This window comes from Ranitomeya imitator, chromosome 7 (genome assembly GCF_032444005.1).
Source record: "Ranitomeya imitator isolate aRanImi1 chromosome 7, aRanImi1.pri, whole genome shotgun sequence".
Classification (NCBI taxonomy): Eukaryota; Metazoa; Chordata; class Amphibia; order Anura; family Dendrobatidae; genus Ranitomeya; species Ranitomeya imitator.
Genome location: NC_091288.1, coordinates 176,715,459 through 176,858,099, shown reverse-complemented (window position 1 = coordinate 176,858,099; position 142,641 = coordinate 176,715,459). Strand labels below are relative to the sequence as shown.

The 142,641-nt window shown below is 43.3% G+C and overlaps 1 protein-coding gene across 1 annotated transcript; it reads left to right on the top strand.

Moving 5' to 3' along the window:
- Positions 1 to 32,067: 32,067 nt before the first annotated feature.
- Positions 32,068 to 141,964, top strand: LOC138645062 (multidrug resistance-associated protein 1-like). The gene is made up of 32 exons (XM_069734090.1): positions 32,068 to 32,122; positions 40,353 to 40,658; positions 42,343 to 42,519; positions 50,451 to 50,576; positions 54,189 to 54,326; positions 54,643 to 54,768; positions 56,313 to 56,374; positions 57,857 to 57,988; positions 59,103 to 59,330; positions 65,804 to 65,981; positions 73,655 to 73,816; positions 87,320 to 87,412; positions 91,900 to 92,103; positions 95,579 to 95,725; positions 95,800 to 95,884; positions 96,236 to 96,302; positions 101,647 to 101,773; positions 106,883 to 107,059; positions 107,258 to 107,425; positions 108,796 to 108,979; positions 109,237 to 109,297; positions 109,393 to 109,486; positions 110,885 to 111,092; positions 118,357 to 118,667; positions 120,738 to 120,937; positions 122,603 to 122,729; positions 124,422 to 124,523; positions 127,638 to 127,784; positions 139,561 to 139,719; positions 139,873 to 140,039; positions 140,344 to 140,538; positions 141,028 to 141,964. The coding sequence occupies exons 2-32, from the start codon at positions 40,617 to 40,619 to the stop codon at positions 141,134 to 141,136; spliced, it is 4,503 nt and encodes a 1,500-aa protein (XP_069590191.1). The 5' UTR covers positions 32,068 to 32,122; positions 40,353 to 40,616; the 3' UTR covers positions 141,137 to 141,964.
- The last annotated feature ends 677 nt before the right edge of the window (positions 141,965 to 142,641 follow it).

Below are 142,641 nucleotides of genomic sequence, written 5' to 3'. Positions count from 1 at the left end.
GATTTTCAGATTTATATCCATGTCTCTGGATGATAATTGACAAACTGACTAGTTTTGTGTAGTGTTGGACTCTCCGGCGGCATCCTATAAAGGTGTGAGTTATTTCCTCTCTAAAACTGACGCTTGGAGGTTCCTCTCATTTTTGCTACCAAGTAGCATTGCACTTTTGTACTGCAATATAAATATATATTTATCTATATTTTCAAAAGTACAGTAATTCAAGACACCAGCATCCTCTGTACTATATAGAGCACTTTTTTGTATCACTGATCGATAGATATTACAGCTTGATTCTTCAATAATAAAAGGGACTTTGTTGCCGCACATGTAGCGACACTTTGCGGCGTTACCTGCAGACTACACACAGTGGGGGCAGCCATTTTCTATCACAAAACAGGGGTTTTACCTCGATGACTTTTTATAATTTGTCCGTTAGATGCTGATTCTGGTCCTTGTTTTCATATTTGAAGACTGCCATCTTTATAATAAAACTTGGCGGATGTTATACAGATCTTCTGTAGGTTTTTACAACCACTGATTTCTACTGCCATGCCCTTGCTTAACCCTGCTGTTCTGTTCGGTCTGGGGAGACCTATTTGGAACTTTGGTATTTTTTGGGGTGTTCAAGATGCGGTTCTGAAACTTGTGGTTGATTGACTTAAATGAGGATGGGTCGGTCGGCCACGGGTTTCAGAGCCGCATCTTGAATATTTTAAAGAATATTGAAGTTCAAAGTCGGTCATTTTTGACCAACAGAACAGCAGGGTTAAAGGGAACCGGTGATGAAAAATTAGTATCTGATCTTTGGGCACGATGTTACAGCGCAGGATGAGCTGATCAGACTGATGTACATATTATGGGAAAAGCTTCAGGAAAACTTGCATGTTGTACATATAAATCTCTGGTGTTTGTAGGCCTGAGTCCAGTGGGCGGTCCTACTAGTGATTGACAGTCTTCCTTGTATGACTGCATGCAGAGATAGCTGTCAATCATTAGTAGGACCGCCCATTGGACTCCTAATTATACAAACGCCATAAAATAAGTTATATTGAATCTTTTCCAAAAAACGTATACATTATTCTGATCAACTTCCATTTAAAGGGGGTTTCCCGGACAGATTTAAAAAAGTAAAATATAAAGTTTTTGGCCATCTCTAAAAAATAAATAAATAAAATAAAAATAAAGTACATTCATTTTACCAATTTCTGCCACTCCTCTTCTAACACTAAATTTGTTCCCACTGGTCTCTGATTGGCTGCCTTCTTTATTTTCCCATCCAATCACTTGCTCAGTGTCCCTTCTGTGGCCAGTAATTGGCTGTAGCAGTCACATGCCCTTTCACACAAGGAGGAGGAGCAGTGAGACCATTGGGCGACTCGTTTAGTGTCAGAAGACAAGCGGCAAAGAGCAGTGAGGTGAGATGCATATTTTTCTTACTCTTTAGAGCCTGCTGCATAGCTTAAATATATTTATTATAATTTTTTTTTATTTCATTGCCGGAAAACCCCTTTAATATCTCATGACTTTAAAAAGTAATCTGCTTCTTGTAATAATTCATAGAAAATGGCTTCCGCTCTTGTGTGGGCAAGGGTTATGCCATAGGTCACACAAGTGTATGTAATCTAGCAGTTCTCCTGAATAACCACAATAGGAGATGTGTTTATGGTAAGTATAAGCGAAAACGAGCCTCAAAAAAAATGTATACCGGGTAATCAAAGGCAACTAAGTGCACGCGGTGACATAACTCAGCTCTGCGAATACCGGCCACCATAGAGGTAACACAACTTCTATTAATAAGCCGTCTATTTCTGTTCACTTGTGACCTGCACAGACTCCGATCTGGACATTGTAGACCCTTCAGCAGGAATTCATTGCTTGGGAAGTAAATGCCATTTTTTAAAAGTATTTATGTCCCGAACAATAAAGGTCCTTGACAAGGTGGAAATAGCCTTTGTTTATATCTTTTAGCCTTTTGAGGTTTATCTGGTTTCTGACATATCACCAGATTGTGAGACGTTTCTACTTTGTTTCCATCTCGAGGTCTGTTCAGGTATCGAGTCCTATTTAAAGTGTCGATGACCTGGTAATAATAGGAAATAGCTCCACTAAACCTACCTTCAGACTGGAACACAAACTATGGATCCCGTGTAAAGGGCTGGTCCAGGATTAGAAAAAAAAATCACCCCATTCAAGTAAATGGGAGTCTTGGACTATCCTGGACAATCCCTTAGTCCATCAACATAGGGCAAGACTGGGGTCTGTATCCGCAAGACAACCAAAGGTTTGCAGGGGCAGTGGGGCTCCTACGACTGCCATGTCCCCTTTGTTTACCTTGCACAGCGCCATTTTCTTGGTAAAAGCTGGATCTGGTGTCACACCTCAGTCATATTAACTTCAATTCGGCAAATCTGTAGTGAATAGGAGCTGTGCCTGGTATACCATGAACAAAAAATGGCACTTTTTGATAGATTAAGACGCCAAGAGTTTTTGACAATCATTGACCTGGCCTATCCTAAGGATAGACCATCAGTTTTAAGGTATTCTTAAGTTTACCCTGTAGATGGTTCCCATCACTGGGGCCGACACCGAGAATGGGGCTCTTGAAGGTTGATCATGAGCACTAGTGCTCCTTTTCATTGTTGTGGCAGTGATAGCTCACAACATTTGCCTAGTCTTAATCTCCGGTGATCCCATTAAGAAGGAATCGAGCGGTTTGGGAATGAAGGGCCCAAACGCCATTCACACGGAACTCTTCAGAGCCCCAGTTCTCTGGATCGGTGGGAAGGTTTCCATACCCCATGGATAAGGGGATAAGTTCCAAACTTTGGAATACCTGAATATCCCTTTACGAACAGGCTGAGCTTTATTCACGGTTGCCTAGATTACCGTTGGCTGGAGCACTTGCAGAGAACGGTGCCGGATTTTCCATACACTTGTGACAAGTTCGTAGCTTGTGAATGTTGCTTTACGCTTTAATAATAAAGAATAAACCTATACGGTGCTATCTTAATATTTCATTAGCAGGCAGTTAGACGAATGTTCATGGAGTCTGGTCACTAACACAGGCTCGACATAACCAGGGCAACACTCCATGTACAGCAGCGGAAAGCAACTGATTACTTTCCAACTGCTGCAAATCTACAACTCCCAGCATTCCCTGGCGGCCTCTCTACAGTCATTCAGAGGCTGGCGGGAAATTATTCAAGGAGCTTTTTGTATATCACAGGCGGCTTACGCTACAAAACCGCTACACATTAGATCTATATATTCCAACTTACTAAAGAGGTCAAACTGGCGGAATGTCGAAATCAAGCCAGATGTTTTCAACTACGGCATATATTTTAAGTTTTGACATGACGATGGCATATATTACCTCGGTTAGAGACAAATCTATTCTTAGGTTACAACTATTTATTTTTTGGTAAGTTATAATCTTTAATTTTACAGAATGCTATTCTACTGCAAATGTTTTTGTAACCTTTACTATTTCTAAAGAACTTAATACTGAGAAACGTTGTTCTGCTTGTCTTTCTATATGTATTCTTGAGATAATGTGTGTTTTGTTGTAAGAACATGCTGTGAATTGGCTTGGAAACAAATACATGTACTTTTTGATATGGATTTGAGTGTTCAATTTTATTTTATTTTTCACTTAAAGGGGTTGTCCATTACTAGGACAACCCCTTCTAAAACCAAACGTTCAGCACCGATAAACTAATAAAGCCTATACTCGCCTCCCGTGTCTGTGCCGTTCCCGCGGTGTCGGCACTCGCTCTCCCCGGGGCTGTGATGTCGGTAATGTGACGTCGGTGCCCAATCAGAGCTGTCGTCACAGTCTCCGCCTTCGGACAAACTGAACATGAAGACGTAGTCCGGGCTGCAGCTGATCCCTGGCTTCCTCTTCATGTTCAGTTTGTCCAAAGTTTAATTCAAGAATGGGGTGTCCTAGTAGTGGACGACCCCTTTAAGGAACTAATTTATGTTCTGGAAGGTAGTTTCATGGAGATGGGCAGTTTTTCTGCGCTGCTGGTAATGTTCCACTGATGGATTCAAGTGGAAATAAACTGTTTATTTAAACTCCAACTTCTTCTAATTTTTTTTTTGTCTAGCAAGATGGTGCCGCCTGCGCGGTAGCAACTATCAGATCGCCGAAAGCTGCTACTGCACAGGCACGACTGGCGCCATTTTCAAACTTTTTTTTTTTTTTTGTTTAGGAATTTATGGATACCATCAAAAAGAATTATTAAATGCACAATATGGATGTGATCATGGTGCGGTGCAGGCGCCTACCTGCAGAAGGGGATATATAGATAGATAATTATGATTTATTAACTATGCAAACTAGGGGGCAGGTCAGTGAGGGATCAGTGACCTGTCAGAAGTCATACTGATGAATACCTAATCAGCACCACACGATGACCCCCCACAGGCCGCCCCGGAGCACGAGCATATCATTAACTCAAATCTGAAAATAAAGATTAAACAATGACTACAAGACTGCTTTCATCAGTGTATCACTGTAATCAGTATAACGGCGCCGACCTGACACTGTGTGTAGGTTACTGTGCACAATCCTGCTGACAGGTTCCCTTTAAGGCTACTTTCACACTTGCGTCGTGTGACGTCTGTTGCAATGCGTTGTTTTGGGGAAAAAACAGATCCAAAAAACAGATCCTGCAAATGTACCCGCACGATGCGTTTTTTGCCCATGGACTTTTATTGCCGATGGATGGCCATCGTGCACTGAATGTGTCACGTTTTGGCAGACCGTCGGCACGAAAAGCGTTCAATGTAATGTTTTTTTCATATGTCGGATCCGCCATTTCCTACCGCGCATGCGCGACCGGAACTCTGCCCCCTTCTCCCTGGACTTTAGAATGGGCAGCTGATGCGTTGAAAAACTGCATCCGCTGCCCACGTCGTGACAAATTTTCACAATGTGCGTCGGTACGTCGCGCCGACGCAAGTGTGAAAGAAGCCTAATCAAAGCTGTTCAGTACATGTTACAGTCATCATTGAAGAGGACATATCGCACCCTTCACCTTTAATTTTATCAAGTCAGTTATAGTTAATTAATGGGTGTGCATTCTGCACGTGGAGATAACCTGTATGTATAAACTAGCCGCAGCTGAAAACTGCAACGGTCCTGTATATCCGGTCAATCCTGTTTTCCTGCATAATCACTTTATTTTATAGGGAAAAGGCTGTTTGGCCTACCATGGCCAAAATACAATCTGCTCCATTGTATTGCAGGTACAATGGCTGTTTTTCATGCAAAATTAAGCGATTGTGCAAGCAAACACTGGAACAAGCTCTCGGTGACTGGTTGTGTGGTTTTCAGCCATGATGTGAGCACACACTTAAAGAGACTGTCAGCGCAGAATGACTGTTCAAACCAAGCACAGGAGCGCACCAATTATTTCTATACACCTTCCCACCTGCTTGGTTTCCCTCTATCTCCATCCTTCTATGTCTCTATAAAGCCAAATCAGTCAATCAAAGAGGAAAGGGAAAACAAGCAGGTGAGAGGTGTATATAAATGGCTGCACCATGGAGCGGCGGGAATTAGTTTGATCAGTCATTCTGTGCAGACAGGGTCCCTTTAAATTTAGAGACTGAGAATAAATCTCTCACTTTCAAAACAATTTCTTGCTTCACTTACTACTTCTAAAACTGTCTTTCCTTCTGCTCCATTGTTCTTGGAAAACATTAAAGAAGTTTTTTTTTCTTCCTAAAGGAAATGAGCAGATTACGGTAATCAAAATAATAGTTCTAATTTTATTTAACGCGTTTCCTGTAAAACTTTGTGACCGGCCACCTTCAAAAAGGGACTTGGTCTGTGGGTTAAGTAAATTAATTCGTAGTGTTAAAAATATTCTGTTATGTCCCGAAAAGTTGTATACCCGCATTCATAGTGGTAAGCTGCCAGTAAATTTCCGTTTAAATTTAAATTAAAAAGTAAAGGGTATAAGAAGTTGTTTTAGGCTGCTCTCCGCCAATGAATTTCCAGTTGTTGATAGTTCTATCTGGTTCTTTGTAAGTAACACCCATTCGGAAAACAATTTTGCACATTTTAATACCAAAAACAAACTGACCCTCTCTTAGGCTGGGGCACACGACCAGTTTTTCTTTCATCCGTGAAAATCGGCTTGCTTGTCCTAATCACACTATGATCAGAGTGGGATCAGATTTTCTTGGATTAGGAAAATTAAAAAAAATTTAAAACTCCATCTTCAATTTGTGTTCTTGTTTCTTACCCATGGTCTTCCAGACTTGCGTGGCCAAGTGCCATCCGATAATCGGATGCAACTCGTGTGTTTATTTTTTTATTCCCTCTCCAACCGACTCTATCTGCCAATAATATTGGACACGGCCCCATAGAATTACATAGGGACAAGTGCTGTCCATCAAAATGATAGCACTTGTCCGATTTTTGCAGGTAAATTGGCATCTTCCTTGATTACAAAGGTGTTTGTAGTACAAAATAAACCGCATGGACATTTACATATGTTCCCATGTGAAAATGTTGCTCACACAAACACACACACCCTTCTCTTGTCCACACGAAATACGCATTATCGCATTTTTATTTTTTTATGCTGCATTTTGTTTTTTTTCGGTTTACTTAAAAGGAAAGCTTTTCTCCCCAACTGTTGCTGCTATTAACCTGCAGCTATAGGGTTAATCTTCAGGTTAACAGTGTTCTAAAGCTGCATGGTGTCAGAACTGAAAGCCCATCTACTGGGAGGAAATTAACTTTATTCCTACCGGCAGCCTCCAGCTTTCAGTCATAAAAGTGCTGCCGGCGCAGCTTCAGTCACTGCTTAGTACATAGTAAGTGGTGGCTGTGACTGTGCCTCAGCACTGACTGACAGCCATTTAGCACTGCACTGATGCACTGCTGAGCTGGCTGTCAGTCAGTGCCGGGGCGTGGTACAAGTAGGATCGAGAACATCGCAGGAAATTTTGGACAATTTTTATCTTTTCCGTGGGTTTAGACAAGCGCTGCGATGGCACCGACACAGCACAGTTGCTTGTCCTTACACGTGGGATAATAAGAGACTTTTAAGTTTGCAGATTAGATGATCTGGTCAATGAAACGTACATCATAGAGGTAACTGCAAGCTTGAAGAAGCTGAGGCTGATATGGAATAAGCTAGCAGGTGTGAAGTCAGATGGTTCTCAAAATCAGACTGCAAAACATTTTCGAGTTTTGGCGATTGCCTTGTGAGCCAAAAGCAATGTTTCCCTGAGAAAGAGATCAAGGGTGGTGAGGCTGGTCTCCTCATCAAGGATTCCTAATAAACACCTTAGGGCAGAGTAGGACTGGAGATTGTATGATCTTGATGAGGATAGCTATGACCTCTTTCCAAAAGTCTGCAATAGGAGGGCAAATACCACATCAGGTTTATAAAATCTGCCGCCTCTTCCCCACCCTGTGGCAAGCTGCAGTGGTTGACCTACCCATTTTATATAATCTGCTAGGAGTCTGGTAGCATTGGTGGACTATATACATTTGCACTAGCTTGAAAATTAAAAAAAAGCCCTCCCATCAAAATTTTCATCCCCTTAATATATTGCAGTCATCGTTTCATATATCACTATGTGTACTTACAATTGCTCATTTTGCCTTTCTTCCCAGGTGATTCTTCTGTTTTCCGCTAGGTCTATGATTAGAGATGAGCAAACCTGAACTTAATAGTTTGGGGTGCTAAATATTGTTCGATGCTAAATGCCGAACACTGACTTCTGGAAGTCTGCTGCAATGTTTGGCATTCCTGGGTAAGGGGCGGGCTGGGGGGGGGGTACTGGACTAAAGGTCGGGTACCATAACACAAAAGTCCATGGGTCTACTCATCCTTATTTGACATCACATAATTAAAAAATTGACTAACTTTATCCTTCTAGGCTCTATGTGAAAACAGGAGGTGAATTTTTTTCTGCACAAGTAATGAGTCACTTCAAAAGTGCCTGGTGGGGGGGAGAAGTGGGGAGCTGGGTGAAGAGTTGAAGAGGGGAATAATACAGGAACACTTCCTGTTTCTACATAGAGCAGAGAAAAGAGAATAATTTACTGGGTAGAAAGGTAAAATGAGCAATTGTAAGTGCACAATGCTATATAATATGATGACTGCAATGTATTAAGATGATAAAAACATTGCTGGGAGTGCTGTGCTACAAATGTCGGGATGGACATTTGTAGTACATGTACATCATAGCGATTGCAGGGGACTGTGCCAAACAAAAAGTGGAATATATAATATAGTCATCTTGTCCCGCAAAAATCAAGCCGCCATGCCAATCAATGAGCCAAAAAAATAAGTTAAATTTAAAAAAATGTAATGTGTAAAAGCTCCAAAACATAAACTGACCCGAAGAATAAAGCTGCCTTATCAATTTTACCATACGTGAAACGGCATTAAAAAATTCATAAAATAATTCCTGCATTGTTGGTTTTTGTTCATTCTGCCTCCCAAAAATCGTAATCGAAAACGATCAAAAAATTTAATGAGCCTGAAAATGGTTCCAATAAAAACATCAACTTGTCCCGCACAAAACAAGTCCTCACATGACTGTCAGCAGAAATATGGAAAATTATTGCTGTCTAAATATTGTGAAGAAAAAAAACAAACATGTATCCTAAAAGATGAGAAAAAGACGTTAGATTATACTCACCCAGGGGTGTTCCCGCTGTTGGTCCGGGTCTGGCGCCTCCCATCTTCTTACGATGACGTCCTCTTCTGGTCTTCATGCTCCGACGCAGGCGTACTGTGTCTGCCCTGTTGAGGCCAGAGCAAAGTACTGCAGTGCGCAGGTGCTGGAAAAGGTCAGAGAGGCCCGGCGCCTGCGCACTGCAGTATTTTGCTCTGCCCTCAACAGGGCAGACAAAGTACGCCTGCGCTGGAGCCGCAGCATGAAGGCAAGAAGAGGACGTCATCTGATGAAGATGGGAGGCGCCGGACCAACAGCGGGATCGCCCCTGGGTGAGTAAAATCTAACCTTTTTATCATCTTTTAGGATACATCGGGGGGCTTATCTATAGCATTACAGAATGCTGTAGATAAGCCCCTGATGCCGGTGGGCTTACCCGCGATTTTCGGGGTGACAGGCTCCCTTTAAACTATTATAGAAAATTCTCTGCTGGATGCCTCCTGTATAACAGTGTATTGCTTAGCGATACGGCAATACTCGAGAGAGACTGAGCGCTGTTTGCCAATAGTGCTCCGTCCCTCCCGAGTCTAGCTGCATGGTTAAGCAATGCTGTACAGCCACGTTTGGGGTATTTCTACATTCAGCAGTGAGGTTCCATTTATACCCATTTTCACCTGTGAAAATGTAAAATCTAGGGATAAAACAACATTTTGGTAGTATAATTGTTTTCTTTATTGCCCAACGGTATAAAATTCTGTGACCCACCTGTGGGGTCAATATGATCACTGCACCCTTAGATAAATTGAGAGGTATAGTTTGTAAAATGGTGTTTAATGGGGGGGAGATTCTGCTGTTCTGGCACCTCATGGGCTCTGCCAATGTGACACAACAACCTCCAAACCAGTCCAGCAATACGTAAACTTCAATATGGCGCTACTTGACTTCTGAGCTTTGCACTGTGCCTCAAAAGTAGCTTTCGACCACATATGGGGTATTGGCATACTCAGGAGAAATTTCAAAACAGATTTTGGCGTCCATTTTCTCCTGTTATCCTTGTGAAAATAAAAAATTAGGGCTAAAATAACGTGACTTTTCTTTATTTTCACTACTCTGCTGGGGGGATCAAGGTGCTCACTACACATTGTGTGTGTGTGTGGGGGGGGGGGGGGGGAGGGGGTGTTTAATACTGTTTAGGCACATCAGGGGCTCTCAAAACAAGACATTGCACCCATACACCATTCCATGAAAGTTTGCATTCCAAAACACTCCTTTTCTGAGCCCTGCCGTAAGCCTAAGCAGTATTTTATTTTTTTATATGGGGTATCTGCGTACTCAGGAGAAATTGCAGAACAAATTGTATGGTGTAATTTCTCCTGTTATCCTTGTGAAAATGCTAAATTTGGGGGTAAAAAAATTTTGTGGGGAAAATTTTTTTTTTTTTTCACAGCTCAATGTTATAAACTTATGTGAAGCACCTAGGTGTTCACCACTCATCTAGATAAGTTCCCTAAGGGGTCTACACTGTGTGCAGAATTATTAGGCAAATTGTATTTTAGAGGATTATTTTTTATTGATCAACAACTATGTTCTCAATCAGCCCAAAAGACTCATAAATATCAAAGCTTAATATTTTTGGAAGTTGGAGTGGGGATTTTTTTTTAGATTTGGCCACCTTCGGAGGATATCTGTTTGTGCAGGTAACTATTACTGTGCAGAATTATTAGGCAACTTAATAAAAAGCAAATATATTCCCATCTCGCTTGTTTATTTTCAACAGGTAAACCAATATTCCTGCACAAAATTTAGAAATAAACATTTCTGACATGCAAAAACAAAACCCCAAAACATTAGTGACCAATATAGCCACCTTTCTTTATGATCACACTCAGCAGCCTCCATCCATAGATTCTGTCAGTTGCTTGATCTGTTTACGATGAACATTGCGTGCAGCAGCCACCACAGCCTCCAGACACTGTTCCGAGAGGTGGACTGTTTTCCCTCCCTGTAGATCTCACATTTTATGAGGGACCACAGGTTCTCTATGGGGTTCAGATCAGGTGAACAAGGGGGCCATGTCATTATTTTTTCTTCTTTGAGACCTTTACTGGCCAGCCACACTGTGGAGTAGTTGGAGGCATGTGATGGAGCATTGTCCTGCATGAAAATCATGTTTTTCTTGAATGATACCAACTTCTTCCTGTGCCACTGTTTGAAGAAGTTGTTTTCCAGAAACTGGCAGTAGGTCTGGGAGTTGAGCTTCACTCCATCCTCAACCCGAAAAGGTCCCACAAATTCATCTTTGATGATACCAGCCCATACCAGTACCCCACCTCCACCTTGTCAGAGTGGAGCTCTCTGCCCAGCCTCTGGCCCATCAAGAGTCACTCTCATTTAATCAGTCCATAAAACCTTTGAAAAGTCAGTCTTAAGATATTTCTTGGCCCAGTCTTGACATTTTATCTTATGTTTCTTGTTCATAGGTGGTCGTTTTTCGGCCTTCGTTACCATGGCCATGTCCCTGAGTATCGCACACCTTTTGCTTTTTGTTACTCCAGTAACGTTGCAGCTCTGAAATATGGCACAACTGATGGCAAATGGCATCTTGGCCGCTTCACGCTTGATTTTCCTCAATTCATGGGCAGTTATTTTGTGCCTTTTTTTCCCAACACGCTTCTTGCGATCCTGTTGGCTATTTGCCATGAAATGCTTGATTGTTCGGTGACCACGCTTCAATGTTTGGCAATTTCAAGACTGCTGCATCCCTCTGCAAGACATCTCACAATTTTGGACTTTTCAGAGCCCGTCAAATCTCTCTTCTGACCATTTTTGCCAAAGGAAAGGAAGTTGCCTAATAATTAAGCACACCTTATATAGGGTTTTGATGTAATTAGACAACACCCCTCCTCATTACAGAGATGGACATCACCTGATTTACTTAATTGGTAGTTGGCTCTCAAGCCTGAACAGCTTGGAGTAGGACAACATGTATAAAAAGTATCATGTGATCAAAATACAACTTGCCGAATAACTCTGCACACAGTGTAGTTACCAAAATAGTGTCATGTGTTTGGGGTTTCTACTGTTAAGGCACATCAGAGGCTCTCGAAACGTGACATGGATAATTATTCCAGCAAATTTTACACTCAAAAAGTAAAATGGGGCTCCTTCCCTTCCGAGCCCAGCCGTGTGCCCAAACAGTGGTTTTCTCCCAGATATGGGGCATCGACATTCTGAGGAGAAATTGCACACTAAATTTTCTCATCCATTTTTTCCGTTACCCTTGCAAAAATAAAAAAATTGGGGTCTAAAATAAAAGTTGAAATGTACGGTCTTGATGGAATTGTGTATTAAAGACTGATGTACTTGACCTTGAATCGTGGTATGTGTTAAGGGGGGGGCACTGAGACTTTCGCCCCGGGGCCCTCAAAAACCTGGAGCCCTGGTCCTGCTCATTATAAAAATGGTCCGTGTACATATAACAGAGGAATGGTGTTTGTTGTGAATTCTGTGGCTGAGTTCACTTCTGTGGTCACAAGTGGTATTGCAGTCTCTGGGCTTCCTCCCTCAGGTGTTTTGGTGAGCTCGTTGGCTGCCTTGCTATTTAGCTCCACCTGAGTCTGTCTTCCTTGCTCCTTGTCAATGTTCCAGTGTTGGATCTGAGCTACTGCATCTTTCCTTGGGCCTGCTGCTCTGCTAGATAAGTGCTTCTAGTTTGTTTTCTGTTTTTTCTGTCCAGCTTGTTATTATCTTTTGCTGGAAGCTCTGAGAAGCAGAGGGGTGCACCGCCGTGCTGTTAGTTCGGCACGGTGGGTCTTTTTGCCCCTTTGCGTGGTTTTCGTTTTAGGGTTTTTTGTAGACTGCATAGTTCTCTTTGCTATCCTCGCTCTGTCTAGAATATCGGGCCTCACTTTGCTGAATCTATTTCATTCCTACGTTTGTCTTTTCATCTTGCTAACAGTCATTATATGTGGGGGCTGCCTATTCCTTTGGGGTATTTCTCTGAGGTAAGTCAGGCTTGTATTTCTATCTTCAGGCTAGTCAGCTCCTCAGGCAGTGCCGAGTTGCATAGGTAGTGGATAGGCGCAATCCACTGCTGCTTCCAGTTGTGTGAGGATAGATCAGGTACTGCAGTCTACAGAGATTCCACGTCTCAGAGCTCGTCCTATTGTTTTGGGTTATTGCCAGATCTCTGTATGTGCGCTGATTACTGCACGCTGTGTTGCCTGATTGCCAGCCATAACAGTACAAGGAGCCATTCAATGATTTCCAATAGAGGGAAAAAAGAAATCCTGACATCATTTTTTTTCTTAGCTCTGTCTTCAGTCTTTTTTTTCCCCTAGACATTAGAGTGCTTCAGGACACAGCTGTGGACATGGATATTCAGGCTCTGTGCTCCTCAATGGATAATCTCGTTGTAAATGTACAAAAGATTCAAGATACTATTGATCAGAAATCGATGCTAGAACCAAGAATTCCGATTCCTGATTTGTTTTTTGGTGACAGAACTAAGTTCCTGAGCTTCAGAAATAATTGTAAGCTATTTTTGGCCTTGAAACCTCATTCTTCTGGTAATCCTATTCAACAGGTTTTGATTATTATTTCTTTTTTGCGCGGCGACCCACAGGACTGGGCGTTTTCTCTTGCACCAGGAGATTCTGCATTGAGTAATGTTGATGCATTTTTCCAGGCGCTGGGATTGCTTTACGATGAGCCTAATTCAGTGGATCAAGCTGAGAAAAATCTGCTGGCTTTATGCCAGGGTCAGGATGATGTAGAGGTATATTGTCAGAAATTTAGAAAATGGTCAGTACTCACTCTGTGAAATGAATCTGCACTAGCGGCTTTGTTCAGAAAGGGTCTCTCTGAAGCTCTTAAGGATGTAATGGTGGGATTTCCTATGCCTGCTGGTTTGAATGAGTCTATGTCCTTGGCCATTCAGATCGGTCGTCGCTTGCGCGAGCGTAAATCTGTGCACCATCTGGCGGTATTGTCTGAGAGTAAACCTGAGCCTATGCAGTGCGACAGGACTATGACTAAAGTAGAACGGCACGAACACAGACGTCTGAACAGACTGTGTTTCTATTGTGGTGATTCTACTCATGCTATTTCTAATTGTCCTAAACGCACTAGGCGGTTCGATAGCTCTGCCGTTATTGGTACTGTACAGTCCAAATTCCTTTTGTCCATTACCTTAATGTGCTCTTTGTCATCATATTCTGTCATGGCGTTTGTGGATTCAGGCGCTGCCCTGAATCTGATGGATTTGGATTATGCTAAACGTTGTGGATTTTTCTTGGAGCCTTTGCGGTGTCCTATTCCGTTGAGAGGAATTGATGCTACACCTCTGGCCAAGAATAAGCCTCAGTACTGGGCCCAGCTGACCATGTGCATGGCTCCTGCACATCAGGAAGTTATTCGCTTTTTGGTACTGCATAATTTGCATGATGTGGTCGTGTTGGGGTTGCCATGGCTACAAACCCATAATCCAGTATTGGATTGGAACTCTATGTCGGTAACCAGCTGGGGTTGTCAGGGAGTACATGGTGATGTTCCATTTTTGTCTATTTCGTCATCCATTCCTTCTGACATCCCAGAGTTCTTGTCGGACTTTCAGGATGTATTTGAAGAGTCCAAGTCTGATGCCCTACCTCCGCATAGGAATTGTGATTGTGCTATCGATTTGATTCCTGGTAGTAAATTCCCTAAGGGTCGTTTATTTAATTTGTCCGTACCTGAACACACCGCTATGCGCAGTTATGTGAAGGAGTCCCTGGAGAAGGGACATATTCGCCCATCGTCGTCACCATTGGGAGCAGGGTTCTTTTTTGTAGCCAAGAAGGATGGTTCGCTAAGACCGTGTATTGATTACCGCCTTCTTAATAAGATCACTGTTAAGTTTCAGTATCCCTTGCCATTGATTTCTGACTTGTTTGCTCGGATTAAGGGGGCTAGTTGGTTTACTAAGATTGATCTTCGTGGTGCGTATAATCTGGTGAGAATCAGGCAGGGAGATGAATGGAAAACGGCATTTAATACGCCCGAGGGTCATTTTGAGTATCTGGTGATGCCGTTCGGACTTGCCAATGCTCCATCTGTTTTTCAGTCTTTTATGCATGACATTTTCCGTGAGTATCTGGATAAATTCTTGATTGTTTACTTGGATGACATTTTGATCTTCTCAGATGATTGGGAGTCTCATGTGAAGCAAGTCAGAATGGTTTTCCAGGTACTGCGTGCTAATTCCTTGTTCGTGAAGGGATCAAAGTGTCTCTTCGGTGTGCAGAAAGTTTCATTTTTGGGGTTCATCTTTTCCCCTTCTACTATCGAGATGGATCCGGTTAAGGTTCAGGCCATCCAGGATTGGACTCAGCCGACATCTCTAAAAAGTTTGCAGAAATTCCTGGGCTTTGCTAATTTTTATCGTCGCTTCATCTGTAATTTTTCTAGCATTGCCAGACCATTGACCGATTTGACCAAGAAGGGTGCTGATTTGGTTAATTGGTCTTCTGCTGCCGTGGAAGCTTTTCAGGAGTTGAAGCGTCGTTTTTGCTGTGCCCCTGTGTTGTGTCAACCTGATGTTTCTCTTCCGTTCCAGGTCGAGGTTGATGCTTCTGAGATTGGTGCAGGGGCGGTTTTGTCACAGAGAGGTTCTGGTTGCTCAGTGTTCAAACCATGTGCTTTCTTTTCCAGGAAATTTTCTGCTGCTGAGCGTAATTATGATGTGGGCAACCGAGAGTTGCTGGCCATGAAGTGGGCATTCGAGGAGTGGCGTCATTGGCTTGAGGGTGCTAAGCATCGCGTGGTGGTTTTGACTGATCATAAGAACCTTACTTATCTTGAGTCTGCCAAGCGCTTGAATCCTAGACAGGCCCGTTGGTCGTTGTTTTTTGCTCGTTTTGATTTTGTGATTTCATACCTTCCGGGCTCTAAAAATGTGAAGGCGGATGCTCTGTCTAGGAGTTTTGTGCCCGACTCTCCGGGGTTATCTGAGCCGGCGAGTATCCTCAAGGAAGGAGTCATTGTGTCTGCCATCTCCCCTGATTTGCGGAGAGTGTTGCAGAAATTTCAGGCTAATAAACCTGATCGTTGTCCGGCCGAGAAACTGTTCGTCCCTGATAGGTGGACTAGTAAAGTTATCTCTGAACTTCATTGTTCGGTGCTGGCCGGTCATCCAGGAATCTTTGGTACCAGGGAGTTGGTTGCTAGATCCTTCTGGTGGCCATCTCTGTCACGGGATGTGCGTGCTTTTGTGCAGTCCTGTGGAATTTGTGCTAGGGCTAAGCCCTGCTGTTCACGTGCCAGTGGGTTGCTTTTGCCCTTGCCGGTCCCGAAGAGGCCTTGGACACATATTTCGATGGATTTCATTTCTGACCTTCCCGTTTCTCAAAAGATGTCTGTCATTTGGGTGGTCTGTGATCGCTTTTCTAAAATGGTCCATCTGGTGCCCTTGGTTAAATTGCCTTCCTCCTCTGATTTGGTGCCTTTGTTCTTCCAGCATGTGGTTCGTTTACATGGCATTCCTGAGAATATTGTTTCTGACAGAGGTTCCCAGTTTGTCTCGAGGTTCTGGCGAGCCTTTTGTGGTAGGATGGGCATTGACCTATCTTTTTCCTCGGCCTTCCATCCTCAGACTAATGGCCAGACCGAACGAACCAATCAGACCTTGGAAACATATCTGAGATGTTTTGTTTCCGCTGACCAGGATGATTGGGTGTCATTTTTGCCGTTGGCTGAGTTCGCCCTTAATAATCGGGCCAGCTCGGCTACCTTGGTCTCTCCATTTTTCTGCAATTCTGGGTTCCATCCTCGTTTCTCTTCAGGACAGGTTGAGTCTTCGGACTGTCCTGGTGTGGATAATGTGGTGGACAGGTTGCAGCAGATCTGGACTCAGGTAGTGGACAATTTGACCTTGTCCCAGGAGAAGGCTCAGCTTTTCGCTAATCGCAGACGCCGTGTGGGACCCCGACTTCGTGTTGGGGATCTGGTTTGGTTATCTTCTCGTCATATACCTATGAAGGTTTCCTCTCCTAAATTTAAACCTCGTTTTATTGGTCCGTATAGGATTTCTGAGATTCTCAATCCGGTGTCTTTTCGTCTGACCCTCCCAGACTCCTTTTCCATACATAATGTATTCCATAGGTCGTTGTTGAGGAGATACGTGGCACCTATGGTTCCATCTGTGGAGCCTCCTGCCCCTGTTTTGGTGGAGGGGGAATTGGAGTATATTGTGGAGAAGATTTTGGATTCTCGTGTCTCTAGACGGAAACTCCAGTATCTGGTCAAATGGAAGGGTTATGCTCAGGAAGATAATTCCTGGGTTTTTGCCTCTGATGTCCATGCCCCAGATCTTGTTCGTGCCTTTCATGTGGCTCATCCTGGTCGGCCTGGGGGTTCTGGTGAGGGTTCGGTGACCCCTCCTCAAGGGGGGGGTACTGTTGTGAATTCTGTGGCTGAGTTCACTTCTGTGGTCACAAGTGGTATTGCAGTCTCTGGGCTTCCTCCCTCAGGTGTTTTGGTGAGCTCGTTGGCTGCCTTGCTATTTAGCTCCACCTGAGTCTGTCTTCCTTGCTCCTTGTCAATGTTCCAGTGTTGGATCTGAGCTACTGCATCTTTCCTTGGGCCTGCTGCTCTGCTAGATAAGTGCTTCTAGTTTGTTTTCTGTTTTTTCTGTCCAGCTTGTTATTATCTTTTGCTGGAAGCTCTGAGAAGCAGAGGGGTGCACCGCCGTGCTGTTAGTTCGGCACGGTGGGTCTTTTTGCCCCTTTGCGTGGTTTTCGTTTTAGGGTTTTTTGTAGACTGCATAGTTCTCTTTGCTATCCTCGCTCTGTCTAGAATATCGGGCCTCACTTTGCTGAATCTATTTCATTCCTACGTTTGTCTTTTCATCTTGCTAACAGTCATTATATGTGGGGGCTGCCTATTCCTTTGGGGTATTTCTCTGAGGTAAGTCAGGCTTGTATTTCTATCTTCAGGCTAGTCAGCTCCTCAGGCAGTGCCGAGTTGCATAGGTAGTGGATAGGCGCAATCCACTGCTGCTTCCAGTTGTGTGAGGATAGATCAGGTACTGCAGTCTACAGAGATTCCACGTCTCAGAGCTCGTCCTATTGTTTTGGGTTATTGCCAGATCTCTGTATGTGCGCTGATTACTGCACGCTGTGTTGCCTGATTGCCAGCCATAACAGTGTTTCACTGTATTTCCAAAATAACTGGGATCCAACTAGAAGTAAATTGCATGATGGCTACTATGTATAGAACAAATGATCAATATATCTGGGTCAAGAGGCAGATTTGGGTTTCTGTCATTGTTATTAATAATGGATATGACTTTCACTAGATTTTCTGCAGTCACCTGTGTGCACAAAACCAGTCATTTACCAGCTGCATCAAAGAGGCAGACTCCAGCTCTTTCTCTGCTTTCGCACATGGATTCGATAAGGCTACGTTCAGATTAGCGATGCGCGCCGCACGAAAAAACGCGCGCAAACGCACGCAAAAACGCGTGCATTTTGCGATGAAAATCGGATGCAAGAAAAATGCAATTTGTTGCGTTTTCTTGCGTCTGACGCTAGCGTCAAAAACGACGCACGTGTCGGAAAACGCACCTAGAAAAACACATGCATCCCCTATGTTAAACATAGGGGCGCATGACGTGTGCGTCGCCGCTGCGTTTCCCCGCGTTTCCCGACGCAGCGTCGGGAAACGCTAATGTGAACGTAGCCTTAACTGGAGCAGACGCAGCCAGGAGAGGACAGGAAGAGGTCAATTTGAGTTCTTGACAGGGACAAGGAAAGATATGGTAAGTTTGAGAATAGGAAGGTCTGGAGGAGAGAACCTCACCTGCATATACTGTAGACAGGGGCATGTGACTGTACATATATACAGGTGCTTCTCAGAAAATTAGAATATCATCAGAAAGTTATTTTATTTCAGTTCTTCAATGCAAAAAATGAATCTAATATAGAGTAATTACAGAGTGATCTATTTCTAGTTTTTATTTCTGTTAATGTTGATGATTATGGTTTACAGCCAATGAAAACCCCAAAGTCATTATCTCAGAATAATTAACAAAAAAAAAAATCTGCAAAGGTTTCCTAATTTACTAAGTGTTTAAAAAGGTCCCTAAGTCTGTTTCAGTAGCTCCACAATCATGGGGAAGACTGCTGACTTGACAGATGTCCAGAAGGCAGTTATTGACACACTCCACAAGGAGGGTAAGCCACAAAAGGTCATTGCTAAAGAAGCTGGCTGTTCAGAGTGCTGTATCCAATCATTTAATGGAAAGTTGAATAGAAGGAAAAAGTGGTAGAAAAAGGTGCACAAGCACCCGGGATAACTGCAGCCTTGAAATGATTGTTGAGAAAAGCCCATTCTAGGCTTTAGGGGAGATTCACAAGGAGTGGACTGCTGCTGGAGTCATTGCTTCAAGAGCCACCACACACACAGACGTATCCAGGACATGGGCTACAAGTGTCACATTCCTTATGTCAGGCCATTCATGACCAATAGACAATGCCAGAAGCGTCTTATCTGGGCCAAGGAGAAAAAGAACTGGACTGTTGCTCAGTGGTCCAAGGTGTTGTTTTCAGATTAAAGTAAATGTTGTGTTTCATTAGGAAATTAAGGTCCCAGAGTCTGGAGGAAGAGTGGAGAGGCCACAACCCAAGCTGCTGGAGGTCTAGTGTGAAGTTTCCACAATCAGTGATGGTTTGGGAGCCATGTCATCTGCTTGTGTAGGTCCACTGTGTTTTTATCAAGACCAAAGTCAGCGCAGCCGTCTAACAGGAAATTGTAGAGCACTTCATGCTTCCCTCTGCCGACGAGCTATTTGGAGATGGAAATTTCATTCTCCAGCAGGACTTGGCACCTGTCTACACTGCCAAAAGTACCAATACCTGGTTTACCAACAACCGTATCACTGTGCTTGATTGGCAGCAAACTCTCCTGACTTTAACCCCATCTTCTCCTCTATGAGGTATTGTCAAGCAGAAGATGAGACACCGGACCCAACAATGCAGACAAGCTGAAGGCTATCAAAGCAACCTGGGCTTCCATAACTCCTTAGCAGCGCTATAGGCTGATCGCATCCATGCCACGCCGCATTACTGCAGTAATTGATGCAAAAGGAGCCCTGACAAAGTATTGAGTGTATTTATTGAACAAATATTTCAGTAGGCCAACATTTTAATATGACTTTTGGGTTTTCATTGGCTGTCAGCCATAATCAACATTAACAGAAATAAACACTTGAAATAGATGACTCTGTTTGTAATGATTATATAATACATGAGTTTCATTTTTTGTATTGAAGAACTGAAATAAATTATCTTTTTGATGATATTCTAATTTTGTGAGAAGCACTTGGATTTGGTGGTAACAGGAGTCTTTTTTTTTTCACTAAGAATCTATGTAGCATCATTTAGGAGACTAATATATTTGTCCCAACAGCCTCCTCTAGTCTACATTGAAGGAGGCGCAGTGTTGTGCTATGTATCCCTCCTCTGTACTGTATGTGTATAACACCTTTATACTGTGCGTGTATAATCCCTCCTGAACTGTACGTGTATAATCCCTTTATACTGTACGTGTATAATCCCTTTATACTGTACATGTATAATCCCTCCTCTGTACTTGTATAATTGCCGCAATAATGCCTCAATACTGTATATGTATAATCCCTCTGTACTGTATATGTATAATCCCTCTGTACTTTGTTAAGTAACAACCACAGGTACACTAATTGCTATATGCCAAATAATAAAATCAATAAAAATAATAAAATCTTAATTTCAAGTGCCAGTGACTAGTGTCCTGTGGAGAGAATTGTGGAAACCACCACCGTACCAAGAGAAAGCAACCACAGCCAATATAGAAAAGTCAAAGAAGATCTCCCAAGCAGGAATAAGATTAAAATGCCTTTATTATATATACTTGGCAAATATTAAAATAGAAAATACAGATAAAAAACACGTGTGTGCACAATGGTAAAATATTTTTTGTATAATAAAATCAATATCAACAATGGTACAGGCTGACCCCTTAAAAAAAAATATATATATATATATATATTATATTTGAATAACAGGTTCAAACATCTTGGGGTGATGTTTGAACCTGTTATTCAAATATAATATAATTTTTTTTTTTTTTTTTAAGGGGTCAGCCTGTACCATTGTTGATATTGATTTTATTATATAAAAAATATTTTCCCATTGTGCACACACGTGTTTTTTATCTGTATTTTCTATTTTAATATTTGCCAAGTATATATAATAAAGGCATTTTAATCTTATTCCTGCTTGGGAGATCTTCTTTGACTTTTCTATATTGGCTGTGGTTGCTTTCCCTCTGTACTTTGTGTATAGTCCCTCTGTACCGTATGTGTATAATCTCTCCACTGTACGTGTATAATCCCTCTGTACTGTGTATAACACCTCTACTGTATATGTATAATCCCTCCTCTGTACTGTACATGTATAATCCCTGTACTGTATGGGTATAATCCCGCTATACTTTACTGTACATGTATAATAACTCTGAATTGTACATGTATAATCCCCCTCTGTACTGTACGTATATAATACCTCTACTGTACGTGTATAATCCCCCTCTGTACTGTACATATACCTCTGTACTGTGTATAATTTCTCCTCTGTACTGTACGTATATAATACCTCTGTACTGTATGTGTATAATCCCCTACTGTACGTATATAATACCTCTGTACTGTATGTGTATAATCCCCTACTGTACGTATATAATCCCCCTCTGTACTGTACGTATATAATACCTCTGTGTATAATACCTCTGTACTGTATGTATATAATACCTCTGTACTGTACGTGTATAATCTCTCCTCTGTACTGTACGTATATAATACTTCTGTATGTGTATAATACCTCTACTGTACGTGTATAATCTTTCCTCTGTACTGTACGTATATAATACCTCTGTACTGTATGTGTATAATCCCCCTCTGTACTGTACATATATAATACCTCTCTGTGTATAATACCTCTGTACTGTACGTGTATAATCCCCCTCTGTACTGTACGTATATAATACCTCTGTACTGTATGTATATAATACCTCTGTACTGTATGTGTATAATCCCCCACTGTATGTGTATAATCCCCTCTACTGTACGTATATAATACCTGTATGTGTATAATACCTCTGTACTGTACGTATATAATACCTCTGTATGTGTATAATACCTCTGTACTGTACGTATATAATACCTCTGTGTATAATACCTCCACTGTACGTGTATAATCTCTCCTCTGTACTGTGTGTATAATCCCCCTCTGTACTGTACGTATATAATACCTCTGTGTATAATACCTCTGTACTGTACGTATATAATACCTCTGTATGTGTATAATACCTCTACTGTACGTATATAATACCTCTGTATGTGTATAATACCTCTACTGTACGTATATAATACCTCTGTATGTGTATAATACCTCTGTACTGTACGTATATAATACCTCTGTACTGTATGTGTATAATCCCCCTCTGTACTGTACATATACCTCTGTATGTATATAATATCTCTGTACTGTATTTGTATAATCCCCCTCTGTACTGTACGTATATAATACCTCTGTGTATAATACCTCTGTACTGTACGTATATAATACCTCTGTATGTGTATAATACCTCTACTGTACATATATAATACCTCTGTATGTGTATAATACCTCTGTACTGTACGTATATAATACCTCTGTACTGTATGTGTATAATCCCCCTCTGTACTGTACATATAATACCTCTGTATGTATATAATATCTCTGTACTGTATTTGTATAATCCCCCTCTGTACTGTACGTATATAATACCTCTGTATGTGTATAATACCTCTGTACTGTACGTATATAATACCTCTGTACTCTATGTGTATAATCCCCCTCTGTACTGTACGTATATAATACCTCTGTATAATACCTCTGTACTGTACGTATATAATACCTCTGTGTATAATACCTCTACTGTACGTGTATAATCTCTCCTCTGTACTGTATGTGTATAATCCCCCTCTGTACTGTACGTATATAATACCTCTGTATGTGTATAATCCCCCTCTGTACTGTACGTATAATACCTCTGTGTATAATACCTCCACTGTACGTGTATAATCTCTCCTCTGTACTGTGTGTATAATCCCCCTCTGTACTGTACGTATATAATACCTCCTTATGTGTATAATACCTCTGTACCGTACGTGTATAATCCCCCTCTGTACTGTACGTATATAATACCTCTGTATGTGTATGTATATAATACCTCTGTATGTGTATAATACCTCTGTACTGTACATGTATAATCTCTCCTCTGTACTGTACGTGTATAATCCCCCTCTGTACTGTACGTGTATAATCCCCCTCTGTACTGTATGTGTATAATCTCTCCTCTGTACTGTACGTATATAATACCTCTGTACTGTACGTATATAATACCTCTGTACTGTATGTATATAATCTCTCCTCTGTACTGTACGTATATAATACCTCCGTATGTGTATAATACCTCTGTACTGTACGTGTATAATCTCTCCTCTCTACTGTATGTTGTGAGGCAGGGACTGTTATTTGCGAGGGTCGCTATGTGTCCCCCCAGAAACGTATTAGATCCGGTGGAGTGCCTGGTGGTCACAGCAGGACGCCTGTGCGTCACAAGGCAGAATAAAAGTAAGCATGAACCTGGTTACGTTATGTGGCCAAGGAATTGTTCAGGAAAACCGGTATGGGCTTTTATTTTTGTAACGGACTGCAGGAAGGTAGTGGGGCCGGTCCGTTTCCTCCAGGCTGGATCTTACAAGTGGCCCAAGGCCACAGATTCCAGTGTAGAAAAGCCCTGCAGGAAGGGTTTTGGAGGTGCCACTTTGCAGTTAGCAATCTGTGGAGCAGTCGGCTCTGCAGAAGCTTCATCTGTGTGAGGTAGCACAGAACCAGCAGAGCGAAATCCTGGTGTGAGCAGGTTGCGGAATGCATTGGCGGACAGGAGACAGAGCAAGGGTTAACAATTTTAATTAACACTGAGATATTCCACACAGGGAGGTTAAAGGTTAACTAGGGAGTTGAGTAGGCAGTTCAAAATATAGATAATATGCAGGGGTTAAAGAACAGTGAAAAAGGTATTAACAGTTCTTGGGGGGTTAACTTATCCTCTCAGACGTTTATCAAGACGTGGTAGTCCCGGAGCAGGTGATGGCGCCAACAGTGGCTGACGCGATGCTTGTCCGATATGGTCCTGTAGGTAACGATGATCCGTCTTCTGGCGGCAGCGGTTGGTCTCCGCCACCTTCCACTGAGCCCCTAGTCCATATACTGATGTGGCCGGAGGAGCGTAGGCCACGGTTCTGTCTGAGCCCGACGTGGCCAGGCAGACATACAGTGGTGAAACAGGGTGCAGATAACAGTCCTGCACCCGGTCTCTCTGGCAATACTCACTAGCCCGGAATGTTCAATGGTGATCAACGGGTACACTGCACGTCCCTCCTCACAGTCTGTCAGCGGTGGCGGGGAAGCTCGAGTGCAGGCCTGCGCTATACTGATGCTCGAGAGCTGGAGCACCCACGTCCCCCTGCTGCGCGCTGTCTCTTCCCATCAAGTCTGCCCATTTCCAAGCGCGCTGAGTCTGTAAGCACTTAGCCACACCCCCTGTTTCCGCCTGCAATGATTGGTCCGGTCTCTTAAGCTTTTCCCCGGACAACAGAGGAGACAGCCCCGACAGGTCCGGACCCAGCACAAAAAAGGTACCCGCAACACGGTCCTTCTTCTTACACAGGCAACCCGCAGCGTGATACGGTGGTTCAGTTGCCCTCAGCAACAGACACATTTATGAACTGTCTTGTTTCCCGGCTGTGATCTGGAGGATATCGTGTGCTGTACACTGCGTAAGTTTGGACAAATTAAACATGTTTGCTGTGAACTTTCCTGTGGTCCCTGCCTGTCTGTCACACTGCACCAACCCCGCTGCACTACAATGTGTATAATCCCTCTATACTGTACGTGTATAATCCCTCTATACTTTACTGTACTTGAATCCCTCCTCTGTACTGTACGTGTATAATCCCTCTATACTGTATGTGTATAATCCCTCCTCTGTACTGTACGTGTATAATTCCTCTATACTGTATGTGTATAATCCCTCCTCTGTACTGTACGTGTATAATTCCTCTATACTGTACGTGTATAATTCCTCTATACTGTATGTGTATAATCCCTTTATACTGTACGTGTATAATCCCCTCTGTGCTGTACGTGTATAATCCCTCTCTACTGTACATGTATAATCCCCCCTCTGTACTGTACATGTATAATCCCTCTATACTGTATGTGTATAATCCCTCCTCTGTACTGTACGTGTATAATTCCTCTATACTGTACGTGTATAATTCCTCTATACTGTATGTGTATAATCCCTCCTCTGTACTGTACGTGTATAATTCCTCTGTACTGTACGTGTATAATTCCTCTATACTGTACGTGTATAATCCCCCTGTACTGTATGTGTATAATCCCCCCTCTGTACTGTGCGTGTATAATCCCTCTATACTGTACGTGTATAATCCCCCTCTGTACTGTACGTGTATAATTCCTCTATACTATACACATATAATCCCCCCTCTGTACTGTACGTGTATAATCCCTCTATACTGTACGTGTATAATCCCCCTCTGTACTGTACGTGTATAATCCCCCTCTGTACTGTACGTGTATAATCCCCCTCTGTACTGTACGTGTATAATTCCTCTATACTGTATGTGTATAATCCCTCCTCTGTACTGTACGTGTATAATTCCTCTATACTGTATGTGTATAATCCCTCCTCTGTACTGTACGTGTATAATTCCTCTATACTGTACCTGTATAATTCCTCTATACTGTATGTGTATAATCCCCCCTCTGTACTGTACGTGTATAATCCCTTTATACTGTACGTGTATAATCCCCTCTGTGCTGTACGTGTATAATCCCTCTCTACTGTACATGTATAATCCCCCCTCTGTACTGTACATGTATAATCCCTCTATACTGTATGTGTATAATCCCTCCTCTGTACTGTACGTGTATAATTCCTCTATACTGTACGTGTATAATTCCTCTATACTGTATGTGTATAATCCCTCCTATGTACTGTACGTGTATAATTCCTCTGTACTGTACGTGTATAATTCCTCTATACTGTACGTGTATAATCCCCCTGTACTGTATGTGTATAATCCCCCCTCTGTACTGTGCGTGTATAATCCCTCTATACTGTACGTGTATAATCCCCCTCTGTACTGTACGTGTATAATTCCTCTATACTGTACACATATAATCCCCCTCTGTACTGTACGTGTATAATCCCTCTATACTGTACGTGTATAATCCCCCTCTGTACTGTACGTGTATAATCCCCCTCTGTACTGTACGTGTATAATCCCCCTCTGTACTGTACGTGTATAATTCCTCTATACTGTACATGTATAATCCCTCTATACTGTACGTGTATAATCCCCCTCTGTACTGTACATGTACAATTCCTCTATACTGTACGTGTATAATCCCCCCCTCTGTACTGTACGTGTATAATCCCCCCTCTGTACTGTACGAGTGTAATCCCTCTATTCTGTACGTGTATAATTCCCCCTCTGTACTGTACGTGTATAATCCCTCTATACTGTACGTGTATAATCCCCCTCTGATTCAAGATTCAAAGAAGCTTTATTGGCAGGACCAAATACACATCAGTTTTGCCAAAGCAAGTGTATAGAGGCAATAGGGATAGGGACTGAGGGGATGTTGGGTAGGAGCTGTGGGGGGAGGTGGATGGGGCAGATCCAGGTTGGGGGCTATAGTCCATGGCATAGGGGAGGTGGATGGGGCAGATCCAGGTTGGGGGCTATAGTCCATGGCATAGGGGAGGTGGATGGGGCAGGTTCAGGTTGGGGGCTATAGTCCATGGCATAGGGGAGGTGGATGGGGGCAGATCCATTGTGGGGGCTATAGTCCATGGCATAGGGGAGGTGGATGGGGCAGATCCAGGTTGGGGGCTATAGTCCATGGCATAGGGGAGGTGGATGGGGCAGATCCATTGTGGGGGCTATAGTCCATGGCATAGGGGAGGTGGATGGGGCAGGTCCAGGTTGGGGGCTATAGTCCATGGCATCATAGTTCTCTTTCTCGCAGTCTATGACATTCGCTCACATACCGCGCTGCTATCTCCACTGCTCTCTCTTCTTCTCCCAGCAAGATATATGTTTTCTCTTCCTCCTTCATGGTGATGAAGTCTGGGAAGAGATGTGAGAGTCTCCTGAAGTGAGTGTCCCTCACTGCTGAGTATTTGGAGCAGTGTAGCAGGAAGTGGGTTTCGTCCTCTATGGCCTCCTGATCACAGTGTTGGCACAGTCTTTCCTCCCTGGGCTTGTAGCTCTGCCTGTGTCGGCCACATTCGATGGCCAGACTGTGGGCGCTGAGTCTATATCGGCTCAGGATCTGGCGGTCTCTGGGGTCCGGGAGTTTCTCCAGATATGGGGCCAGTCTGTAGTCTCTCTGTAGGCTCCGGTACATGGTCAGTTTCTGTGAGCTGATGATATCATTCTTCCAGTCACTGACATACCTCTCCTGGCCTTCATCTGCCATCTTCCTAATTCCGGCTTTTGTCAGGTTGTTGTGATTGGTGTTCTGCTCCGGTTGGGTTTGGCTGGGCTGTTCCGGGGGTTCTGGTTTTTCTGTTTCACCTTCATGTATCAGGGCTTTATGGTGATGGGAGCTTGGATTGCTCCTATGCAGGTGAGCCCGGAATGACAGCGCCCTCTTTAGAACTGTTAGGTGTAGAGGGAATCTGCCCAGCTCGGCCCGACAAGCACTGTTGGAGGTGCTCCGATGGACCTGGAGAAGGTGCTTGCAGAATTCCAGGTGGAATATTTCTGTTGGACTGGAGTCCCACTTTGACCAGTCTGGGTAGGTGTGAGGACCCCAGACTTCGCTGCCATACAGGAGGATTGGGGCGATGATGGAGTCGAAGATTTTTTTAGCCAGACCCTCACTGGTGGCTTCAGATGGTAGAGTGTCCTTCGGATGGCATAGAAGGTTTTGCAGGCCTTGTCTTTCAGGGTCTCTATGGCTTGTTTGAAGTTCCCTGACCGGTGAATCTCTAGGCCCAGGTAGGTATATTTGTCCGTTCCTGTGAGGTCGCAGTTGTTGAGGATAAATGATGGGTGTTGGTCTGATCTTCTCTTTCTCCTCTGGAACACCATGGTGTTGGTTTTCTTTAGGTTGACCGGTAGGGCCCAGGTGGAGCTGAATTTCTCTAGGATTTTCAGGTTGTCCTGGAGGCCTTTCTCGGTTGGTGACAGCAGCAGCAGGTCATCTGCATACAGCAGGAATTTCACCTGGGCGTCGTGGAGGGTGAGACCTGGTGCTGAGGAGGATTCCAGGGCGGTAGCCAGCTCGTTGATGTAGATGTTGAAGAGCGTTGGGCTTAGGCTGCAGCCTTGTCTTACTCCGCGGCTCTGCTGGAAAAAAGCCGTTCTTTTGCCGCTCACACTCACGCTGCAGCGGTTCTCGGTGTAGGAGCTTTTGATGACATCGTAGGTCTTTCCTCCTATTCCACTCTCTAGCAGTTTCAGGAATAAGCCCGGGTGCCACACTGAATCAAAGGCCTTTTTAAAGTCCACAAAGCAGGCGTATATCTTCCCATTCTTTGTATTGTAGATGTGTCTCTGAATGAGGCTGTGCAGAGTATAGATGTGGTCAGTGGTGCGGTGGTTCGGCATGAACCCTGCTTGGCTCTTGTTGAGGACGTTGTGCTCGGTGAGGAAGGTGAGGATCCTCTTGTTCAGGATACTGTTGAACAGTTTTCCCAGGTTGCTGCTGACGCATATGCCTCTGTAGTTGGCTGGGTCATACCTGTCCCCACTCTTGTGGATGGGTGTGATGAGGCCTTGGTTCCAGGTACGAGGGTCCTGGTTCCAAGGTCCTCTGTACTGTACGTATATAATTCCTCTATGCTGTATGTATAATCCCTCCTCTATACTGTACGTGTATAATCCCTCTATATGCTACGTGTAATTCCTCATCTGTACTGTACGTGTATAATCCCTGTATACTCTACTGTAAGTGTATAATAACTCCTCTGTACGTGTATAATCCCTCTATACTGTACATGCATTTTCCTCTACTGTATATATACTATCCCTACTCTATACCGTACTGTACATGTATTATCCCTTCTCTATACCATATATATACTATCCCGACACTATACCGTACTGTAAATGTATTATCCCTTCTCTATCTATCTATATATATATATATATATATATATATATATTTACACAGGTCCATACATATTTGGACAGAGACAACATTTTTCTAATTTTGGTTATAGACATTACCACCAATTAATTTTAAACAAAACAATTCAGAAGCAGTTGAAATTCAGACTTTCAGCTTTCATTTGAGGGTATCCATATTAAAATTGGATGAAGGGTTTAGGAGTTTCAGCTCCTTCACATGCGCCATCCTGTTTTTAAAGGGACCAAAAGTAATTGGACAATTGACTCCAAGGCTATTTCATGGAAAGGTGTGGGCAATCCCTTCGTTATGTCATTCTCAATTAAGCAGATAAAAGGCCTGGAGTTGATTTGAGGTGTGGTGCTTGCATTTGGAAGGTTTTACTGTGAAGTAAACATACGGTCAAAGGAGCTCTCCATGCAGGTGAAACAAGCCATCCTTAAGCTGCGAAAATAGAAAAAAAACCATCCGAGAAATTGCTACAATATTAGGAGTGGCAAAATCTACAGTTTGGTCCATCCTGAGAAAGAAAGAAAGCACTGGTGAACTCATCAATGCAAAAAGCCCTGGGCGCCCACGGAAGACAACAGTGGTGGATGATCGCAGAATAATCTCCATGGTGAAGAGAAACCCCTTCACAACAGCCAACCAAGTGACCAACACTCTCCAGGAGGTCGGCGTATCAATATCCAAATCTACCATAAAAAGAAGACTGCATGAAAGTAAATACAGAGGGTTCACTGCACGGTGCAGCCACTCATAAGCATCAAGAATAAAAAGGCTAGACTGGACTGTGCTAAAAAACATCTAAAAAAGCCAGCACAGTTCTGGAAGAACATTCTTTGGACAGATGAAACCAAGATCAACCTCTACCAGAATGATGGAAAGAGAGAAGTATGGCGAAGGCGTGGTACAGCTCATGATCCAAAGCATAACAACACCATCTGTAAAACACGGTAGAGGCAGTGTGATGGCGCGGGCATGCATGGCTGCCAGTGGCACTGGGTCACTAGTGTTTATTGATGATGTGACACAGGACAGAAGCAGCCGAATGAATTCTGAGGTATTCAGAGCTGCCATTCTGTGTGCTCACATCCAGCCAAATGCAGCCAAACTGATTGGTCGTCGTTTTAAAGCAACCCAGGAGTTTATTAAAGCAAAGAAGTGGAATATTCTGGAATGGCCAAGTCAGTCACCTGATCTCAACCCAATTAAGCATGCATTTCACTTGCTAAAGACTAAACTTCAGACAGAAAGGCCCACAAACAAACAGCAACTGAAAACCACCGCAGTGAAGGCCTGGCAGAGCATCAAAAAGGAGGAAACACAGCGTCTGGTGATGTCCATGAGTTCAAGACTTCAGGCAGTCATTGCCAACAAAGGGTTTTCAACCAAGTACTAGAAATGAACATTTTATTTATAATTATTGAATCTGTCCAATTACTTTTGGTCCCTTTAAAAACAGGGTGGCACATGTTAAGGAGCTGAAACTCCTAAACCCTTCATCCAATTTTAATGTGGATACCCTCAAATGAAAGCTGAAAGTCTGAACTTCAACTGCATCTGAATTGTTTTGTTTAAAATTCATAGTGGTAATGTCTATAACCAAAGTTAGAAAAATGTTGTCTCTGTCCAAATATATATGGACCTAACTGTATATATATATATATATATATATATATTATCCCGACCCTATACCGTACTGTACATATTATCCCTTTTTTATACCGTATGTATACTGTCTCTCCTATATACCATACTGTACATGTATTATCCCTTCTCTATACCATATATATATATATATATATATATATATATATATCTACTATCCCCACCCTATACCGTACTGTACATGTATTATCCTATATATATATATATATATATATATATATATATATATATATATATATATATATACTCAAAAAAAGGAAAAGCAGCACAAAATAATTGAAAAAAAGTGGACTTTAATGCCTGAACGGCGTGGCAACGTTTCGGATGTGTTATCCTTTGTCAAGCTTTTTTTTCAATTCTTTTGTGCTGCTTTTCCTTTTTTTGAGTTTATTACTTTTTGACCATTGGATTGCTGGTCGGGAGAGCTCTGCATGCCTTGTAAGGTAGTAATTTGATGCTGTTCCAATTTTTTCACACACACACACACATATATATATATATATATATATATATATATATATATATATATATGCTATCCCAACCCTATACCGTACTGTACATGTATTATCCCTTCTCTATAATATATATATATATATATATATATATATATATATATATATATATACTATCCCAACCCTATACCGTACTGTATTATCCCTTCTCTATACCGTGTATATATACTGTCTCTCCTATATACCGTACTGTACATGTATTATCCCTTCTCTATACTATATATATATATATATATATATATATATATATATATATATATACACTATCCTGACCCTATACCGTACTGTGCATGTATTATCCCTTTTTTATACCATATATACGGTCTCTCCTATATACCGTACTGTACATGCATTATCCCTTCTCTATACCATATATATATACTATCTCTACCCTATACCATACTGTACATGTATTATCCCTTCTCTATACCATATATACATAGTATATATATATATATATATATACTATCCTGACCCTATACCGTACTGTACATGTATTATCCCTTCTCTATACCATATATATACATAGTGTATATATATATATATATATACTATCCTGACCCTATACCGTACTGTACATGCATTATCCCTTTTCTATACTATATATACTATCCCGACCCTATACCGTACTGTACATGTATTATCCCTTCTCTATACCATATATTTATATATATATATATATACTATCCTGACCCTATACCGTACTGTACATGTATTATCCCTTCTCTATACCATATATTTATATACTGCCTCTCCTATATACCGTACTGAGGCAACCCTTGTACAGGGCAGTATCTGTGGCTGTATATTGCCATCTGCCATATCTCCCTCCCTCCTGTATATGGGAACAATATGGCAGCTCCACCCTCCTGTCATGCTGAGCTGTCACCTCCCAGCTCTCACATTTCCCTCTTCTCCCTCCTAGTGAGCAGCTGTATGACTTGTGTAGTAGTGTAATGATAGCTGTGGGGATCCGGTCACGCCGCGCTCCGGACAGTATGTATATCCTTATTATACGTGTTCCTGATGTGTCACTAGTATAATGTCAGCCAGGAGATCGTCCACCTCTGGTGCTGCCACAACCACAACTGCTGTAGATGTAGAGCATTTATTTTATGAGGAAAAGTCTTGGCAGTGAGACGTAATGTCTCACAATGGACCAGTTATTACTTATTATCACATGTGCAAAACTTTCCATGCACAAAAGCGAAATGCGTCAGTCACATCTCACCGCGTGCGCCAAATGTGGCGATGTGCCTTCATGTCGCCGGTGTATGGACCCTTTGGCATACGTGTCACCATACCCTTTGGGGTTTTTTTGTTGTACTTTGTACTTTTAGATATATAGAAGGGCTGTTGACATGTTTTTTTTCAGTCTGTTTGATGGACACGTTTAATCTACATGTTAAAAATGGGTCATCTTAAATCCATCCAAAAGGGAGTAGGTTGGGTGTACATGGGAGTAAACGTGGTGTGGAAGTTTATCTCCTGGTCTAAAAAAAACGTAATTGCAATATGTATTACATAATTAATCCAGATTGTGACAGTGCTAATAGTGTCTGTAAAGCGCTGTGGAATTAATGTGTGTGTGTGTATATGTGTGTATATATATATATATATATGTGTGTGTGTGTATTTTTATATAGTGTATATATAGTGTATATAATGTGTGTGTGTATGTGTGTATATATATATATATATATATATATATATTATATAAAATCTATATACTAGCTGAAGAGCCCGGCGTTGCCTGGGCATAGTAAATATCTGTGGTTAGTTATAGCACCTCACTTCTCTTATTTTCCCATCATGCCTCTCATTTTCCCAATCACATCTCTCATTTTCTCCCTTACACCTCTCATTTTCCCCCTCACTCCTCTTATTTTCCTCCTCACTCCTCTCATTCCCCCCTAACACTTGTCATTTCGACCTCACATCTGTCATTTTCCGATCACTCCACTATTTTTCCTCACTCCTCTCATTTTGCACTCACACCTTTTCATTTTCACCTCACACCTCTCATTTTCCCCTCAGTATATACATGTTTGTCATCTCCCTTATGTATAGTATACACCTGTATGTCATCTCCTGTATATAGTATATACCTGTATGTCATCTCCCCTGTAAATAGTATATACCTGCTGTATGTCATCTCCTCCTGTATATTGTATATACCTATGTGTCATCTCCTCCTGTATATAGTATATACCTGTATGTCATCACTTCTGTATATACTATATACCTGCATGTCATCTCCTCCTATATATAGTATATACCTGTATGTCATCTCCTGTATATAGTATATACCTGTATGTCATCTCCTCCTGTATATAGTATATACATGTGTCATCTCCTGTATATAGTATATATCTGTAAGGGTATGTGTCCACGTTCAGGATTGCATCAGGATTTGGTCAGGATTTTTCATCAGTATTTGTAAGCCAAAACCAGGAGTGGAACAATTAGAGGAAAAGTATAATAGAAACATATGCTCCACTTTTGCATTTATCACCCACTCCTGGTTTTGGCTTACAAATACTGATGAAAAATCCTGACCAAATCCTGATGCAATCCTGAACGTGGACACATACCCTTAGTCATCTCCTCCTGTATATAGTATATACCTGTGTGTCATCTGCTCCTGTATATAGTATATACATGTGTCATCTCCTCCTGTATATAGTATGTACCTGTATGTCATCTCCTCCTGTATATAGTATATACATGTCATCTCCTCCTGTATATAGTATATACCTGTGTGTCATCTGCTCCTGTATATAGCATATATCTGTGTGTCATCTCCTCCTGTATATAATATGTATCTGTATGTCATCTCCTCCTGTATATAGTGTATATGTGTGTGTCATCTCCTCCTGTATATAGTATATACCTGTGTGTCATCTCCTCCTGTATATAGCATATACGTGTGTCATCTCCTCCTGTATATAGTCTATACCTGTGTGTCATCTCCTCCTGTATATAGTATGTACCTGTGTGTCATCTCCTCCTGTATATAGTATGTATCTGTGTGTCATCTCCTCCTGTATATATATATACCTGTGTCATCTCCTCCTGCATATAGTATATACGTGTGTCATCTCCCCTGTATATAGTATATACGTGTCATCTCCTCCTGTATATAGTATATACCTGTGTCATCTCTCCTCTATATAGTATATACCTGTATGTCATCTCCTGTATTAGACCTCGATCACACGTTATTTGCTCAGTATTTTTACCTCAGTATTTGTAAGATAAATTGGCAGCCTGATAAATCTCCAGCCAACAGGAAGCCTTCCCCCTGGCAGTATATATTAGCTCACACATACACATAATAGACAGGTCATGTGACTGACAGCTGCCGTATTTCCTATATGGTACATTTGTTGCTCTTGTAGTTTGTCTGCTTATTAATCAGATTTTTATTTTTGAAGGATAATACCAGACTTGTGTGTGTTTTAGGGTGAGTTTCATGTGTCAAGTTGTGTGTGTTGAGTTGCATGTGGCTACATGCATGTAGCGACTTTTGTGAGATGAGTTTTGTGTGGCGACATGCGTGTAGCAACTTTTTGTGTGGCGAGTTGCATGTGACAGGTTAGTGTAGAAAGTTTTGCGAGTATTGCGCGTGGTGAGTTTTATGTGTGGTGCGTTTTGAGTATGTGCAAGTTTTGTGTGAGGAAACTTTTGCATGTGTTGCAAATTTTGTGTATGTGGCAATTTTTCCGCGTGTGCAAGTTTTGCATGTGGCGAGTTTTCCATGAGGTGAGTTTTGCACGTGTGGCGAGTTTTGCGTGAGCCTAGTTTTGCATGTGGTGAATTTTGCGCATGGCGAGTTTTGAGCGGCGACTTTTGTGTTTTGACTTTTATGTGGCGAGGTTGGTGTTTGTGTGGTGAAATGTGTGCTGAGGGTGGTATATGTGTTCAAGCACGTGGTAGTGTGTGGCGCATTTTGTGTGTGTGTTCATATCCCCGTGTGTGGTGAGTATCCCATGTTGGGGCCCACCACGTAGTATATTGCCCAGTTACGTAGTATATTGCCCAGCTATGTAGTATATTGCCCAGCTACGTAGTATATTGCCCAATGACGTAGTATATTGCCCAGCCACTTAGTATATTGCCCAGCCACGTAGTATATTGCCCAACCACGTAGTATATTGTCCAGTGACGTAGTATATTGCCCAGCTACGTAGTATATTGCCCAGCCACGTAGTATATTGCCCAGCTACGTAGTATATTGCCCAGCGACGTAGTATAATGCCCAGCGACGTAGTATAATGCCCAGTGACGTAGTATATTGCCCAGCCACGTAGTATAATGCCCAGCCACATAGTACATTGCCCAGTCATGTAGTATATTGCCCAACCACGTAGTATATTGCCCAGTGACGTAGTATAATGCCCAGCCATGTAGTATATTGCCCAGTCACGTAGTATATTGCCTAGCCACGTAGTACATGCCCAGTCATGTAGTATATTGCCCAGTCACGTAGTATATTGCCCAGTGACGTCATGGCAGGTCCTTGTCATGCAGGGCCTGTGATGATGTCGCGGTCACATGACCGTGACGTCATGGCAGGTCCTTCTGCCACCGGAACCTGCAACGGAAGATGGCAGCCGGCGCGAGCTGCTACGGAGGGTGAGTATAGCAGGTTTTTTTATTTTTTATTATTTTAACATTACATTTTTACTATTGATGCCGCATAGGCAGCGTCAATAGTAAAAAGTTGGGGACACACAGGGTTAATAGCGGCTGTAACGGAGTGCGTTACCCGTGGCATAACGCGGTCTGTTACCGCCGTCATTAACCCTGTGTGAGCGATGACCGGAGGGGAGAATGCGGGCGATAGGCACAGACTGCGGGGAGTAAGGAGCGGCCATTTTCTTCCGGACTGTGCTCGTCGCTGATTGGACGTGGCTGCCATGACAGGCAGCTGGCGAGACCAATCAGCGAATGAATAACCGTGACAGAAGGACGGACAGACACCGATGAGTGGCTTGGTAAATGTAGGCAGACATGTGCCCCGATGCACGTTTCGGAACAAAGTCCGTCAGGGGGGGTGGCGTCCATGTAATGAATGGGGGTTTTAAAAGGACGATGCGGTCAATGAGGGCAGACTGCTCGTCAAATGACGCAAGCGCCGTCAGGAGGAACCCGGCGTCGTGAGCACCAGCGTCACGTCACACGTGATGACCGAGCACAGTCATGTGATCCATCACCATGGCAACGTAAAGACGCTGAAACCCGCCGGCGCCCGGGACGCAGGCACGCATGCGTACCAAGCAGGTCGGCTGTCATCTATGTATATAAGAAGATTCAAAATATTGAACAGGAGGATGTAGGTTGCGAAAAGAGTATGCAAGGTAAAAAAAAAAATAAAAGAAGAAAGTGACAATAAAATATGTATGTGAATAAAAATATTATTATTTTTATTCACATACATATTTTATCATCACTTTCTTTTATTTTTTTGGCCTTGCATACTCTTTTCGCAACCTACATCCTCCTGTTCAATATTTTGAATCTTCTTATATACACACCTGACTGCCAATCTGTTCAGTATGCATGCGTGCCTGCGTCCCGGGCGCCGGCGGGTTGCGGCATGATGCTCCTGCCTGACGCTCGAGCTGCTTCAGGTAGTGTGTAGGACAACTCTGAGATTGGTTGTAGCCCGATTTACTACATGTTTAAGCAACTACTTTAACATTGTTGCTACATTATCGTACTTAATCACCGCCCTTAAAATTCTTGCTAAATTATCATATTATTCTTTTTCACAGTTGTTACTATGACCTCATTGGATGCCTGCGTGAATAGTTATCTTTGTGAATAGTGTCTTATACAAGCCTTACCTGTGTGCATTTTTGCTACTAGGCAGCCAACCCCTCTAATGTTTGGGCGAGTGGGTGATTGCTCTCATCAGTAGCACCTGTGCTGCTTTAGCATTTATTATCGGGGCCTGCTGCACCCTGCGAGTGCGTTTGTCATTTGACAAGGTTTTGGTGAGTCTGCTCTTCATGTTGTGTTTGCCTGCCTTTAACTATTAAGCATATGCTTTTTTACTGAACAAACTGTCACGCATGGTACATACACATACCTTCTGATTCCAGGTACTATCATTTTACTATGTAAACTTGGCTTTCAGCATATTTATTGAAACTTGCCCAATAGTGCACCTGATATTATCAGTAGATTGGTACTTATTTTTTGTGCTCTATACCTTTATCTTAGGTGCTTTTTGCCAGTGCTGCATGTTATTTATTGGCGGGTGTCGGATATAATTTTTATGCACAGGACATTCATCTTTTTGGTACATAGTGTACATTTATTTAATTATTTATTATTTTCTATATAGCACATAGGTATTTTGACACCCGCTATATTGTGCATTCTCTGTGACAAGTTTTCTCCGTCTTTTGCATAGACTTGTTTATATATTATTGTGTCTAGTTGTTCATTTTTTGTATATTGGTTTGTGGCTTTTAGGCGGATACACACTGTGTGTGACCAGTACCGATTTGCCAATTTCTCTTCCCTTTTTTGTTCATAGCATTAATAAACAATCTTTTTGTATTCTACATTTGTGTTATTGATTTGACCTCGTAGTTCGGTGTGCTTTCTCGTCTGCTATTCCTTTATTGCCGAATGGTCTGCCATTCTTTCCTCAGCAAGCTGTGTAATATACTCCAGCATACATATATATGGGATATTTACTGTTTTCAGTTGCTTTATATTGCTTGTTAAGTGTGTAACTCTTTATATCACTTTAGAAGCAGTAGTGTATGGTGAGACATGGAGCCTGAAAGTCAAAGTTCAAAACATTGTTACCGTTTTGCTCATCCGTGTAGCATGACGGCTTTCTCTGCTCATATCTTATCTGAAAGGTGTTAGTCATCTGTATTCTACTTCCAGCACACTCTCATTCATTCAGGAGTTTAGGCCAGACGATCAGGACTATCTCTCATACATTGCTCTAAGCTATTGTGGGTGTGTGCTCTTTTCCCCCCAGTGTTGCTCCCTGATTATGATTGATCAGCATCATACAGGGAGAAGAAGTACACGCCCCCAGTGAAAACCATCTGATAACACTCACTCGGACTTCACAGAGGTTTACTCATTAGTTGCAAAATACCTTGATTCCTAATACAGTATCTCCACAATGGAGAAGTGAAAAAAATATATATATTTGGCTCTTCAGCCACTATTGCATCTTGTGTCCAGATCAACATGAAAAATTTGGTAAGAGCAGAGCCACTGAACTCAGTGATTAGTTGTAGCGGTGTTGCACACTGTCGATGAAACATCATCACTAAAACTACAACGCAGAGGCAGAGAACCAGCGCTGGATCCAGTTAAGGGGAGTACAATCCGATATTGTTTTCTTATATTAGTGCTATCATTTAGAGACCACTTATTTAAAAGTGGAAAAATCTTTTATCTCCTTTCCAACATCGGGTGTAATAGTATGCTACGTTGGACTTCCTCCCTTTAATGTGGGTTTCGGCGCTGAACCCACATCTTTCCCGACACATGTCAGCTGTTTTGAACAGCTGACATGTCCCTCTAACAGTTGTGGGTGGAGTCACGATCCACTCGCTGCTGTTAACTAGTTAAATGACACTGTCAATCTCTGATAGCGGCATTTGCCCGCAGTTGGGCAAAGCATACTGCGCATGCGCAGAAGGCAATTTGAAGGCGCACGCGCGGGAATGTACGCGAACACCGCTATTCACAGAACGGAATGCGTACAGCACGCCGATTTGGGGTGGGGAGAGGGGCCAGAACCAACACCCATTGGACCGGACCGAGGATATTTCCATACAGTGCAGGAGAAATATAAATGGTTCTTATGGGGGATTCATGGGGAGTCGGGGGGTTTCACAAGTAGTTGGGGAATGTATAGCTCATACTCTATTAGATGATATTTTTAGCTGATAGGCAAAAAAACTAGTGACAGGTTCCCTTTAGAGCATGAAAAAAAAATGTTTTTAAAAGTATTATAAAAATAAAAAATATAAAAGTTCAAATCACCCCTCGTTCGCACCATTCAAAATAAAACAATAAAATCAAAATCAAACATACACATATTTGGTATCGCCGCGTTCAGAATCGCCCAATCTATCAATGTAAAAAAGAATTAACCTGATCACTAAACGGCATAATGAGAAAAAAAGTTAAAACTCTAGAATTACATTTTTTTGGTAACCTCAATAAAATGATCAAAAGATAGTATCTACACCAAAATGGTATCAGTAAAAACGTCAGCTTGGTGCGCAAAAAATAAGCCCTCACCCAACTCCAAATCACGAAAAATTGAGACGCTACAGGTCTCGGAAAATGGCACCATTTTTTTTTTTTTAACCAAAGTTTGGATTTTTTTTCCACCACTTAAATAAAAAAGAACCTAGACATGTTTGGTGTCTATGAACTTGTAATAACCTGGAGAGTCAAAATGGCAGGTCAGTTTTGCATTTAGTGAACATTGTAAAAAAGAAAAAAAAAACTGTGGAATTTCACTTTTTTTTGCAATTTCACCACACTTGGATTTTTTTTCCCTTTTTCCAGTACACAATATGTTAAAACCAATGGTGTCTTTCAAAAGTACAACTTATCTCGCAAAAAAACAAGCCCTCACATGGCCACTTTGACAAAAAATAAAAAAATTATGGCTCTGGGAAGAAGGGGAGCACAGAACGAAAGCGCAAAAATGGCACGGGGGTTAAGAAGATAGAAGTGGGTTATTATTGCCTGTCTTCTCTATGCTACTATTTCAGGGAAAGTCGCCCACTTTTTTCCAGTCTCTTACAGTATTTGCCATTATGAAATATGATCTTGAAATTAATAAGCGTTATATAGTGGAGTCTATATTATTTTACTTGGATCATTGTACTAATGGACCGAATGGCTTAGTGTCCTTGAAAACCATTCAGCAGGCCAAACAAAAATTATGGATGTGTTTAGCCATTATACATAGGACTATTAAGAACTTTTATTATAAGATTATATTATAATACTTGATAAAATAATGTCCAAAATGCATATAAAAATTGAATTTATATTATACTCCGTATGAGATCAGAAAATGTTAATAAATCCATGAATGTATAGTTTAGTGCAATGGAAAACCCCTGGGGGTGAGGGGCGTCATATAAAGTTTTTCCTTGCCCGCTCTTCCTACATCTGGTACAGTGTTTATCATCCCAATGAATAGTTGTCTCTCTTGCAGGGTGTGATTGGCAGAGCTCGTCTGGTTAATGGACGGAGAAGGAAATGTTACAGATAGATTTGAACAATGAAAGGAAGATCTTGGAATGTTGGAAAGTCTGAAATCGAGGCAGCTTTATAGAAAAGCTCTCCGAGAACTAGAAAACCTCACCTCTCTCAGTCCAAAACATGGTATTTGGTCTCGTGCTCGGTTTTTGGACTCTGTAGAACTTTAGATAACTTCACTTTGGGTGATCTTATAGGTCCTAATATATCTCCTGCCATTATGAAGTGGCTCTGTAAATTCGAAGAGTCTGAAAAATTTTGGGTAAGCTTTTTTTTTATAGATAATATTCAGCTTTTGAAATGCTACATTGTATAAGTTACCTAGGCTTCTTTTATTGTGTTTGTGACAGGGTCTATGTTTGCCTATGGATTTAGGTGATATTCCACTTTTGGTCCCAAAGATTATTTGAGAAAATATTATTGGAACTTGAGTAGAGCCCATTGACCTCTGCAGAAGATCTATTTTATTTTGCCCTTTTTGCATTGCTGATCATCCTGTAGCACCGTACATCCATTTGGCCGTCCTCATTGGCGAGGCTAGCATGTACAGTATAAGGCTGCAAAGACCAATGTTTATGTCCAATTGTCCTTTTTTTTCCTCTTTTTTTTGTGTTGTTCCATTACAAACAAAGGAAATAAGCATGCATAACAAAACTTGTGCAATTGCAATAATTTTCTGGGAGAAATACTTCATTTTCTAGAACAATTTCAAGGGTTCCAACACTTTCGGCCATGACTGTATGTTAGCTGTACTAAGGTGTTTATTACATAGACTTATTTGATTGTTTTTGGAGCTTTTCTATTATATGACTATGTGGCTGTTACAGGGAGTAGTCTTCCCTGGAGATCGTCCATTGTTGGCGACTCTCAATGGGAGCAAAATTCATCAGGAAATGTCTGATTGCTTATAGTATAGCTGCAATATGAAAAAAAGGACAGCTCTCTGTGATTTTTTTGGGGCACCTACACTGTGCTCTTAAGATCACAGTCCTCATAGATGTTAATGGTAGTGTGTTCTTTTGGTGAAATCACCGGTAGAATATGTACATGAAGCACGGACGTCTGAATCAGGCCTAAATCATAGCTTTTCGCAGGCTTGTCTAGAAGTAGGATTCATTCATTGTAATACTTGAATATTGATTAATAGACCGTATTTGTTTAGCTTAAACCATAAAACAAGAGCGAGATAATGACAGGGAGCGAGTGTAATAATCCTTCCCCAGACACAACATACCGCATGTCATTGCTAAGGTGAATGGTTAATTGATAGCTATGTTGTATAGTCAGCAGCTACTCACAAGTCTGGAGCCGGAGATTATGATAAAAGCTGTATTTGGGGAATTTGCAGGCACTATGTGACAGATTTAAGCCTCATTGAAACGTCCGTGTTGCGCGGAAGAGATCTGTCTGTTTTTTTTCCCCGTACACATTATGTTCTATGGGGCTGTTCACATGTCAGATTGTGCTCCACAAAAAATAGACATGTCCGATTTTGATCCAAGTCATGGGTCAACTCCCTCATCCAAGTTAAAAACTCGATCCCTACTCTGATGACGTACTTGTTGCACCCTAGTGCTGGCCATTTTTCACACTAGTCGGATAAGAGAAGTTTGAGAAAATCTCAATCACTTTTTGTGCATTCAAAAATAAAAACTACCGAAACACTAATTTTTGAGGAGTTTTTGGACTTGAAACTCCAAATCGTCATTCAAATCTCAAAACTTTGAGTTTCTCTTCAACATAAAGACTCTGTGTACATTCAGCCTTAAAATGGGCACACTGACCAAACAATGAAAATTTGTCTATTTTTTTTCACAAAGGAGAAAAAAAATTGGATATTCAAATGAAGATTTATACTAGTGATTGACAATCGCCACTAAACGACAATTATTAATGATCTGAACTATCACTAATTGATGTAATATATTAGTTGCTTGTTCTTGCAGGATGTAAACCAGACTTGGCACACAGAGAATCCCGACTTCTCCTGGTGTTTCCATAATACCATCCTTTACTGGATACCCTGTTTTTACCTATTTGCCTGTTCACCATTTTACGTCCTCTACCTACGACGCCATGGACGAGGCTACATCAGGCTGTCTCTTCTCAGCAAGGCAAAGACTGTAAGTACTGTAAATTGTCGTGCAGCCATATGGGGTCATCTACTGCTGGATTTATTCCCCCACCATGAAAGAACTTACACCAGATTTATTATCCGTCTTTGCATATTGTTTTGAAAACTTTCATATATATACGGTATGTATATAAATTTTTGTATGGATCAGAATGTGGGTCCAGAAATAATTCTCCGATAGGTACATCATAAGATTTGACACCCTGCCAGAAGTGTTAATCCAATATAAGCATAAAGTTCATCTCGTGAGATATTTTTCCATGTTTTGTCTGTTCCAGAAGCAATACGTCTTCCTTTTAAGTTTGTACATAAAACCACCTTATCTGCAATATCGTCAGAAAACAAGGAAAGTTCACTTTCAACATCAAAAATTATTGCTTCAATCTCTTGATCAGTCAAACCCTTTGAGGAAGACTGTGCCATTGTTGTTCACTTAGATGTCAGTAAACTACAAAGTTAAAACTAAGATGAAAAAACAGTAATTACAATAACTTGTTACCTGCAACAAAATGACACAAAAACTGATGAATATGAGATAAACATAATACGGGCCAAAAAGGCCAATATAATCAAAATATGTGGTTTTCCAAAAAAGCATTTTTGTAAAGAAATGCCTGTCATATAAAATTATATAAGCAACTGGAAATTACCAAAAACTACAAACCTGAGGAATACCTAGAGTTTCAAAATTCAAAGTTAAGTAATTTTGCAGAAAATAGCAGAAAAGTAATCTAATGGGTCTAAAAGACCCGCTTTATGCATCCTAGGGTTAAATAAGAGATCAGATTTGATTATTCAATATTAATATGTTATAGAATTTGTTAAAGTTGTACTTCTTTGTTAAATGTACCTTGGTTTAAGCTATTTTTAGAGAGAACATTTAACTTTTTTGTTTTTACATTACTTTTATACTCAGCGGTTTGTTGATTTAATTAGATCAGTCGTGCATAACTTTGTTTCTCCCTTTGCTTGGTCAACTTTTTTTTGTAGCTATTCTACAGAACGTTGACCGATTATTGTAGCTCTTGCCAACTACACCACGTGTACATCAGTAGGGTTCATGGAGTTGAACTGTGTTTTTTTTTGTTTTTGTTTTTTTTAAGAATGGATGACAATTTTAGAAGACAGGAGAGGGGAAAAAGTGGCCGATAATTGGAGAAGGAAGATGATTTGTATGGTTTAGATATGACACATTTTCTTCTATTTGTATGTACTATTGATTTGTGCAATCTTTGCCCAAAGTACAGTTCCTTTTTCAGCTGGCCATACTCGGCGGTGTTCAGCAGGGTACTATGGGACAGTACAGAAGTTCTCCAATCATGTCATGTATTCATCACATATTACCCTCATATCTCAATTGTTTGAGGAATTTTCATCAAAACCTGCAACGTTTTACATCGGTTTTGTCGTACACCGAGTCATTTATCTTTGGACTGTTCACTATTCCCTCTCATACTAGACTCTAATGTCTGCTCAGTTCTTTCTGCTTGTTGAGATGGTTCTTCTCGGTCAGTGCAGCTTGCTTTGTGACATCTAAGATAGGATCCATTTTTGTTTGAGGAAGGCTCCCTCCTTTCTACTGTCCTGACAGGAGTCCATCGATCACTGTTAATAAGGGGAGGGCGAGATAAATGCCCCCGTAATGATTACAGTGAACTCCTATCTATGAAAAAGAACCTGTCTCCACTTTATGCTGAAATTACGAAGGGCCATGTAGCCAGGTGATAGATCCGCTTTAACCACAGGATTCTCAGTGCCAGCAGAGGTAAAGGGTTAAAAAGACAAACTAGGTAGTAAAGATGTATTCCATGTCGAATGGAAGATGTATTACATGTCATATGGAAAATGTAATTCATTCTCGCAGGGAAGATGTATGATATGTGTAAAGTGCTACAGAGCAGTAGTCGCAACCAAGCTCCTGTACGGTTTCGCTCTGGCCCTCTAGAGACAAATGTTGTCCCAGTTCCAGTGTGCTGTAGGGTGTGGGGCGTATGACACTCACTTGTAGGCCGCAGGCCTTCGCTGCCTCCAGGTCTCTGCCCTCAGGATCTGCCGGGACACCAAGTTCTTTGTAACAGTAAAACTTTTACTAAGCAGTCCAAGTTCATCAGGTGGGATAAGGCACTGCAATTTGTACTTCCTTCCTTCTTAGCACACTTAAGAACACTGTCTGCCTGAGTCAAGGCCAGACTCCTGATACTTGTGGTGGAGGACATGCTGCTGAACCCCGATTCCAAGCTGTTCTTACAGGTCCTCAGTGGTGTCAGAATGTGTGGGACTAGGAGGTGTTGGAGCCCTGGTTCTACAAGTCGTAGTTGAGCAGCCACGTGGTGGCTTACCTTCTCGAGCTGCATTCCCTGGGGATCTCCCTCTTCTGTTTACAGTCACTGCGACTGCATATAACCCTCGTGGTCTGTCCTCCTTGAGAAACCTGAGGTGGTGTCCTGGCCACAGCATATAGGGCCCATGCGGCAAGGAACCGGCGTTCAGTTAAACTTTATTTCAAGTGACTGCCTTCTGGCTAAATCCATAGTCCTTTACGGAATCATAATGCCGCACGTCCCTTTGAGTTAATCAGTGTCTGATTTTGCTGCCTCCATTGAGTTGCAAAGGGGGTTGTACCAAAGGAAGAAGTGGAAACAATTGGATCACCCATGACACCCATTGGGCCTTCTTGGGGTCTGGGATTGAGGTTTCCTCCACGTACATCTGCAACAGGGGAATGGAGGCCACCACCAGGGCCTTCAATTGCGCCACAGGGCTATGGCCACACTAACATGACTGCCTTTTTCTGAGGCTCACGCTCTAGTTCAGGGACTGGCCAGGAAACTTTGGTCTTAAGGCCCGGTTCTGTGCCCTGAAGTTTCTGAACAGGCTCTGCCAGGTCCATCAGCAGCTGCAGTCCTCCCTGCCGCATCTCCTGCTTCATCTTTTATTGCCATTAAGCCTGTCCTGGCCCACCACGAAGCGCAGCATTGTTGAATCTCTCCATATCATCTGGCTCTTCTCCTCTCTCTTACCAACAGTGGTGGTGGTCTATTTGCCTCAGGATGTACTCTTCCGGAACACCCGCTCTTCCCTGGGTAGTGCTACTTCCACTTTTCCTGATGGTTTTGCGGCAGTCTCTGCCTGTTCTCCATTGACTTGCTGCAGCAGGTGTTTTTTTTTTTCTTTTGTCTTGCCCATTGGAGGCGGGCTTTACTCACAATTGGCCTTCCTCTCTGGACAAGTCTCACTGGGCTTGATGGATTTTCGTGCTGTTTCTCTTTAGGTAGACCTACGATGGGCAGGTCAATCTAGCCATTTTGCGCCACTCAAAACCATCTTGTCATTGGTGTTTGTCGCCATCTTTGTTTTCACTGAATCCTTCCCTGCATCTACCAAGTTTTCTTGATGCATAGATTGATCCTGCCAACTACGCCAAATGTAAAGTGCTGCAGAGTGTTAGTCGCAACCAAGCTGCTGTCTGGTTTCGCTCTGGCACTTTACAGATAAGAGGTGTCCCAATGTGCTGTAGGGTATGGGGTGCATCACACTCCCTTGTAGGCCACAGGTGTCCGCTGCCTCCAGGTCTCCATCCTCAGGCTCCACCACACACAATGCTTGGTACATCAAGTTCTTTGTAATAGTCAAACTTTTACTAAGAAGTCCAAGTCCCTCAGGTGGAATAGTGCACAGCAAATTGCACTTCCTTCCTTGTTGGCACAACTTCTCTTCAGTTTTGTCACCCATTTGTCCTGGACTACCTCCAAGCCCGCTGACTCAGTCAGCCTCAGAGATTCGTTTGCCACTCTGGCAGTACACCTGGGACTGTCCACCTACCCCCCACCTAATTCTACATTCACCTATCTCATGATGTCAGAAGACCAGGCCCGCTCCTTGCTGCCTGGCCCAAGCCCCAGGCTCTCGACGCTGCAGAAATATCCCTCAGGAAACTCTGCTTGGCCTACCACTGACACGAATGGTTGCCCCATGCTGCCCCTACAACCCACCGCACCTGACCTTTGCTTTCACTAGGCACTTCACCGTCACTGAATTCTCTCTAACCAGGAAATATGCCCTTTTTATTGACACTAGTGCCCACCCACTGGGCTAGTTCTAGCCTTAACCATTTCCTATTTTATATGCTATACCTATTATCCTTATTCTATATCTTATGCTATACTCACATTATGCATCAGACGCACATTACTTTTACATAAAAATCCGTACGACTGTATTTGCATGGCGAGTCTGTTGTCTTCAGGGGAAGGAACGGCGTAAGACAATCCACATCCCTACTTATGTAGCAGGGAGAAGATATTTTGACATGTTGAATGAAAAATCTATTATTTGTCGTATGAAAAATGTATTACATGTTGTATATATAAGGTTTTACATGTCATATGAAAGATGGATTACTTGTGGTAGGGAAGCTGTATGACACGTGACGGATGTATTATAGGTGACAGGGAAGATTTATTACCTCTGGTAGGGAAGATGTATTACAGGTGATAGGGAGGATTTATTACCTCTGGTAGGGAAGGGAAGATGTATTACAGGTGGCATGTTACTAAATCTGATATATAGGCTTGTGCAGGATACAATCTCTTCGGTCAGTACTGCACCCTACCAGCCATGCCACAGCAACACCCAGGGACACGTCACCAATAAGCCCACCTTATAGCTAGAGAAGTACAAGTATGCGACATATCTAGCATTGGGCAATAACCTGTTTTTATTGCAGCCCTTTTACTTTTACAGCCATTTAACAAAGCTCCATAAAACTGCTCACACAATGCTTTTAACAGGAAGTTTCAAGGACAAGGGTTCTCCTTCTCATAATGGACTTTTTTATAGTTGAGGTCCATCACCCCATAAAAGAATAACTTGCATTTTTGTTATTATTTGTATTCATAACATTGTTGTAGGTTTTATAGAAAGTGGATAGAAGAGCAGGTCATGGAAGGAGCCAGCAGGGTATGGGGCTGATGTCTCTTGAGCTCAGTGTACATATAAAGCTGCTGTAGGAGACTCTTAGGCCGGGTTCACATTGCGTTAACAGCAGCCCGTTCAACACATGCGTTAACAGGCTGCTGTTAACGCAAGGGCCGGTATGTCAGCGCGCTAGCGCAGATAGAGCTATCAGATGCTCTATCTGCGCTAGCAGTGACGGACCCGGAAATGCTGCAGCCCACGTCCCAGGGTCCGTCACTCAATGACGGCACATCGCGCTAGCGATGCGTCCGACAAAGGAATTAATGGCGGCGTTAATGGACTGCGTTACAACGCGTTATGCCACGCTGTAACGTATTCTGTCTAACGGACGCCTAAAACGCAGTGTGAACCCAGCCTTAGGGACTGGTAAGGATCTTGCCCCAGTTAGAGCACAGGTGAATAACAACATAGACACACCTTTATACCAAACACCCTGCTGCGACCATATGATTGATTATAGACCCTACTATAGGCCGTTCATTAACTGCTGAATGGGGCGAGATGAGCGGCTGCCAGACACCTGTGACACCGCTGATCCGAAGACAATCAATAATGTGACTTTATGTATTTATGTTAATTGTTTTTTTGTTTTGTTTTTCCAAAAAGTCTTATGTAAAAAATGCCTTTTTTTTCACAAAATCATGTCAAAAAAGAAAAGCCACAGATTAATGAATGCAAATACATCGAGCAGCTAAGATCTTTCCTGACCCATGCAGTTCCACACAGTGGCTTGTTAGGTCTCATTCACACATCCGATTTTTTACGTACAAGTGCTATGCAATAAATGATAAAATACATGATAATCCCTCTATTAGTGTGCTTATCACGTCTGGAGAGGTTTCTCTATTTCTTAAAATCACTATATACCAGAAAAGCATCCAAATATTTTAATTATAACACTTAAAATCTCTAGTAATCATCCAGGGCGTGGCCTTTTATTATTGTGGTTTTTGTATGTTTAAACTCCTTATTGCTAGAATATGGAAACCTATCAAAACTACGATGAAGCTGTAAATAAACCAGTCTTGTCTAATTACATCCTTCGGGTACATTGCAGACAAATCTATGATATAACGTAATCTACCCCTTTTTTGTGTGTGGTATTTTGCCGGTGAGGATATGTTACTGTATAATAAGGCTGTAACTTACAGGAACATCCAGCTTCAAGGAATAAAATTATTTTTTTATTAGTGAATAGTGTTGGCAAAATCGCCAAGATTATGCCATGCTAATGGTTGCTTAACAAGCAAATTATTACTAACAAATTATCTAGGGATTGTGATTAAAACTTGACTTTTATTTAGTTTAATAAAAAATATTGATAAAAAAAACTTAAGTGGTCTTGTGTTAGTTCTATATTGTATTGAATTCCTGTATTTTAGGGATTGGCTATTAGTCTTAAGCATGTTAATTTAAGGCTATATTATCCTACCTAAATCATGGCCATAGTCCATAAATTTGTATAGCACTAGGAGGATAACTATACAATGGCATATAAAAGTTTGGACACCCCTGGTCAAAGTAACATTTATTGTGAACAGTTAAGCAAGTTATAGGTGAAATTATTTCTAAAAGGCCTAAAGTTAAATTTGACACGTTTGCTTTGTATTTTAGGCAAACAAAAGGAAAAAGTAATTTTTTTACATTTTAAAAATTACAAGAAGGAAAATGAGCAGATGCAAAAGTTTGGGCGCCCTGCATGGTTATTACCTAGTAACAGCCCCTTTTGCAAGTTTCACAGCTTGTAAACGCTTTTTGTAGCCAGACAAGAGTCTCTCAATTCTTGTTTGAGGGATTTTCATCCATCCTACTTTGGAACATTCTTACAGTTCTGTGAGATTCATGTGTCGTCTTGTATGTACTGCGATTTTAAGGTCTAGCCACAGACTTTCAATGGTGTTCAGATCAGGGGACTGTGAGGGCCATTGTAAAACCTTCAGCTTACGCCTTTTGAGGTATTCTATAGTAGATTTTGACGTGTGTTTAGGATCATTATCCATTTTTAGAAGCCATCCTCTTTTCAACTTCAGCTTTTTACAGATGGTGTTATGTTTGCATCAAGAATTTGTTGAATTTCATTGAATCCATTCTTCCCTCCATTCGTGAAAAGTTCCCTGTGCCATTGGCTGCAACACAACCCCAAGCATGATTGATTCATCCCCAATACTTAATGCTTGGTGAGATGTTCTTTTCCTGAAATTCTGTGCCCTTTTTTTCTCCACCCATACCTTTGATCATTCTGGCCAAAGAGTTCTATTTTAACCTCTTCGATCCACAGGACTTGTTTCCAAAATGCATCAGGCTTGTTTAGATGTTCCTTTGCATACTTCTGACGCTGAATTTTTTGGTGAGTACTCAGGAGAGGTTTTCTTCTGATGACTCTTCCATGAAGGTCATATTAGTGCAGGTGTCTCTGAACAGCAGAACAATGTACCACAACTCCAGAGTCTGCCAAATCTTTCTGAAGGTCTTTTGCAGCCAAGCGGGTGTTTTGATTTGCCTCTCTAGCAATCCTATGAGCTGCTCTCACTGAAATTTTGCTTGGTCTTCCAGACCTTATCTTGACCTCCACTGTTCCTGCTAACTGTCATTTCTTGTTATAATCACAATGTTTAGGCCATAGATAAGCTTCATCAAGCCATAAATAGGAAAGGTAACATTCTTGTGTGAATTTCCACAGCTATCACAGTAGTGGACACGGCTTCATAGATTTTTCACACATTAGAAGCCGATTCCACTTTTATATCACTTCTATATTTTAGACCAGCCCTTGCTCCTAAAAATTATCTCATGTCAGTAATAAATCTGGAGCAACCATGATAATTCTGCCCCTACTTCTACTGTAGAGCACTTGTCATATATCTGCCCATATCCATATATTGTTGTGCAAATATAATTTTTCTCTTGTTCATGCTTCTGGGATTTCTATTTTTCTCGTTGCAGTGTCTTTCCGCTTTGTTGGCAATTATCTGCTATACAGAACTTTTCTACACTGTGTGGAATATGACACACAATATTGCTGAGCCTCCAGTTCTCCTCATTAGCCCACTTCTCGTTGGAGCTACTATGGTAAAGGAAATATTTTGACATAATAAATAATCTGCACTGATTTAAAAGTCACTTAGTCCAAGAGAACTTCTCATCCACCACTGGTGGTTCCGTACTGACTCAGTTAGACCCCCACAAGGTCCAAATGTATAGAATATCCAAGATTCCAAGGCACCAGAGAAATTGGGGATAAAACATAACCTTTATTCCATTATTTTATCCTTAAAAATCACATGGTGAAATACAATTGAGGAAGACAAGTGAAGCAACATTTTGGCCCAAAAGTGCCTTTTCCGAGCCAGAAATACAATAATACAATAAAAATTACACCCATGGTTGTAATTTTTATTGTATTTCTGGCTTGAAACTTTGCTTTACCTGTATAGCTTCAATTATATTTCACCATGTGATTTTTAAAGATGGAATAATGGAATAAAGGTTATGTTTTATCCCCATTTTCTCTGGTGCCTCGGAATCTTGGATTTTCTGTGTTAAAAGTCAACTTTGATCATATCTGGTATTAACAGTGATGTTAAATGAAGCAAGTTATACAGTAAGAGGGGTATGTCGTGAATGTATAGTTTATGGCACCTGCATATGCCCTGTCAGAGTAGAGGAGATGTGTATATACATATTAAGGGGGTTCTGACTCGCCACCGATCTACTGTCAGTGCCCCATCCTCAAGAGAGAAGCCCCTCTCATTGGTGGGACCTGTATCTACTGTTCAATTACGGTGTATCCTGTGGATAAGTCATAAATGTGCAAAATGGGAAAACCCTTTTCAATAATTTAATATAAGACTCTTAAATAGAAAGTTTGAGTGGTATTTGTATATTAAAGGATTTATTCAGCCTTTACATATTGATTGTTTATCCTTAGGGCAGGCGCAGACAACCATATGTTCTTCAGCCAAGAAAATCAATGCGTTTATGCTGATCACACTCTGATCACGCTCTGATCGGACCCTGATCACGCTCTGATCGGACCCTGATCACGCTCTGATCCGACCCTGATCACGCTCTGATCGGACCCTGATCACGCTCTGATCGGACCCTGATCACGCTCTGATCGGACCCTGATCACGCTCTGATCGGACCCTGATCACGCTCTGATCGGACCCTGATCACGCTCTGATCGGACCCTGATCACGCTCTGATCGGACCCGGATCACGCTCTGATCGGACCCTGATCACTCTCTGATCGGACCCTAATCACTCTCTGATCGGACCCTGATCACGCTCTGATCGGACCCTGATCACGCTCTGATCGGACCCTGATCACGCTCTGATCGGACCCTGATCACGCTCTGATCGGACCCTGATCACGCTCTGATCGGACCCTGATCACGCTCTGATCCGACCCTGATCACGCTCTGATCCGACCCTGATCACCCTCTGATCCGACCCTGATCACGCTTTGATCCGACCCTGATCACGCTCTGATCCGACCCTGATCACGCTCTGATCGGACCCGGATCACGCTCTGATCGGATCCTGATCACGCTCTGATCGGACCCTGATCACTCTCTGATCGGACCCTGATCACTCTCTGATCGGACCCTGATCACTCTCTGATCGGACCCTGATCACTCTCTGATCGGACCCTGATCACTCTCTGATCGGACCCTGATCACTCTCTGATCGGACCCTGATCAGGCTCTGATCGGACCCTGATCACGCTCTGATCCGACCCTGATCACGCTCTGATCCGACCCTGATCACGCTCTGATCCGACCCTGATCACGCTCTGATCCGACCCTGATCACGCTCTGATCCGACCCTGATCACGCTCTGATCCGACCCTGATCACGCTCTGATCCGACCCTGATCACGCTCTGATCCGACCCTGATCACCCTCTGATCCGACCCTGATCACCCTCTGATCCGACCCTGATCACGCTCTGATCCGACCCTGATCACGCTCTGATCCCACCCTGATCACGCTCTGATCCCACCCTGATCACGCTCTGATCCCACCCTGATCACGCTCTGATCCCACCCTGATCACGCTCTGATCCCACCCTGATCACCCTCTGATCCGACCCTGATCACGCTTTGATCCGACCCTGATCACGCTTTGATCCGACCCTGATCACGCTTTGATCCGACCCTGATCACGCTCTGATCCGACCCTGATCACGCTCTGATCCGACCCTGATCACGCTCTGATCCGACCCTGATCACGCTCTGATCCGACCCTGATCACGCTCTGATCCGACCCTGATCACGCTCTGATCCGACCCTCATCACGCTCTGATCCGACCCTGATCACGCTCTGATCGGACCCTGATCACGCTCTGATCCGATTGTCATCCGATTTTTTTTTTCAGTGTGATCTGTTTTTCTTGCATGTGGAGAAGTAAAAGGAAAAAAAAAAGTTTCTCCACCTTCTCCATCCTGACATTTTGCGAAAATCTGATCGCACTCTCATGTCATCCGAGTGTGGTCCAAATTTTTCAATGGGCCTCATTAAATAAAATTGGTCTGTGTGCGATCCAATGCCTTGACGGATCACACTTGGACCAAAACTATGGTCTTCGGCGCAAGCCTTAGGGTAAGAAATGACTGATAGATCGGTGGTGGTATGATTAGCGGCAGCCCCGCTATCAGTGGTTCATACTTGTCTGTGTTGTACTTTTGACCGGAGGTAGTGTGATAGTCAGACACCCATCAGTCGAATATCGATTCCTTTCGGTAAGGATAAGATATCACTTTTTAAAAGCTGTGTAAACCTTTTAACCGTTCTAGAATATCTAGAGGGTATAGCAAAAAGTAATTAAAGGTAAAGAGACCCATCTATCCATATAAAAGGGGACCCACAACCCCTGTTCAGTCACTCAATCAGCACCTTCCTCACTGAATTCGGTATATGGGCCGTGCCTGTACATGGCCTTCAAGCACCGGATGAGTAAGAGTCCAATCAGACATCTATTTTTCATGGATAGACCTCCTAACCATCAGAGTCTATGGGGCTGTGCACATGTGTATTTTACAGACTGAGAGTCTGCCCAAATATACGGAGACATGTCCGATTTTGATTCCAGTGACTGATCATACTCGCCAATGTAAGTCTCAGGGTCCGTCAGCACTCAGATGCCATCTGTGACCTGTCTGTTTTTCACAGTTGGTATGTTAGGGGATTGCTACTCAGTTTGAGAGCAGAGACCCATCCAATTCCAATGATGTGTCACTTATTGACCTGTTTGCTGCAGTTTTGATAAAATCACAATTTTTTCTGGGGCAGATCTTTTTTCTGAATGCTGAGCTCTGTCTAACCCCACCCACACCACTGATTGACAGCTTTCTGTGTACACTGTGCATAGGCAGAAAGCTGCCAATCAGTGATGGGGGAGGGGTTACACAGAGCTCACAAATATGTAGTAGGTTTACCAGTGATTTTATCAAAACTACAGCAAGCAGTCTGATAAGTGACATATCACTTAAATCAGGGCATCTGCCACTACACTGTGCTTATTTCAGATTCAGTGTCCAGTACCTGGTGACAGAGTTGTTGTTTTTTTAAGGGGAAATGGCCACTGTGGATTGCAAACATTTATAAGCCATAAACTCTTATTTTACCTTTTCATTTTTAATATTTATGCTCATGTTGACCTTTTTGTTTCTGATTTCTAGCTCCTTGCCACATGTCTTATCCAGTATGAGAGGATACGAGGCGTCCGCTCATCAGCTCTCCTGCTGGTCTTCTGGATAGTGACTTTAATTTGTGCAGTTTTCCAGCTGAGAACCAAAATCACAGTCGCCCTTTCCCAGGTAGGGATAAAAGATGGAACACTGATCTGTAGAGATGAAGCGGGAAACTGGACACCTATTGTTTGCTTTTCTATTCCTTTGATAGAAAATATGACCCAGATGTGAACATGGGCTCAAAAGGAGCCATTGTTTTGTGAAATACAGATACATATATTCCATACATTTTGAAAATTATTATTTTTAATATATTAATATATTATATATAATATAATTATAATGTTTGAAAAATAGTTGTCAAACAAATAGACAAAAGTTATTGAATGGAAAATCTTAGTGAAGTCCAATATATTTATTGTTCTTTTTTTTTTTTTTTAAGGCAGTAGAAATGAACCGCCTGCGCTACACCCTGTTTATGCTGTACTTCTTACTGGTGCTGTTCCAGTGCATTCTGTCATTCTTCAACGATCGACCTCCGTTTTTTACCAGTGTAAAAAATGACACGGTATGTCGTCATTGTTGTTTATTTCCACTTTAATTGTCACAATAAAGGAAAGGGTGCACTTTCAGCATTTGTTTTATGCTGGAACTTTGCAGACCTTTTCAGCTGTAACAGTTGCATACATCAGGCCATATGTTCATTGGACCCATTTCTCAAGGTCCAGCTGAATGCTCATTTACCTTTGCTTAGATGTTGTACTTTTTTTTTAATTAATTGAAAGCTTTGCGGAGTGAAAAAAAAAAAAACCTAACTAACCAAGACAGTAGACACGAATACTTGTCAAGCGGGTATGTCTTAAAGGAGGTTGTTATTCATATTATAAAGCTTTCAATGTAAAAATATAAATATGAATACAGTAGAACCACAAGTAGCCAAGATGTAATTAAACAAGCGGCTAAACGAAGAGAACCAAGATGTCAAATTAAAATTTTACATTTATTAATAAATAATTAAATTAGAGGTCGCAAGACATGAATACAGAAATACCCAGAAAGGGAAACCAATGAAAAAACCTACCCAAAGATAACGTGCAAATGCATGTAAATCGCCCCAAATCAGGCAAAAATTATTAACATTACAAAACAGAGCAGATACGCTGCTAATTTAGAAACCTAGCTCTTGTAATAAAATAAATAGCTTAGACTTTGGTACAGATAATTCATACTGTGACAGAGTGCCTAAGGCATCTTCTTATAAATATGCCCAAATGAAAGCTCAAGATTACACAGAGGTAAGCAGGACTCAATGCAATGTTAAGAATGGTGTAAAAACATATTACCTGACTTGTGGAGATGTAACAGTAAGCACTGCAGAGTACCAGACAATACAGGTGGTAAAATGGTTCCCCTGCGCCCCGATGCATGTTTCGCCCATAGCTTCCTCTGGGGGCTTGAAGTAGTTACAGGTGAAACGCGCTTCCAGGCACAGGGGAACCATTTTACCACCCGTATTGTCTGGTACTCTGCAGTGCTTACTGTTACATCTCCACAAGTCAGGTAATATGTTTTTACACCATTCTTAACATTGCATTGAGTCCTGCTTACCTCTGTGTAATCTTGAGCTTTCATTAGGGTATGTTTATAAGAAGATGCCTTAGGCACTCTGTCACAGTATGAATTATCAGTACCAAAATCTAAGCTATTTATTGCATTACAAGAGCTATATTCCTAAATTAGTAGAGTATCTGCGGTGTTGTCTAATGGTAATAATTTTTGCCTGATTTGAGGCTATTTACATGCATGTGCACCTTATCTTTGGGTAGGTTTTTTTTCATTGGTTTCCCTTTCTGGGTATTTCTGTATTCATGTCTTGCATCCTTTATTTTAATTATTTATTAATAAATTTTACATTTTAATTTAACATTTTGGTTCTCTTTGTTTAGCCTGTTGTTTAATTACATCTTGGCTACTTGTGGTTCTACTGTTCTGAAGTGCCATTTTTGTAATATATAGGACAGCTTTTTTTATATAATATGAAGACAGTAACAAAAAATTAGTAACTGCTATGTTTGCATTGTGACTTATATCGATATTGTTTCCTTGCACCAGAACCCGTGCCCTTTGTCAAGTGCCTCCTTCCTTTCCAAAGTTACCTTCAGCTGGTTTACAGAGTAAGTGACTTCACATAAGTAAAACTGTAGAGAATTTGTCAAACTGAGTAATGTTCTATATATAGGAACATTCCATAGGATTTGCTTAGATGCATCTGCCCAGATTTTTGCTTTCTTCTACTAGAACCAGGGTCTGTGTTCACTAGGTGTGTCAGTCAGCTGGATGGAGCAGAGTCGAGTGTGCCGCTGGTGAGTGACCAGCTAAAATGGGAGCTGTAGCTGAGAGAGAGATGTGCTGGGATCTCTGTCTGAATTGAGACTGCATGGGTCAGCTAGGAAAGCTGAGCAGTCTGTGTGGGTAGAAAACCATGTGGAAGCTGCAACCTGTTAAGTGTGAACTGAGCCTGGAGTTGAACACTTCTGTTTGGCACTGGGGGCTGCTGGAGCTCAGGGTGAAGGGGATAAAGAGACTGGTGGGATTGTGCTTTTTTAAGTATGAAGTTTGCTGCAGGAGGACTGTAATCTGTTCACGTGAACCCACACTCACATACTGTATATATGCTGAATGAACTGTTTATTTGCTGTGATACCTTTGTGCCCAGAAGAGGCTGTTTTTGTTGTTGAATTTCTTGGCGTTTTATGAAAGCAATAAAACTGCACCAGTTTGGATCAATCCGCATTGCCTGGTTCAACGCTACTTAATGCCTGAGAGAGTGAATCCCTAAAATATTTTTACATATAAAGTGAAGGAAATAAGTATTTGATCCCTTGCTGATGTTGTAAGTTTGCCCACTGACAGAGACCTGAACAGTCTATTATTTTAAGAGTAGGTTAATTTTTAACATTGAGAGATAGAATATCAAAAATAAAATCCAGAAAATCACATTGTATAAATTATATAAATGTATTTGCATTTTGCAGTGAGAAATAAGTATTTGATCCCGCTGGCAAAACCTTGGTGGCAAAACCCTTGTTGGCAAGCAAAGCAGTCAGACGTTTTTTGTAGTTGATGAGGTTTGCGCACATGTCAGGAGGAATTTTGGTCCACTCCTCTTTGCAGATCATCTCTAAATCATTAAGATTTTGAGTCTGTCACTTGGCAACTCGGAGCTTCAACTCCCTCCATAACTTTTCTATGGGCTTAAGGTCTGGAGACTGGCTAGGCCACTACATGACCTTAATGTGCTTCTTTTTGAACCACTCCTTTGTTGCCTTGGCTGTATGTTTTGGGTCATTGTCTTGCTGGAAGACCCAGCCACGACCCATTTTTTAATGTCCTTGCGGAGGGAAGGAGGTTGTCACTCAGGATTTTACGGTACATGGCTCCATCCATTCTCCCATTGATGCAGTGAAGTAGTCCTGTGCCCTTAGCAGAGAAACACCTCCAAAACATAATGTTTCCACCTCCATGCTTGACAGTGGGGGCGGTGTTCTTTGGGTCATAGGCAGCATTTCTGAATGAACACTGCGAACAGTTGATAGAATTAGTTACGATTTACTGGATGTCACTTATTTTTTTTTTTTTTACTTCTTTCTTTTCAGAATAATGTTTAGGGGTTATAAACAACCATTAAAATCAGATGACGTTTGGTCTCTGAGAAAATCAGACACAGCTGAAGACATTTTATTAAAATTTTCAAAAGGGATCCAGAGACAATGGCATAAGACTAAACCGTAAGTTTGATTGGATTGATGTATTAATAGTTAATTATGTATTAATACTTGCATACACACAAAAAAGTAGAAGTATACTCTTCTTTACATCTTCCTACTTTCAGATACAGATACAGGCAGCAGAAGAGGTTGTACACAGCAGATCAGAGTGCAGAGGGGGGAGATATCATCTTCATCTTCAGGCAAAACTGATTATACTGGATGTACTGTATCAGAGTATAGATAGGGAGGAAAACAAGCACAAAGCATTCTGCAGAACCAGGGAGAGGAAATCTGATCATCTCTGAAATGGGGAAGTCATACAAAAATGTGAGAGCTAATAGTCAGCTTCATCCTGGAGTCATGCTCCCCTCAGATCCAGAGAATATTATTAGAAGGGGCATGTTCACATGTGAATAATCAAAGTGCTAGGGTTATGAAAGTTAGTCAATACAAGAAGACCGTAGACTGAAACCTTTAACTTTAAGGAAACCACTAAGATCTGTTTTCCACATCACATTTTCATAGCATTTAAAGAATTGCTTTTAACAAATGTTTTATTGCCAGGAAGTCTTTTTCCTGCATGAGTCATCACCCTCTTCAATTCCTGACCCAGCTGCTTCCTCCTTCCCCTGCCAGGGACTTTGCGGTGATATAGAATTGTAGTTCTGATGATGACTCATGTAGGGGAAAGATTTCCTGCTTCCACATAGAGCTTAGAAAGATTCATCATGTCTGTTTTTAATCATGTGATATCATAGACCTAATGGAAAAGAGAAGAATTAGTTGGGTAGAAAGGCAAAATGAGCAATTGTAAGTACACAGTGCTATATAATATGATGATTGCAATATATTAAGAGGATAAAAACTTTGATGGGAGGAGGAGAGCTTCTTTAATCTACATTAGTAATAAATGGTTACTTAGCTCTGTTTCCAGATAACAATAATTAATAATCACGTGTTCACTACGGACTTTATCACTCTCGATATCTTGTGGAAATGACAGCTCTGTAGCAAACTTGAAATCACAACTTTGACTTTGACGTTATTTCAACCATTCATTTCTTCACACTTCCGATGAGCGCGAGTTCCCCCTTTTACATCTAAAGGATTGTGCCTTTTTATATGATTGCAGGTTGGAGGTTCACACAAAGTTCTCAAATGCCAAGAAGGAGAATGAGATTCATGTTTATCAAGAAGATCAGAATGAGACTGAAATTCTCCTGAAAAATCCCAGTATGCAGATGAATAACCAGTCACTACTAAAGATCATCGCTAACTCTTTTGGATACCACTTCCTGTTTAGTGCACTGTTAATGGTTCTATACACTGCATTTCTCTTCATCAGCCCCCAACTTATGAGGTATGGGCACAACAAGAGCAAAGAAAAGTTCAGGGCTCTTGTGATTTACGACATGCAACACCTTTTTTGTGGCTTTGACCTGTGATTTGCTTAAATAGTTTTTTATTGAAAGCAAATGTGAACAATACAATTTATGCATTTTCCAGTATTTTGCAAAATTTTAACATTTTCCAAGCCCCCAACAATCCCAACAAAACCCAACCCCCCCCCTCCCCTGACAGCTCATACCCAGTTATACTTTTGTTACCAGTATTGATGGTTCTTTGAGCCATTTGACTCACTTATGTCCGCTTGTTCCTCTAGCACTCTCTTCCTTTCAGAGGCCCTCATCCTCCCATTTCCCATAACTACTCATCCCAGCTCGAGCCACGGAGACCACATTTTGTCAAATGTTTCTATTTTCCCACGTCTTTTATAGACCCCCTTTTCCAAATTGAGACCATATTTAACATAATTCAGGAATTCACCCCTTGTAGGCGGTTCCTCTTTGATCCAGTTCCTTGCTATTACCTTCCTTGCCATATATAATAGCCTAGCTATTGCTATCTTCCAGGTGTTATCCACTCTGATTTCCTCTACATGTCCCAGTATACACACTATCGGATCCCTCGGCACTCTGCATTTATACGCCCCTTCCACACGGCTCATTACCACCAACCAGAAAGCAACCAGTCTTGGACATGTCCACATCATGTGATATATTCCTGCATTCTCAGTCCCACATCTCGGGCATTCGGAGTCAGCACGCAACCCCGCTCTGTGCAACACTTCCGGTGATTTATAGACTCTGTGTAAGATGTACAGCTGCGATAGTCTGTACGGCTCACTCAGTGACACTCGTGGAACCCACTCCAACACCGACTCCCAGGTTTCATCCTCCATTGGGCCTAAATCTCTTTCCCATTTCGCTCTCGCTTTTAAAGGGAAGTCTAGCAGATGTGCATGTAGAAGGTCCTTATAAAGGGTGGCAATGACTCCCCTTGTGGACCCTTCCCCACACACGTATTCCAGAACTATGTCCTCCTGGATCTCAATACCACCACCCTTGTTCTGAGCTTTAAAAGCATGTTTCATCTGAGCATATTGATATTCCCCAGTCGGTCTCAGTCCAAACTCCCCTTGCAGCTGCGAAAAGGACTTTAATCCTTGTTGTTGAATTATCTGAGCCACCAAGTGGATTCCCTTGGCCTGCCACTCCGCCAGCACTCCAAGGGCCGCAAACTCAACCAAATTATTATTAAACCATATCGGTGTAAATTTAGTCAGCCCCGTGACCCCCCGAATCTGTCGCAGTCTGGTCCATAATTTATATATCAAAAACATAGTTGGGTATAATTTCCCCAATGCATCCAAGGAACCATCCTCCAGACACTGCGCTACCGGTCGTCGGTCCGTCATCCCCTCCATCAAGTGCTGTACCGCACTGGAAGACGCCTCCCGCGCCCAGCCCTTCAAATGTTGGCTCTGGGCTGCAAGAAAATATAACTCAGGATTAGGTAAAGCCAATCCTCCATCTTCCTTGGGTCGCTGAAGCGTCTCCAGGCGAATACGTGGGCACCGCCTCCCCCATATCAGACTTCTAAATAGAGCATTAATCTGCCTGAATTTCCCACGTGGAATCCAAACTGGCGCATTATGTAGGACGTAGAGTAATTTGGGCATCACAACCATTTTAATGAGATTAACCCTACCTACCACCGATAAGTGTAATTTATTCCACGCATCCACTTTTGCTTTAAGAACGCCCATGAGAGGTGTCAAATTCCTATATAAAAACTCTGTAACTGGCATCGAGATCCATATTCCCAGGTATTTGAAAAGGGATACTACCTTAAGCCGCCCCTCTCCCAATGGCTCACTTCTACTCTCCTCCACCTCATCCACCTCAAAGAGGATCGATTTATCCCAGTTTATCCTCAATCCCGATAAGTCTCCAAATTTCCCAACGATCTCGATAGCCCCCTTCAAGGCTTCATCCGGATCCGCCAGGAACAGTAAGATGTCATCTGCATATAATGCAATCTTCTCCTCCACACTCCCATATCTGAACCCAGGGACCTCATCCGATTGCCGGATCTTGGCGGCCAGTGGCTCCACAGCTAAGGCAAACAGAAGGGGCGACAGTGGGCAACCCTGCCTCGTACCTCTGGCCAGCTTTATAGGCTGAGAAAGCTCCCCATTCACTCTAATTCTAGCTGTTGGTAGTGAGTATAACAGTTGAGTCCACGCCACAAATTGCGGGCCAATACCCATACATTTCAACACCCGCCAGAGATATCCCCACTCCACACTGTCAAACGCCTTATGGGCATCCAAGGATGCAATAACCCTTCGGCCACAATTGTCAGACTTCAGCTGCAGGTTCATATGCAGCCTCCGCAGATTAACCGCTGTAGATCTGTCAGGCATAAAACCAGATTGATCCGGATGTACAAGGTTAGCAATGACGCTGGACAAACGGGTAGCTAACACCTTGGCCAAGAGCTTGACATCGATGGTTAACAGAGAGATTGGCCGATATGACTCAGGCTTCCCCAGATCCTTATCCTCCTTCGGAATAACCACTATATTAGCCTCCCTCATAGATGCTGGGAGAAACCCTTGGCATCCAGCCTCCTCCAGTACTAACTTTAATCTGGGAATCAGCACTTCCTCCAAACTTTTATAGATTTCGGCTGGTAACCCATCAACCCCAGGTGCCTTCCCATTGGCCATAGACTTCAGCGCCCGACTCAGTTCCTCCTCGGTGATAGGGGCATCGAGGCTCACCCTATCCTCCTCACTCAATTTCGGAAGACCCAGACTCTCAAGGAAAGTCTCCGTTTCTCCGGCTGACTCATTGACCTTGGAGGAATATAAGTCCGCGTAAAAGTCCGCAAAGACCTTTATAATATCCGGTGTTTCAGATACCCTGCTCCCCCCATCCGAAACCAACGAGTGTACATACGAGGTACTACGCTGAGCCGCGGCTACCACCGATAGCATGTGTCCAACTGTCTCTCCCTCCTGAAAATAAGCCACCCTCTGAAACTCCCGCTTCCTTTCAGCTTTCCCCAGCAGAATCTTTTCCATACAATTTTGCGCTGTTCTCAATCTTTTCTCTGCCTCGGAAGTCCCCAGCACAACCATCTCGTCCTCCGCGGCTTTCAGCTCCTCCAACGCCACTCTCTCCGCTTCCCTCGTCTTCCTCTTACACCTACTAATGTCTCTAAATAGTAACCCTCTCAGGTACGCTTTCATTGCATCCCAAACGGTTAGAGCATCTGTACTCCCATCATTTAACGCAAAGAATTCCGTCACCTCCTTCCCTATACCGTCCAAGTCAATGCTCTGTAACCAGTTAGGATGGATCTTCCATTCTCTCCCGCTTGCGGTCCGTGTCCCCAACAACCTAACCTCTACCTCAATTGGACTATGATCCGAAAGGGCCCTCGGCAGATAACGCACCTCCCCCACCATTGTGTCCAACAGGCGATTACCCAGTGCCATATCAATTCTGGATAGCGTAGCATGAGCCGGTGAATAGCACGAGTATCCTCTCTCCCCAACATGTCTGACTCTCCATAGATCAATCATGCCTAATTCACGCACATAGGTTCCAAATGTTGTAGTGTGCCCCTCCGACCTATTCTGGGTGTTCTTATTTTTATCCCAAAAGTCATCACATATATTGTTCAAATCCCCAATAATTAAGATTGGCAGTGGTTCCCATCGTCCCACCCTCTCCAATACCTCCCTGATCTTCTTACTTGAATATGGAGGTGGAATATACATTGCCGCAACACACAATCTCACTCCATACAATATACATTGTATCACCACATACTGACCCTCAGCATCCACGCATACTTTCACCTCTTCATATTGCACTCCCACCGGCACCAACACTGACACACCTCTTGAGTACGTCGAAAAGGTAGAATGATACCCCTTCTGTATCCAACGTCTATTCAGTACGTCCACTTTCTCCTGTATCAAGTGCGTCTCTAGCAAGCATATCATAGAAGCCCGTTGATCCTTCGCATACTGCAAGCTCGCAGCTCTCCTAGACTTATCCGCCAGGCCTCTCACATTCCAGCTCAATATCTTAAAGCGGTCCCCTATTATGTGACTCATCATCTTTAGTTGTGTCGTTACTCCCGGTTCTGAGCTGTCTAACTTCCCTTCCCACCCTCACCCCACTCCCCCCTCCCCCACACCCCCCAATACTATACATTCTGCCTCTTATCAAGAGTGGGGCACCATCACCCATTGCGAACACTCTTGTTAACGTAACCTTCTCCTTCCGCCTCCCGCTACCGTTTATAACAGAATTCGGCGCAATTCTTAGAAGAACAATATAATTGAACCTGTATTGTATTACAACTGCAAGAAACTAAATAAACTTTTAGTACGCTGCACACCCTTCCTCCCTCGTACTTCTCCGCCGCATCAGCACTCCCAGTGCTTTCCCTGAGTAATATCCAACTCCACCCTCCAACCTTCACATTTCAATTACCAGTGTACTGTCAATCAATCTCTTTTTTTCCCCCCTTTTTGAAAGATTTAAGATATCTCCCGACCAACCCGCCTCACATTTTCAATCTCCTTTCCCTTTAAGTTTTTTAGCGTTAAGATCTATCCACTGGGTAGCGTCCTCCGGCGTCTGGAAAAAATGAATCTTATCCAACGCTACCACTCTCAGTCGTGCCGGAAACATCATGGAGTATTGCACTCCCAGTTCTCTCAGCCGTCTCTTGATACCCGTGAACATCATCCGTTGTTTCTGTACCAGGGCGGAATAGTCAGGGTAAATAGCAATTCTTTGACCTCCAATTGTCAGATCCGTCATGTCTCTAGCCTTCCTCAGGATAATGTCTCTGTCTCTGTAGTTTAGGATTTTGGCAAGCACGGTACGGGGACTTGCTCCAGGGACAGGTGGTTTCGGTGGGACCCTGTGGGCTCTCTCTACCGCAAATACTTTTGTCAGTGCTGCATCACCAAAGGTCTCAAGGAGCCAGCTTTCAATATACTCCGTGGGATTCCTCCCCTCAGTTTTTTCAGGGACACCCACTATACGAATGTTATTTCTTCTGGACCTATTCTCCAGATCCTCATTTTTTGCAGCTAGCTCCGATATTGTTTGAGCAAACTTCCTCTCCGCTTTCTGCAGCTGCACTATATGGTCTTCTGCAGTGCTCACTCTTTCCTCCACAGCCCCCACACGTTTGTCAATCTTTTGCAGGGCTGCATTTATCTGGGCTGTATCCCCTTTAACCTCCTGTAGCTGCTGGGTCAGGGATTGTTTGCAGGATGATACCAGTGCAAAGACATCTCTAAGGGTGGGCTCTGCTCCTGACTCCTTATCTTCAGGTCCCCCCGCTACCACCGCCATGTCACCATCCCCACTCTCCTGTTGTACCTCCTGCTCCTCTGCTGGGCTTTCCTCCTCTCCTTCTGTGTCTGTGTCCCCTCCGGCGTCCTCCTCTGCTTTTCCTGTGTTCCCTGCGGCTTCCACTCTAGCAAACTGCTGGAACTTTGCCGCCACCGCCATTCTTTTCTGGCATGCCGCGTTGTCCTTCTCCGCCTTCTCCCTGGCGTCGGCGCCATCTTGGCCGGTCCCTGCCTCGCCGGCTCCGGCGTCTCTTTGTCTCCTCCTGGTCATGTTTGCCGATCTCGGGGCCGCCGCTATTCACCGCCGCACTCCCGGGACTCTCCTGCAGCCGGTAAGCGCTTTGAATCGCCGCTCAGCTGCGGCTTATCAGGATAAACTCAGCGTTAGCAGCGGGAGCGCTCTGTCACGCGTCCGCTTACATGGACGTTCAGGCCACGCCCTTGACCTGTGATTTGCACAAATCATTTTTTTTTATTACTGGGTGTATTGTTTTTATTAGGTCAGAGCTTCAAGGTTAGTAGATATTTCATCATGGGGATTTCAAGAATGCAGAATATTTTTCATTTATATGTACGCAGTAACATAATCAATAGAATCTTTGTATCAATAATAAGAAAAGTACACAAATTTATAGAAAAAAACCCCTCTAATAAAAAAGTAATTATGTAAATGTGTAAATGCTAATTACATTTATATCTGACATTAATCAAGCATGTTGTTAGAGTCCCTGCTCTCAGCCTGATTCCACGGGACATGTGCAGACGTCATCTATGTACCCACCGTGTTTTACAGCAGTAAGACGTTACAGGACACGCCGGCGGTTTTTGTCCTCAAACGGTTTTTTTAAGGTGTCTCTTTGGAAAATTTAATATATTTTTTTTTTTTAAGTTGTATATTCAAAGTAGTGAGTAGTTGAAGAATAGTCAATAGTGATGAGTGAGCGTGATGGGATAAGGTGCTAACCGAGTGACTTCAGCATGCTCCAAAAATATGTTTGTGTCCCCGCGGCTGCATGTCTCGCGGCTGATGGATGACACCTTAAAGATGAGAGCTGGTGATTTTTCACAACGTATTTTTTCTGTCCATTCGTTCTCATCAGGCTGCTCTTGGAGCGTTTGCAGAATTCTTCGGCACCAACCTGGCAGAGCTTTGTGATCGCGGTGCTCCTGCTCATTTGTCCATGCTTCCAGTCCCTCTTTCTCCACCAACATGACTACCAGTGCTACGTTATAGGAATGAGACTCAGGTCAGCAATAGTGGGAAGCGTCTATAAGAAGGTACAGTATTTTTTTGTAGCCCAGATTTAAGTTTGCTTGAGCTGCTAATTTGCTGTACATTTTTGTATACATGAACTTTTCCTGATGGTAAAAAAAATTGGACAAAAAAACAAGTTTCTGCAACTGCATAAAAAGTTTTATTCTCCTTATTCATATAGTTTAGAGCATATTCATATGATACACCATAGATCTCCAGCCAATATTAACCCTAAAACAGCAATATCCGTTCTCAGTTTATCTGCGTAGAGTCGGCATGTATTTATGGGAGGTTACAGAAACAATTCAGCTTTCTGATCAGTTTCTACATTGCCAATAGGCTTTAAAGGGAGTCTGTCACTCCCAACACCATATTTAAACCTCTTATATAGGACTGGAGGGAACTTGGCCATGTTGAAATCATACCTGTAGTTTAGATTTTAGTGGTTTAATTGCCAGAAAAACAAAAGATTTTTAAATGCAAATGATATTTTTCGAGCGCCTTTAGTACGGCCAAGCGCTCGCTGGACCATAACATTCCTTCAATTTACGTTCACTTTGTCATATGTTGATTAATAGTGCTCATAGTCTTTTAGTTTGCAGAATTAATTTTTTTTCCACATGTAAACAAGGGGGTTTTGGTGCATCCTTATCATGGCCAATAGTACAGTGCACCCTTGGGCTCCCTCAATGTGCACACTGAGCACTGTTATATCTTGATTGACAGCGTTAAAATGAGCTCCACCTCCACTGTGGCACATCAGGAACCCAGCCATGCTCAGTGTCGGTGTGCGCTCTCATCGCTGTCTCCTGCCTGCAGTATAATACTGAGTGGCGGCGGCAGACAGGAGCTACAGATGAGAGTGTGCACAGACACTGCAAAAGCCCAGCCACATACTACCTACGCAGTGTCAATATGTGCTCTCATCTCTGGCTCCTGTCGGTAGTGCAGTACTGACTGGTGGCCACAGAAAGGAGCTAGCATAGAGAGCGCACACTGACATTGCAAGAACCTAGCCATGTGCCACTCACACAGTATCATTGTGCACTCTCCTCATGAACTCCTGTTTGTGGCCATCACACTGTTCCATATTATAGACAGGTACCAGTGTTGAGAATGCACACTGACACTGCAGGAGCCCAGTCATGTGCTACTCTCCGTGTCAGACTGCATTCTCATCACTGGCTCTTGTCTGTGACTGCCACATAACTCTACATGGCGGACAGTAGCCAGTGATGGGAGTGCACACTGACACTAAGCATGGCATGGCTACTGCAGTGTCAGTGCAGCACCACTGATTGAACTCTCTCAAGTGAGCGGAGCTAAATTCAAGATATGACAAAGTGCTTAGTATGCATATTGAAGGGACGTAACCATACACTGAGCTATTGGCCACCCACGCCAAGGGGGAAGACAAAGCCCTCTCGTTTGCACAGTTTCTTTCTACCAACTAAACCACTAAAAGCTAAACTACAGATATTAATTTTATAGGGGCCAAGTCAGCTACACACATGTACAGGTCCTTCTCAAAAAATTAGCATATAGTGTTAAATTTCATTATTTACCATAATGTAATGATTACAATTAAACTTTCATATATTATAGATTCATTATCCACCAACTGAAATTTGTCAGGTCTTTTATTGTTTTAATACTGATGATTTTGGCATACAACTCCTGATAACCCAAAAAACCTGTCTCAATAAATTAGCATATTTCACCCATCCAATCAAATAAAAGTGTTTTTTAATAACAAACAAAAAAACCATCAAATAATAATGTTCAGTTATGCACTCAATACTTGGTCGGGAATCCTTTGGCAGAAATGACTGCTTCAATGCGGCGTGGCATGGAGGCAATCAGCCTGTGACACTGCTGAGATGTTATGGAGGCCCAGGATGCTTCAATTGCGGCCTTAAGCTCAACCAGAGTGTTGGGTCTTGCGTCTCTCAACTTTCTCTTCACAATATCCCACAGATTCTCTATGGGGTTCAGGTCAGGAGAGTTGGCAGGCCAATTGAGCACAGTAATACCATGGTCAGTAAACCATTTACCAGTGGTTTTGGCACTGTGAGCAGGTGCCAGGTCATGCTGAAAAAATGAAATCTTCATCACCATAAAGCATTGACCCTGCCCTTGATGAAACACAGTGGACCAACACCAGCAGCTGACATGGCACCCCACACCATCACTGACTGTGGGTACTTGACACTGGACTTCAGGCATTTTGGCATTTCCTTCTCCCCAGTCTTCCTCCAGACTCTGGCACCTTGATTTCCGAATGACATGCAAAATTTGCTTTCATCAGAAAAAAGTACTTGGGACCACTTAGCAACAGTCCAGTGCTGCTTCTCTGTAGCCCAGGTCAGGCGCTTCTGCCGCTGTTTATGGTTCAAAAGTGGCTTTACCTGGGGAATGCGGCACCTGTAGCCCATTTCCTGCACACGCCTGTGCACGGTGGCTCTGGATGTTTCCACACCAGACTCAGTCCACTGCTTCCTCAGGTTCCCCAAGGTCTGGAATTGGTCCTTCTCCACAATCTTCCTCAGGGTCCGGTCTCCTCTTCTCGTTGTACAGCGTTTTCTGCCACATTGTTTCCTTCCAACAGACTTACCATTGAGGTGCCTTGATACAGCACTCTGGGAACAGCCTATTTGTTGAGAAATTTCTTTCTGGGTCTTACCCACTTGCTTGAGGGTGTCAATGATGGCCTTCTTGACATCTGTCAGGTCGCTAGTCTTAAGGTACTGTCACACTAGACGATATCGCTAGCGATCCGTGACGTTGCAGCGTCCTCGCTAGCGATATCGTCCAGTGTGACAGGCAGCAGCGATCAGGCCCCTGCTGGGAGATCGCTGGTCGGGGAAGAAAGTCCAGAACTTTATTTCGTCGCTGGACTCCCCGCAGACATCGCTGAATCGGTGTGTGTGACACCGATTCAGCGATGTCTTTGCTGGTAACCAGGGTAAACATCGGGTAACTAAGCGCAGGGCCGCGCTTAGTAACCCGATGTTTACCCTGGTTACCATCCTAAAAGTAAAAAAACAAACACTACATACTTACCTACCGCTGTCTGTCCTCCAGCTCTGTGCTCTGCTCTCCTCCTGCTCTGGCTGTGAGCGTCGGTCAGCCGGAAAGCAGAGCGGTGACGTCACCGCTCTGCTTTCTGGCTGCCTGGCGCTCACAGCCAGACCAGAGAAGCAGAGCGCCGAGGACAGACGGCTGTAGGTAAGTATGTAGTGTTTGTTTTTTTACTTTTTAGGATGGTAACCAGGGTAAACATCGGGTTACTAAGCGCGGCTCTGCGCTTAGTTACCCGATGTTTACCCTGGTTACCGGGGACTTCGGGATCGTTGGTCGCTGGAGAGCTGTCTGTGTGACAGCTCTCCAGCGACCAAACAGCGACGCTGCAGCGATCCGGATCGTTGTCGGTATCGCTGCAGCGTCGCTATGTGTGACGGTACCTTTACCCATGATGGGGGTTTTGAGTAATGAACCCGGCAGGGAGTTTATATAAGCCTCAGGTATCTTTTGCATGTGTTTAGAGTTAATTAGTTGATTCAGAAGATTAGGGTAATAGGTCGTTTAGAGAACCTTTTCTTGATATGCTAATTTATTGAGACAGGTTTTTTGGGTTATCAGGAGTTGTATGCCAAAATCATCAGTATTAAAACAATAAAAGACCTGACAAATTTCAGTTGGTGGATAATGAATCTATAATATATGAAAGTTTAATTGTAATCATTACATTATGGTAAATAATGAAATTTAACACTATATGCTAATTTTTTGAGAAGGACCTGTATAAGTGGTTTAAAGGAAATCCATCAGTAGGATCAACCATCCTAAGCAGTCTATATAGGAATGTCAGTCATAGGAAGCTGAATAAAATGATACCATGATATCTTTGATCCGATTTATTATTCCAGAGAAATCCATATGTAAATAAGCTGTTAAGATCTCTGGGCCGGACATAGATCTCCCCACGAATCTGCCTCCAGAGATTATTATAAATGAAAGGGAGTGTTACCAGTATGAGACATGTAGATCAGGAGAGCAGACGACTCAGTCATTACATGGTTCACACTGGTAACGCCCCCTTTCATTTAAAATTATTATCTGGAGTAAGATTTTCAGGGAGATCTACATTGCTCAAAAAAATAAAGAGAACACTTAAACAACAGAATATAACTCCAAGTAAATCAAACTTCTGTGAAATCAAACTGTCCACTTAGGAAGCAACACTGTTGGACAATTAATTTCACATGCTGTTATGCAAATGGAATAGACAACAGATGGAAATTATTGGCAATTATCAACACACAATAAAGGAGTGGTTCTGCAGGTGGGGACCACAGACCACGTCTCAGTACCAATGCTTTCTGGTTGATGTTTTGGTCACTTTTGAATGTGGGTTGGGCTTTCACACTCGTGGTAGCATGAGACAGACTCTACAACCCACAGGAGTGGCTCAGGTAGTGCAGCTCACCCAGGATGGCACATCAATGCCAGCTGTGGCAAGAAGGTTTCCTGTGTCGTCAGCGTAGTGACCAGAGGCTGGAGGTGCTACCAGGAGACAAGCCAGTACACCAGGAGACGTGGAGGGGGCCGTAGGAGGGCAACAACTCAACAGCAGGACCGCTACCACCACCTTTTGTGCAAGGAGGAACAGGATGAACACTGCCAGGAGGAGTCTGCAAAATGACCTCCAGCAGGCCACAAATGTGCATGTGTGTGCACAAACGGTTAGAAACGGATTCCATGAGAATGGTCTGAGTGCCCGACGTCCACAGATGGGGGTTGTGATCACAGCCCAACACCATGCAGGATGCTTGGCACTTGCCACAGAACACCAGGATTGGCAAATTCGCCACTGGCGCCCTGTGCTCTTCACAGATGAAAGCAGGTTCACACTGAGCACATGTGACAGACGTGACAGAGTCTGGAGATGCTGTGGAGAGTGATCTGCTGCCTGCTACATCCTAAAAAACGGAGAACACAAAAACCGAACTAATGCCCAAACAGTGAATTCAAATAATTTTATTTGTAAAGGAATACACCAAATGATAGGGGGAAAAAGAAACCAAAAGAGGGCACAAGACCAAGGAGACAGAGCAAAAAAACACACAGTCCTGTTATAGTATAATGATAAGATGCAAATAAATAAATAAATATATGTAACTCAACACAGAACCGGAAAGTATATATACACACACACTAAAAATAATGAATATACCAAAGAAAAAAAGATGAAAAATATATATGACGGTGCACCTTTAAAAAACTAAGGTGCACATAGTAGCTGCAAGTGCAATGTGTGTATATATATATATATATATATATATATATATATATATATATATATTATATAATATATATATATATATATATACACCAGCATAAAGTGCAATAAGTGCTGGAAAGTGCAGCCGAAGAATCAATATAAGGTGCAAATGTGCGGCCTGATATATGCTGGAGATAGGAATATTTATATAGGTGCCTGCTAGATGGATCTAGGCATAATGACCAGTGTCACCAATAACAAATTATGAATTTAAAGTGCTGTATCTTTAAATGAATAGCCTAGAGCAGGTATTACCTTTGATGCTGCCGTCTCCTGGATGTGCCACTCTCCGACGCGCGTTTCGGCGGCAGCCTTCGTCGGGGAGTGGCACATCCAGGAGATGGCAGCATCAAAGGTAATACCTGCTCTAGGCTATTCATTTAAAGATACAGCACTTTAAATTCATGATTTGTTATTGGTGACACTGGTCATTATGCCTAGATCCATCTAGCAGGCACCTATATACATATTCCTATCTCCAGCATATATCAGGCCGCACATTTGCACCTTATATTGATTTCTTCGGCTGCACTTTCCAGCACTTATTACACTTTATGCTGGTGTATATATATATGTATATATATATATATATATATATATATATATATATATATATATATACACACACATTGCACTTGCAGCTACTATGTGCACCTTAGTTTTTTAAAGGTGCACCGTCATATATATTTTTCATCTTTTTTTCTTTGGTATATTCATTATTTTTAGTGTGTGTGTATATATACTTTCCGGTTCTGTGTTGCGTTACATATATTTATTTATTTATTTATTTGCATCTTATCATCATTATACAGGACTGTGTGTTTTTTTGCTCTGTCTCCTTGGTCTTGTGCCCTCTTTTGGTTTCTTTTTCCCCCTACCATTTGGTATATTCCTTTACAAATAAAATTATTTGAATTCACTGTTTGGGCATTAGTTCGGTTTTTGTGTTCTCCGTTTTTTGTATATTTGTTCCGATTTGCCTATCATTATGTCCATTGCGGGATACATACATACATATAATTTTTGATGGTGTACCGAATATTTCATTTTTTGATTATTCTATTAAGTGAGTTAAGTATCTATGTATTCCTTGCCTTGAGTTTTTATTTTATTTAACTGCCACATCCTTCAACATGACCGCTTTGGCAGTGGGTCAGTAATGGTGTGGGTTGGCATTTCTTTGGAGGGCTGCACAGCCCTCGATGTGCTCACCAGAGGTAGCCTGACTGCCATTAGGTACCGAGATGAGATCCTCAGACCCCTTGTGAGACCATATGCTGGTGCGGTTGGCCTTGGGTTCCTCCTAATGCAGGACAATGCCAGACCTCATGTGGCTGGAGTCTATCAGCAGTTCCTGCAAGATAAAGGCATTGAAGCTATGGACTGGCCCGCCCGTTCCCCAGACCTGAATCCGATTGAGCACTTCTGGGACATCATGTCTCGCTCCATCCACCAACATCAGTTGGCGGATGCTTTAGTCTAGGTCTTGGAGGAGATCCCTCAGGAGACCATCTGCTGTCTCATCAGGAACATGCCCAGGCGTTGTGGGGAGGTCATACAGGCATGTGGAGGCCACACACACTACTGAGCATCATTTTGACTTGTTTAAAGGACATTACATTCCACTTTAATTTTGTGTGTGACTCCAAATCCAGGCCTCCATTGGTTAATACATTTGGTTTCCATTGATGATTTTTGTGTCATTTTGTTGTCAGCACATTCAGCTTTGTACAGAGCAAAGTATTCAATGAGAATATTTCATTCATTCAGATCTAGGATGTGTTATTTGAGTGTTCCCTTAATTTTTTGGAGCAGTGTATGTCCGGCCTATAGATCTTAACAGCTAATTTACTTATAAAGAAAAACGTGGATTTCTCTGGAATAAGACATCAGATCTCCGATATCAAGGTATCATTTTATTCAACTTCCTATGATACATACCCATATAGACGGCTTAGGAGGGTTGATCCTACTGACAGATACCCTTTAATGCACCATTTTTCTTTATTAAACATGCAGCCAGCTATTAACAGGACATTTTGGACCAGGCAATCAGTCCTCAAAATAATTTAGGCATAGATCTTATTGACATATTAAATTATGATGGTTTGCATCAATTTTGGCCTTGGTGCACTTGATGATAAAATAAATTACTTCACCAGAATATTAAGGAATCTTTGTTCTGGCACAAATTAGACCGATAGGTTAAAGGAATTTTACTGAACATTTAGATAATTGTAATAAAAATTTTAAAAAGTGATGTCTCGATAGAGAGTGAACAGTGAATGTTTGTTATTTCTTTCTCTTTTTCATTAATATAATATTCTCTTTCTTCCTGATCTAACATGACAGGCTTTAGTCATTTCCAATGCTGGACGTAAGAATTCCTCTGCTGGGGAAATCGTGAATCTGATCTCCACCGACGTCCAGAAGCTCATGGACTTGGCCACGTGTTTAAACTATATTTGGTCGGCACCAATTACAATCATTTTTGCGATGTATTTTCTGTGGCAGGTGAGTTAGTATATACTGTACCTATCTTAGTGTCAATGTTATTAATTAGTTTAGTTATATTTCTGTTATTCGTTTTTTGGCTGAAGATTGAGGAGACTTGGTAGGTGCGAAATGTCTGTGCTGCAGTTCCCCTGCACAGTAAGTGCAGGGAAAAACCATGAAGGGGAACGCTTCATTTTTGGGTTGGGGAAGAGTTACAGAAGTCAGACCCCTACGATCATAAAGTAAATCCCAGCAACATTCACGTTAAGATAGAAATTCTCTGTTATATCTGTTGTGAATTCTGTGGCGGAGTTCACTTCTGTGGTCACAAGTGGTATTGCAGTCTCTGGGCTTCCTCCCTCAGGTGTTTTGGTGAGCTCGTTGGCTGCCTTGCTATTTAGCTCCACCTGAGTCTGTCTTCCTTGCTCCTTGTCAATGTTCCAGTGTTGGATCTGAGCTACTGCATCTTTCCTTGGGCCTGCTGCTCTGCTAGATAAGTGCTTCTAGTTTGTTTTCTGTTTTTTCTGTCCAGCTTGTTATTATCTTTTGCTGGAAGCTCTGAGAAGCAAAGGGGTGCACCGCCGTGCTGTTAGTTCGGCACGGTGGGTCTTTTTGCCCCTTTGCGTGGTTTTCGTTTTAGGGTTTTTTGTAGACTGCATAGTTCTCTTTGCTATCCTCGCTCTGTCTAGAATATCGGGCCTCACTTTGCTGACTCTATTTCATTCCTACGTTTGTCTTTTCATCTTGCTAACAGTCATTATATGTGGGGGCTGCCTATTCCTTTGGGGTATTTCTCTGAGGTAAGTCAGGCTTGTATTTCTATCTTCAGGCTAGTCAGCTCCTCAGGCAGTGCCGAGTTGCATAGGTAGTGGATAGGCGCAATCCACTGCTGCTTCCAGTTGTGTGAGGATAGATCAGGTACTGCAGTCTACAGAGATTCCACGTCTCAGAGCTCGTCCTATTGTTTTGGGTTATTGCCAGATCTCTGTATGTGCGCTGATTACTGCACGCTGTGTTGCCTGATTGCCAGCCATAACAGTACAAGGAGCCATTCAATGATTTCCAATAGAGGGAAAAAAGAAATCCTGACATCATTTTTTTTTCTTAGCTCTGTCTTCAGTCTTTTTTTTCCCCTAGACATTAGAGTGCTTCAGGACACAGCTGTGGACATGGATATTCAGGCTCTGTGCTCCTCAATGGATAATCTCGTTGTAAATGTACAAAAGATTCAAGATACTATTGATCAGAAATCGATGCTAGAACCAAGAATTCCGATTCCTGATTTGTTTTTTGGTGACAGAACTAAGTTCCTGAGCTTCAGAAATAATTGTAAGCTATTTTTGGCCTTGAAACCTCATTCTTCTGGTAATCCTATTCAACAGGTTTTGATTATTATTTCTTTTTTGCGCGGCGACCCACAGGACTGGGCGTTTTCTCTTGCACCAGGAGATTCTGCATTGAGTAATGTTGATGCATTTTTCCAGGCGCTGGGATTGCTTTACGATGAGCCTAATTCAGTGGATCAAGCTGAGAAAAATCTGCTGGCTTTATGCCAGGGTCAGGATGATGTAGAAGTATATTGTCAGAAATTTAGAAAATGGTCAGTACTCACTCTGTGGAATGAATCTGCACTAACGGCTTTGTTCAGAAAGGGTCTCTCTGAAGCTCTTAAGGATGTAATGGTGGGATTTCCTATGCCTGCTGGTTTGAATGAGTCTATGTCCTTGGCCATTCAGATCGGTCGTCGCTTGCGCGAGCGTAAATCTGTGCACCATCTGGCGGTATTGTCTGAGAGTAAACCTGAGCCTATGCAGTGCGACAGGACTATGACTAAAGTAGAACGGCACGAACACAGACGTCTGAACAGACTGTGTTTCTATTGTGGTGATTCTACTCATGCTATTTCTAATTGTCCTAAACGCACTAGGCGGTTCGATAGCTCTGCCGTTATTGGTACTGTACAGTCCAAATTCCTTTTGTCCATTACCTTAATGTGCTCTTTGTCATCATATTCTGTCATGGCGTTTGTGGATTCAGGCGCTGCCCTGAATCTGATGGATTTGGATTATGCTAAACGTTGTGGATTTTTCTTGGAGCCTTTGCGGTGTCCTATTCCGTTGAGAGGAATTGATGCTACACCTCTGGCCAAGAATAAGCCTCAGTACTGGGCCCAGCTGACCATGTGCATGGCTCCTGCACATCAGGAAGTTATTCGCTTTTTGGTACTGCATAATTTGCATGATGTGGTCGTGTTGGGGTTGCCATGGCTACAAACCCATAATCCAGTATTGGATTGGAACTCTATGTCGGTAACCAGCTGGGGTTGTCAGGGAGTACATGGTGATGTTCCATTTTTGTCTATTTCGTCATCCATTCCTTCTGACATCCCAGAGTTCTTGTCGGACTTTCAGGATGTATTTGAAGAGTCCAAGTCTGATGCCCTACCTCCGCATAGGAATTGTGATTGTGCTATCGATTTGATTCCTGGTAGTAAATTCCCTAAGGGTCGTTTATTTAATTTGTCCGTACCTGAACACACCGCTATGCGCAGTTATGTGAAGGAGTCCCTGGAGAAGGGACATATTCGCCCATCGTCGTCACCATTGGGAGCAGGGTTCTTTTTTGTAGCCAAGAAGGATGGTTCGCTAAGACCGTGTATTGATTACCGCCTTCTTAATAAGATCACTGTTAAGTTTCAGTATCCCTTGCCATTGATTTCTGACTTGTTTGCTCGGATTAAGGGGGCTAGTTGGTTTACTAAGATTGATCTTCGTGGTGCGTATAATCTGGTGAGAATCAGGCAGGGAGATGAATGGAAAACGGCATTTAATACGCCCGAGGGTCATTTTGAGTATCTGGTGATGCCGTTCGGACTTGCCAATGCTCCATCTGTTTTTCAGTCTTTTATGCATGACATTTTCCGTGAGTATCTGGATAAATTCTTGATTGTTTACTTGGATGACATTTTGATCTTCTCAGATGATTGGGAGTCTCATGTGAAGCAAGTCAGAATGGTTTTCCAGGTACTGCGTGCTAATTCCTTGTTCGTGAAGGGATCAAAGTGTCTCTTCGGTGTGCAGAAAGTTTCATTTTTGGGGTTCATCTTTTCCCCTTCTACTATCGAGATGGATCCGGTTAAGGTTCAGGCCATCCAGGATTGGACTCAGCCGACATCTCTAAAAAGTTTGCAGAAATTCCTGGGCTTTGCTAATTTTTATCGTCGCTTCATCTGTAATTTTTCTAGCATTGCCAGACCATTGACCGATTTGACCAAGAAGGGTGCTGATTTGGTTAATTGGTCTTCTGCTGCCGTGGAAGCTTTTCAGGAGTTGAAGCGTCGTTTTTGCTGTGCCCCTGTGTTGTGTCAACCTGATGTTTCTCTTCCGTTCCAGGTCGAGGTTGATGCTTCTGAGATTGGTGCAGGGGCGGTTTTGTCACAGAGAGGTTCTGGTTGCTCAGGGTTCAAACCATGTGCTTTCTTTTCCAGGAAATTTTCTGCTGCTGAGCGTAATTATGATGTGGGCAACCGAGAGTTGCTGGCCATGAAGTGGGCATTCGAGGAGTGGCGTCATTGGCTTGAGGGTGCTAAGCATCGCGTGGTGGTTTTGACTGATCATAAGAACCTTACTTATCTTGAGTCTGCCAAGCGCTTGAATCCTAGACAGGCCCGTTGGTCGTTGTTTTTTGCTCGTTTTGATTTTGTGATTTCATACCTTCCGGGCTCTAAAAATGTGAAGGCGGATGCTCTGTCTAGGAGTTTTGTGCCCGACTCTCCGGGGTTATCTGAGCCGGCGAGTATCCTCAAGGAAGGAGTCATTGTGTCTGCCATCTCCCCTGATTTGCGGAGAGTGTTGCAGAAATTTCAGGCTAATAAACCTGATCGTTGTCCGGCCGAGAAACTGTTCGTCCCTGATAGGTGGACTAGTAAAGTTATCTCTGAACTTCATTGTTCGGTGCTGGCCGGTCATCCAGGAATCTTTGGTACCAGGGAGTTGGTTGCTAGATCCTTCTGGTGGCCATCTCTGTCACGGGATGTGCGTGCTTTTGTGCAGTCCTGTGGAATTTGTGCTAGGGCTAAGCCCTGCTGTTCACGTGCCAGTGGGTTGCTTTTGCCCTTGCCGGTCCCGAAGAGGCCTTGGACACATATTTCGATGGATTTCATTTCTGACCTTCCCGTTTCTCAAAAGATGTCTGTCATTTGGGTGGTCTGTGATCGCTTTTCTAAAATGGTCCATCTGGTGCCCTTGGTTAAATTGCCTTCCTCCTCTGATTTGGTGCCTTTGTTCTTCCAGCATGTGGTTCGTTTACATGGCATTCCTGAGAATATTGTTTCTGACAGAGGTTCCCAGTTTGTCTCGAGGTTCTGGCGAGCCTTTTGTGGTAGGATGGGCATTGACCTATCTTTTTCCTCGGCCTTCCATCCTCAGACTAATGGCCAGACCGAACGAACCAATCAGACCTTGGAAACATATCTGAGATGTTTTGTTTCCGCTGACCAGGATGATTGGGTGTCATTTTTGCCGTTGGCTGAGTTCGCCCTTAATAATCGGGCCAGCTCGGCTACCTTGGTCTCTCCATTTTTCTGCAATTCTGGGTTCCATCCTCGTTTCTCTTCAGGACAGGTTGAGTCTTCGGACTGTCCTGGTGTGGATAATGTGGTGGACAGGTTGCAGCAGATCTGGACTCAGGTAGTGGACAATTTGACCTTGTCCCAGGAGAAGGCTCAGCTTTTCGCTAATCGCAGACGCCGTGTGGGACCCCGACTTCGTGTTGGGGATCTGGTTTGGTTATCTTCTCGTCATATACCTATGAAGGTTTCCTCTCCTAAATTTAAACCTCGTTTTATTGGTCCGTATAGGATTTCTGAGATTCTCAATCCGGTGTCTTTTCGTCTGACCCTCCCAGACTCCTTTTCCATACATAATGTATTCCATAGGTCGTTGTTGAGGAGATACGTGGCACCTATGGTTCCATCTGTGGAGCCTCCTGCCCCTGTTTTGGTGGAGGGGGAATTGGAGTATATTGTGGAGAAGATTTTGGATTCTCGTGTCTCTAGACGGAAACTCCAGTATCTGGTCAAATGGAAGGGTTATGCTCAGGAAGATAATTCCTGGGTTTTTGCCTCTGATGTCCATGCCCCAGATCTTGTTCGTGCCTTTCATGTGGCTCATCCTGGTCGGCCTGGGGGTTCTGGTGAGGGTTCGGTGACCCCTCCTCAAGGGGGGGGTACTGTTGTGAATTCTGTGGCGGAGTTCACTTCTGTGGTCACAAGTGGTATTGCAGTCTCTGGGCTTCCTCCCTCAGGTGTTTTGGTGAGCTCGTTGGCTGCCTTGCTATTTAGCTCCACCTGAGTCTGTCTTCCTTGCTCCTTGTCAATGTTCCAGTGTTGGATCTGAGCTACTGCATCTTTCCTTGGGCCTGCTGCTCTGCTAGATAAGTGCTTCTAGTTTGTTTTCTGTTTTTTCTGTCCAGCTTGTTATTATCTTTTGCTGGAAGCTCTGAGAAGCAAAGGGGTGCACCGCCGTGCTGTTAGTTCGGCACGGTGGGTCTTTTTGCCCCTTTGCGTGGTTTTCGTTTTAGGGTTTTTTGTAGACTGCATAGTTCTCTTTGCTATCCTCGCTCTGTCTAGAATATCGGGCCTCACTTTGCTGAATCTATTTCATTCCTACGTTTGTCTTTTCATCTTGCTAACAGTCATTATATGTGGGGGCTGCCTATTCCTTTGGGGTATTTCTCTGAGGTAAGTCAGGCTTGTATTTCTATCTTCAGGCTAGTCAGCTCCTCAGGCAGTGCCGAGTTGCATAGGTAGTGGATAGGCGCAATCCACTGCTGCTTCCAGTTGTGTGAGGATAGATCAGGTACTGCAGTCTACAGAGATTCCACGTCTCAGAGCTCGTCCTATTGTTTTGGGTTATTGCCAGATCTCTGTATGTGCGCTGATTACTGCACGCTGTGTTGCCTGATTGCCAGCCATAACATATATCGTAGCAAGTGCAAAATATTAGTCTGGAGTGATAAGGAAAAAGCATTAGAGGAAGTTGACCTTAAAATAACTTTTTTTTATTAGAAGGGTCATTTGCTGACAGTCCCAAGTGATTAACTTATTAACAATCAGTTGTTATTTCTTTATGGTATTTACCCTGCAGCGCCCCATCAGGTGAAATGAAGCATTACACAGTGATATTAATAGGATTTTCGTGTAATGCGTAAGCAGATCAGGCACTCCAGTGTGAGAGATGTTCTTTGTCACCATCCTCCATCAACGCTAATAGATGAGGGGCCTAAATAGGGATTCCCTTCTATTAACATTAAATCACTTATTAGGGGTTTTATTAATTAGACTACTCCTTTCATTCTGGGAAATCCTCCTATCCACTAACATTTTCCTGACGTCTCAATAAAATGCCAAAAAATAACAAAGGTGAGGAAGTCTCTGCTAATGATGCGGATTGCTTCCATTTTTACTATCTTGTATTCTTCCACCTGTCTGATGCCCATCTGGTTGCTCACATGGAGAGGACAGCCTGCGACCAGGGGCATACATAGTAATCACGGGGCTCTATAGCAAAAGTCCTAATTATGCCTCTCTCCACAATCTCCCTCCCTACGAAAAATAATTTGGTGCAGAAGCGACATGTATTGCAGCATGCACACAGTAATTATGCATATACTATATTGTTAACCGCTGCAATACCCCTTTCATGATCCCCATAGGGTATGATACCCACAAAAATGCCCCCACACTCAGTATGTTATATCTAGAGTGAATTCCCGCACATCATTTGCAGTCACAGTACCACCCACACGCAAAGCATGATGCTGCCACAGTGCCCCCAAAACAGTATACGTCCCCACAGTGACCCTAATATAATACCTTCTACATGATCATGTGCCTTGCTCAGTATAATGTCCCTCTAGTTGCCCTACGCAATATGAAGACATCAACATTCTCCTGCACATGGTTTCATGGATGATGGCTACCATAGCCCCACACACTATCATGTCCCCACACACAGTATGATGCCCACACAGGTCCCCCACACACAGTATGATGCCCCCACAGGTCCCCCACACACAGTATGATGGCCCCCACAGGTCCTCCACACACAGTATGATGGCCCCCACAGGTCCTCCACACACAGTATGATGGCCCCCACACAGTTTGATGGCCCACACAATCCCCATGGACCTGTCAGTGCACTGAAGAGGGTAAAATACCCCAAAACACGTGTCAGACATTGATTATTAATATACATCAACCAATCAGATGTATTTTTATGCCTAAGCAAGATTCCTGAGTTCAGAATCAAATTGCACTGTAGTTTTTGCCCCTATAAAGAATCAAGTTCTGTGTATTCGCTTTGCTCATGACGGTTTAATCCTCTGGATAAACACCACACTCTGACGCCCATTGCAGATGGTTACACCTACATATGTGTTCTGTTCCCTAACCTCCTGATGTGAGACTAGGATTCCCTGTGCAGGAGCGATAATTGGACATGGAAATCTATACTTGCAACTGATCTCTAATTTTAAAAACGCAAAAATTGAGCTTGGATTAAGTTGGTATACATGCAGAACATAAACGCATGTTTACATTGGCCATAAAGCGCACAAAACCTACAAAAAACAAAATGAGCAAAAAACCCTGCTGTAAGGAAGTAAAAAGCAAAAGTGCGTTTAAATAATACAGGGTTCTTCGTAATACTGTTTTTGATCAAAAATAGCATAAAAGCCATCCCACCGTCAACAAGGTGCCCTGATTGGGACGGTCCTACGCTGTCTAATATTAAAAACCTTACCATGTGTCAGAGTTGACCTCAGTGTGTGAATAAGGGCAGACAAAAGGACCGGGTCCCAATCTATGGACACAAAATGCAAAAATACAAAGAAAAACACAAAAATTGAACTTAGATTAAGTTGGTATACATGCAGCACGTAAACGACCATCCCAATCAGGGCACTTTTGTCAGTGGTGGAATGGCTTTTATGCTATTTTTGATCAAAAGCAGTATTACTAAGAATTCTGTGTTATTTAAATGCACTTTTGCGTTTTACTTGCTTACAGTAGGGTTTTTTGCTCATTTTGTTTCTTGCAGGTTTTGTGTGCTTTATGGCCAATGTGAGCATGCGTTTACATGCTGCATGTATACCAACTTAAATCAAGCTCAATTTTTGTGTTTTTCTTTGTAGTTTTGCATTTTGTGCAAGCTGGGGTGTGGCCTCCCTTTTCTGAGCAGGTAATCACATTTAAAAGCTTCCCCAGATTGATGTCCATAGCTTGGGACCCGGTCCTTTTATTTGCCCTTATTCACACACTGAGGTCAGCTGTGACACATGGTAAAGTTTTTAATATTAGACAGTGTAGAACCGTCCCGATCAGGAGCACCTTGACGACGGTGGGATGGCTTTTATGCTATTTTTGATCAAAAACAGTATTACTAAGAACCCCGAGTTACGGTATTTAAATGCACTTTTTACTTATTTAGTTACAGCAGGGTTTTTTGCTCATTTTGTTTCTTGATCTCTAATTTTGTTGCACCTACAGTACAACTCCAACAGATGAGAGGACATCCTTTACATTTATTTTGTTCTTATCACTTGACATTTTACACTAGGGAGCACCCTTCCACCTCTTTTCACACACAGTATAATGGCCCCCCAATAGTATGAACAGTATGATGGTTCCTCATTCAGTATGATGGCCTCCACAGGTCCCCTACACAAAGTATGATGCCCCTACACTGCATCATGACTTTCACACACATTATCAAGGTAGCCACAGACCCCCACAGGTACTGGCATAAAAAAAATAAAACAACTCCCCTAGCCCCGTTCCCCCCGATGTTGCAGCATGTAGACTGAGGCCCTCGCATGTAGGTGCGATCTACCAGTTGTGCGAGACACAGGCACTCAGGCTGAATGGTGCAGCAGGGAGTCTAAGGCTCCCTGTTCCACCGTCCTCGGGATGCAGATACCATTGAAATTGTGACAATGGGCTGGGTCTTTAGGGCGGTGTTGCTTGGCATCGGGTTCCCATGACTCATGGGCCCCATATTTACTGTGTGGTCTTTTGCATCGGTACGCCCCTGCCTGTGACCTACAACCATGTCTGTGGCAAAACTCACAAGCTTTCAGTTTGGATATTTTCCCCTTAGAATATTTATCCATGCTCAACACATGTGCCAGGAGTTCATAATAGACCTCAACACATGTGCCAGGAGTTCAGAATAGGCCTCAACACATGTGCCGGAGATCAGAAGAGACCTCAACACATGTGCAAGGAGTTCAGAATAGCCCTCAACACATGAACCAGGAGTTCATAATAGACCTCAACACATGTGCCGGAGTTCAGAATAGACCTCAACACATGTGCCAGGAGTTCAGAATAGTCCTTAATGCATGTGCCAGGAGATCAGAATAGACCTCAACACATGTGCAAGGAGTTCAGAATAGTCCTCAACACATGAACCAGGAGTACATAATAGACCTCAACACATGTGACGGAGTTCAGAATAGACCTCAACACATGTGCCAGGAGTTCATAATAGACATCAACGCATGTGCCAGGAGATCAGAATAGACCTAAACGCATGTGCCAGGAGTTCATAATAGACCTCAACACATGTGCAAGGAGTTCAGAATAGTCCTCAACACATGAACCAGGAGTTCATAATAGATCTCAACACATGTGCCGGAGTTCAGAATAGACCTCAACACATGTACCAGGAGTTCATAATAGTCCTCAACACATGAACCAGGAGTTCATAATAGACCTCAACACATGTGCCGGTGTTCAGAATAGTCCTTAACGCATGTGCCAGGAGATCAGAATAGACCTCAATACATGTGCCAGGAGTTCAGAATAGTCCTCAACACATGAACCAGGAGTACATAATAGACCTCAACACATGTGACGGAGTTCAGAATAGACCTCAACACATGTGCTAGGAGTTCAGAATAGACCTCAACGCATGTGCCAGGAGTTCATAATAGACCTCAACACATGTGCTAGGAGTTCAGAATAGACCTCAACACATGAACCAGGAGTTCATAATAGACCTCAACACATGTGCCAGGAGTTCATAATAGACCTCAACACATGTGCTAGGAGTTCAGAATAGACCTCAACACATGAACCAGGAGTTCATAATAGACCTCAACACATGTGCCAGGAGTTCAGAATAGACCTCAACACATGTGCCAGGAGTTCAGAATAGACCTCAATACATGAACCAGGAGTTCATAATAGACCTCAACACATGTGCCAGGAGTTCAGAATAGACCTCAACGCATGTGCCAGGAGTTCATAATAGACCTCAACACATGTGCCAGGAGTTCAGAATAGACCTCAACACATGAACCAGGAGTTCAGAATATAGACCTCAACACATGTGCCAGGAGTTCAGAATAGACCTCAACGCATGTGCCAGGAGTTCAGAATAGACCTCAACACATGTGCCAGGAGTTCAGAATAGACCTCAACACATGTGCCAGGAGTTCAGAATAGACCTCAACACATGTGCCAGGAGTTCATAATAGACCTCAACACATGTGCCAGGAGTTCAGAATAGACCTCAGCACATGAACCAGGAGTTCATAATAGACCTCAACACATGTGCCAGGAGTTCAGAATAGACCTCAACGCATGTGCCAGGAGTTCATAATAGACCTCAACACATGTGCCAGGAGTTCAGAATAGACCTCAACACATGAACCAGGAGTTCATAATAGACCTCAACACATGTGCCAGGAGTTCAGAATAGACCTCAACACATGTGCCAGGAGTTCAGAATAGACCTCAACGCATGTGCCAGGAGTTCAGAATAGACCTCAACACATATGCAAGGAGTTCAGAATAGACCTCAACACATGTGCCAGGAGATCAGAATAGACCTCAACACATGTGCAAGGAGTTCATAATAGATCTCAATACACGTGCCAGGAGTTCAGAATAACCATGCACCTGCTATAAAAAGTCTACCCAATGGAATTTCTGTATACACTGTAATAGAAAAGCAAAAGGCTATATATCGTCCTTTAGTAAAGTAAATTTCAGAGCAGTTTTTCTTTAAGTGCACAAAAGTATCACAGTGAAAAATTGTCAGGAATGCAGGTTGTAAAACAGGTTACCCTTTGCTATTAGTATTCCAGTGTTGGTAATGTTCTTAGCATGGCTGCTGATGTGACTGAATAGAGGAGAATCGGACCAGAGTTCATAAAAATATTAAAGCTATGTTCACACTAGGTGTTTTTGCTGTGTTTTTTTTTTCTGCAGCAAAACCTGATCTCTTGGCAGGCAAGAAACTGCGGCAAAAAGCAGGTTTTGATGTGTCTTTTTTTCCTGTGGCTTTGTCATGCTACATTTGTCTCTTGTGCATGCTGATAATCAGGTTTTGGGACAAAAAACGCTGCAAATCCTGATACCTGTGTTTTTTGGTGCAGATTTCAGCATTATTTCACCACCCATTACTTTCAACGGGTGAAAAACGCTGAAAGAAGTGACATGATCTATTCTGCAAAAACCAAGCAAAGCACAAAATACTGAAGACAAAAAAAAAACAAGCTGTGTGTATGAGATGTCTGAAATATCACTGACTTTGCTGGTACTGTAAAACGCAGATGAATATTTGCGTAAAAAAAAACGCAGCAAAAACACACAGCGTGAACATAGCCTAACAGGTAAAATGTTGTGACGTAAAACATGACCGTAAATTAAGGTCTGTTACTTAACATGAACACGTTATTGAACAATCTCTTAAAGACAAGTACACGTGGCAATATAGAAATGTCTTACGTAGGCGCCTTTTCGCTTTGGAATAGAAGAATCTTGTGCAGTGAAATTTTGGATCCACAACCTTGAAAGCTGAACTTTTTTAAGAGGCTTGTCTAACTTTTCTGCTAGGTTAACAAAAACCAATATATATATTTTTTTTACTTATTTAGAAAAATGCTAGTGTCTAGATATTGCTGTTAGGTACCTGCTCTGGTGCCCCCTAGTGTTCTCTACAGAATATACACTTAGTTGGGGAGTTTTACTAAGCGGAAAGCAACAATGGCAGAAATGGTGTTAAAAAAAAAAAAATTGTAGCACATGGCCGTGTGTCAAATCTATTCTTTTTTTGCAACTTTTTCAACAGCCTTGAAAATTGTGTAGAAAAAGGGTTTTTGATGAACGAAAGTCAAAAAGTGTCAAATTGTATTTCAAGTGTCAGACTTTTTAGGTGCAAAACATTTGCGTGATGTACAAGATGGCACAAGAAAGAGAAAAGTTTCTGAGTTCTCATTCCACTCTTGCCACTTTGATAAATTTGATACAATTTCAAGCTCATTAAACAGCTCAAATCTCCCTTAAAGGGGTTGTACCAAGTTTGGAAATTATTGACTAACCACAAGATATGGGATAAGTTTCAATTTCTGGGGATTCGACCAATGGAACGCCCACAATGAATGGAGCCGAGGTGCGTATGCTCGACCTCTGCTCCATTCAGATGGGTTTCTTCAGAGTTCCGTTCCTGGGATCGGTGGGGGTCCCAGCAGTCAGACCACTAGCAATCAGGAATTTATCCACTAATCTTGTGGATAGGGAATAACTTCCAAACTTGGAATTACCCTTTTATTGTGTCCAGGGTTAGTGGACATAGATAATCTGTAGCTCAGACCCACAGTTTCTAGCAGTTTAAAGCAACTTGTCACCCCTAAAAGTTTTTCCCCTGTGAATAAAAGTGAAGTGAACCCAAATCCTGCCATTGTTATCTATATGTGACAGAGAAAATATATAGACAATCATCGTGATGCAGTTATTGATTATCACGAACAAGTATTCATAGGAATACTCGTTTCCTGACATTTCGCCAGGCTGAAGAACGAGCAAAACTGTCTGTCATTTGTAGAGGGAAATTACATTTAAGTTTACTTAAAAATCAATGTTCTAGACAGCACATCATCCTGTGTAAACAAGACGTGCTGTCGAGAATAATGATATTTTCTATGCACAGAACAATCTGCGCTCATGTTTGGTGAGGTCGTGTGAGTGATAGAAGCTTCACCGTTGATTTATAATCACCCAGCAACAATAGGGGTTAAAATGGTTATAGCAAACAAGGAGTGATTAACTCAGGGGATATTGGGAAAGTCATTATTGTGTCCTGGACATCCAAGAGTAAGGTATGCATTAGAGAGTCTCCTGTCAGACTGAAATCAGACAAGCTCTATAGACCAGTTCTTCCTGGGAAGTGATTGCTGTTATCATACAACAGTCAGGACAGCCACGAGCATCTTTATGACCTCAAGATAGAAGTGAGAAAGCTACAGCACCGGACTCATCCCCTCCCCCAACTCACTGCATGAGCACGTTACAGGTCTGCTTAGGTTAAGAAACTGTGTGTGTGTGTGAAGAGAAGTTATCTGTAAAGAGACTTTCATATATGTTGATGAAACATTGCATAAAGAGAAGTGATTACTACTTTTGTGATGTTTTATTTCCATCATTAACACTAATTGTAAATGTCCTCCTTCCAGACGCTCGGTGTCGCTGTGCTTGCAGGAGTCGGAGTATTTATTTTAAACCTTCCTTTTATCACAGTATTTGGAGTATTGATGAAAAAATTACAGGTATGTTTGAGTCACTTTGTTTAACCCCTTTCTGACATTAGACGTACTATCCCGTCGAGGTGGGGTGGGCCCCTATGACCACCGACGGGATAGTACGTCATACGCGATCGGCCGCGCTCACGGGGGAAGCGCGGCCAATCACGGCCGGGTGTCAGCTGCCTATCGCAGCTGACATCCGGCACTATGTGCCAGGAGCGGTCACGGACCGCTCCCGGCACATTAACCCCCGGCACACCGCGATCAAACATGATCGCGATGTGCCGGCGGTACAGGGAAGCATCGCGCAGGGAGGGGGCTCCCTGCGGGCTTCCCTGAGCCTCCCGCAGCAACATGATGTGATCGCATTGCTGCAAGGGTCTCCCTACCTCCCTCCCTGTAGCAGGCCTGGATCCAAGATGGCCGCGGCATCCGGGTCCTGCAGGGAGGGAGGTGGCTTCACAGAGCCTGCTCAGAGCAGGCACTGTGAAGCCTGCAGTGCTCTGAGACAGATCGGTGATCTGACAGAGTACTGTGCAAACTGTCAGATCATCGATCTGTGATGTCCCCCCCTGGGACAAAGTAAAAAAGTTAAAAAAAAAATTTCCAAATGTATAAAAAAAATATTCCTAAATAATGGAAAAAAAAATATTCCCATAAATACATTTCTTTATCTAAATAAAAAAAACAAAACAATAAAAGTACATATATTTAGTATCGCCGCGTCTGTAACGACCCCACCTATAAAACTGGCCTACTAGTTAACCCCTTCAGTAAACACCGTAAGAAAAAAAAAAAACAAGGCAAAAAAACAACGCTTAATTATCATACCGCCGAACAAAAAGTGGAATAACACGCGATCAAAAAGACAGATATAAATAACCATGGTACCGCTGAAAACGTCATCTTGTCCCGCAAAAAACAAGCTGCCATACAGCATCATCCGCAAAAAATAAAAAAGTTATAGTCCTGAGAATAAAGCGATGCAAAAATAATTATTTTTTCTATAAAAGTTTTTATCGTATAAAAGCGACAAAACATAAAAAAATGATATAAATGAGGTGTTGCTGTAATCGTACTGACCCGAAGAATAAAACTGCTTTATCAATTTTACCAAAATGCGGAACGGTATAAACGCCTCCCCCAAAAGAAATTCATGAATAGCTGGTTTTTGGTCATTCTGCCTCACAAAAATCGGAATAAAAAGCAATCAAAAAATGTCACGTGCCCGAAAATGTTACCAATAAAAACGTCAACTCGTCCCGCAAAAAACAAGACCTCACATGACTCTGTGGACCAAAATATGGAAAAATTATAGCTCTCAAAATGTGGTAATGCAAGAAATATTATTTGCAATAAAAAGCGTCTTTCAGTGTGTGACGGCTGCCAATCATAAAAATCCGCTAAAAAACCCGCTATAAAAGTAAATCAAACCCCCCTTCATCACCCCCTTAGTTAGGGAAAAATTTAAAAACTGCATTTCCATTTTCCGGTTAGGGTTAGGGCTAGGGCTAGGGTTAGGGTTAGGGTTGGGGCTACAGTTAGGGATGGGGCTACAGTTAGGGTTAGGGTTTAGATTACATTTACAGTTGGGAATAGGGTTGGGATTAGGGTTAGGGGTGTGTCAGGGTTAGAGGTGTGGTTAGGGTTACTGTTGGGATTAGGGTTAGGGGTGTGTTTGGATTAGGGTTTCAGTTATAATTGAGGGGTTTCCACTGTTTAGGCACATCAGGGGCTCTCCAAACGCGACTTGGCATCCGATCTCAATTCTAGCCAATTCTGCGTTGAAAAAGTAAAACAGCGCTTCTTCCCTTCCGAGCTCTCCCATGTGCCCAAACAGGGGTTTACCCCAATATATGGGGTATCAGCGTACTCAGGACAAATAGGACAACAACTTTTGGGGTCCAATTTCTCCTGTTACCCTTGGGAAAATACAAAACTGGGGGCTAAAAAATTATTTGTGGGGAAAAAAAGATTTTTTATTTTCACGGCTCGGCGTTACAAACTGTAGTGAAACACTTGGGGGTTCAAAGCTCTCACAACACATCTAGTTGAGTTCCTTAGGGGGTCTAGTTTCCAAAATGATGTCACTTTTGGGGGGTTTCTACTGTTTAGGTACATTAGGGGCTCTGCAAACGCAATGTGACACCTGCAGACCATTCCATCTAAGTCTGCATTCCAAATGGAGCTCCTTCCCTTCCGAGCCCTCCCATGCGCCCAAACAGTGGTTCCCCCCCACATATGGGGTATCAGCGCACTCAGAAAAAATTGGACAACAAATTTTTGGGTCCAATTTCTCCTGTTACCCTCGGGAAAATACAAAACTGGGGGCTAAAAAAGTAATTTGTTTTATTTTTACGGCTCTGCATTATAAACTTCTGTGAAGCCCTTGGTGGGTCAAAGTGCTCAAAACACATCTAGATAAGTTCCTTAGGGGGTCTACTTTCCAAAATGGTGTCACTTGTGGGGGGTTTCAATGTTTAGGCACATCAGGGGCTCTCCAAACGCAACATGGTGTCCCATCTCGATTCCAGTCAATTTTGCATTGAAAAGTCAAATGGCGCTCCTTCGCTTCCGAGCTCTGTCATGCGCCCAAACAGTGGTTTACCCCCACATATGGGGTATCGGTGTACTTGGGACAAATTGTACAACAACTTTTGGGGTCCATTTTCTCCTGTTACTCTTGGTAAAATAAAACAAATTGTAGCTGAAGTAAATTTTTTTGTGAAAAAAAGTTAAATGTTCATTTTTATTTAAACATTCCAAAAATTCCTGTGAAGCACCAGAAGGGTTAATAAACTTCTTGAATATGGTTTTGAGCACCATGAGGGGTGCAGTTTTTAGAATGGTGTCACACTTGGGTATTTGCTATCATATAGACCCCTCAAAATGACTTCAAATGAGATGTGGTCCCTAAAAAAAAATGGTGTTGTAAAAATGAGAAATTGCTGGTCAAATTTTAACCCTTATAACTCCCTAACAAAAAAAAATTTTGGTTCCAAAATTGTGCTGATGTAAAGTAGACATGTGGGAAATGTTACTTATTAAGTATTTTGTGTGACATATCTCTGTGATTTAATTGCATAAAAATTCAAAGTTGGAAAATTGCGAAATTTTCATAATTTTCGCCAAATTTCCATTTTTTTCACAAATAAACGCAGGTAATATCAAAGAATTTTTACCACTATCATGAAGTACAATATGTCACGAGAAAACATTGTCAGAATCACTGGGATCCGTTGAAGCGTTCCAGAGTTATAACCTCATAAAGGGACAGTGGTCAGAATTGTAAAAATTGGCCCGGTCCATAACGTGCAAACCACCCTTGGGGGTAAAGGGGTTAACTAACTGGAAGTAGCTGGCACTAAACTTTTTTTTTTTCTTTACCTTTTTCAATTATGGTCGTTGCTATATTACAATATTTTGTCACGGGAATATTCACTTAAATTAGGTCTTCTCTTTTTTAATTCAGAAATTATTATACTTGCAGCAAATGAGTGTAGGGCCATTAGTAATTCACACACTTCTATTCTGCTCACTATTTCTCCTTTGTACTTGGAAACTTTTCTATATAATGCCCTTAGTAAAACATATCAGCGGGAACTTCACAAAATTTACAGCTTGTGGCTCTCTGACATTTATATACAGAGCGCGCACGCTATGTACAGAGACGCAGAACAGGAGTTAAAGGGGTCTGTCATCATGGCAGATTACTTATTAGCATATACAGACGGAGCATTTCTTAAATTAACACAGAAGAAAGATATCATTTAAAAGGTATTGTCTGGACACAATATTCATGACCTATAAATGAGATCGTTCATCAGTATCAGATTGGTGGGGGATACCGTTTTTTGCTCTGGGATATCAAAAGTAAAAGGTAAAATGAGTAACAGGTCTTACAAGTGCAGCTGCTAGAAGCTGCATGTCCCGCCATCCCACTTTGGGTTTCGCCCTGCTTCATCTGGGGGTGCGGAAAAACATCTAAATATAAAGTATGCACTATCCAATAACCTACTTGCCTGGAGTCATAAATGCAAATCCTACTTGATGAGGATGTGTGTACTCTATTTAAGTGATGCATGCAGCTTCCTTGTACCTCTACTCCATTCATTATCAATGGGACCACTGGAGATTAGCCACTCCGCTGTGCTTGGATGGTCTTCAGCATTTCCATTTAAAATCAATGGAGTGAAAGTGCGCATACTTGATCACTGCTTCATTCAGACCGAGCTCTTCAGAGCCCCGTTCTCGGGATTGTTGGGGGTCCCAGTGGTCAGAGTCCCAGCAAGCAGGAAGTTATTTCCTATCTCATGGATAGGGGATTACTTTGACACCTGGTGCCACACCTTTAAGGGAAGTTGGAATAAAAAAATACCCCCAATACTATTCATAGATGCAGATTTTTTTTTCTAGTAACACCTGTATACAGCTGATAGGTAAATACTGTATATGATAATAACGTGCCAATAATATTCCAATACCTCAATAATTCTTCTTTAATTCCACAGGAGCAACAGATGAAGCAGAAGGATGGCCGTATAAAGCTTATCTCTGAGATTCTGCAAGGTATAAAGGTGCTGAAGCTATATGCCTGGGAAAATGCTTTCATGAAGAAAGTTGGAAATTTTAGGCTGATGGAACTGAAAGCAGTAAAGAAGAACGCTCTGTTGCTTTCCGGAGCACTGTCTTTGTTTGTGGCATCCCCTTTTTGGGTAAGTATCATAAGGACATAATTCATAAACTGGTTTATATGTATTTCTGTAACCAAACTCTAAGGCTGTATCTACCGCTGATTTGTTGTGGGTGTGCTGCAGGAGTGTCACAGATCTGCGAGTGTGCTGCAGGAGTGTTGCAGCGCCCCACAGTCCTGGTCGTTGCAGTAATGTCGTTCTTCCACTAGGGGGAGTGATGTTACGTCTGATGGCACCAAAGGAGTTCACCCTACCAGGTATCACAAAACACACAACACACTTCACACTCCAGCCACCAGGGGGAGCAAAGGTTCTATCCACTAGGCCACTCCTCACAGTTAGGTAAAACTAGTAGTTGGAGGGAAAGTTAGAGAGTTCCTGGCTGGAGACTGAGAGAGAAAGGTCTCCAGTTCGAGCTGGCTGAAGTGATCTCCAGTCAGATCCAGACATTTACAAGAGTTGTGAGGACCTTACCGAGTTGCTCAGCAGGGAGGTACTACAACACACGGTGCTAGTAGGAAGGCTACCGATTTCCACCTGGATAAGGGGGATCTGGAAGTGTCATCAGACCGGCTGGACTCTGCCTACCCTGTAATCCTGTACTCTGGACTGCGGATGCTAAAGCCTTCAGTAAAGGTAAAGAGACTGCACCCATTGTGTCCTCGGTATTAACTGCGCCTCACACCATCACCATCTTCACACTGGGAAGCCCTGGGGAAACACTTCACCTGTGGGAAGGTATTCCATCTAGCTGCCATCACGTCACCCCAGCGGACCCCTAAGCAGCATCGGTCACCCTGACCGAATACCACAGGTGGCGTCACAAACTGCCTTTTAAGTGGGCGCCCCTCATAGGGCCACGGTCCGGGTCGGGCCACCGTGACATTCTCGATGAAGGAACTGAAGGACCCGAGACCGAGTGCCCCATTGCCCTTACGTGGGGGTGTCGCAGATCTGCGAGTGTGCTGCAGGAGTGTTACAGATCTGCGAGTGTGCTGCAGGAGTGTCACAGATCTGCGAGTGTGCTGCAGGAGTGTCACAGATCTATGAGTGTGCTGCAGGAGTGTCACAGATCAGCGAGTGTGCTGCAGGAGTGTCACAGATCAGCGAGTGTGCTGCAGGAGTGTCACAGATCTGCGAGTGTGCTGCAGGAGTGTCACAGATCTGCGAGTGTGCTGCAGGAGTGTCTCAGATCTGCGAGTGTGCTGCAGGAGTGTCGCAGATCTGCGAGTGTGCTGCAGGAGTGTCTCAGATCTGCGAGTGTGCTGCAGGAGTGTCGCAGATTTGCGAGTGTGCTGCAGGAGTGTCTCAGATCTGCGAGTGTGCTGCAGGAGTGTCACAGATCTGCGAGTGTGCTGCAGGAGTGTCACAGATCAGCGAGTCTGCTGCAGGAGTGTCACAGATCAGTGAGTGTGCTGCAGGAGTGTCACAGATCTGCGAGTGTGCTGCAGGAGTGTCACAGATCTGCGAGTGTGCTGCAGGAGTGTCACAGATCTGCGAGTGTGCTGTAGTAGTGTCACAGATCAGCGAGTGTGCTGCAGGAGTGTCACAGATCTGCGAGTGTGCTGTAGTAGTGTCACATATCAGCGAGTGTGCTGTAGTAGTGTCACAGATCAGCGAGTGTGCTGCAGGAGTGTCTCAGATCAGCGAGTGTGCTGCAGGAGTGTCTCAGATCTGCGAGTGTGCTGCAGGAGTGTCACAGATCTGCGAGTGTGCTGCAGGAGTGTCACAGATCTGCGAGTGTGCTGCAGGAGTGTCACAGATCTGCGAGTGTGCTGCAGGAGTGTCACAGATCTGCGAGTGTGCTGCAGGAGTGTCACAGATCTGCGATTGTGCTGTAGTAGTGTCACAGATCAGCGAGTGTGCTGTAGTAGTGTCACAGATCAGCGAGTGTGCTGCAGGAGTGTCTCAGATCTGCGAGTGTGCTGCAGGAGTGTCACAGATCTGCGAGTGTGCTGTAGTAGTGTCACAGATCTGCGAGTGTGCTGTAGTAGTGTCACAGATCAGTGAGTGTGCTGCAGGAGTGTCACAGATCAGCGAGTGTGCTGCAGGAGTGTCACAGATCAGCTAGTGTGCTGCAGGAGTGTCACAGATCAGCGAGTGTGCTGCAGGAGTGTCACAGATCAGCGAGTGTGCTGCAGGAGTGTCACAGATCAGCTAGTGTGCTGCAGGAGTGTCACAGATCTGCGAGTGTGCTGCAGGAGTGTCACAGATCAGCGAGTGTGCTGCAGGAGTGTCACAGATTAGTGAATGTGCTGCAGGAGTGTCACAGATCTGCGAGTGTGCTGCAGGAGTGTCACAGATCTATGAGTGTGCTGCAGGGAGTGTAGCAGATCAGTGGGTGTGCTGCAGGGAGTGTAGCAGATCAGCGAGTGTGCTGCAGGAGTGTCACAGATTAGTGAATGTGCTGCAGGAGTGTCACAGATCTGCGAGTGTGCTGCAGGAGTGTCACAGATCTGCGAGTGTGCTGCAGGGAGTGTAGCAGATCAGTGGGTGTGCTGCAGGGAGTGTAGCAGATCAGTGGGTGTGCTGCAGGGAGTGTAGCAGATTTGTGTTTGTGCTGCAGGAGTGTAGCAGATATGTGGGTCTGCTGCAAGAATATAACAGATATAACGGAAATATACAATCACTCGGAGCAAGTAATTACCACATGTCCCTCTTACCAGTGTTTCGTCAATAGGCTTCTTCCAAAATGACGTGGGGTCCCCCACTATTTTTCTTAACTAGCAAAGGCTAAGCAGACAGCTGCGGGCTGGTATTAATAGACTGGGAAGGGGGCATGGATATTGGCACTTTCCCAGATTTATAACACCAATCCTCAACCACTCTAGAAATGGTGCAAATTCTGGCACTTAGTCTTGAATCTTCTCATCCCACGTCGATCCCTGATTCTGATACATCCGGATGCAGTGCTGAGTGGTGACATCAGTAATGTGACCACTCAGGACGACAGCCGGAATACACTGACAGTACCGTGTGAATCCAGCTGATGTGACGAGCGATGATGTCAGTAAGGTTATTCACAGCCGATGAACTGCAGTAACCTTACTGACGTCACCATTCACGTCACTCTTCTCAGCCTATTAATATCAGCCCACAGCTGTCTGCTTAGCCTTTGCTGGTTGTTAAAAATAAAGGGGACCACACATCAGTTTTTCTTTTATTTCTTTATTAGCTATATACATTTACAGTAAACTAAACACACACTGCACTGATTCTATATCTCACTGACATATTTTTTACTATTATCTATCTATATCTGTATGGTAAGGTAGTTTTATTGGTTCGAAAACTAGATTGAAATGACAGAGAATCACCGTATGTAAAAACACACGTCATATGCATGGCATCCGGATGCTTGGTGAGAAAAAAACATCTTTCCTGGCTGAGAATCTCGGCCACTTTTTATAAGCAGATGTGAGCGTACTCTACACTTGCGTCCGTTGCACGAATATTAACATCTTGGCTGTTTTCCTTTTTGTCCTTGGATGGCCAGGTTTCCCTCAGCATGTTTGGTGTATTCTTGGCACTTGATGAGAACAATATTCTGGATGCTCAAAAAGCCTTTGTCACCATCATGTTACTGAATATTCTCAGGATCCCGCTTCGCATGTTCCCGATGGCCGTAACCTTAATTGTACAGGTACTACTCACATCACTAGATTATATACCCATTGATCCAGACTTGTTCTCCCATGGGTTCCTTCTGTTTTATAGTCAACTGTATCTCTGAGACGTCTGGCTAAATTTTTCTCGGAAGAAGAGCTGGAATCCAATGTGGAGACGCTAGACTCTACAAGCAGTACGTATTCATTGATGATTGGCTTCCTACGTCTACACTTACTGTAAAATGGTATTCTAAGCAAATGGCCCTGATCATATCTCCAGAAACTAATCTCTACAGATGTGTATGATATAGTGATTCAGAAGTTACAACTGGGAAAAAAAGTCAGGAGGTCAGAGGATGTATATGGTTAAAAAAAAGTTGAAATATTTCATCTTTTTTTCAAACTTCTTTTTTTTTTAATGTAACTTTTTATTGACGTTTTTCAGTTGCACAATTTAGCAACACGTCATTCTATAACAAGTTTGTCTTCTGGCGAAATCAAGCGATTGGTTACCTAAAAGTGACACTTTTTTTTTTCTATTTAAGGGAACGATATTGTTGTATGCGATGGCACATTTGCCTGGGGCCCCATGTATGACCCATGTCTTAGAAGGTAGGCCTGGTGAATGTTACTGGCTTTCAGTTGATATTATCTTTATTTTTCTTTATCAAATCTACTGATTATATTAATTTCATTTTACATTTGTATTAAATGCGATGATGTTTTATCCATCTCTGAGATATCTGCCCCCGCCCTCCTATCAGATGCAAAACAAACATACCAAAAATGTAATTTGGCAAAATATGACCTTTAAAAGGAATCGGTCAGCAGATTTTTCTATGTTATCTGATGACAGCATGATGTAAGGGCAGAGAGCCTGATTCCAGTGATGTCACTTACTAGGCTGTATATTGTTCTTTCAATAAAATCAGTATTTTATCAGTAGAAGATTACTGCAGGACTAATAATCCTGCTGCCAGGTAGTCCTCCATATTCATGAGCTCTGGGTAACCCCGCCCTCACCACTGATTGGCAGCTTTCTGCCTATGCACAGTGTACACAGTAAACAACCAAATAGTGGTGTGGGCAGGGTTATACAGAGCTCAGCATTCAGAGAACTTATATATCTGCAGCAGAGAAAACTGTGATTGCATCAAAATTGCAGCAAGCAGGCCAGTAAGTGATACATTGCTGGAATCAGATTATCTGCCTCTACATCATGCTGCTCTGCAAAATTAATAGTAAACTATTTGTTAACCCCTTAACGACCGGAGGTATTTTCGTTTTTGAGTTTTTGTTTTTTGCTCCCTTTCTTTCCAGAGCCATAACTTTTTTTTTATTTTTTTTTATCAAAATGGCCATGTGAGGATTTACTTTTTGCGGGACAAGTTATACTTTTGAAAGACACCATTGGTTGTACATGTACTGGAGACCTCTGGTTGTCATGCCAACCCATCGGTGACCCGCAGTCACCGATGGGCAGGATTTCCGACTCGCTTCCGTTAAGCGTGAGTTAAATGGCGCTGTCAGAGATTGACAGCAGCATTTAGCTAGTTAACAACAGTGGATGGATCGCGATTGTACCCGCGGCTGTTAGAGGCACGTCAGCTGTTCAAAACATGTGTCCATGTGCAGGGAAAGTAATATATTATATATATATATATATATATATATATATATATATATATATATATATATATATAAAATATATTACTATGTGTATATAATATAATATGTGTATATATATATATATATATATATATATATATATTCCCCATCCTGGGCCCCTTCCTGGCATAACATGCCTTCTTTCCTGGTATATGATGTCCTCTTTCCTGGCATATATATGTGCCCCCATCCTGGCCCCCTTCCTGGCCTATATGTCCTCCTTCCTGGTTTATATGCACCCCATTCTGGTATATATATCCCCCATCCTGGGCCCTTTACAATTATGTATGTCCTCTTTCCTAGTATACATGTCCCCCATCCTTGTGTGTATGTGCTCCCCATCCTGAGTCGCTTCCTGGTATAGTGTATATGTCCTCCATCCTGGACCTATTTCTGGTATATACGTTCTCCATCCTGGGCCCCTTGCTATTATATATGTCTTCTTTCCTAATATACATGTCCCCCATCCTGGTATATTTGTGCCCCCCATCCTGGACTTCTTTCTTGTATACATGTCCCCCATCCTTTGCCCCTTCCTGGTATAATATGTTCTCTTTCCTGGTATATATGCCCTCATCCTAATATATATTTGCCCCATCCTGGTATATATTTGCCCCCCCCCCCCATCCTGGTATATGCGTCCTCTTTCCTGGTATATATCTCCCCCATCCTGATATATATGTGCCCCTTCCTGCTATATATATATGTCCCCCATCCTGGGCCCCTTTCTGGTATATACAGTGGGTACGGAAAGTATTCAGACCCCTTTACATTTTTCACTCTCTGTTTCATTGCAGCCATTTGGTAAATTCAAAAAAGTTCATTTTTTTCTCATTAACGTACACTCTGCACCCCATCTTGACTGAAAAAAACCCCCTGAAATGTAGACATTTTTGCAAGTTTATTAAAAAAGAAAAAACAAAATATCACATGGTCATAAGTATTCAGACCCTTGGCTCAGTATTGAGTAGAAGCACCTTTTGAGCTAGTACAGCCATGAGTCTTCTTGGGAATGATGCAACAAGTTTTTCACCCCTGGGGATCCTCTATCATTCTTCCTTGCAGATCCTCTCCAGTTCCGTCAGGTTGGATGGTGAACGTTGATGGACAGCCATTTTCAGGTCTCCCCAGAGATGCTCGGCTGGGTTTAGGTCAGGGCTCTGGCTGGGCCAGTCAAGAATGGTCACAGAGTTGTTCTGAAGCCACTCCTTTGTTATTTTAGCTGTGTGCTTAGGGTCATTGTCTTGTTGGAAGGTGAACCTTTGACCAAGTCTGCAGTCCAGTGCACTCTGGAAGAGGTTTTCATCCAGGATATCTCTGTACTTGGCCGTATTCATGTTTCCTTCAATGGCAACCAGTCGTCCAGTCCCTGCAGCTGAAAAACATCCCCATAGCATGATGCTGCCACCACCATGTTTCACTGTAGGGATTGTATTGGGCAGATGATGAGCAGTGCCTTGTTTTCTCCACACATACTGCTTAGAATTATCACCATAAAGGTCTATCTTCGTCTCATCAGACCAGAGAATCCTATTTCTCATATTCTTGGAGTCCTTCATGTGTTTTTTAGCAAACTCTATGCAGGCTTTCACGTCCTGCACTGAGGAGAGGCTTCCGTTGGGCCACTCTGCCATAAAGGCCCGACTGGTGGAGGGCTGCAGTGATAGTTGACTTTGTGGAACTTTCTCCCATCTCCCTACTGCATCTCAGCCACAGTGATCTTGGGGTTCTTCTTTACCTCTCTCACCAAGGCTCTTCTCCCACGATTGCTCAGTTTGGCTGGACAGCCAGGTCTAGGAAGACTTCTGGTGGTCCCAAACTCCTTCCATTTAAGGATTATGGAGGCCACTGTGCTCTAAGGAACCTTGAGTACTGCAGAAATTCTGTTGTTACCTTGGCCAGATCTGTGCCTTGCCACAATTCTGTCTCTGAGCTTCTTGGCCAGTTCCTTTGACCTCATGATTCTCATTTGGTCTGACATGCACTGTGAGCTGTGCGGTCTTATATAGACAGGTGTGCGCCTTTCCCAATCAAGTCCTATCAGTTTAATTAAACACAGCTGGCCTCCAATGAAGGAGTAGAACCATCTCAAGGAGGATGACAAGGAAATGGACATCATGTGACTTAAATATGAGTGACTGAGCAAAGGATCTGAATACTTATGACCATGTGATATTTCGGTTTTCCTTTTTTAATAAATTTGCAAAATTTTCTACATTTCTGTTTTGTTTTCAGTCAAGATGTGGTGCAGAGTGTACATTAATGAGAAAAAAATGAACTTTTTTTTTTAATTTACCAAATGGCTGCAATGAAAAAGAGTGAAAAATTTAAAGGGGTCTGAACACTTTCCATACCCACTGTATGTTCCTGTTCTGGGTCTGCATAAAAGAAAACATAAAAACAAACAAATATTCTCCCCTTCCTCTGCTCCCACGACAAGCAATGCCCCATCTGCAGCTGGTGCAGAGGCAAGCAGCTGACATCGGCGTGCCTGCTATGGTTGTCTGAGGAATGTTCTGCCACATTGAATGCACTTGGGCAAATTATCAAGAGCCGCTGCTGGCAGCTCTGCAGATGCTTCAGAACATGATTAGGCCACACAGGTTGCTTACAGTAGCACGAGCAACATGTGGCCTGGTGTTGTCGTGTTGAAATACAGTTTCTGGAACACTTTGGAGAAATGGCGGTACAACTGGCTTTACTTGAGACACATTCTAAACAGCAAGTGAAATCAGACCTCATTAAAAAGCCTATGGGGTCAGTGTCTACACAAACCATCAGAAGGCATTTGCACAATATTGGGCCAAGTCCAGCTAATGGTGTCCATTGACCTCACGCCACCGCTCTCAAACACCATCATGATGCAGAGCAGGAAAGCAAAGGGAGGCTGGGATAGAGGTGTATCTTCATCATCGATGAGTTCTGCTTCTGCCATGGATGCTATGATAACCGGAGATTGGTCTGGAGACCATGCAGGTAATGCCAGGAAGAGGCCTACCCAAGGGAATAACACAGTGGTCTTGCTCTCGGCATTATGGTGAAGGGTGACATAAGATATGGTAGCCAGACCCCACTAGTCTTCATTCCAGGTACATTAACAGCTCAGTAATACATTGATTTGGTCTAGGAACCGGTGATACGGTAATTTCTCCAAAGGTTCCCAGGTGCCGTTTTTCAATTCAACAATACCAGACCTCATGTTGCTTGTGTACTGTGAACAGCCTACTTGGCCTCAACGTGCTACTATGGCCTGCTGTGTCTCCCATTGAGCACATCTAGGATATCATTGGTTGGTGGTTGCAAAGGGAGCTGCCAGCAGCGGATCTTGATGATTTGCCCAAGTGCATTCAATGTGACAGCACATTCATTCCTCGAACAATCATTGATAACCTGGCATGTAAGTGCAAGTATCTCCTCACATGGCGCTCATACTCGATATTGAATAAATCACGATGTCTTGAAAATGTTTTCAATTTTTTCATAATTTCCATATCGGCAACATGTCTATCCTTCCTTTGATTTCCATAATTTCCTGACTTTTTATTGTTGATGTAAATTAAATATAAAGAAATCATGATAAATACATTAATGAATGAATAAATGAATGATTACTGTTGGGTACACAGTGTGGATTTTAGTATATCTTCATACATAGTAATGTATCTTAGCTGTGTGTCTTCCCTAGTTTGTTTTGGGGTTAATGTGAAAAAGTTAAAATATACTCACATTTGCAGACAACCCTGGAGTTCGCCTTGTTAACACGGTGGCTCAGTGGTTAGCAGCACTGGGTTCAAATCCCAAAAAGGACAAGATCTGCAAGGAGTTTACATGTTCTGCGTGGGTTTCCTCCTACATTAAAAAAAAGCCATACTGATAGAGAATGTAGATCGTGAACCCAGCTATGGAAGCCTGGATGGGCCATTCAGGAAAGGAGTAGCTGTAGTATATTATTATGGCCACAAGAGGTGGATGTTTCTATACTGTTAATATACATTTCCTTATTGGTGATAGAGTAGAAGAATGTAACTGATTGGACCAAAAAAAAAAAGAATCAATCTAAAATGAAAAATGTAATTAGTAATACAGTAAGATGGGGGAATCCAGGGTATAATAATGGGGTGAGTAATGATATAGAGAGAGCAACATTGAATAGCAATGTATCCTAGTATTGCTGATACCTTCATTCCTTTGGATTTAAGATATTTTGGGGAAAACATGGACCTAGATTTTTTTAGGCTTAATACACGGTGGATGTAACTTTTTTTTTATGAGCTGTTCTATGTTGCAGCATTAATTTGTCAATTGAGAAAGGCTCCTTGGTGGCTATTGTTGGCCATGTTGGCTGTGGAAAATCCTCCCTTCTTTCAGCACTACTTGGAGAAATGGAGACCGTTCTTGGAAAAGTCGCCCTAAAGGTATAAAGATGTCATCTTCTCTACTAAACCTAAGGAAGGAAACAATACACACATAGGATGTTCCAATGATTGTGTCAGAACCAGATCTCAGTGTGGATTTTGTTTTACCATTAATTATCTTTTCTTTTTATCTCAAAAAGTGGTTTTCTTTTTTGATTATTAAGTTACTTTGTATTTTACTAGAATAAACACAAGGACATAGTAGGGCCTTAAAGGGAATCTCTCTACAGCTTTTTGCTACCTCATCTCATGTGTCGTTTACGATGCGATGGATTGAGTCACTTACTGAGCTGTTCGCTGTAGTTTTGATACAACTGTTTTATCTGCTGCAGATGTGGCAGTTCTCTAAATGCTGTGTTTTGTATAACACTGTATATGCCGTACGCACCACAAACACACACAAAAACACATACTGTATAGCAGCTTCTTGCACGGTACCACCAGCGGAATGCCATTGTGAACACGCCGCTGCCTGGATCAGCCAAATGATTCACTGACTGCCGCAATCTTTGTAGAGGAGGAGCGCATGCGCAGTTTTAATGTGACCGCCGCTATCTGTCTGCACAAAGATGGTGGCGATATGATTTACTGAGCCTGTGCTAATCATTCGGCTGATCCCGGTGGCAGATGCACGACATGTCTTCAGGCAGAGGAAGCCGGTCACATTAAAGGTGTTTTCCCACAAACAAAAGTTCATTTTAAAAATTGTCTTTGTCTGACCGTGTACGAAGCATTCCACATCTCCTGAGCAGGGGAGGAAGCAAAAGACAATACTGACATTACAGCAGGGGATCACAGAGGATTCATTTTGTCAGGTAAAATACTTCACTCACTGTTTTTAAACAATATTTTACCTCATAAAATGTATCCTCTGCGATCTCCTGCTGTAATGTCAGTATTGTCTTTTGCTTCCTCCCCTGCCTAGGAGCTGTGGTGTGTTCTGTACACGGTCAGACACAGACAATTTTTAAAATGAAGGGATGGGTGAGAGAGACAGAGCACCGGGGGGGGGGGAGACAGCTCAAACGGGAAAGCACATGAGGGTAGAACACCGCACAGGAAGCAGAAAGACATCAGACAAGGGAGATAGCACATGGGGTAGACAAGTCAAAGAAGAGAGCACAGACGGGAGAAGTCAGCACATGGGGAAAGATAGAGTGGATAGGTGGGTGAGCACATGGGGGGGAGAGAGATTCTCAACGCTGCAAAGCCTGCCCCCATCGTGACATTACCGCCTTCCCGATGTGATAGCATCGGGCCTCCATCTAGTTTATAATAATAAACAAATTTGTCATCAATATTAAGTAGGGAAAATGTAATAAGTTTACATCTCAATATATAGTTTTAAACAAAACCACTGACCCTACAAGACACAGACAGAAGGGGGAGGGGAAGGAAGTAAAGCATATACTTATTATATGATCCATAGCAACTAAATTATCGCTGTCTTTATTAGTTGTTTCTCTGAACCCAAAGAGTTCACACTGCATTGACACGATCAAAAGTATTATTCAACGTAGCCACGACATATTCCATTTCTCGAATATCTTGTATTTGCGACTGTAGTTCAGTATTCGATCGGGGATGAATTGACTTCCACTTACAGGCTATCAAACATCTGGCAGCCGTTGTTATATGTAATAAAAGCTGTTGACCTAGTTGAAATGGTGATATATTGAGCAAATAAAATTTTGGACCCAAGGGGATCTAATGGCCGGGTGACATTACTAATCAAGGACTTGACATATTCCCAGAATACTAGAATATTTGGACATGACCAAAACAAATGAGGCAGGTCATCCTCTGCATTCCCACATCTCCAACAACATCTAAGGATATAGGGTTGAGTTTGTTCAGAAAGGAAGGAGTATGAAAACAGAACATGAGTAGTTTATACTGGTTTCCCCTGTAGGTGTAACATGTAGAAGTTTTGACTGTGTTTCTCCAGATCTCCTGCCAAATACAGGGTGGAATAGGTTCTCCCAAAAAAACTTCCCATTTACTCATATAAGAGTATTTGGGGTGCTCATCTGGATAAGGATTAATTAATATCTGATAAAGAAGTGACCAGGCTCCTTGCATCTTCTCGCCCTACTACCTGCACCAGTGACCCTATTCCCTCACATCTCCTCCAGCCCCTGTCCCCAGCTGTCATCACTTACCTAACTAAATTATTTAATCTCTCATCTGGAATTTTTCCCTCCTCATTTCAACACGCCAGCACACATCCTTTACTTAACAAACCATCCATTGCCCAGAACTGCGCTTCATCTCTAAACTACTGGAATGCTACGTCAACTCCTTCTGATCCGCTATCTTTCAGATGACTCTCTTCTTGACCCTTTACAATCCGGTTTCTGCTCCTTACTTTCTACTCAAACTGCCCTCACTAAAGTCTCTAATGTTCTAATAACAGCTAAATCTAATGACCACTACTCCCTGCTGATTCTCCTGAATCTCTCTTCTGCATTCGACATATTGGATCACCAACTTTTCCTCACTGCGCTCCATGCTATCAGCCTCAAAGATACCACTCTCTCCGAGTCCTCCTCCTCCTTCTCTGACCATTCCTTCATTGTATCTTTTGCTGGCTCATCTTCCTTTCCTCTTCTCATTACTGTCGGCATTTCTCTTGGTTCAGTCCTAGGTCCCCTTCTCGTCTCCTTGTATACTGCCCTATTGGAAAAAACATCAGTAGATTCAGTTTTCAGTACCATCTCTAAGCTGGTGACACCAAATTATTCGCATTGTCTCCTGACATCAATCCTGCATTACTATAAAACGCCAGTGATTGTATGTCCTCTGTCTCTAGCATCATGTACTCCCTCTATCTAAAACTGAATCTGTAAAAAAAATGAACTCCTTGTGTTTACTCCCTAAATTAACCTACCTGTACTTGATATTGCCATGTGTGGTTCCACCCCAGCAACATGCCCTCTGTCTTGAAGTCATATTTGACTCAGATCTTTCCTTCACTCCCCACATCCAATCACTCGCCTGCTCATGTCCACCCCAAAAACATTTCTAGATTCCAAACTTTTCTTACCTTTTTTACTCTAAAAAAAAAAAAAAAAAAAGTCACTGTTGCTCTATTCATTCTTTTCTGGATTATTGCAACTCTCTACTTATTGGTTTCCCTCTCACTAAACTCTCCCCTGTGCAATCCATCCTGAATGCTGCAGCCAGGATCATATTCCTTTCCAACCCCTACATCGATGCCTCTACCCTGTGCCAGTCATTGCACTGATCGTCCAACCACTACAGAGTTCAATATACACTTATCACTCTCACCCACAAAGCGCTCCACAGTTTAGCACCACCATACATCTCTTCCCCCGTGTCAGTCTACCACCCTACCCGTGCCCTTCTGTTAATGACCTAAGACTAACATCCTCTATAATCCAAATCTCCCTCTCCCATCTCCAAGACTTCTTGCGAGCTGTGGCATTTCTCTGGAATACTTTACCACAGACAATTTGTTTAATTCAAAATACCCACAGTTTTAAGCGTGACCTTATTCGGGACGGTCCTAACATCTAGTATTAAAACCTTACCATTTGTTAAGTGACGTTCATGTGGATAAGAGCCGAGAAACTTTGGATTCGGGAAAGTGGGCTCTCCTCCCAGAGGTCTTCAGCCAACTCTGACTTTGCTGAAGCACCACGGACTTTTACCTCTTTACGTCGCATTTCAATCACAAAGTCTCAACCTATTTAGTCAGGTTGAAAGACCCAATGGCTTTTGTGGAATGTGGGGGATTTGGCAAACATGAGTGGCAAATATCAGAATTTCAATAGATTTCCCTGGAATTGCACAGTATTACTGTTGAAACCAAGCACAGGTACTTCATGCACCCTTGGTGAGACCAAACAGTTTAATGCACCTTCCCATCTACTTACTTTGAATCCATTGCAGCCTCCCCTTCCTTGATTTACAGCTCTGCATTTATAGGAGCCAGATTAGAGTGGAGATAGATGGAAAGGTGCACTAAACAACTTGAACTTTTTGATGGTGACAGACTCCCTTTAAAGGGAACCTGTCATCAGGTTTATGCACCCCATACTAATGATATCTACTTAATACTGATACCCTTGTTTTATAAATTTGGATTTACAAGTTAGAAAAATTAATTGTTGCATTGCAAATGAGTCACTTCCTCCCTAGGATCTCGCTATCCCTGGCCTTAAGGCTCCTTTTCTATGGATCACCCCTTTTGGCAATACTGTTCATTTGACACTCCATACACTATCTATCAACAGGAAAGAGTCACTTTCCCTAACACTAAGCACCTCCCATTACGGGCTAGTCCCAAACATTAACTCTATCTTTCTCTGTCATTACCTAAACTACAGTCAACTATCTATCCCTATACTACCTATCTTAAACAAGATGTCCTTCACTATAATACCTTAGATTATCACATCCTACACTGTACATTCCTTATCTTACATTACACATTACAACACAATTCACATCATGACACAATATTTACAAAGACGCGGGACATAATACACGTTACAATACATGTGACGCGATTGGTGTCTCCAGGGGGAGGAATACTGCAGTACAGTCCACCATCCTTACAAGGTTTTGCACAGTTTTCAGATTGTTAGACAGTGACAGTCCTCTCTACACCTGCTGGGCACGTCTCATGCCAGTCATCCTAGTGAATAAGACGATCAGTGTCTGGCATGATATGCAAACCATACAGAACGTTCCAGACACTGTCTTCTTTGTCAGGACCTTACTGTGCTTCGCACCGGGGAAATGTCAGCTCTAGTGCTAGATGTTGGGTGAGAGAGGCCGGTCACTAAAAGAAGAGTATTACTTTATTGTTATATGTATTACAGAAATAAAACAAATAATCGCATACAAGGAAACTAAAAACAATAGGAGGATTCCCAAACCCTGCAAGTTTATCAATAGGTATCGAGATCATAGCACCCCATAGCTTCTCTGTCTTATTGGTAAGGTTGTAGTAAAATACATACATACGTTATATTCAGTACATGCACTATATGTAAAAAAAATAAATAAAAGTGCAATTCACCCGAAAAAAATTGGCACAAGTAAAATAATAAATGTCCGCTGTATTTTGCCCTTTTTTAGGGTTCCACAGCCTTTGTTCCACAACAAACATGGATCCCAAATGCCACTTTTAAAGAGAATGTGCTGTTTGGAAGACCATTGGATAAAGATTGGTATGATAATGTTATTCAGGCTTGTGCTCTTCTACCTGACCTAAAAATTCTTTCTGGAGGAGAGAACACAGAAATTGGCGAAAAAGTGAGTAAGTCTTAGGGACATTGAATTCTAATGGAGAGTACGAACACAATTTCCTTTATTATCCTTACTTCTTTGTACTTTATTACTACCTTGCATTTGACATTGTTTTATAGTTTGCTGCTATTCAGTGTATTATATGGCTGCTACTTATCATGTGATCAGAATGAGTTTTATGTGACTTTTATTACCTTTTAAAAGGGTATAAACTTGTCTGGAGGACAGAAGCAACGGATAAGCATTGCCAGAGCCGTATACCGGAACTGTGACGTCTACTTGCTGGATGATCCTCTGTCTGCAGTCGATGCCCATGTAGGACAGCATTTGTTTGAGCATGTCCTTGGACCCAATGGTTTGCTTAAAGGAAAAGTAAGATCAATTTAAAATTCCATGTACATTCGGTATTAAGGGGGTTGTACAATGTTGTTCCTTTGCAGATCAGATAATCATGGGGAGCGCCGGTTGCTGATACATAGTTCTGCTTGGGGAGAAAAACAACTCCCAATCAAGTAAATGGGTGACCATGTAATACAGTGTATTGAAAAAGTATTCATATTCCGTGAACTTTTCCACAAACTTGGTCATTACATTTTTTTAAGGGTATCAGGGGGCTGAATACAAATGTACATCACAATTTTCCAATGTATATTTCTTTTTTTTTTTTTAGAAAACCATTTATTTCTTTTATACTTCAAGAATACATGCTGATATATCGCATAAAATCAAAATAAATAAAGAAACATTTAGATTTGTGGGTGTAACGTGAAAAAATGTGAAAAGTTCCCAAGGTATGAATACTTTTTCAAGGCACTGTACCTGGTAGTGTTGGGTCCGTCCGATCCAGAGCCAGTTTTTGATGAGGCTTTTGTTTATCGGTATGGGTCGATTGCTTCTGCTGTACTTCGAGATCCCACAGCAGAGAATGAAAAGGGTCAAATGTGTAGGTATCCCTCCTGCCGCTGCACGCAAGTGCCAGTCGTAAAAGGTTTACGGGTCCCTTGATCTGGAGACGGGTAGGACATTTATGGCATATCCGGTGAATATGCAATACCCCTTTAACGTCATAAAACTAGATGACCTCACTGTTGTAGGTATCCACCAAGCCGGCGTCTTTGATAAAATATTGGCAGCTTTATTACATGTTAATTAAATTTATGACCTGATTTTAATGAAAGTGTGATAAAGCTTCCAAGATTTTATCGAAGATTACGTTTTTTTTTTGTCTTTGTATTGGATTCCCTTTAATGTCATACCGAGCTTTATTCCCTTTGTTCTAATCTTGGTGATTGTTTCAAGTTCCATTGCATTACAATGGTCTTTCGAGTAAAGGGGTTAAAGGGAACCTGTCACTAGATTCATGCTGTCCGAACCATGGGTAGCATGAATTGGAGCCTGGCTTTTCTGGGAAAACATAGTTGGAAAAGCCACCCGGGGACTATAGAGAGAGACGAGACTATTCCACTCAGATCCCCGGCCCACTTCTCTCCACATCGCTCTAGTTAATAGACAGATCGGTCCTATCTGCACATATGGGAGGGACGAGTCTGGGGAGAAGCTGGCCGTGGGACACACCGGACTAGTCCATTTTCTCCCCATAGTCCTCGGCCAGCTTTTCAAAGTATGTCTTCCCTGAAACTCTGCAACGTCGCGTGAATTCCAGTAATGCTCAGTTATTGAGTTCTTGTCAAATACAGTTTGCTTCACGAGTACATATGATCTGAAAATTATTTGTATTCCAGACTCGTGTTCTCGTCACTCATGGAGTAAGTTTCCTTCCACAAGTGGACAATATTATAGTAATGGCTGACGGCAGGATCTCGGAGGTTGGCACATACGCTGAGCTTTTGGATAAAAATGGCGATTTTGCAGATTTCCTCCAAACATATGCCCTGACGGGTGAACAGGAAGGGTCGCACATAGAAAGTAAGCTTCTACTGTCCAGAAAGAGATGAGCATGAGTGCGGGAGACTGCTGGGCAGGAATAGGATATATGGGCACAATACCCCTTGCTGCCCTTTCCAATTCATTTTAGGACAGCGGACCTCCAGTCATTTGCAACTACTAGGGGACATAAAGATGAGGACTTTGAGTGTCTTTTGGACTGATTTTTCCTTCTCGTATGAACTATCAGTTTGAATCCTAGTTTCACCGTGCTCATGAAATGTCAATCATCTCTGCAGGCAAAGTGCTGGGCGATAAAGGAAAAGCCACTGAAGACAAGAAGGCAGATGTTGGTTTAAGGTAATCACTATACCACAATTGTGGGTATGTTTATTTCTTTTAGTGCATAATACGGAGAAGTTATTAGTGGGATATCCTTTTTTGTAAACTTGCAGGGAGGAATTGACTCCAGAGGCGGCTGAGGAACTCGCAGAGGGCGATGCAGATGCAGGGAAGCTCACGGAGGCTGATATTGCTCTCACGGGAAGGGTAATGCACATGGATACAAAACTAAACCTTATCCTTGTAATAATTAACTTTTTTATTAGCCACTTGAGCTGTTCACAACAACGCAAAACAGTGAAAGTGACTCCAATTTGGTTTAATAGCAGTACCAACAAAAGCATAAAACTACTCCTATAGTTAGTAAATCAGCAGCCATGTTTCTTTCACTTTTATAGATACTACTATTTTTCTTTTTTGTTGTGCTGGACCATTTAAAAAAGTAAAAGCCATATTTGTTGTATTTGTTTAACTTTCTCAGATACTAATGATATAGGACACACATATCTGACTAAATGTGGGTTAGGTTTAAAAATGGGTCTTCTTTGAAACTTATTTTTTTCTGGCTCTATTAAAACCCCTTAGCGGCGTTCACATACATGTATGGCAGAAGTGCGCCATCACTACATGGAGAAATGAGCCAGAGAGTGCACTGTCATTACACATTTTAATTAAAGATTGAGAGCGCGGAGAGCAGTGACATCACTTGCAGGGAGCAGCGCCGGTCTCTGCTTACTTGTTTGTTTCACACTATGTGCAGTGATAGTGCACTCTGATGACAGCTTTTCACTTGTCTTCAAAGTCGGTGAGAGAGTGCATTGTCACTGTGCACTCGGAAGAACAGTGCACAGTGACAAGATCTTACTGAGCATTCGTCGGATTTGTCATCCAACGCATGCTCAGTAGATCAGGGACTAGCCCAGCCCTTGAAACAGAATTCACTGATGATTCTTCCTTTCAGGAACCGGCGCTCACCGTACCTGTACAGCAGAAGTGTGCCATTACTATTTGGAGTATTAAACCAGCAAGAGAACACAATGTTGATGGTCATTGTAAGAAAAGAATGAGAGCGCACAGACCAGCGCCACCCCGGCAAGTGATATCTTTTGCAGGGAGCGGCATTGATCTCTGTTCACTCGTTCCTTATAATGTGCAATAAAAGTGTGCTCCCTTGCCAACTTGTCACTTATCATCAGAGCCCGCAAGAGAGCGCATTGTCACTGTGCACTAAGAAGAACAGTGCACAGTGACCAGATCTTACTGAGCATCTGTCAGAATTGATCTCTGACACATGATCAGTAGAGCAGGGACTAGCCCACTCCTGAAACAGATGTAACTGATGATGCGTGGTTTCAGGGAAGGGACAGAGGCTGCAGCAGTGACCGCAGCCTCTGTCCCCTGATGACGACTTGTTTGAGTATCCCAGCATGCACTGGGATTCTCAAATGAAATGTCATAAAGGATGTAGTAAGCAATAATAACGCAGCTAGATACAATTTAACAAAGTAAAATACAATTTAATTTTGTACTACCCCTTTAATCATCCACCCTACAGTCCAAAAGTGGCTCCAATTCTCTACTACGATTTTCCTTCTGTATTCTCAGGTCAAATTATCAGTGTATTTGGAGTACTGCCGGATCATGGGGAAGAGGTATCTGCTCATGTGTGCCGTGTTCTTCATCATCCAACAACTATCTGCTATGGGACATAATTACTGGATCGGTTTATGGGCCGATGACCCTCCTGTGAATGGCACACAACAGAACACCAGCATGCGCTTAGCTGTATACAGCATTTTAGGCATTGTGCAAGGTATTTTGTATGAAAGTCTCTCCTTTTCCTGATATTTTCTCAACAACATGCTGCTGTCTGTGATTCTAGTCACTGACACCCAATCACAACTTCTGACATGCTTTTCTCAAGTTTTTCAAAAATTACATTGGCCCTTGACAGTAGGACTGAACAATCGTTTTTGGTCAGATTGTATCACGGGCCACAATACATTTTGAAGGAATATTATAACCTTAGACATTTATGACCAATCAAAAATATACACCCATAAGAAAAAGGTAAATCCCTCTTCCTCTATTTCCTTTTAAAAAACGAGACCATGCATTTGATTCTCACCAATGTAATTTGTGAGTTGCTAAAATGAAGTATTGCACTTTTCCAGGACGTCCTCCTGACAGCACCCTGGAGGACGTCCTCCTCCCCTTGCTGGGACAGGAAACACACGAGTTTAAAAGGTCAAGTCCCACCCACAGTCCTCAGTGTTTTTCCTGTCCCTGCAAGGAAGGGACGCACGAGTGAGAAGCTGCGCAGGACTTACCGGAGCTCAGGGGGATCGTGCGGCTTGCCAATACCCTTCCCCCTGTCAAGAGGCTCAGGGCAGAAACCCTCCCGTGGGGGGTCCCTCTGCTCCAAAGACCAGGAGTGGGACGAGGCTCCTGGTGGCAGCCGCTCCTCCCGGTGGGAGGCTCTCGGCTGCGGACGCTATCCACGCGGTGTGCGGCCATCCTGAGGCAGCGTGGTGTCCAGAGCGGCGTCTCCAGGCAGGAAGTCGTCAGAGCGCATCACTTCCGGTCCGTCGGCATTTCGTTACCGCTACTTCCGGTAACGCTGTATGTGAGGGGGAAAGCGTGCAGTGAATCGCACAGCGGCAGAAGCGCTCCTGATCTGACGCTGAGAGCTGCGGGGACCTGCTACCCTCATCATGGAAGCAAGCATACCAACTGAGGAGGGGGTAAGTGCGCATAGCGCAGATTCCCCTATCTGTGTGCAGAAGCAGGCTCACCCCAGTGCTTATCCCTATCTTATGTCATTTAAGGATAAGGGAAACCCCGCGGGTCCTTCTGTTCAAGTTAAGAAATCCGGCAAGGCATCTGGGAAATCCTCTAGATGTCCCCGTTGTAATACGAAGCTCCCGGACTCCCATGGGAAAACCTTATGTGGGGACTGCACATCTAAGGTCATAAGGGACGAGCAACCCACACTGCTGTCTGAAATTAGATCCCTTATACGCGAAGAAGTACAAGCTTCTTTGTCTACCATGGTGCAGAAATCCAGTCCTATCCCCAGCCGTAAGCGGGCCAGACGGGAGCAGGACTTAAGAGAGCAGGAGGTTACTTCTGAGGACAAGTCTGACTCAGAAGACTTCGTCTCAGAGGAAGAGGGAGAGCTTCCGTCAGGAAGCCAGGATTATCAAAGAAAATATCTCTTCCAGGCAGAAGAGACAAATGATCTGGTGCAGGCGGTGCGATGCACTATGCAGATAGAGGAGACATCTAAGCCACAAACCAGGCAGGACTTGATGTTTGGGGGACTTATGTCACATCAGCAGACAGTGTTTCCGGTTAGCGAGCATATTAAGGCCATGATTCTGGAGGAGTGGAAAGAGGCAGAACGCCGGCTGGTGTTATCCAAGGACTTTAAAGCTCGTCTACCTTATGAGCCTGAAGACATAAGACTATGGGATGAAGTTCCCAAAATAGACGTTCCTGTGGCAAAGGTGGCTAAGAAAACGGCCATACCTTTTGAGGACTCGTCAAACCTGCGCGATCCTATGGATAGGAAGGCTGACATATTGTTAAAAAGAGCCTGGGAATCTTCTGCGGCTCTAATAAAAACAAATATAGCAGCTACCTCGGTAGCTCGGTCTTTGTACCTGTGGTTGGGTCAATTGGAGGAGCACCTATCCAATAAGACCCCGAGATCCGAAATCTTAAATTCTCTCCCTATAATGAAATCTGGCTAGGAGGGCGGTCTGGCTAAGGTCCTGGTCAGGGGATAATGCTTCCAAATCTAAATTATGTTCAATTCCCTTCTCAGGTGAAAGGGTTTTTGGACCCTCCCTGGATACTATTCTGGAGTCAGCCTCTGACAAAAAGAAGGGGTTTCCAGAGGAGAAATCTAAGAGGCCCCAATCCTTTCGGAGAGGATTCCCCTTCAGGAGGCAGTCTGAGTTTAGAGGAGGCAGATCCAATAGAGGATCTTATAGGGGTTCCCGTAGCCAGGGCAATAGAAACAGAGGTTTCTTCTTCAGTCCTTCCTCAAAATCTAAGTCTCAATGACGCCACACTTATAGGGGGTCGGCTCCGCCATTTTTCGCACAATTGGGCCCGGATCACCCAAAATCAGTGGGTCCTTCGGACCATCTCAGAAGGCTACAATATCGAGCTCTACTCCCCCCCACCAGACAGATTCATCAGGCCTACGGTAGTATCACGAGACTCTCCCATGATGATAGACCTAATGGATATGCTCTCCTCAGAGGTCATAATTCCGGTACCATCACCAGAAATAGGCCTGGGGCATTACTCCTCCCTTTTTTCCATAATGAAACCGTCCGGCGAATCTCGCACTATAATAAATCTGAAGCCTCTGAATGCCTGGTTCAGGTACAAGAGGTTTCGTATGGAGTCCATCCATTCGGCAATCCTCCTAATAGATCAGAATTCCGTGATGTGCACTCTAGATCTAAAGAGTGCCTATTATCAGGTTCCCGTCCACCCTTCATCTCAGAAGCTTCTGAGGTTTGCGGTAGTTCTGCCGTCCGGGACCTGTCACTACCAGTTTCAGTGCCTTCCATTTGGTCTTGCCTCAGCACCTCGTATCTTCACAAAACTGGTGTCGGAGATTGTCGCTTTCCTAAGAAATCAGGGGATGAGAATAATCCCTTATCTCGACGACTTCCTCCTGGTGGCAAGAACGCCAGAAATTCTATCAGACCACAGGAACCGAACTATTTCGGTGATGGAAGAATTAGGTTGGGTCATAAATTGGTGGAAATCCGACCTAACTCCAGAGTGCAGAAAGACTTTTCTGGGAGAATGTCTGGATTCAATAAACAGAATATCCCTCTAACCCGAGTCCAAGCTGATTGTAATACAGTCTCAAATTTGGCTCCTGTTAGAGCACAGGGTGACAACAAGGACGGCCATGCGAGTTCTTGGCCTAATGACGGCTTGTATTCCGTGCGTAAGATGGGCTCAGTTCCATTCAAGACCACTGCAGAAATTGATTCTTTCCAGATGGGACAGGAGTCTGTCTTCTCTGGACAGTACTTTAGAACTATCACATCGTGTAAGAAGGTCTCTCCTCTGGTGGACAGAGCCAGAGAAGTTAAGAAAAGGAGTGTTATGGTCTGCAGATCCCTACGTAGTAGTTACTACAGACGCCAGCGCTTGGGGCTGGGGAGCTCACCTAGAAGACAGGATCCTTCAGGGGAGATGGCCGGAAGACGTCATCCACAGCTCCTCCAACTTCAAGGAACTATACGCTGTCTGGGAAGCCTTGAGAAGAAACCGACACATCCTGAAGAATCGCCATGTCAGAATAATGTCCGACAATGTGACAACAGTTTCTTTCCTGAAACATCAAGGAGGCGCGAAACACCATGCGCTTCAGGAACTGGCAGAGAAGATATTTCGTTGGGCAGAAAGATCGGTCCTTTCTATTTCAGCAATCCACCTGGAGGGCTCCCAGAATGTTATAGTGGACTATCTCAGCAGAAGAAAGGTGTCTGCAACGGAGTGGGAACTCAACCAGGATGTCTTCCAGGACTTATGTCTTCGCTGGGGAACCCCCTGTATAGACCTATTCGCAAGCAGGAGAAATTCAAAGGTCTCAAAATTCTTCTCTCTGAACCCGTGGGATCTTCCGGAAGGGATAGATGCTCTGAGCTAGGACTGGACGGAACCTCTCTCGTATGCATTCCCTCCTCTGGCGTTAGTTCCGGCTGTTCTCAGAAAGATCAAGGAGGATCGAGCTCATGTCATATTGATCGTTCCATACTGGCCAAGAAGGAGTTGGTTTTCCCTTCTACTAGAGCTAGCAATCGAGAATGCAGTAGAACTCCCTCTCAGAGCGGACGTAATCCACCAGGGTCCGGTATTCCACCCAAACCCAGAGAAGCTCCATCTCTCGGCATGGATCCTGAAGGGTTCATCTTGAAGGCAAAGGGTCTATCAAGCCAAGTAATATCTACTATGAAGTCTAGTAGGAAGCCTGTTACTTCAGCAATTTACTTGAAAATTTGGAGACGGTTCTGTCTGGAGGGTGGCAGGTCTGAGGTTACGGCAGGCACTCCCGACTTACCCAGAATTTTAGATTTCCTGCAGGCTGGGTTTGACAAAGGTCTCAAACCAAACACATTGAAGGTGCAGATCTCGGCACTTAGTTCTTTCCTTGACTATCCCCTAGCGTCTCACCTGTGGATAGTTAGATTCATCAGAGCCACCCAGAGGCTGCGCCCCACCATTAGACATCTGTCGCCTTCTTGGGACCTTAACCTGGTCCTCAGATTCCTCTGCAAAGATCTCTATGCTTCAGCGGATAATATGCCCATTTCCATTCTTACACGTAAAACGGCATTTCTAGTGGCCTACGGCTAGTAGTGGTTACTACGGCTAAAAGGGGGAGGAAATTCAGGCCCTGTGTACTAGGGACCCGTACCTCCAAATTAGAGAGGATTGTATAATTCTTAAACTAGACCCCTCTTTTATTCCAAAAGTAGAAACAACTAAAAATAGAAATCAAGAGATCGTGTTACCATCTTTCTGCAATAACCCTGCTAACGCTAAAGAAAAGGCCCTTCATTCGCTGGATGTCAGGCAGGCAGTTCTAGACTACCTGGCAGCCACCAACGCTTGGCGCATTGACCCAAACCTATTCATTTTGTATGGGGGCAAGAATAGGGGTAAAAAGGCCTCTAAGGCCTCTATCGCACGGTGGATCACGTCGGTGATCTCTGAGGCCTACCAATCAGAAGGGCTCTCTCCTCCGAAGGGTCTCCATGCACATTCTACTAGAGGGATAGCTACTTCTTGGGCAGAGAGGGCAGGTGCCTCTCTAGAACAGATCTGTAAGGCCGTGACATGGGCTAGTGCCAACACCTTTTGTAAACACTATAAACTTGATGTTTTGTCTGGTCATCATACTGCATTTGGGAGAAAGGTTCTCCAAGCGGTAATCCCACCCTGAGGAGATGCTTTGGTACTCTCCAGGGTGCTGTCAGGAGGACGTCCTGGAAAATAGGTATTAAGCTTACCGTTAATGATGTTTCCAGGAGTCCATCCTGACAGCACGGGTAGTTCCCTCCCTGTATTATATATTAAGTATGGTATTCTAGCATGTATGTAACCTATTCCTAGCATATGATGTAATATGTTCCTGGTTATAACGTAATATGTTTGTTACCATTAAACAAATTTTTTCTGCATTGCCTTGAGGCGGTTCTTGTTACAACACTGAGGACTGTGGGTGGGACTTGACCTTTTAAACTCGTGTGTTTCCTGTCCCAGCAAGGGGAGGAGGACGTCCTCCAGGGTGCTGTCAGGATGGACTCCTGGAAACATCATTAACGGTAAGCTTAATACCTATTTTCCCATAAACTACAATGAAGATGTGATGGAGCACTGTTTGAGGTCACCTGGCAGCTCTAAATAGGGCTTTGATGAACAAACTTTGCACAGGCCACTCTGCTTAGTAGGTCCCTAGGGAACCAAGTCTTCCTCCTTTTAACCCCTCTACCGGGATTTGGACTTATGCAGAGCCCTTTGGGTTACGTCCACAGAGTGGCTGCTGGCCGGTGGAGAAAGCTGGCAGAGTATGGTAGTCTAAGCTTGGTCAAAACCAAATATGGCTGTAACAGGACAAAACAGGAGACAGACACAAAGTCAGAAAGTAGCCAAGGTCAAAACCAGGAGGACAGAGTAAGAGGCAGAATCATCAGGCAGAAAAAGGATCAAGTCAGTCCATGGTCAGTAACAGAATATAGCAGAGATATAGTGCAGAGTCAGGATAAATCTATAACTGGCAGCTTGAGACAGACTGCTAGGGGTCTAACTATCTGACTGCTTGGAGGGACCGCAAGTCCAAGGTATAATAAAGTATAACTGAAACACTCCCAGGGGCATCCACAGTGTTAGCGTAGCCTACTGACCAAGGCAGAGGTAGTGTTCAGACACGAATGTGACAGAAGATAGCTGCACTTTGTATGACCATGTCTCCACTTCCACTCCTACTTTCTGTGTGACATACGGATCAGAAAACCCCCATTCTGCTAATATAATTGGGATCCCAATAATGGCCACACAGTGCACCACTAGTACTTATCCATCCCTGCTCTCATGCTACCTACCCTTCTCTTTATGTAAAATTTATGTGAGAACTTGCAGAAATAGACAAGCCAACCTGGACCAAATAGTTGAGGTACGCACCACATAGCATCCCGGGTCACATAAGGGCCCCGGGCCAAGGTGGGTTCCCTTACTTTATGGCACAATGTCATTCAAATCAAGGATATTTTAGTACTGATTTTAAAGAGAGTCTGTTAGCCCAACATAACTGTTCAAGCCAAGTAGAGGCAATCTGGGCACCCTTGGTGTGACCAAACATTTGTGCACCCTCCCACCTACTTGTTTTCCCTTTATCTCTGCCCCCCTCTATTTTGATTGGCAGTTCTGGCTGTATACAACCAGAGAAGGATGGAGATACATGGAAAACAAGTAGATGTGAACTACACTCAGGCTCGGACTGGCCCACAGGACAACAGGAGAATCCTCCGGTAGGCCCCTCTCAAGCAATAGTAATAAGTAGCGCTATTACACTTGATTCACAATTTGCAGGAAAAGGTATAATCTAATCAGTCATTACACAAGCTAGCCAAGTTAATATTACATGGAAGGAAATGTAAAATTGTGTATTAGGGTCAGGATATTTTTGCATGTAGCTGAACAGTGGGCCCTTAGACTCAATGTTACTGGTGGGCCTTTGCCAATACAGTCCGACACTGACCCATTTGCCCACAAAGGGTGCGCTGAGCTCCTGTTCTTCATTTTACCAGTCATTCTGTGCTGACGAACTCCCTTTAAATCTAATCCCACCATATGACACATTCAGAGGGGTGTAGGATGTTTCTGTCTTGGTGAGTTGTTAGCTGGGAACCTTCCATTGTACAGCTGCCTTTTCTGACGTCACATGATTTTCTTTTCTTGACCTACAAATCTGTAAAAAAAAAAATAATTTTGATTTATTATTAACGGATTTTAGAGATTTATTCTTTTATTTCTTACAGCTTTAGGTATTTTTATAGCATCAGCTACTATAATTATCGGTGGCGTGTCGGTATCTCGCCAGCTTCACGCCAATCTCCTGCACAGCATCCTACGGAGCCCCCTGAGCTTTTTTGAGCGAACCCCCAGTGGAAACCTGACTAATCGGTTTGCTAAGGAGATGGACACTATAGACAATATTATCCCGCAGATGTTAATGCTGTTTATAATAATGAGCCTGACTATCCTGGAAATACTGCTGGTCATTGCGATAGCGACTCCTCTTGCTGCTGTGGCCTTTGTGCCATTAGGCTTACTCTACTTCTTCTTACAAGTAAGGAACGTGTGGGTTGTTTTGGGATTACAGTAATACATTTTTTTTCTTACTGCACGTTATGGTCTAGATGTGACATTTTAATTCATTGCATTGCTTGGTGATAATAACCACTAGAGTCGGCAATGCTCTTCTCAAACTTGCATTGCGATCAAACGATTTATACACTACTTATACATTATTCAGGGTCTTTGTTAAATACACTAAGTGACAAGGGCACAATAGATTTTTTTCTCTCTGATTCATCATTACTTTTTAGTTCACTTTTCCGTCGTAATTTGCTCTTTTTTAGGAACTTTAGTCTATGCGCCTTATTCTCTATACGGTTTACACTTTTTAGGTTATCTTTCTTTTTTAAATCTTTTTTTATTTTTCCTGACCCGGATCCAAGTGGTAACGTTTCTTCTTGCGGAGAGTGACCTGTCAATCCTGACATGCCAATGTGAGGAAACTTTTAAGCCTCAATTCTCCTCTGGGAAATATGCAAATTGTCTCTTCACAGAGGAAGAGAACTAGAACTCTAGTGCCACCTATAGCAAATAGCAATCCTATAAGTCAATAGCAACTCTCTGAGCCTTTGTCACATGACTTGGGATAAAAGCCAAAACCAAAATCTCAATTTGAATACACTGTTTCGGGCTACTGCGCCTCATCAGTGCAAAGTGTGAGATCTGGTTTGGCTGGGTGAGAGGCGTCTGACTGGGATCCAAGGGGTCACATTTCTCGTTGTGGACAGTGACATGTCAAGCATGACATGCCAAGGTTAGAAGACTTTTAATCCCCAATGCTCCTCTGGAAAATATGCAAATCAGAGAGGAAGAGGACTAAAACGCTACTGGCACCAATAGGAAATGGTAATCCTAAAAGTCAATATTGACAATCTAACGAGCCTTGTCACATGACATAGGATAAAATCCAAAATGCTGCAGTGATTCAGAGTAAGGGCTTAGGCTAGGTTCACATTGCGTTAGGGCAATCCGTTAAGCGCATAGCGCTAGCGGATTGCGCTAATGCAATGTTTCTAGAGGGTCGGCGTTCACCCTCCCCGCTAGCGAGGAATGGGCCTCGGACGCACCTCGGATGCTGCAAGCAGCGTCCGAGGTCCGTCATAAAAGAACTGCACATCGCTAGCACGTGCCGAAAATGGCATGCGCTAGCGATGCGCTTCAGCTAAAAATAACATTGCTGTCAATGGGTGCGCTAACGGTCCCGTTGCATGGCGTTAATTGCGACATTTTCGCCATGCAACGCAGTCCGTTAGCGTTAACCCATTAACGCAATGTGAGCCTAGCCTTATTCAGACATCCATACAAATCGGTTCATGCACAGACTGGTCGCGGCTCTCCTGACCCGAGCATCACAGCCTCATAAACAAATATGAGGGAGAGTCGCGGACAGTCCGTGCATTGTGTTCCATGCTCAGCCTGTGAATGAGCCTTAAAACATGCCATTGTGCAATGAGAGGTCATGTAGGGCAGCACGGTGGTTCAGTGGTTAGCACTGCAGCCTTGCAGCACTGGGAATCTGGGTTCAAATCCCACCATGGACAACATCTGCAAGGAGTTTGTATGTTCTCCCCATGTTTGTGCGGGTTTCCTCTGGGTTTTTCGGTTTCCTTCCACACTCCAAAGACATACCGATAGAGATTCTAGATTGTGAGCCCCAATGTGGAGAGTGCTGGTAATGTCTGTAAAGTGCTGTGGAATGAATGGCGCTACATAAGGGGGTAAAATGAATAAATAAATAAAATGTATCATGCCTCTCCTAGTTTGGCCAGCATGAAACTGAAGGCAGATTTTTATTAAAAGCACTATACTTAATAATAATAATAATTTTATTTATATAGCGCCAACATATTCCGCAGCGCTTTACAAATTATAGAGGGGACTTGTACAGACAATAGACATTACAGCATAACAGAAATACAGTTCAAAACAGATACCAGGAGGAGTGAGGGCCCTGCTCGCAAGCTTACAAAACTATACTTTTCATTATGAACTCAGTATTATGTTTTTGTATTGCAAAAATACTATTTGCCAAAAGTTTTTACGCAGCCATTCTTCTTTGTAGAGATTTTATGTTGCCACTTCGCGGCAGCTGAAGCGTCTGGATGCCGTCAGTAAATCGCCTCTCTACACTCACTTCAATGAAACACTCCAAGGAGTAAATGTCATTCGAGCTTTCAAAGAACAGAAACATTTTATCCAAGACAGCAATCTACGTCTGAACACCAACCAGCGCTTCTACTTCTCCAGCTTTGTAGCTAACAGGTATTGAATTGTAAAAGAAGACTTTAGTTAGACGGCTTTAGTCAGGTGTCCTACTCTCACTTTTAGTTTTCAGAAGAAGACATTAGCAGTACTACATATCCATTATTTCTCTTTAATAGCAATAGGGGACACAGGACCGTGGATATATCCCTTGCTGCTAGGAGGCTGAACACTAGGGGAAAAAACTGTTGTCTCCACCTGGTAGACTATAACCTCTCCTCAGAAACTAAGCAGCTCAGGTTCAGTTTAGTATCCATTGGAGGTGGACTAGACCTGTATCATGTCTTTTGCAATTTTTTCTTTTCTTTTGTTCCTTTTTTTTCTAACTAGGTGGCTTGGATGTCCTCCATCTTTACTCTTCACCCCAGGGAGGACACACCATGCACTGCTTCAATAGTGTACTTCCCTGTGTTCCTCCATCCCTTGAGGCTGCTGCCGTAGTGTAGTGCCAGCTTTGTCCGAACATGACAGAAGGCGGAGTTTACTTCTACCACCCCTCTTCGAGGACCAAGTCTTTACTGTGCCCCCTCTTCCATGCACTGTCTCACTTCTATTTCCACTCTAGGAGCTCTTTGGAGGCCCTTTTTGAGGAGATTTTCTCTCCTCTTTATTATCCAGGAGCGCTCTTCCCCGTTTGGCGTCTTATTTTACTACCTTTTTGCAGCAAGGGTTCCTTGTGGTGCCTTTTGCATCAATTTTGGAGGTTTAGGGTCCCTTTGAGTCTGTCTTTTGTCGGTCCCCAGATTTTTCTTTCTTCCATGCATTCTATATCAACATCCGTACAGAGGTGGGTGCTTCAGAGCTATCTATGATCTTCAGCTCCTAGAACCTATTGTTCCTTCCCCAGATTCGGAATACATACTACTCTGACCTGTTCACAGTTCTCAAGAAGGATGACTTTGTCTGACCCATTCTGCGCTTGAAGAGTCTCAGTAGAGTTGTGCGGGGTAGAAGAATTTGCAGGGAATTCGTGTGGTCCATGGTCGTGTCACTGGATTTAGGAGAATTCCTCTTTTTGGTAGACATTTGCAGCTCGTGTCTTCACATTTCCATCACTAAGTCCCACCAACTTTTTAATCGCTTTGCAGTTTGTTCTTTTCACTTCCATTTTGCCTGTACTGTATTTTGGCTTTGCCACATTTCCGAGATTGCTCACCAATGTGCCCGGCACATGGAGTAAGCGGCATATTCTTATTTTGTTTTTTAGAATCAAGATGACAAGTGCCCAAACCAATAATTTTTCAGAAAGTAGACATCCCTTCCCTTTATTTTCATAAGATATAAGAGAACTTTGAGTCAATTCACTAAGAATATTTTTTGTGCTCTAGTAACCTGAGACATATGTTCAGCTTGTAGGGTGCAAAATGGTGGTCTACAAGACTGCGGTTGTTAGGCAGTGTGTCCCTAGCAACAAGACTGTCGGCCATGACTTGGCTGCTCAACTCTTTAGCCTAATTGGCATAGTGCTTAGATCAGAGAAGAGGAGAAGCTAGATGATAAGAGCCAAGCTCAGCCGGTGTAACAATAAGCGCAATAAGGTGTGCTGACTCTTGTAGTAGTGCTAATAGATGCCCTGAATTTCCCCTTTGATGGAAATGTATTGTTTATTTAGTTTGATGGAGGTTTAGCTGTTAGTTGTAATCTTTGCGTTGTTTTGTTTCTTAGGTGGCTGAGTGTCCGCTGTGATCTCCTCAGTAATTTCATAGTCTTTACAGTTGCTATTGTGGGGGTGCTTTTCAGGGAGAGCATTTCTCCTGGACTCGTTGGCCTTGCTATAGTGAACTCTCTTCGGGTAAGTATACTTTGCCAAATTAAAATTTTTACAAGTACGGATTTTTCAGAAAAGGGCGTCCCAATATTCAATTAAAAATGACAATGACCTGATTTCCTATTTTGAAAACCTTCATTTCACAAACACAACACAAAAAATTTGGACCTAATTATAAAAATTAGAAAATCTTAGTTGCTGGAAGCTAAAGATTAGGCATCCCAAAAAAAAGGACATTGGTAGATAATGGGTTAAATAATATCGAGAGATGGGATAACTGATTTGCATAGCACCAGTCCATCAGGCGGGTCAGTAATCGGTAACTGCTGGATGGGAGGTCTACGAATCTCCTTAAAGTGGTTGTCCCACAAACTAAGTACATTTTAATTAATGGCTGTTGGAATAAAAGTAAGTTCCACGATTGGATGTGTTAAAAAGAAATGTTCCTGTGCTGGGATAATCTTATAAATGTGCCCCTGCTGTGTACTGTGTAATGGCTGTGTCTCACCATACAGGAACATGGTCTGATCATTCCAGAGCTCCTGGGCAGGGGAGGAAGCAAAAGAGTATACAGACATTACAGCGGGGGATCACAGCTTCTGGCTTCTGTAAGGAAAAACATTTCCCAGTCCCTGCCTGTTTAAAAACTTGTTTTACATCCTAAAAAGGATCAACTGTGAACCCCGGCTGTCCCGTCTGTATACTCTTTTGCTTTTCCCCTGCCCAGGAGCTGTGATATTTCCGACCTATTACCTGCATGGTTGGACATATTCATTACGCAGAGCACTTTTATAAGATTATCTCGGGACAGGAACATTTTTTTTAACACATCCAATTGTGGAACTTATTTTTATTTTAAGATCTATTAATTAGAATGTACTTTGTTTGTGGGACAACCCCTTTAACTCCCGGGATTCCCAGCTCTTGTTTTGATCAGTGGGGCTGGAGTGTCCTCATTGCAGCATGATGCACATATGACGTTGCACCAGTGAATGTGTGCACTTACTTATGTCTCTTCTTTGGGAAGTTTGATGCATACCAATATGACTGTCAAAGGGACTTAAAGGGACCGGTCATGTTGAAAATGGTATCTGATCTGCAAGCTGGATGTTATAGAGTAGGAGGAGCTGAACATATTGATGCCCATATTGTGGGAAAAGTTTCTTAAAAGCTTGCATTTTCTTAAATGAAATCCCTTGTGCTTGTATGCACATGAGTCCGGTGGGCGGTGCTAATCAGTATTTGACAGTCATCCCTCTGTCTGAGCATGCAGATATAGCTGTCAATCATAGATTAGGACCACCCAAGGGGCACCAGAGATTTCAATAACTTAAATACAGGTTAAAAAGGATCTTTTCCAGCAAACCTATATATAATCGTGCGCCGCCTCTCCTTCTCTTTACAGATTGGACTGCATGTACAGCGGGACATGATCCCTTTAATTACCACTCATCTTTCTCAGTAACCTGAACAACATACGCCACTCACATATAAAAAAGTGCGTTTCTTAAAGCAGAAATGTGCGCAATGCAAGTCTTAATGAATCGGAGCCCCATCGTATCGTCTGCACCTCCCCTTATTCCAATGATGGCTGGTGGTGTTCCTGTAGAGGGGTCCACTGGGCCATAGGCAGCAGCTGGCCTAACCAGACTCTACTGGAATAGATGTCTAAATATCTAATAATGGTAAAAAGAGATAATTGCTGTTTTTTTATAGTTGACAGGTGTTTTAAAAGAGGCCGTGCACACTGCTACCGACATGGAAACAAACTCTGTTTCTGTGGAGAGAGTGAAGGAGTATTGTGATGTGGAGCCAGAGGTAAGGACCTGTATGAGCGAGGGGCATATAGTATTATAAATATGTAGCTGGACTAGTCACAGCACTTACTATCCATACTGTATGTATTAAAGTAACACTCCAGACTTAATGCCTTTTTGACATATGACATATATTTTTGTTATATGTTGCGTCCCTGCCTTTGATGCGGGCTCACATGCTGAGCCTGCATCTTTCCCCACACATGACAGCTGATTTAATCAGCCGTAATGTGCCTTTAACAGCCATGGGTGGATCGGTGCTCTGCCACGGCTGTTAACCTGTTAAATCCTGCTTTCAGATATTGACAGTGGGATTTAACACGCGCTGACAGGGGCGCGTATCGATCCACGCTCCAGTGACGTGATCGTGGGGTGCTGATGGGTTCTCATGACAGCAAAAGGTCTGCTGATGACCCCCATGCCTCTCTACCCCTTCCAGGTTTACTATTTTCTGCCCCCAAGTTCCTCTACCTACACAACAACCCAGTACAGTAGCGCAGTCCAGTAAGTGAGAGTCCTTTCCTGAACCCATGGTTATTCATCCTCCTTTGCCTTAGGGGAACTAATTTGCCACTATGGTCGTTCCTTAACTTCTCTGCTTGCTGATGCCTTGGGGTACTCTCTCCGTCTCAAGTTCACTATTCCGTCTTGGCCCCTTACCTCTCTCTCTGGCAAACCTGGGGCCGCGCTGCTTGACATCCTGTCCCTGGACCTGTCCCTGGACCACCACTCTGTCGTCCTGTCACTTTCTCTCTCACTACCCACTGAGTCGGTCTCCACTCAAATCAGGGCCACTCGCGTCACGCGGCTCTACTGACTAGTCAGACCATAGGTCTGCTTCTGTTGTACGCTGGGCCCTATCTGACTTCTTGACAGGAAACTGTCTTAGTACCTTTATTTTGACCCCTTCCACTCTGGGCTAGTCCCAAACACTAACTCTAACTCTCTACTGTCGATCAAAGTACAACGCCGTCACTAACAACACTTTTCACAATACACATTACAATACGTGTGTCTTCAAGTGGGAATGTGGGCAGTATGTCCATCTCCTTACAGTAAGACTGCAAACACATCCTAATTGATTGTTTTACTGTATTTCTCCTATGTTTTATAGAATACTAGCTGAAGAGCCCGGCGTTGCATGGGCATAGTAAATATCTGTGGTTAGTTATATCACCTCACTTCTCTTATTTTCCCATCACGCCTCTCATTTTCCCCCCTCACATCTCTCATTTTCTCCCTCACACCTCTCATTTTCCCCCTCATTCCTCTCATTCCCCCCTCACTCCTCTCATTCCCCCTTAACACTTGTCATTTCGACCTCACATCTGTCATTTTCTGATCACTACACTATTTTCCCTTACTCCTCTCATTTTGCGCTCACACCTTTTCATTTTCAACTCACACCTCTCATTTTCACCTCACACCTCTCATTTTCAGCTCACACCTCTCATTTTACCCTCAGTATATACATGTTTGTCATCTCCCTTATATATAGTATACACCTGTATGTCATCTCCTGTATATAGTATATACCTGTATGTCATCTCCCCTGTAAATAGTATATACCTGCTGTATGTCATCTCCTCCTGTATATTGTATATACCTATGTCATCTCCTCCTATATATAGTATATACCTGTATGTCATCTCCTGTATATAGTATATTCCTGTATGTCATCTCCCCTGTATATAGTATATACCTGCTGTATGTCTTCTCCTCCTCTATATACCTGTGTCATCTCCTCTTCTATATAGTATATAACTGTATGTCATCTCTTCCTGTATATAGTATATACGTGTGTTATCTCCTCCTGTATATAGTATATACCTATATGTCATCTCCTCCTATATAAAGTATATACCTGTAAGTCATCTCCTCCTGTATATAGTATATACCTGTAAGTCATCTCCTCCTGTATTAGACCTCATTCACACATTATTTGGTCAGTATTTTTACCTCAGTATTTGTAAGCTAAATTGGCAGCCTGATAAATCCCCAGCCAACAGGAAGCCCTCCCCCCTGGCAGTATATATTAGCTCACACATACACATAATAGACAGGTCATGTGACTGACAGCTGCCGTATTTCTTATATGGTACATTTGTTGCTCTTGTAGTTTTTCTGCTTATTAATCAGATTTTTATTTTTGAAGGATAATATCAGACTTGTGTGTGTTTTAGGGCGAGTTTCATATGTCAAGTTGTATGTGTTGAGTTGCATGTGGCGACATGCATGCAGCGACTTTTGTGAGATGAGTTTTGTGTGGCGACATGCGTGTAGCAACTTTTTGTGTCGAGTTGCATGTGACAGGTTAGTGTAGCAAGTTGTGTGCAGCAAGTTTTGCGCATGGCGAGTTTTGCACGTGGCGAGTTTTATGCGTGGTGCGTTTTGAGTATGTGCAAGTTTTGTGTGAAGCAACTTTTGCATGTGTTGCAGCTTTTGTACAAGTGGCAATTTTTCCGCGTGTGCAAGTTTTGTGTGTGGCAAGTTTTCCGTGAGGTGAGTTCTGCACGTGTGGCGAGTTTTGCGTGAGCTTAGTTTTGCATGTGGCGAGTTTTGAACGTGGCGAGTTTTGAGCGGCGACTTTTGTGTTTCGACTTTTATGTGGCGAGGTTGGTGTATGTGTGGTGAAATGTGTGCTGAGGGTGGTATGTGTGTTCAAGCACGTGGTAGTGTGTGGCGCATTTTGTGTGTGTGTTCATATCCCCGTGTGTGGTGAGTATCCCATGTCGGGGCCCCCCCCCTAGCAACTGTACGGTATATACTCTTTGGCGCCATCGCTCTCATTCTCTAAGTCTCCCTTGTTCACATCTGGGAGATGTCAATTTGCTTCCAACACTTTTCCTTTCACTTTTTCCCCATTATGTAGATATGAGCAAAATTGTTTGGTGAATTGGAATGCGTGGGGCTAAAATTTCGCCTCACAACATAGCCTATGACGCTCTCGGGGTCCAGACGTGTGACTGTGCAAAATTTTGTGGCTGTAGCTGCGACGGTGCATATGCCAATCCCGGACACACACACACACACACACACACACACACACACACACACACACGCGCGCGCACACGCCCACGCACATTCAGCTTTACATATTAGATTGTCTCCTTAGGCTCCATGGACATCAGAACATGATTCAGCACCATCAGAATGGCCACACTCTGGTAAAATAGAATTTCAGAATTACGGCCTGAGGTATAGGAAAGACCTAGAACTGGCTTTAAAGAAAGTCACTGCGTCTATTGAACCTGGAGAAAAGGTTGGTGTATTTTTTTTTCTGTTCAGGAAATCCTTAGAGCATTGCCTGTCTGAGAATCTGAGTTGGGATAAAGCTAATTTTTGTCCTATAAGAAATGGGAATATAAAAGATGTGAACAGATAATATAGCATTATAATATAAATTCTGCTTCAGTCTTTAATTTTTAGTCCTTTGAATGTTGCGTCCATTGTCAGGTAAAGGGGAATGGTCAGAGGACATCATGAGAAACATCACTGCTGTCTTCAGTGACTAATTGCATCACCATGGACAAAGCGCCACTCAGGTCCAATTCATAGGCTATGTTCACATGCTTCATTTTTTTGCTACGTTTCTATGCAGGAAAAGCTATGAGATTTCAAAAATCTGATGTATACGCTTGTTTTTTTCCTGATTAAATTTGAAAATTGCAACGTTTCTGAAAACGCTTTTGAGTCAATTTTTCACCCATAGAAAGCTATGAGAAAGTAAAAAAAAAAATTGCTGCAAAAACGCAACAATGTTTTTCGCGGCATTTTCTCTGCCTTTATAAAACATTTTAAGTGAATAAAACTAACTTTAACATGTACTGTAAAGAAAGCACACGTTCCCATCACCAGTCGTAAGGATTCTTGCATACCGATGGGGAACACTCAACGATTTCAAATACTAGGCTCTAAAGTGCCCCATTGGAATCAATCCACGCATGCACGGTGCCATTGCTCCTGGGACTGTCAGTGGCTACCAAGTACAGCGCTCTTGGGATGATTGGGGGTCCCAGCGGTCTTTTGGATAGGGGATAAGTCACATTGTTGCATCACTGCTTTATTGTTTTAATTCATTTTGATCAGACTGTCTGATGCTGGTATCTGACGTGATTGGAGTTTTTCCTGGTTAATATGGTTGTCCAGCCTAAAACGACAAGTCTGCAGTCACTCTATGGGACTGCAGACTTGGGAATCCTCACATCGCGCTCACTTCAAACTGCGAGGATTCTCCTGTGATTGCTCCGGGATCGGCGGTCATGTGACTGCAGGTAACCAATATCCATACTCCCGATCATCATTCGACTGGATGGGTGCGGCCTCACTCAATGCAGCTGTATTAAGCTAGGCCGGAAACAGTCTAGTCGGATTGTGGCCAGGAGTATGCATATGATATTCCTAGGCTTACATGACCACTGTTCTCTGCGCTGGTTCCTGGAGAATCGTCACAGTTTGCAGTGCACGCCATGTGAGGATTCCCACGTCTGCAGTCAATGCAGTAAATATGAAGAAAATACCATGACACTTCCAATTGACAAACACCCTCAGCACTTACATGTCTGTCCCTCCGTGATGGCCGTGAACAAGGTATGATAGACCGAAACGTTGGCCCATCTGCACAGACTGCTGGTATGCAATAAATTCATTCTTTATCACTTGCAACTGGAATTGCAATGATATTTTCTTCATGTTTTCTTCATAGTTACTACCCATTCTACCATGGAGCACCTGCTTATACAGTGGGGCAAAAAAGTATTTAGTCAGTCAGCAATAGTGCAAGTTCCACCACTTAAAAAGATGAGAGGCGTCTGTAATTTACATCATAGGTAGACCTCAACTATGGGAGACAAACTGAGAAAAAAAAATCCAGAAAATCACATTGTCTGTTTTTTTAACATTTTATTTGCATATTATGGTGGAAAATAAGTATTTGGTCAGAAACAAAATTTCATCTCAATACTTTGTAATATATCCTTTGTTGGCAATGACCGAGGTCAAACGTTTTCTGTAAGTCTTCACAAGGTTGCCACACACTGTTGTTGGTATGTTGGCCCATTCCTCCATGCAGATCTCCTCTAGAGCAGTGATGTTTTTGGCTTTTCGCTTGGCAACACGGACTTTCAACTCCCTCCAAAGGTTTTCTATAGGGTTGAGATCTGGAGACTTGTAATGACCAGAGGTCCGAATAAGATCCAGTGAGTCACAAACCAAGACCAAGGCAGAAATCTCCAACGGTATTTACTCAAAGGCAAATTAATCAAGGTAATATGGAGAATATTAAGGCAGATGCACCCCAAAGATACACTAATTCAGCAGCAGCTGAAATCACTGTGCCACTCCAAGGTCTCCTGAGAACTGTGTACTACAACAGACTAGTAAGAAATTTACCTAACAGGCAACTAAAAACAGGAACAAGTGTAAATTGAATGTAGTGTTATTAAGGGAGCCCCTGGAATGGCACATTGAGTATAACTTACACAACTCTAATATAAGATACACCTCTAAAGTAACAATTTAACACTCTGAGCAGAGATACCCGGGTATCTATAACTATGGTACCGTATCCTGAGATGGATTTCCTCTCAGGCAGGAATCCGCACAGGCTGCAGCCAGTTCATATTTTCAGCGCCAATAAGTTACAGCAAACTCCTCTTGTCTTGTCGGCCGATGCCGAGCCCAAACGCCGGGGACTTAGTTAGTGGTCTCACGATGTAGTCTCTGCTTCTGTAGCTCCTAGGAATGCTTCCACGACAATCCGTCCGTCTCTGTATCAGCAGTCTGTCCAGACTTGTTCCTCCACTCAATGCACAGGGAATCCACAGACTTCCAAATACGTACTGGGTTCTTAGCAAAGTCTCCGTCTTTACTTAGATAAAGGGTTAACTCCTCTCCAGGAAACGTTAGCAACACAAGTCTCTCACAGAGTTAAACAAAAGGTTAGCTCTTCTCCAGGGGAACGTTAGCAACAAAAAGTCTCTCAAAAGCTTCTTTTCCTCCAAAAACACTTGCAGTAAATCCACACAGTCTCTTTTTAAGATCTCACAGCAGCTTCTCCTTTTCTTCCCGCCTTTTCTCTCTCAGCTCTCACTTCTCACTTTCACTTTACACTCGAGACACTAGACCCCACCCCGCAGCACACATTGTCTCTGGGAGGTCTGTCCTCTGCTGCAACAGGCAAAAACCACAGGGTCCTAGTGCCCTCTCAGTGGGACTACAGTTCACCCTCTTACATGCCACCCCACTAGAGGTTGGCGTCCTCGACATACCTTCCCACTCAAATTCATCTTGAGCATATCGCTGAGGCGGTATTCCTGCCGTAGATCGCGTAGTTCTCCTGAGTCCTACATCAACAGGTGCGACCTTAGAGGGAGCTAGAGTCTCTTCCGTGGTCGTGTTAGTGGCCGTAAGTGGAGTTGTCTCCTCCTGCGGCTCGATGTCCTGTGATACAGCGTCAGGACCAAGCAGTTGACCTGATGCACTCTCCTCAACAACATCCTCCATATCCCCAACATTCTCATCACCCGAGGCCAGATCGGTCACAGGGGGCAAATAAGCAGGCGCAGGAGTAAACACACCATCAAACTCAAGATCATTCAGAGCTTCCGCCCCTTGGAACATGGCCTCTGGCTCTAGGGGAGTAGGCGCCGAATCTTCAAACCAGCACCGTTGTAACATGTTACGATGCAAATTACGGGTTGGCCCCCCTGTCCCCACCGGTTTGACCTCGTACACTGGAATCTCAGGGTTCACCTGTTTTTTTATCAGATACGGTATCGCCTCCCATCGGTCACTCAGCTTTCCTGACCGTCGTTTTGTCCTCACCAACACTCTGTCCCCCGGAGAGAACAGCTCTGTTTGTACAGGTCGCGTGTCCTTATGGACCACCTGTCGAAGGCGGTCGCCCACCACCTGATGCACCACCCTCAACCGCCGCCGATGCTCTCGTACCCACTCGGATGCAGTCCGAAGGGGGGCGGAGGAGGGATCTGGCATGTTCAAATCCTCAATGTCTCGGCCAGGTCTACCAAACATCAACATGTGTGGTGAGTAACCAGTAGTACTGTGCACCCTGTTATTGTAAGCCCACATCAATTCGGGGAGATACTCAGGCCAGCATGTCTGTTGCTGACTCTCTAAGGACCTCAACATTTGCAACAGGGTCCGATTAAAACGCTCACACGCCCCGTTACCCTGAGGGTGGTAAGGCGTTGTTCTCGACTGCTCGATACCATAGAGCTGGTGCAACTCTTTCATCAGCGTCCCCTGAAAGCAGGCCTCTTGATCTGAATGTATTCTCTGCGGACACCCGAACACTTGGAAGAAATGTCGGCACACTGCCTCAGCCGCCGACTTGGCCGTCTGATCTCTTGTCGGCACCGCTACAGCATACTTGGTAAAGTGATCTGTCATCACCAGGCAATAGGAGTACCCTGACGTAGAGTACCCTATCAACACGTAGTCAATCATGAGTAGCTCCAGTGGAGCTGAAGTCTTAATAGACTGTGTGGGAGCCCGCTGCTCAGGGCTTTTGTTGAGCCCACAAATTCGGCACTGCCGACATGCGTCGGCCACCATCCCTCCCAACTCAGGGCAGTAGAGGACTCGCTGCAACCACTGAAGTGTCTTTTCACTTCCAAAATGGGCCCCCTTCTCATGCGCCTCACGAGCGACCACCGGCCCCATCCCCACAGGAATTATCAGTTGGTACCGATGCTGCAGCTCCGATGGCAGGTACACCTTACGATACAAAAGACCTTGCTCCGCACACAATTTATCCCATTGTCGAAGGAGTTTCATTCCTTCCATGGACAACTGAGCCTTGTCCTCTGCACTGGGCCAGGCCTTGTTTTGTACCCAACGGCGCACAAGTGCAATGTCCGGACACTCATCCTGGACTCTTGTCCAATCTGAGGGTGTTTTACCCAGTACACAGGGCATCCCGGTGGCCACCCCACTTGAGTGTACCACACTTTGGAAGATAGGTATCTGCCCCAAAGCTGGAGTTTCAGTGTCCTCAAGTTGTTCGTCAACATCTTCCCCGGATGACCCAAGGGGCACCCTTGACAATGCATCTGCATTGCCGTTCTCTCGACCAGAGCGAAATTTAATGCGGTAATTGAACTTGGCCAGTCTGGCGACCCACCGCTGCTCCAACGCCCCCAGTTTTGCATTCTCTAAGTGAGCTAGCGGGTTGTTATCTGTCATGACTAGCACCTCAGCTCCTGTTAGATACTCGGCGAAGCGTTCTGTCATTGCCCACACCAGGGCCAGCAATTCCAGCCGGAATGAGCTGTAGTTAGCCGGATTTCGCTCGGAGTCTCTTAAAGATCTGCTGCCATAAGAAATCACTCGTTCTCGGCCGTCCTGCACCTGTGCTAGTACTGCCCCCAACCCATGAAGACTACCATCGGTATACAACAAAAAAGGGGTGTCAAACCGGGCGTAGGCCAGCAATGGGGCACTCGTTAGGGCGGTTTTCACTCCATCAAATGCCTTTTTCTGTAGGGGCCCCCATGGAATGGGGCGATTTCGAGGACCCAGCGCTGTCCCTCTCAAAAGTTCATTCAAGGGACTCACCACTTGTGAGAATTTAGGCACAAACCGCCGATAGTATCCTGCTAGGCCCAGGAAGGCCCGCACTTCTCGCAGGTCACAAGGAGGTGGCCACTCTTGTACTGCCTTAATCTTACTGGCTAAAGGTAGTACCCCGTCCGGGGTCACCAGATGCCCCAAATATTCAATCTGGTTTCGTAACAGTTGACATTTTTTTGGCTTTATTTTCAGGCCGTAGCTCTTGAGCCGCCGGAGAACTTGACGCAGCTTCTCCAGATGATCTTCAAATGAGGTTCCGAACACCACAATGTCGTCTAGATATATCAGGACTGATTCAAAATTTAGATCGCCCAAGCAATGTTCCATCAGGCGTTGGAAGGTTCCTGGGGCGGTAGCGAGGCCAAAGGGCATCCGGTTGAACTCAAAGAGCCCCATTGGCAAGACAAACGCCGTCTTGGCCCGATCTTTTTCAGCCATTGGGACCTGCCAGTACCCGCTTGCCAAATCCAACGTTGAGAAATACTTGGCCCGACCCAGGGCCGACAGGGATTCTTCAATACGGGGTAAAGGATATGCGTCCCGTACGGTGTGGGCATTCAATTTCCGATAGTCCACACAAAATCGGAGTGTCCCATCCTTCTTGCGGACCAAGACTACAGGGGCCGCCCAGGGACTCCGGCTCTCTCGGATCACTTGGTTGTCCAGCATACTGGCCACCATGCTCTTCACCTCTTGATAGAGCGCCGGAGGAATTTGACGATATCTTTCTCTAATGGGTGGAGTATCCCCCGTTGGAATCTCATGCTCAATCGTCTGGGTACACCCAAAGTCCTCTCCATGTCGGGAAAATGTCTCTTGATGTTCCCACAAAACTCTCTCCAACCGCTCCAACTGCACGGGGGTCAGCTTCTCCCGATCCACTCCCATCTGCTCCATGATCACATGAACATTCCATTCCTCCGTAGGAGGTTCAGTCCGGCCTACCTCGACCGCGAATGTCCAGGATGACTGTTGGTCTGGTCGCAATTCGAACCCTGCATTTTCCGGCACCTTCTCTGCCGGCACGAACAGTTCAGCCAGTATGGTCCCAGCGGGAATTGCAACAGCTTCATCTAAAACATTGATGCATCGGACCGGCACTCGTCCATTCTTCACAATCGCCAAAGACCGGGCCACATGTACCTTGGCAAATGAGGAACCCTCTCGGGCGGGCTCAAGTAGCACTTCAAGCCCATTCAATCTCTGTGCAGCTCCCACAGGCAGCATTAAGAGTTCCTCTTGTCTGGGTCCCAGCAGGATCGGGGCCCTCGAAGTCACTCGGACCCGGCCCACCCGGCCACCTGGGACCGCACTTTTCAGCAAGTCGCAACTCAGCACTAGACGGTGTAGAATTCTCTGTGTGGGTCGGTGTCTTGTCGCACGGGCCCAGTATCGGGGTCCTTCACTGGCATACATCTGGTGATTCAAATCTCGCAGCACGTTCATTCCGAGCGTCACTTCCATCCCTCTTCTAGGGGGGTGATCCACCAGTACTACCCCTTTCTGCCCCAGCTCTTGACCAAACATTTTTAGTTGCATCCACACGATCCCTTTGACTGACAATTGACCATTATTTGCAGCGGTCAGTCGTATCACTCGGCCATCCTCTGGAATCACTAGTCGACTGAAGTATCTCTCATATACTTCTAGAGGCATTATAGTACATTCGGATCCCGTGTCAACTAAGCACCTCATCTTCCGCCCTTCAAACTCTGCTTCTATCACTGGACTACATGCAAACAAATCTTGTTCATTCCGTCGAGGGCTTTGTGTGGGTGGGGCCGCTGCTGCTTGCCCTCTCATGGCAGCGGCCGGAAGTTTAAAGCCGGCGACGGGGTTTCTGGGGCTGTAAGCACCCGACAGTAACGCGAGATGTGTCCCTGGCGGCCACACTTCCAGCAGGTGATTGTTCCTCGTGGGCGAGGGCTTGACTCATTCTGATAGGACGACCTGGCCATTTGCGGGGTCACCGTTCCAGGGGGTGGGGCAGGAGGTTCCCGTGAGGGGGTAGAGGCGGGATCAACTGTCAGTTGAGACAATTTCAGCTTCAACTCCTTCACCTCAGCACGCAAAGCTTGTACCACGCTTACCAGCCCCTCTCCCCCCGACCCTGATGACACACCTTCCTCCAGCTGGGCACTGTTCACTGACCCCTCGGGAACATAGGCTGATTTCTCTTCCCTTTCCACTGCAGCTCGGTAAATCTGCCAGAAAGATAACTCTGGTGCAACCCGGGCCATTTCCAACAGCTTGTCCCGGAGAAGTCTATGGGCTAAACCGGTGATGAATTGGTCCCGGAGCAAGCGGTCTACCTCCCGGAACGCCCCCATGGCCCCCGGGTCTAGTCGCTGCATCTCATTCAACATCTCTTGTAAAATATTAGAGTACTGCATCAGGGACTCACACTCTCTCTGGGGACGATTAAAGAATAGGGACCGAAGCTGGGCCACACGCGCTCGGCCCCCCAAACTCCCCTCTAACAGTTCCAAAATCTTTTCTAATGTATCCCTCTCTGATTCTGGGCGCACCATCACCATACGCCTAATATCACCCTCCAGTGCATTTAATGCCAGCTCAGCGCGTAACGCGGGGGTCAAATTACACATGCGCAGAATACTCCGGATTCTCTCAGCCCAATCTTGCAACGCCATATTGCGCCCATCGTATTTCGGCATGTGCTGAAGTAGAGCTCCTACAGGCACATACCCTCCCGGAGTCGCAGCGGCTGCCAGGGGAACCCCAACCCCCGAGGAGGATGCGGATACAGCGGGGTCATTTCCACCCTCGCCTCCGTCCATGACAAACACTGGATCCTGCCGACTACGCCAAAAATGTAATGACCAGAGGTCCGAATAAGATCCAGTGAGTCACAAACCAAGACCAAGGCAGAAATCTCCAACGGTATTTACTCAAAGGCAAATTAATCAAGGTAATATGGAGAATATTAAGGCAGATGCACCCCAAAGATACACTAATTCAGCAGCAGCTGAAATCACTGTGCCACTCCAAGGTCTCCTGAGAACTGTGTACTACAACAGACTAGTAAGAAATTTACCTAACAGGCAACTAAAAACAGGAACAAGTGTAAATTGAATGTAGTGTTATTAAGGGAGCCCCTGGAATGGCACATTGAGTATAACTTACACAACTCTAATATAAGATACACCTCTAAAGTAACAATTTAACACTCTGAGCAGAGATACCCGGGTATCTATAACTATGGTACCGTATCCTGAGATGGATTTCCTCTCAGGCAGGAATCCGCACAGGCTGCAGCCAGTTCATATTTTCAGCGCCAATAAGTTACAGCAAACTCCTCTTGTCTTGTCGGCCGATGCCGAGCCCAAACGCCGGGGACTTAGTTAGTGGTCTCACGATGTAGTCTCTGCTTCTGTAGCTCCTAGGAATGCTTCCACGACAATCCGTCCGTCTCTGTATCAGCAGTCTGTCCAGACTTGTTCCTCCACTCAATGCACAGGGAATCCACAGACTTCCAAATACGTACTGGGTTCTTAGCAAAGTCTCCGTCTTTACTTAGATAAAGGGTTAACTCCTCTCCAGGAAACGTTAGCAACACAAGTCTCTCACAGAGTTAAACAAAAGGTTAGCTCTTCTCCAGGGGAACGTTAGCAACAAAAAGTCTCTCAAAAGCTTCTTTTCCTCCAAAAACACTTGCAGTAAATCCACACAGTCTCTTTTTAAGATCTCACAGCAGCTTCTCCTTTTCTTCCCGCCTTTTCTCTCTCAGCTCTCACTTCTCACTTTCACTTTACACTCGAGACACTAGACCCCACCCCGCAGCACACATTGTCTCTGGGAGGTCTGTCCTCTGCTGCAACAGGCAAAAACCACAGGGTCCTAGTGCCCTCTCAGTGGGACTACAGTTCACCCTCTTACAGACTGGCTAGGCCACTCCAGGACCTTGAAATGCTTCTTACGAAGCCACTCCTTCGTTGCCCTGGCGGTGTGCTTTGGATCATTGTCATGTTGAAAGACCCAGCCACGTTTCATCTTCAATGCCCTTGCTGATGGAAGGAGGTTTGCACTCAAAATCTCACGATACATGGCCCCATTCATTCTTTCATGTACCCGGATCAGTCGTCCTGGCCCCTTTGCAGAGAAACAGCCCCAAAGCATGATGTTTCCACCACCATGCTTTACAGTAGGTGTGGTGTTTGATGGATGCAACTCAGTATTCTTTTTCCTCCAAACACGACAAGTTGTGTTTCTACCAAACAGTTCCAGTTTGGTTTCATCAGACCATAGGACATTCTCCCAAAACTCCTCTGGATCATCCAAATGCTCTCTAGCAAACTTCAGACGGGCCCGGACATGTACTGGCTTAAGCAGTGGGACACGTCTGGCACTGCAGGATCTGAGTCCATGGTGGCGTAGTGTGTTACTTATGGTAGGCCTTGTTACATTGGTCCCAGCTCTCTGCAGTTCATTCACTAGTTCCCCCGCGTGGTTCTGGGATTTTTGCTCACCGTTCTTGTGATCATTCTGACCCCACGGGGTGGGATTTTGCGTGGAGCCCCAGATCGAGGGAGATTATCAGTGGTCTTGTATGTCTTCCATTTTCTAATTATTGCTCCCACTGTTGATTTCTTCACTCCAAGCTGGTTGGCTATTGCAGATTCAGTCTTCCCAGCCTGGTGCAGGGCTACAATTTTGTTTCTGGTGTCCTTTGACAGCTCTTTGGTCTTCACCATAGTGGAGTTTGGAGTCAGACTGTTTGAGGGTGTGCACAGGTGTCTTTTTATACTGATAACAAGTTTAAACAGGTGCCATTACTACAGGTAATGAGTGGAGGAAAGAGGAGACTCTTAAAGAAGAAGTTACAGGTCTGTGAGAGCCAGAAATCTTGATTGTTTGTTTCTGACAAAATACTTATTTTCCACCATAATATGCAAAAAAAAATGTTAAAAAAACAGACAATGTGATTTTCTGGATTTTTTTTTCTCAGTTTGTCTCCCATAGTTGAGGTCTACCTATGATGTAAATTACAGACGCCTCTCATCTTTTTAAGTGGTGGAACTTGCACTATTGCTGACTGACTAAATACTTTTTTCCCCACTGTATCTACCACTGAGTGTCTACAATACTTACCTGTTAGAGTGAATCCAGACTCGTAGTATTAAGACTGAACAACCCCTTTAATTTTTAAAGGCTTTATTGTTACTGCAAAAGTTCTTAAAGGGAACCTATCGCCCCCAAAATCGACGATGAGCTGAGCCCACCAGCATCAGGGTCTTATCGACAGCATTCTGGAATGCTGTCGATAAGCCCCCGATGTATCCTGAAAGATAGGAAAAAGAGGTTAGATTATACTCACCCAGGGGGCGATCCCGCGGCGGTGGGCGTCACGGTCTGGGGCCTCCCATCTTCTTACGATGACGTCCTCTTCTTATCTTCACGCTGCTGCTTCGGCGCAGGCGTACTGTGTCTGCCCTGTTGAGGGCAAAGTACTGCAATGCGCAGGCGCCGTGCCTCTCTGACCTTTCCCGGCGCCTGCGCACTGCAGCGCTTTGCTCTCCCCTCAACAGGGCTGACAAAGTACGCCTGCACCGGAGCCGCAGCGTGAAGACAAGAAGAGGATGTCATCGTATGAAGATGGGAGGCCCCGGACCGGACCGCGACGCCCATTGGATCGGACTGCCCCCCAGGTGAGTATAATCTAACCTATTTTTCTCATCTTTCAGGATACATCCGGGGCTTATCTACAGCATTACAGAATGCTGTAGATAAGTCCCTGATGATGGTGGGCTTAGCTCATCGTCAATTTTGGGGGCGACAGGTTCCCTTTGAAGGTTTGTCCAGGACTGAATAATTAATGGCCTGCCCATTGGCTAGATCTTCAATGTGAGATTGGTGGAGCGATATAGGGAGACATAGTGCTGCCAATACTGATTACAGCTGATCGGTTTGTTTGCCGGTTTTCAGACCCCCCACTGATCTCATATTAATGACCCACTCAAACTATTCCATTAAAACTATCATGCCATTTTTGAGATAAATTGCTATTGGCTGCTCCAATTATTCTCTATGGGACTACTGAGTGATTCCCTTGGTTTCTTTAAGCACCCCCTAAACAGAATGAATGGAGGGGCAGACTGCTGCCCCGATATAAAGGAGAAAAAAGTGAACGCAATCGGCACCCCATATGGGTGGTTGTACCATCACCGAACTGTAAGTTATCACAAAAGAATCCCTTTAAGGGCATTTGCGGAATTATGAAAATCTCCTTAATTGGTAAAAACCATGATGACACAACAATTTTATTTTTCTATAAGAGTGATTTTAGTAATCTGATAATGTGTACATACCCTTACAGCTAATAACCACTCTTCACTCAATACATTACTGGTAGAAAAGTAAAGCTGACCACAGACATTGTTGGTAATAGTAGCCTCATGACTTCTGTTCTTGTTGTGTATGGACAGGTTGGCATCGTAGGGAGAACTGGAGCTGGGAAGTCCTCTCTTACCTTGGGTTTGTTCAGAATTTTAGAGCCTGCAACTGGGACAATTCACATCGATGGAATAGACGTATCAAAGCTAGGCCTTCATGAACTGAGATCTAAGATCACAATCATCCCACAGGTAAAGCCAAATTGGTTTTACATTTTTTGTATGCACATTTATTTATTTTTTTATTCAGTTTTTAGGACTCAAATTATTATTAATAAATCTACATTTTATAGTTGAATAATGCAATCTGTTCTGAACCTAATATGTCCGTTTTACCTTATATAGGATCCAGTTTTATTCTTTGGGTCCCTGAGAATGAATCTTGATCCATTTGATAATTATTCAGATGAGGATATTTGGACAGCCCTAGAATTGGCTCACTTGAAAAGTTTTGCATCATCCTTACCGGATAGCCTTAATCACATGTGTTCTGAAGGAGGAGAAAATCTGAGGTAGGGTTATAAAACGCATATGTTGCATACGGTCATATGTTGTAGAATTTGTAAAAATGGTGATGGTCTCCCAGTGTGCTGCCAAGTTTTCAATGTGTGCTTTGTAAGTAGGCTGTGTTCTATTGTGATGATGTCATGGATCCTGTTTGAGTGTTAGGCTGTGTTCTGTTCCCATAGAGAAACAATAATGAAGATAGCCATTGAATAGATATTTACTTCTGCCGGGAGATGTCAAAGCTGTAGTCATGAATTATACTATTTGCCCTTTTCTATTGCTAAAAAGTGGCCCCTTTTTATCCTCCAGCGTTGGCCAGCGTCAGCTAGTATGCCTGGCAAGAGCCCTTCTTCGGAAGACAAAAATCCTGGTGTTAGATGAAGCCACTGCTGCCGTGGACCTGGAGACTGATGAACTCATTCAGTCGACCATCAGGGAAGAATTTAAGGATAGTACTGTAATCACGATTGCTCATAGACTCAACACAATCATGGATTATACCCGGTAATCCTTTATTATTTTTGTGTTTGCCATATTACCCTTTAATGTAATTAATATGGCATTAAACCGCAAGTGTTTGTTACCTTGTAGCCAGCTAGTAAAAATTACATTAAGTTCTTACTACAGATATCTAAGGGTTAAAGTTTCTCCTTGTTGAGAGTGACAAGTTGGTGCAAGGAGACTTATAGGCCATGCAGTGATACACTAAAGAATTGGAATATCCATTGCATAGACTATACTAGACTATATTACAAAGTTTTTTATTTTCACATATATTATTGATTTATTGCATGAAAATTAAAACGACAGTTACTCTCTAAGTTTTAATTAACCATATTTGTAGAATGTGAATAAAATCTAATGTCCTATTACATTAATGCGTACCCCAATAGCTCTGCAATTTGTTAAGATATCAGAGCAGATTCTTAGGAACAGCAACGTTCTTAAAATGTTTATTAATAAATTATTTAATTTTTTTTCCCTTCCCTACAGGATAGTTGTCTTTGACAAAGGTGAAATTGTAGAATTTGACACTCCATCAAGACTACTGGAAAATAAAGGACTATTTTACTTTATGGCCAAAGATGCAAATATCATTTAACTATGTAAACCCGATGCACAGTACTGTATATTCACTGGAGGGAAGCAACAATATGCACCATGCCTAACAATGTTTTCTACAAAGCCTCAGCGCCTTAGAGTTGTGTCAAGTAGTTATTGCTGAATATGAAGAACTGCAGGAAAAATATCACGCAAGTAAATTATTACATAATAAGTAATAGGAAACTTGGAGCGAGACTATGCATGGAAAAATAACGCAACTATATTAGTTAAAAAATGAAAAACTTGGCCAAATCCACAAGGAGAAAGTTGACCCCTTAGATCTTCTGTTTCCAAAGCACATACAAATGTGTCCCTTCCTTAAAGGGATTTTCCAGCAACTTAAAATATAGTTACAGTATCTGTATATTGTAGGTTAGATAACTCACTAATATAGTCCTGGTACGATGATTTAGCTACATTTTTAATTTGCTTGGAAACTCTGATAATGTAGCTTTAAATCCGACTTGTCCTGAGATGTATGGCTCAAAATATGAAATAAACCTGAAAAAATGTATTCTTCTGACAGATGCCTGGATGGATGCTATTCGTCAAACATCTGTCATTCTTCAATCTCATATAGCCCCATGTTAAAGGGAATCTTTCACCAGGTTTTTTCTACGTCATCTGTGAGCAGCATAATGTAGGGACAGAGACACTGATTTCAACACTGTATCACTTAGTTTACTGGGTGCAGCAGTTGTCACACAATCAGAGTTTTTAGATGTAGCGAGTAGCAGAGCTCAGAAAGCTAATCCTGCCCACATCACAGCTTTCTGTGTACATACCAAGGAAAGCCAAAAATTGGAGTAACGGTATACCACCAAAAGAGAAGGGTTGAAAATAACATGTATCATTTTTATTAAGAATACATATTAGAAATAACATATACATAATTTGCCAACTATAGCATAGAGGTTTATACAAAGGAAGAAGATGGAAGACGTTCAAGGAAGTGGCACTCCACAAGTGTATTGAGAAACAGCACTATAACACCACAGGAAGGTATAAATGATCATCATAAATGTGATACCCGTAAAAGTCCCCTTCCAGAGAGTGCAAAGCAAGATTGAAGTATGAGCCAGCTAGTGCTTACCCATGTTAGTATCCAGACAGGTGCCCTCCTCACAGCCCCGACGCGCGTTTTACATTTTTTTTTCTGAAAGGGGTTACACTTGTTGAGTGCCACTTCCTTGCACGTCTTTTATCTCCTTCCTTTTTATAAACCTCTATGCTATATTTTCCAAATTATGTACAGTGTATATATTTGTTTTTAATATGTCTTCTTAATAAAAATGATACATTTTATTTTCTAACCAATCTCTTTTGGTGGTATAACGTTACTCCAATTTTTGGTTTTCCTCTGTATGTTTAGGAGTACTCCACCTCTTTGATTTATTGCTTATATTGTAATAGAGGGAGACCGTCGTTAACTATTTGGATATGTTCTCAGCCTGGTTATATATTGTGTGCTTTATGCATTTTGTTTGTCCATGTCTGTGTACA

Bases quoted from the DNA above. Each gene is read 5' to 3' on its own strand.
- LOC138645062 (XM_069734090.1), top strand. From the start codon at position 40,617: ATGAAGTGGCTCTGTAAATTCGAAGAGTCTGAAAAATTTTGG. The intron at 57,989-59,102 runs GTAAGTTTGATT...ATATGATTGCAG, and splicing joins CAATGGCATAAGACTAAACC to GTTGGAGGTTCACACAAAGT. The intron at 118,668-120,737 runs GTAAGGAACGTG...TCTTCTTTGTAG, and splicing joins TACTCTACTTCTTCTTACAA to AGATTTTATGTTGCCACTTC.